This window comes from Corvus hawaiiensis, chromosome 2 (genome assembly GCF_020740725.1).
Source record: "Corvus hawaiiensis isolate bCorHaw1 chromosome 2, bCorHaw1.pri.cur, whole genome shotgun sequence".
Classification (NCBI taxonomy): domain Eukaryota; kingdom Metazoa; phylum Chordata; class Aves; order Passeriformes; family Corvidae; genus Corvus; species Corvus hawaiiensis.
This window is the reverse complement of record NC_063214.1, coordinates 118,214,430-118,336,325: the sequence shown is the minus strand read 5'-3', so window position 1 is coordinate 118,336,325 and position 121,896 is coordinate 118,214,430. Positions and strand designations below refer to the sequence as shown.

The following is a 121,896-nucleotide window of genomic DNA, read 5'->3' as shown; positions in this document are numbered from 1 at the left end:
GCTGCCAGGGAACAGGGACAGGAGGAGAGGGAACGGCCTCAGGCTGGGCTAGGGCAGGCTCAGGGTGGACAGCAGCAGGAATTTCCCCATGGAAAGGGAGCTCAGGCCTTGGCAGGGGCTGCCCAGGGAGGTTTGGAGTGCCCATCCCTGGAGGTGTCCCAGGAAGGGCTGGAGGTGGCACTCAGTGCTCTGGGCTGGGGACAGGGTGGGCATCGGGCACAGCTGGGACTCAATCTCAGAGGACTTTTCCAACCTTAATGATTCTGTGATGAAGAAACCAGTGATTGACTTCTGTGCCGTTTTTATCTTGGGGGGTGTGTGTGTCCCTCCTGCAACCTCTCACTATGAGCTACAAACTATGGATACTTTCCTTAATTTCTTAACTTTCATCAAATTACGTTTCCTCACGTTTCTGCCTAGCTCAGTTCATGGCCCTATTTGGTCTTTAAGATTCAGACTCGTTGCTCTCAGCAGGGGCTGGCACACAGAAAAGACAAAGGGACTTACTGATATATGCAATTATAATAATTACTAATTCAATTACTGTGCAGGTACTGATTTTTCTAAGATACTTAGCAGTATATATGATTCCATGGGCAGGATCCCAGTTAAGGCCAGGAAGGAGAGAGAATATTTCTGTTGTTTTGGGGTTTTTTTAATACACAAAATTGTGTATTGCACGGCTGATTCTGATTAAGTTTCTTAACTCAGTACTGTAGCTGGATAAGACCTGAAAGCTCTTGAAAATTTTAAGCATCATCATCAAATGGAACTCAGAATGGCAAAATTCCAGGGATTTTGAGGAACTGGGTTGGCATTTATTAGGTAATGCCTGTGCTGCTCTCCCAGCTTTTCAGATGCTGGGGGGAAATAATGTTCCTGACTCACTTGTACACACAGGGACACTTTCAGCAGCTACGGAAATATTAATTTTCCTCTAAGATCCTCCATTCTGCTTTCAAACAACTGGTTTTTTATTCTTATCCCGGGCTTTTTTTTTTTCCTTCCCCCTTCCCTTCTTTGGAAACTGGCAACAACTAATCTTTGATTACATACCCCGGACTTTTTTTGTGTCTCTTGAACTTCTGAACTGTGAGTAGCCATGAATAATGATTCTGCAAATCACTCCAGGATTCAAAGCCAGCTGCTGGAAAAAGCCCAACAGCCTTAGAGAACTGAGCTGTGGATGCTGCTATGGATGCAGTATCAGAATGATTAAAAAACAGCTGTCTTTAGTGCAGATGCACACTGTTGAAGCTAAATCACAGAACAGCACCACAGAACCAATTCAGTTGCAAAAACTTCCAACATCATGGAGGTTTCACTAAACCCCACCTTGTCCTCAGCCCAGAGCACTGAGTGCCACATCCAAGTCATTTCTTGGACACCTCCAGGGATGGGGAGTCCATCACCTCCCTGGGCAGCCCCTTGCAACACTTGACAACCCTTTCCATGAAGAAATTCTTCCTGATGTCCACCCTGAACCTCCCCTGGCACAGCTTGAGGCCATTTCCTCTTGTCCCGTTGAAATCACTTTGGCCTTAAAACAATTTGTACATTATTTTTCCCAAATGAATGGGTGTCACTTTTGTCACATACAGGCTTTTTTATGATGTGTTGCACCAATAAAGGATCTTAGGCTTGGAAATGTGCATTTTAATATTCTGCATCACAAAGCATGCACACTTCAGGGAAACATGCAGAACCCCTCCCTAAATCATGAAAACCCAAATGCACTTGTGTGTGTAGCTCCCATCCTTGTGCCATTTGCTGGTTAATAAAGGCGTTGCACCTTCAGCAGGTCAGGGCAGCTTAGAATTTCCTGTAATGAACACATTCTGAAGTGTCAAATGCTACCTCTCTCCCTTCCCCCGAGTTTTAAAGAGAAACTATTTCCAGGGAGATGTAGTCAGTCCTTACCAACACTGAGTGGGAATGTTCTAATTGAATTAGAGGGTCCTCTCGAAAACCTCTGTCACATCGTTCTCACCCTGATCAGAAATCACCAGTGCAGAACCTGCCACGGATTAGGATTTCTGGTCATTTAAGAGCATAATACCTAGGGAAAAACAAATGGCAAGCAGCCATCCCCCCACACCTGGGCTCTGCAAATGTAGTCTGGGGTGCTAAAGCTGTTGGGTGAACCACACCTAAGGAATTCACTTCTGGTTGTTGGAAAAGGTAGAAGGACTTGGGCAAACACTTCAACTTCTTGACATAGTTGTGCCCAAAGGAAGCCTCCTGATGGGTTTCATTAGTGAATATTTTAATGTTTTACAGCCTCATGAGGCAGGAACTGAGAGGGCACATTAAAAGGACTGAGGGCCAAAGCATGCTTCTATTTAAATCAACCATTTTATGATTAACACAGTGAAGAAAGGCCCTGTCCCTTCCACAATTAAACATCAGTAATGGCCTTTTACAAACAACCCCCCTCAAATTTGACTGCACTACATGCAAAATGAGTTCTTTTTAGGAGCTGCAAATTTCAGCTTTTGTTTCAGTTTTCAGGGCTCATTTAGGGATGCACAGGAGTTTATGGGTTGCTTTGCTCTTGAGAAACATGTACAGCTCCTTCCCTGCAGACACATGCCTGGCTGTGATGCAAAGTGACAGTGTCCATGTGAAGGAGCAGCCACAAAGCTACACCCCTGCCCAGACTGGGGAAAATCCGACCTGGAAAAATACAAATAATAGCAGCAAATTCTGTATCGAAATTGTAGACAAGCACAAGGGTGATTAATACTGGAGAATCCAGGACAACACCCATTCAAACAAAGCATGCCAAACCCCAGGACATTAAATTTAAAGTGAATGAATTCTGACGACTGATCATTCCGGGTTTTTTTTAATTTTCTCCCTGGGCTGGTGCTGTTCATGGTGAAAGTAAAATAATGCAGCTGCTGCTTTCAGTGTGAGGAAATGCAGACAGAGATCCTGGAGACAGAAGGTATCTTCACATCAGAGGTGGGGGCAGAGCAGAGAAACTCTGCACCACCTCCAAGGAGCAGCTTGCAAAGGAGCCGCCAGGGACCTTTTTGCAGAGATATTTGAACAATAACTCTTTCATTGTCCCCGTGCTGACACTGGATAGAGAAGACAAACCCAATATTATGCAGGGGCTGCCCATCTGTCGGTCATTCCCCCCCCCCCCCCCCCCCCCCCCCCCGCTCAAAGGTTATCAGTCACACAAAGCAGGGAGCAGTGAGACAGATAAGATGCGTGACAAAGGACAAACAACCCCGGCAGCCCACCACCCTCCCCAGGCAGCGAGGAGTCTTTCCAAATCCGTCGGGAGACTCTCTCTGAATAATCCCTGTGCTTGCAAAACCCATCGCTGCGCTTGCAAACTCGTTCTGATCCCCTTAAATCCTTGGCAGACACACAAGAGAGCCAAGGGCATACAGGATGTGGGTTCCTTCAGCTGTTTGTAAATACCTGGACAGTACGTAATCAGAAACCTGTAATGGGAAGAATTTCTTGAGCTGCTGGCGGACACGGTGCCATGGGATGCCTGGTGTCTGTCTGGAAGGTGGACAGTGGGCTTTAACCTTACTAAAAACTAAGATTTTTACACTGAATGGGGAAGGGCAGAGGGGAAAGTGTTGTCAGGTCAAACCCCCTTCCCTGCAATGGAAACATGGAGCAGCTCTCCTGTGAGGAAAGGCTGAGAGAATTGGGATTGTTCAGCCCAGAGAAGAGAAAGCTTTGGGGTGACCTAATTGCGGCCTTCCAGTGCCTGAAGGGACCTACAAAAAACATGGAGAGGGATTATTTCCAAGGGTCTGGAGTGACAGGACAAGGGGGAATGGCTTCAAACTGAAAAAGAGGAAATTAGGTTAGATATGTGGAAGAAATTCTTCCCTGTGAGGGTGGGGAGGCCCTGGCACAGGGTGCCCAGAGAAGCTGTGGCTGCCCCATCCCTGGCAGTGTTCAAGGCCAGGTTGGATGGGGCTCTGAGCAACCTGGGATAGTGGAAGGTGTCCCTGCCCATGGTGGGGGAGTTGGAATTGGATGATCCTTAAGGTCCCCTCTTCAGTTGATGGAGACCCTTGTTGCACCCCAAAACCCAAATTCACCTCCTTCCTCCAACCTTTTCCTGACTCTCCATCTGAATCCCATCTGCTCACTGGTTTGGTTTTTTTTTGCAGTCAAACAGCATCAGACAGAGCAGCAGAGAGGAAAATTAAAACAATCCAGGGGACACATTTAATGTGTCATACCTGGAGCCAAGGTGGCTGGAGAGAGCCTTGTGTGGCCCACGTACCACCAGCTAACACAAGAGGAAAGTATGTGTATCCTTATCAGTAAAGTCTTCAAGAGTTCATTGGTAACACTGATTTTATTCAATCCTTAAGCAATGAACATGTGTTAATAACTCAGCCTGATGAAGCTGTGGTTTCTATACGTAGATATATTTATGTGTATGTGTATATTTATACATGTCAAAGCACTCAGAAGATGCAGTTCTCCTGTATCCTGTGTCTGCCTCCAGAGGACACAGTCACTGATGCAAATTTTGGGGCACTCCTGCTGAACTGGGACACAGCTGGGACTGACAGTGGGGTCAGCCCTGGGTAACATCAAGGTGGCTGTGGAGCACTGAGCCTTGACTGCCACCATCCTCGTGTGAGTCAAGGCTTTGCTCCAGAGGATGGAGACGGGAGAGGGCTTTGCCTCCTAAGAACACAGCCCTGTGCCAGCCCACCTACCCCTCCCACCTCCTGAAAAGGTTGGAGAAGGTGTCAGCGAGCCTTCTGATCTTGGTCCCACCACTTGGAACCCGATGGAATTACAGGAAGCAAAAGCCTGTCTCCTGGGAGGAAGTTTATCCAGCGAGTTTAATACAAACAGCCTATATAAACACAAACACATACAAAAGCAGAATCATCTTCCAAATAAATAAACAGCTGCGTTTGCCCCAGTTACATGCCAGCAGCAGTCAGCCTAAGCCCTGTGGAACAAACCTCACAACCAAGCAAGCTCACCCCCTACAGACTCTCTGCCCTGGCCTAGAAATGGCAGAGAACGTGGCATCTCCCCAGCGCTCCATGGCACGGCCCTAACAACCCCCAAGTCCTCCAGGACACTTTGAAAGCTTCTCAGCGAGGATGCCCCACGGTGCAGGAAGCCAGAGGGGCTCCCCTGCCCTCAGCCAGCAGGGAGGAGAGAGCTTCACTCCTCACTTCCCGGAGCTCTGCACCGCAGCTGCCCTCCGTGGACAGGGCAGGTGCAGATTTGGGAGCCGCGGGCGGTGACGGTGCCGGCGGGCACTGCCACCTCCTCCTGGTCGTAGCAGACGCAGCGGGGACAGCCGTCGGCCACCGGGCTGCCCACGGCGCGGCAGGCGGGGGACAGGGGCGGGCACAGCGGGGCGCAGGTGATGTCCCCAGCCGGGTGGCAGGTGCACAGCTTGCGGGCGAAGTCGATGTAGAAGGAGCGGCCGGCGGGGACGCGGCCGCTGGCGAAGCCTTGCATCTCGCAGTCGCTCTCCAGGTAGGGCGGGCAGGCGCAGGGCGGGGGGCACGGGGGACAGCAGCCAGCAGCAGTGGGGGTGGCTGTCCCCTCCGGGTCCTCCTCGGGGCACGGGGCGCAGGCGCTGGGGTCACAGGTGGGTTTTGGGGCCGCGCTGCAGAGCAGGAGGCAGGCGAGCGACAGGCGCAGGGCGCTGGTGAGGGCCATGATTCTGGGGGGAAAAAGGGGGAGGTAGGAGCAGGTGTCACACTGGGCATGGGCACACTGAACCCCCAGCAGCTGGGCTGGCCTCTCCATGGTTTAAAGCGAAGGGGATGCAGCCGTATCTGGTTTAAAGTGAAAAGGATGCAGCCCCATCTCCTTGACATGCCCGCAGCTGGAGTTTGGATCACCCACAGCTGGCTGTTGCTCTAAAACAGAATCTCTCGTCCCCAAAAGCTCCTCCTGGCTCGACCACAGTGTCCTCCACCCCTGGGTGTTCAGATGGCTGCAACGTGGGCACCGGTGAGTAAAGTCCACATTGCAGCACTCACTAAGCTTTGGCGTGGTTGCCCTATGGGACTTGCTCACCCTCATATTGATGCTAATAATTTACATTTAAATGACTGATTAATTGTTTCTAGAAGGCCTTCAGGCATGGACAGAAGAAGGGCTCAAAAAAGTACTGTCTGCTTTGGTGGCTTGTCCTGCAGTTGGGACCTGGCTGCTCCAGGCACCAGGTCTGGGTGTCAGCTCCCAGCCTGTCCTGCTGTGCCACTCACTGCCTGCCCTTTCCAGCCACCTCATTCCTTCAAAGGAAGCCATGGGGGCCACCTCATCTTTATTTCAACTGGAAAAACCTTTTTCTCTTAAGGAAGATGTTTCCAGTGTTGGGCACTCCTGTGGGACTCTGCCTTCTCCATTTTTTTGGCCAGCCTGTTTTCAGAGTCATTCCTGGCAGGAAATTCCCTCCCTGTGCCTGCTCCCTTCTCCTTCTCCACTCACACCTTGGATGCACAGCACCTAGCAGCCCATGCTTAAGCTTTTTTCTGTTTAAAGGCTGAGGGCTCCTCTTTTTTTCAGCTTTTCAAGACCCAACATTTCCTTTAAGTGTGCTTTTGGATCCCTTCCCTCTGTCTGAGTGCCTTTACGTCCTGCTGTATTAAATACACCTTCTTCCTTCCTGTACTGGGTCCTTCCAGGTCTGGTCTCTTCTCCCATTGCCCCAGTGCCACCTTTGATTACATTTATATCATCACCATTTGATAGCCCAAATTTCCTGCTCTTGCAGACATGCAACTCCTTGCAGTTATTTCTTCATATCTCTTTAAACAAAAATATTTGCAAATTGTGTAACCATAAAGAAAAAACTTGAAAGCACAGACTCCATCCGTTATCAATTTGAAAAAACAAAGACTTCAAAGCTTTTCTGGTTTTAAAGCAAGTTCTTGCCAGTTTAATTTACTTACACCTGCTGTATCTTTGCTGGAGTTTACTGTTCTGCCCCTTCCTTTCATTCACACATTTTAATCTAGAAGTTATTTTACTGTCATTCCCAGAGGACTGATGGCTGTGTCAAGCAGCACGGAGCCCAGACATGCTCCCCATGGAAAAGCTGCTGCTGGAAAGGATCCCCCATCCCCAAGCCAAGAGCTCCCTCCTGGCTGCCCCACGCAGGCAGAGCAGGTCACCACCACTAAACATCATTAAGTCGAAGGTTTCTCACACCCCAACCTCATCAGTCCCATCCATCGCCAAAACATCTGACCCCACCCAGCAATGGAATTGGGCACCTTCAACAGAGCAAATTTCCAGCAAATTTCCAACACCACGGGTCTGTCATTGAGCAGCGGCAGCATCAACAGCCTCCCGCTACTTCCTAGGGAAATGTTCATCCTCCCCCTCACTTCTGGGGATCCAGGCTGGCCCTGCCCCGTGCCAAGTCCCCGCGGCTCCCGGGTTACCTGCAGGGTGGCCGGGCAGGCGGGACGGGCGCTGGGATGCGATGCAGGACCTTGGGAAGCGTCCCCGCTCTTGCCCCGCAACCCGCCCGGCACCTCTATTTATGTGGCTCCACGGCGAAACCCTGGCGGGGGGAAAGGGGAGGCGGAGAATCCTCCAAGGTGCTGGGCAGGGCCAGCAAGATGCTTATCTTGCTCGTGGTGTTGGTTTAGTCTGAGCGCAGACTAATCCGGCGTGTCCCAGCGTCTGCAGGTCTGTCCTCCCTCCCCACGCCCCTCTGTGCGGACCTCACCAGGGTTTCTGAAGCATCAGCAGCCCCCTGTGCTTCACAGACTGCTGAGGACAGGGGTGCCGGGGTCCGCGGGGAGAGCAAAATGAGTTAAAAGCTCTAGCAAGGCAGCACAGGTGAAATGCAGCCTGCTCTGGGGTGATGCACCCCAAAACGCAGGAGCCAGTGGTGGGCATGGACCTCCTCAGAGCACACGTCCTCGTCTCCACAGAGCTTCCCAGCAAAGGGAGCCCTCCCGTGCTTGTCATGCATCCTTAAAAGCACTTGGGGTTTGTTTTCCTCTGGATTAAGGGAGCTAAGGCAATGGATCTCAGCAGAGAAGGGGTGCACGAGTTTCATGTGCCCTGACCAGCACAGGCAGCCTGAGCTTCCCCCCTGGGCCATTTGGTGCCTGGTGTGGAAATGTCTTACCCTGATGTACTCATGAGCTCATTGGAAATGTGCCCCCCAACCTTGAAGAGCAGAGGCCTCTTGCAGCAGATGGGACTGGAAAGCAGGGAGGGTTTCGGGAGCACACACTTCCCTGTTCACCCTTTGGAGCGGGAGGTGTTGGGAGGGGAGCACGGACTGGAGCTGCAGGTCGAGGGAGGCCTGGAGCTGGGCACTGCACTCAGGACAGTGGGCTGGGATGCTGCCTGGCCTTCACCCACCTCCTGCTTCCCTCTCATGGCTCCTGAAGCCTGGAAACCCCTATCCCTCTGGGAGATACATGGGATGCAGAGCTCAAGAGCACTGAGAGTTGGGCAGCTGCCTCTCACTGGATACATAAAATATTGGCAAGGCCTCAGTGGTAAGGGAAGGGAAAGGAACTCAAAAGACCATTTATCCAGAGAGGGTCAGAGGGCAGCCCCAGGGATGTGTGGAGAAGGGACACTCGGCCACGCTGCTCCTGCCACTGATGCTGCTGTGTACGGGCATGTGTTTATAGGTCCTGCAGGGATTTCTGCAGACAAGTCAAATGAAACCTCCTCCCTTGCTTCCAGAGGCCTTTTCCACCGCAGAGACACGGCAGGCAGGATGCCTCCAGCCAGTCCCTCTCACTCCCAGCGCAGTACTTCAGGGTGTGGGTGGGGCAGTGCTGTGTTTGCATCCCCGGGGTCACAGCCTGGCGAAGGACAGAGGACACAACACCAACATCCCTGGGCAGGGCAATGCCACTGTCGGATGTGCCTGCAAAGAGCAGCCCCCAGGGACAGGGGAAGGGGCCTGGGACTGCCTTGGTGAGCCTGGATCTAGCCCAGGTGGAGTAATCCTGAAAGATCTGGAGCTCACACCCAGCTTTATCAGCTCCCACACTCATAGCTAACATACAGAAGCAGTTGTAAATATTCGAGGTTAATACTCAGGAGTTACTTGACCTTTGCAGGAGTGCATCTGCCTGTCCTGGAGCCTGTCTGCAGCTGGCAGCCACTGCCCTGCAGCCCTCCTGCTGCTGCTGCTGGAAACACTGGGCTTTGAGCTGATCCATAACAGCCAGGCTGATCCAGATTCAGACTCAGTTCTGGGCTTCGTGGAGTTGTGGGGCACTTTTAGACTTACACATGTGAGTTTGGAATACATGCATGGACTGATACCCTTCACTTTGCAACAGAATTGCTAAAATAAATATGATACGATGGGTTTGAACTAATCAGTTTTTGTTTTTCTGGACAAAGATGGTTATTGCTCAAGCAAAAACTCTCAGAAAATCTGGTAATAGCTCGTGTCACTCAGGAAACAACAGAGACACTTTTCCTAAATAGAAATACTTCAGCATAATATAACTTAATAAAAGTCTCATACAAACTAGGTTAGATTGGGAGTATGGAATGGCCACTTAGCAGCAAGCTGCAATTGAAATTGGTTGTTGCCATCTTGCAGCAGCTCCTGAAACTTATAGAAAGATTGGAAACCTCTCTGTGTCTTTTGAGAGCAACTCCCCCAAACTGGGTTTCACTGGCACTTTGGTTTGGTGCCACAGCTCCCTTTTGACATTTGCTCTCATTTATGTTTTTGGCAGCCATGGCAAATGGCTCTTCTGACCCTCATTATCAGTTCCTGGAACACAATGGCCTGATGCAAAATTAGGACAGAGCCTTGCCTTCCCCTCCACCCCTTGTTAAGGAGCTCTCAGGACGCATACTCAGGGATGAAGCCATGCCCCCTCTCCCAGTCACTGTACCATGAACGAGCCTTTGCTTCTCGGGCTTCCCTTCACTGTCCCCTCTCGTGGGACCATGCATGAGACACCCGGTGCCACCAACTCCCCCAGAGGTGAGGAAGGTGCTTTCCAAAGCCCAGCTGCCACCACAGGGGTGACCATTCACCACCAGCCCAGGACCTCATCCCCTGTGCTCATCACAGCCTTTGGCTTTTCCTTCCCACCCTTCCTGCTGACACCTTTCACATTCCGGGGCTCTGTGTCCCACTGGTTCCGCCCTCCTTGTCAGACCTCTCCTGCTGCTGCCTTGGAGCCAAACATAGCCAGGGATGAGGAGGAATGGCTCCTGGGGGTACCTGCAGCCCTGCCTGGGGTGGGTGGAGAGGGGCACAAGGGTGCAGCCATGACGTGACTTGCCCCCAGCCCTGCTCCTCTTGTGGCAGAGATGGGGTCTGGCCCAGAGGCACCAGGATAACCCTCAGCAGCTGGCAAACACACCCAACCTCCTCCTGCCTAAATCTGGGCAGTAACAACCATCCCCTTGCCATCCTCACCTCCCCACATTCCCTGCCCAGCCCTGGGAAGCTCGGTGTAACCACATATGGCTATTAAACACAATTTCTTTAGTTGTCTCCTCTTTAGTGATACTGTGGGTGGCATTTGGCAGACAAATATTATACATTACAATTTTCACCTAGGCATTGTGAGAAACTATTGGCTGGATTGGGCCAGAGGCTCCCTTGTCCAGGTGGTCCACACCTGGACCTGCCGGAGGAGGTGGGGGCAGCTGAGCTGCTCTGCTACTTCTTGTCGTTCCTGCTGACAAAGGTGAGGAGGTCCACGGCTGTGACCACACCAAACACCATCTGCTTCATGAGGGAGCTGCCATTTCCACTGACTGGAAGCACAGAAAATTCCAGCTTAGTGGCAAAAAAAATACAAAAGAACATCCCACCCCCACCAGCCCCCTCACCACCGCCATGTTCCAGCCGTGCAGAGGATGCTGTTCATTTATTAAAAGAAAACCTTAACAGGGACAGCGTCTGTCTGAGCTCTATCTCCACAGAAATGACTGATGAAGCCTCAGTCAGGTTGCTGTGATCACACCAGAGAGGTTTTTGCTGCAAATAATGCACCTTTCCCAGAGCAGGAAGCTTAATTTCCCAGTTGTTTTTAGCCAACCTCTGTTCCAGTCCTGCTCCTATCACCACAAAACTTTTTAGAGCAAACTAATGAGACTCTCTAAAAGCAGCAGTGAGGCACTTTTCTACTCTGTTCTCATAACATCCTACACCACCGTTAATGAAACAGCACTTCAATAATTGTTTTAACTGTCTGATAAATGTTTTCTTAAATAAAAATAAAACTAGCCACCAGAGGCCAAACACAAGATAAAATGCAAGCTCCAAAGGTGTGGGAAGAAAGTAATAAATAAGAGGGTAACTGTGACAGCATTAAAACAGCAGTTCTGGAAAAGAAGGTGAGTGTTGTTTGAAAATCAGAGCAAGAGGTGCTGCAGACAGCTGGCTGCTACTTTTTGGTGGGTGCCACTTAATTTGCTGATACCTTTTAATTTATATCAAAACGTGATACAAAAGAGGTGTTCCTTATTTTATGATAACCTAGCTGAGAAAGGAAACTCTGCCTGGCATTAATTTTGGTGACTGAATTGGAAATGTGCATCAAAGGTAATTTTGAGTGGCAGGTTTTTGTTTGCAACCTGCTGTGGGAACATGGATGGACTTGCAAGCTTTGGAGCTGATGGGGCTTCGGGGAAGCAGGCCCTGGAGACGAAGGTTTGGGATGTTTGGGCATGGTGGGTTTTGGAGGCCCTAAGTTGAGCAGGCAGCCCCTTGCTGGCAGTGTCACCCCCTGCTCACCTGAGGGATGCTTTGCATGCTCAGTGTGTAATCCCATCCAATCAGCATAATTACACCCTTCAGCTCTAATTCACAAGACCTAAACGTGGGTCTTCTGACTGCTTTTTCATGTTGATCACTTCTCCCAGCCAAGGTCAAATCTATACTTCTGGAAGTCTTTTGGTGTAATTGTGCTGGAAGGGTGTGTCAGGTCAGATTTGCTGAGCAGCACCTGCCACCACACCTTTTTTGGGTCAGAGGAGGAACAAGGGGTGATCCCTGCTGCCACTGATGTGTCAGCAGCCCTGATGCTGCTGCAGGTGACTCTGCTGCGTTGGTTTGCTGCACCATGGGGAAGGTGGCTGTGCAGTGGGTTGAGAATAAACCAAACCTGCTTTAATGGTGCTCCCAGACTGGCAGAGCATCCGTACACCCAGCCATGGCCCAGGTAAGACTCACACATCAATGCCCCCAATGCCCCATGCCCCAGGGCTTGCTCACGGCCCGACCCAATTTGTCTCAGCTTTCTCAATTTACAAGCCTGAATTCCACCCAGGCTTTACCTAATGTGGCCAAATGCTCCTTCCAACCTTGTCCCTGGGCTACAGAAGCCTACAGAGGTCCCTAATTTCCTCCTCGCTTGCTTTGCCCCCCTCCCCTCATCCCTGGGGTGTCAGAAAGAGACATGGGTGAAGAGTGGGCAGTTCCAGGGCTTTGCAGAGCAGAAATCCCTCCTGCAGAGGCTCGGGGGCTGCACAGGTGCAGCAGCTGCACTGACACCTGCCATGCTCAGCTTGAGAATTTCCCTTTCCCCTCTGAAACATTTGTGCCAAGCCTGTGGAGAGTCCCTGCAGATACCTACACTGCATTTGCTCGTGTACAACGATAGCAAAGTGGTCATTCTCCAGGATGCAGGAAAGCCTCCCGAGGCTGTCCTCCAGGCCAATCTAAACAGGACAAAAAGTGACATTGAACATTTTACTTCACCTGGCAAAGGCTGGGCTCTGATTTGTGCTGATTCCCCAGCTGGATGAAATCCCCTGTCAGCATAGGATTGGGGGTGGACATTCCCACACTTGGCTCCTGGTGTGAAGGCTCCCATATCTGAACCCTGCTGGCTCAGCAGAGTTTTTACAGGTGCTTGTTCTTACTTTCATCTCCAAGATGTCACCATCGCCCTCCCCACCTCTCTCGGCCTTCTCACCGACCTCTTCTCCCAGCTCCCCTCACACCCCAGGGTGGTGGTGGTGCACCTCTCCTCTCTCCCTGTCCCCAGACAGAGGCTGACACCAGCCCCAGCCTCAGTGGTACCTTTGAGAACTGGTCGTAGGTGACCTTCGTGACAGGGTCTGAGAACTCCGCGCTTCCAGCCAGCACAGAGGTGAGGGTGTTGCTGAGGGTCACCATTCCCAAAATAAGCCTGTAAGGGAACAGGGAGTTTTCCAGATGGTCAGACCTGAGGTAGAACACACGTTTTATGTAGGGGCTGAACTGCTCTGGTTGAAGTCAGTGACTAAATTGTTGCTGCAGTCAATGGGAGGCACCAGGTTTCTCCTCACTTGAGCAGGACAAGAAAGTCTTTGTCCTCACCAAGCTGTTGGTTTCACAGTAGTTAAAATGTGCTATTGCAGTCTAGGACTCAGCAGCTGGGAGCAGGAAAACCCATGGATTCCCCAGTTGCTTATTTGTGTGGGTTTCCCCCCAGCCCTCACCGCTCCTCTGGGCTCCCCTTGCCTGTGCACTGATCCAGCATCTTCTGAGTTTGGTGGGCACTGGACTGGGCTTTAACTGGCTCCTTTACAGGAGTTTTATTGATGAATCTTCACAAGGAGACAGAAGATCTTTTTAAAAATATGCATCAGAGTCCAACACAAGAGCCCCTACTCTGAATCAGTAAATGGGACTTCAGCTTCATCAGATTTTTCTGTGTGAGTGCCCGTCTCTGTAGGGAGCAAAAATAGTTACCCTGACTCAGCAACAACAGGAGCTTGGTCATATCCCTTCTCCTGGAGGATCTCAATTGCCTTTTGACAGCTGACTTCTGGGAGGAGAATGAGAGGGGCCGAGAGATTCAGTTTCTGCACCTTGATGTTCCACCACCTGTTGAAAGACAAATGGCAGCGCCGAGCTGTGGCTCTGCTGCACAGCTGTGGCCTTGAGCAGGGGGGCAAGGCCAGAGGAGATGAGGGATATTCTGTCTGCCTGAGAAGCCAGCCCCACTCCTAAGCCCAAAGCAGAAATGCCACCATGGCCAGGTCTTGCTGAAGCCAAGCTTTCCCTACGCCCAGCGTTCATGCAACTCCAGAGGCAGGGCTGAGACCAGCAGCTGGCAAGGTGCTGAGCGGCCCTGAATCCAAGGAAGCTACTGGGGGCTTCACTTCAAGCTCATAAATGGGTGACCTACCAGTTCTACTCCTTTGGTCTGTATCCTTGGTCCTCACAAGGCAGCATTTGCAGCTCCTGCAGGAGAGAGCCTGGCAGAGATGCTCGTGTGACTTATGAGGGACAAGCTGAGCTTGTTCGTGGGGGAACACAAGCACCTCCCAAACATCTCAGACCTGAGTCCTTGCAGAAAAGGCAGGGCAATGCTAGAGCCTGGAAGGGCCAAGAGCAACTCTAACCAGACATAAGAGGCCTTGAAAAGATGTGTTGAGTTTTTAGGAAATATTGTAAAATAACTTTTGGTAAAGGAGCAGTTGATATCGATAATACCTGCTGTCTTTGAAGTGAAACTAAGAGCTTTTCTAAACAACTGGAATTTGCCCAGCCACATCAACTGGCATCAGCCATCAGCACTTTGCCTGTGAGTCCCTGCCTTGAGGGGACTCTTTCCCCATGGTGTCCATGGAACAGCAGAGTTGTTTATCTTTTGTGGCCAGCAGCTCTGGAAGGTGAAAATTTCCTGTCCCCTGCCTGAAAAGATCTGCAGAGCTGTTTAAACGGGGGCTTGCTACGACAGGGACCCACCTTCCCAGCAGTCTGATGGTCCTTTGAACATCAGATGTGGAGTAGAGGGAGGTTTTCAAGGGGTTTAAGTGGCCTGGGCTGCCACGTGGGAGTGGATCAGCTACTTTGGGACAGAAATGGCTCCTTTATAGACTTTGATTGGAGAGCTGAGAGATAACCACTCAAAAGAGAGGAGCTGACATTACAGCCTCCCCAGAGGGGTCTGGACTTAACTGTGTTTTTTCTAAACACTAAAAGAGAACCCTTTCCTTTGAAGATAATGATTTCCAGACTCAGAAAGCTGATTCCCTTAGCACAGTTTATCCCAGCAGAGGCTGTCTTACCAAGGCTTGTGCTCCTGGACTTCATTTAGGAACCCATTTTTTATCATCCACTTATCGTTCACAAATTTGGACCTGGAAATCACCAACAAAGAGCGAGTGTGTGAGGCTTCCAGAAGAAGTCGTGCTTTGTTTCATGCACCAGACCACAGCACTGCCCCCAGGGCTCCCATGATTTTGCAGCTGGCTGCTCTCAGCCCCTTTTAAGGGCAACAGGAGCATCGGGTGCTCAGTAATTCTTTGAAGCATGCCAGCTATTTGCCTTCCTAACTTTAGGCATGCACGTTCAGAAAGTGCAGCTTGGCTGAGTCCTGCTCTGTGCAGTAAGTCAGTGACAAGAGGAAATAAACCCCAAGTGTCCCAACACCCAGCCCCTGATGATTGCCACGGTGATGTGCTGTTTCTCCCTGTTGTTTATTTTGCTTTTTTCCTGTGATCTGCCCGACAGAGACTCCCAGCTCTGGGCTCACTCCGTGTGCCTTGCTATCAGATTTGTTGGGGTGGTTCTCCAGAACCCCGAGCACCTGGGTTCAGCTCATGTCACAGAAGGCCGTGGGAGCTCCCACCTGGATGCTGGAAAGCAGGGGAGGAAGCAGGACACTCACATGTAGTTCCGGATGGAGTCAGGCAGGATGACCACGCAGCGCTGACCTTCCTTCAGCTCCTTGGCAGCTCTCACAGCCACGGACATGGCACTGCCCGAGCTGCCACCTGGATGGGTACCAAGGAGAGGGAGACAAGTGTCAGGGCTGCCCAGGGAGCAGGGCCACCATCCTGGTGTGGGGAGCACAGGCTGCCCCAGCTAAGGGTGCAGAGGTGGCACCTTATGAGATGGTGGTGGCTTGGGACGCTGGGATGGAAGGACAATCAATCCGGAAGCCTTGTAGGCTTTAGGGTCAGGCAGAGGTAGGGATTGATGGGACCCGTTCATATGATGGCTCTTGGGTGTCTGAGGCAGCATAAAAGTCACCTCATGAACTTCATGAACCACTTCTTGTGGTGACTCTGTGGGCAAACCAAGGGCTGGAAGGTCCCATGCGGGCACATTCAGAACACGCTGCCCACACCGCACCCTCCCTTTGCATGAGCAGAAGACCACGCCAGTTCTAGAGCTTCTGGCTGACATACTTGGCAGCCAAAAGATTGGCTTTAAATGCACTGTAAAGACCAAAAAACCCATGAACATTACATTCATGCTTGGAATACCAGGCCAACGTGATGGGAAGACTTAAGCGCTCCCCGTGTCTGTGTGCACGCATGTGGTTTGCTGCACGTAGGGAGAGCAGGCCCCTGCTTTAGAGAGGCAATTCTTCCACCACTAGTCTGAGTACTGGAAGTCAAACACGTTCCACTATCTGTGTGCCAATTACACACTGCATTCGAGGCAGCACGTATTTTACAGCAGGTTAATTATCCCTGGGTCACATTTTTCAAACAAACGAGGAACGGCCCTGAAAGATGCATTTCAGGGAACACGAAGTTGTTCAGAAATTATGGTTGAGTTCAAACAAGTGGTTTCTGTTGAAACAGTGACTCCGTGCCTGCTAGGTTAAATCAACATTTAAGTGTTTCATTACATATATATAGCCTGATCTTTTCCAAAACTCCCTGGATATGAGTGCTCAGGGCGTTTATCAGCTGTAACTACAAGCCTACGTAGTGTCTGGTCCTGGATGCAAACCTGTGTCTGTCTGCTTGGTGTCAGGGAAGGCAGAAAGCACGCTGATGCTGTGTGGAGGATCTTAGGGTACAGGCAGGGTTTGTGTGAGGGCACTTGTTCATTTTGGGAAGTCAGTGGGATCACTTACAGCTTGTTGGCACAGGGAGAAATACTCAGTAAGAACATCTCACACTTTCTTCACTTTCAAACCCTCCTGGTCCAAACCTGGCACCTCTGGTGTGTCAGTGACACCGAGCACAGCCTCGCAGAGCTGTTGGCAGAGCCCACCTGTCCTGCCCCAAGCCCCACTAATCCTCCCTCCAGCCTGTGTAACTCTACACTGCCTGAAGATCCAGTTCCACTGCAAAAGTGCTCCAGTAAGAGGAGAATTACTGCTTCTATAATTATTGTGGCCAATGAGTCAGACCCCAGACCAGACTCAGGGACACACCTCTGAAGTCTGCAGTGACCGATGCACAGCCCGAGGCTCAGCCTTTCAGCCCTGCTGACCCAGCAGACACAAAACACAGAGGGCACCTACCCTGGAGCGTTTTGGTCCCAAAAGGATGAGGTTCAGAGGGCTTGTTAAGAGAACAAGCTCTTGTGGCTGGTGCTTACCACACAATAACCCCTCCTCTCTGATCAGCCTGCGGGACATGAGGAACGAGTCTCTGTCGTTGCTTTTGTACCACTGATCAACCACCTGAAGGGAAAGCAAGGAGGATGAGTTTTGGCAATGTCATTTCAGGCTGCCCCGACCCTCTGAGGCACACCATGGTGCTGTTGCCCATAACATCTGGCAGCTCTGAGCTGCCTGCCACACTTGTTGAAAGCATTTGTCAGGGCATCCATGCTCTGGAGGGTGTTTGTTGCTTGTAGACACCCACACCCTTCCAGCCAGCACTCTTTCCTTGGGGAGTGAGGGATGCCTGACAAGTCCATAGTCAGGATGTGGAAGAGGGAGTGGTGTTCACAATGTCCCAGGCCAGACTACACGAATGGTTGAGATTTTGCCAAAATGAGATCCAGCTACAAGAATCAGCCTGGGATATTACAGGTGACAGCTCTACAGGCATGTGCTGACAGCAGGGATGAAGTTAACCCCTGGAAGCAGAAAGGGGTCTGAGGCTGTGAGGGACCTTTCTAGAATGAGCCCAGGGCAACACAGGCAGCCTATGTTAGGGATTTAAAGCTCTGTGCCTGGTAGCAGCTGATACACTGAGAGGGAACTTGACAACAAGAGGGATGAGGTTCATGATCTGCTGTCTTACAGGGCTTGGATCTTGTCTTCCAGCCTGTGCATGGTGCAGGATTTCTGCTGTGTGTGGTGCCTGAGGCAGAGAAGGCTCAGGAAACAGCAATGTGATGAGGAGCAGCCTCAGTGCAGACATCTGTGTGATCACAGCCAAAGGGGCACGCTCTGAATGCTGGTGAGGTTGAGCAGAGGAGGCTCACACTGTGTTGTATGCCTGCTTTTCTCCTCTATTTACTTGCTCCTTGTGGACCACTTACAACCAGAGTTACTCAGAGAGATGCTCCCTGCTGGGGTCCCAATCCCACCACCACAGCTTGTAGTGCACTGGGAAGATGTGTCAGGGCCACCACACCTCTGGGCTGGGGAGAAGGCTGAATGCAAAGCCAGAGATAAGGCAGAGGCCCCTCTTCACATGGTAACTCACTGATCTGTCGAGGACAGTGGGGATGAAGTCGTGCCCAATGCCCTCCACCTCGATGGTTGTGGTGTTGGTTGTGTTCATCTCACTGGGCAGAGCCACGATGGAGCCATCAGGGTCCACACCAATGATCTTTGAGGGAAGGATATTTTATCAAACCAAAATGGGAATCCAGAAACAGCCAAACAAAAAACTCATAGGAAAAATTACCCACACCCTTACCAGCATTTTCCTTCCCATAATATTCATTAATCTTCCTAACCACTGGCAGCACGGAGAGCTTCCAGGATAAAAGGGTGCTGTTTTTCACTGTCTTTTTAAATAGATCCTAGGTAGTCTTCAGCTGTTGCAGAAGTGACTGGTGGCTTAAAATGTTATCACTCTCAAGGTGTTTGTCATCACCCCTTTGGCAGAGCCTGCCACTTCCCAACCCTTAGGACACTGCCAATGCTCCTGAATCTGCTCTAGGGTGAAGCCAACCAGCGAGCTCCAACCTGTGGAAACCCGTGGATACAGACATCCTTTCTGGATCTAGTTGTGCTGGCTGATGGTGACACCTCCCTGGCTATCTACAGCTTTGTGTCTGGCCTGAGGTTGCCTCCCTCAGCACGCAGCTTAAGAAGGGATGGTGATGCTGCTCTACGCACAGCTGCACACAGCCAGGGAGGCAACCTCACATCCCAGCCCTCCAGTGGTGGGTCCACACCTCTCTGGTGGGTCTGGGATCACTCACACACTGACCAGACCAGAGAAGCAGCGACTGTCATGCCTCCAGTCTGCCTTGAAGCACGAGCTCTGCAGGATGAGCATTGTGACTGATGGCAACCCTAAAGCATGGAGGGTTTTGCAGTGGCAGAGAAGCATTTGCAGTGTGTGCTCCCCATAGTGTCCTGCACAGGGCAAGGCACCAGACAGGGGGAGATTTTAGTAGGGCTGTGGAAACTTTGGTCTCTAAGGCACCTGGATGGGTCTAGGTCAACCTAAGCATCACCAAATTGCTTCCAACAAAAGCCACGATTACTGTGAGCAAACAAATAGGTGGAGACAACAACTGCTCCCTCAGGTGAGCTGTAGGGTTAGGCAGGAGATGACACACAGTAACAGGACAAGGGGAAATGGCTTTGAGCTGAAGGAGGGTAGATTTAGATTGGATATTAGGAAGGAATTCCTTATTGTAAGGGTGGTGAGGCCCTGGCACAGGTTGCCCAGAGAAGTTGTGGATGCCCCGTCCCTGGAAGAGTTCAAGGCCAGCTCTGAGCAGCCTGGTCTGGTGGAAGGTCTCCCTGCCCATAGCAGGAGGGTGGAATGGGATGACCTTTAACGTCCCTTCCAACCCAAACCATTCTGTGATCCCATGAAAAGCCTGGCAGTCCTGCCTCCTGCCTTACCTTGCACTCCGGGCACTTCTCCTTCAGCTTCCTGGCAACACCAGTGATGGTGCCTCCTGTGCCAGACCCAATCACCACCATGTGGACCTTGCCTGCAGGTCAGGGGAGAGAGAGGCTTTCAGGGACTCAGCACAGCTCCCAGCATGATCTCCCCTTTATTCAGGCCCCTGTGCAGGTGCAGAGCCTGTGTCCACCAGAACCCCATGTGAGGGAAGGTCAGGCAGAGGCCATGCTGGTGGCCAAAGCCTGGTCCTGTGGAGGAGTTTGGATGAGCTTGCAGGACCTGAGCGCAGCTGATCCTGCCTCAGAGCAGGGAGATGAAGGCGACCTCCAGATCTCCCACTGCAGCACTCCATGATTTCTGCATCTTTGGCATCTACTGAGCAGAGGCAACAGCATGAAGCTGTGTCGGGAAGGTTTAGGTTGGATATCAGGAAAAGGTTCTTCACCCAGAGGGTGGTTGGGCCCTGGAACAGGCCCCCCAGGGCAGTGGTCACAGCATCAGCCTGACAGAGCTCAAGGAGTGTTTGGACAACACTCGTGGACACATGGTGTGACTTTTTGGGTGTTCTGTGCAGGACCAGAAGCTGGACTTTGATGATCCTTGTGTGTCCTCTCCAACTCAGGACATTCTGTGATTCTGTGGTTTAAGGCGGAGGGAATAATCTCAGCACATCCAGCCCTTTCAAACCACACCAGGTCAAAGCAAATCACACATGTGACTATCACTAACAGGGACAACTTTTCAGCCTGTGTTGGCATCCACAGTGGAGGGATGGCTGAGCTCTGCCCTGGCACCTGCCGTTGTCAGACGTAGCCCCACTGGCATTGCTGAAACTATACAGATTTAGGACTGGTAGGAGCAGAATTGGAGCCTGACCTTCAAAACCTGATGCTGCAGCTGCATTGGGAAAAGGGGACCTGCAATCCACGGCTGGCAGCCAGCTGGAGCAAATCCTAACACTGTAGTGGAGAGAAGGCTGGGACTCTCTTGTTCCTGTTGACACCTGACTGCTTCACTGCTCTGATAACTGCTCTCCGGTTAAAACCCTCGAGTCCTGTTCTCATTTTACAGTGCTCCCACAACTGGCAATAAATTTCACTCCTATCTGCACAGACATGGACTGGGATAGTCCTTTATCCTCCCCCAGCCCTCACTTCCAATGTCACCAGTTTGTGAAGTTTCAGTCGGTTTTGATTTGCAAATGAGCGTGCTGGATCAGATGCAGCCTGCCATGCCCTGGTGGATTCATATTCCCCTGTAAGGCCTCGTGGGACATCTTGTGTTCCCAGCTGGCAGGTCACAAGACGTGTTGTGGCCACCAAGAGACATGTTCTTTCCCCTTTAGGTACAGCCTGAATTTCTCAAGCCTCTGGTCTCCTCCCCCAGGCTTTTGCAATGGGAGGGGACAGCCGGGAAGCCCTGCAGGCTGAGGTGTATCTGGAGTGGATTAGGAGAGCTTGCTACACCCTGCATGTTGGTGTTATTAAGATAATATTGCCTGCCCCTACAGAGGCCCTTTGGGCTGTTTCTAGACATTCAGGTCAGTAAATGATGTAAATTAAGCCTCTCAGAGAGGGTTACAGCCCTCTGCACGTAGAGGCAACAGCACAGACGGTACCTTCACACTGCTCCAGGATCTCCTCAGCCGTGGTGTCGTAATGAGCCAGGGGGTTGCTCGGATTTCGGTACTGTTTATTCCAACAGAGAACAGCAAGAGTACCGTGTGAAGAGCAGGTCAAATACCAAACCAGCAATAGCTCCTGACAGAGCTGTACCCAAAACATGCAGCTGCCCCCTCCTCTCCTTGCTGAGGGGGAATCTGCCACCCCACCAGAACAGGTCACAGGTATTGCTCCTGCTTGTCCCTTTGGGACAGATTTCCATGCACACTTGGGGTTTTTCCACGCTGGAAGGTTAAACGTGCCCACAAACACTGATTCTCCAGCACTTGGTGCCCACTAGGTGGGGGGATGGTTTGGAGGCTGGGAACTATGGGCTGGAGTAGCTGTCCTGATCATGAGCTCTCATGCACAGAGGGATTTTGCACCCCATGTTCACACCCATGGACCAGGCTGCTTCTGCAAAGCTCATTCAGTCTTTAATGCCCTTTTTTCTTAGAAGGAAGGAGCTTCCCTGACTTTCCTGCAGTCCAGGGGGTCCTTACGCAAGGGTCAGACCAAGTGCCCTCCTGTGCAAGACCCAGCACTGCAAGAACCTCTGGCATGAGTCACCAGGGTTTGCCCTTTACAGCATGAGCTCTATTTTTGAGGCAGAACAAAGGCTGCTAGCTAGGCATAAAACTGGGGGGTTTTTTTCAGGTCAAAGTTAAATCTGAAGCAATTTGAGGAATCTTTGAATTGTGCAAGAAAACCCAGCCTTGCCCACATCCAGGCTTTGGCAGAAGTGTCTCAGGTTTGGAAGCGTCCCTTATTTTGTTTCTGTCCCCCTGTGCTTTGCAGAGGAGCGATTAAGTTTCAAATGTCATCAAACACTGACTAAATCTGCCTCTGGTTCCAGTTTGAATGAAGCCCCCAAGCACAGGCACACTTGGAGAACACCTTATAAACTGTGTTGGGAAAAAGTCGGTGGAGGGACTGCGTTTACCTGATCCAGGATGTGAGAGTTTGGGATTTCACTTTTCAGCTTCCAGGCAACACGAATGTTGGACTCAGGGGCATCAAAGCGGGTGCACGGGGTCCTCACAATTTCAGCACCCACTGCCTTCAGAATATCGACCTTTAGGAGGGAAAAGAGGAGATGCAACACAACTGATCCCCCACAGGGGTGGTAACCCGAACCTGCAGGCTCAGGGCAGCACCAGATACCAGAGCAGCTTTGCATGCAGGAGACATTTATCATTTGGAGATACAATGCCCAATTCTGGACTGCGCTATCTCTGACATGCTCCTGGCACCCCAGGGCCTCCTGCCTGAAGCTGGCACATGGATTCAAGCCTGGCCTCTTGCCCTGTCCTACTTGGAGGGCAGGCTGGGGACAGGGCAGAGGGAAGTGACACTGTGCTGCTCCTTGGTGCCAGGGGAAAAGGGCACAGGGGGAACTGGATAGGGAACAGTGTCTCCCGTGTGCTGGGATCTGAGCCCCAGCATGCAAAGGGGACATCAGAAAGCTGGTTTTGCCCAAAGTCCCTTCTCTTCTCTCACCAAGCACAAGGAAGGAGCAAATCGGCCCTAGGGTGTCTCCTGTGGGAGGTGTGGCTGTCAGTGAGACAGGGGGAGTGTCAGGGCACCTGGAGATGAATCCCATGGCAGCTGGAGGTGGCATCTGATCCAGACTGAGCTTAAGTGAGATTTAGGTAGAAATGAGGGTGACACTTTGGAGAAGGGATCATTCTTTAGCCAGGTCAGGGTCCAGGTCTGGTTTCACTGGCATGAGTTCAGCTAAGCAGTCTGTGAAGCCCTTGGCTTGCCAAAGGAGGGGTTTCTGCCATCTCCAGAATGGTGATTTTACCTGATCATCAGCTCTCGTGCAAGTGAATCCACTTCTACCACCTTGAAAAAGCAGCTCAGGCAACTCTAAATGTCTCCAGGTTAAAGAAAACCATAAAGACATAGTGAGGCCAAGTGACCTGTCAGATGTCAGAGGGGAAGTGAGCAGAACTGGCAGGAGAGCCCTGGCACCTGCCTGCCTCTCCTTCTGACCCTTCACATGCAGCAGATCCTGCTCCGTTTCTCTGCAGCCACACACCGTGTTTGGCTATCCCCCCACCCCATCTGCACTTCTGACACCAGACAGTCACCAGGCCATCACAGGCTGCTTTTTTCCCCTCAAGAGGCACTTTCTAAATAGCAGCTGTGGCAGTGGGTGTGCAAGGCTCAATGGCCTTTAAAGGAGAGGGCTCCAGGAAGGGAGAAGCAGAGAGAGAGAGGGAAGGAGATGGTTCCCAGCTGTAGGGTAAAACCATACAGAGCTCTGACCTTCTCCGTGCTCATTTTCTCGGGCAAAACGATGATGCAGCGGTAACCCTTCAGTGCAGCCACCAGTGCCAGCCCAATCCCTGCGTGGTGGGGAGCAAAGGGAGTTGGTTGACAACAGCATTTGGCAAGAGTGACTGACGTGCGTCCCTTCCTACGTTCCTCTCTCCTGAATGGAGCCATGAAATGCTCTCTGACAAGCCACAGGTGAGGGCAACCTCCATGAGCCTCCTGGGATGTGCTGGGAGCACCAGGAAGTGTGGGAGGATGTGCTGACAGGCAGGTGGGGCTGCAGCATCCCTCCTGCTTGCAGGAGTGTACCAGGGTGGCACAGAGAGAATGGCAGGGCTGGGGAGAGCTTCCCTCCCCTAACCGAGGCTCAGGCCTCTTCCTGTGTTTTTGGAAACACAGGAGAGAGGTGATTTTGCTTCAGGAGTGCCTTCCCCTCCCCCTCAAGCACTGTCAGTTGTGGGGGGACGGACACACAGGACGCTGCACTTGTCACCCTGCGGCCAGCAGGCAAAGGGCAGCTCTGCTCCGATTTCACCGGGGTGATGGATGGAACCAGCTGCTCCCAACTAGGGCAGGAAGGTGAGGCAGCAGGAAGGAGCAGTGTGTCACTGCCAGGGGCTGTAGGGAGCCTGGTGCCATTCCAGATGCCCTGGGCAGGCAGGCAGCCAGCGTGATCCACCTGGGACACAGCTCTGGGGGAGCATAGATGCCCTCACCTCATGTCTGGTGGTGGCTGGGGTGACATAATATGGTGGGGTGACAAGTGACAGTGACAAGGGCAAAAATCACATGATTTCTCTTCCAACCCATCGGGGGAATGGTCTCCGGGAACCTCTGAGAATTCAAAAGCTTCCCAGCCTGAAAACATCCAGGGTTGCCCCAGCTCCTGATGCTGTCTGCTTTACCACAAGGGAACCTTCCAGGCACACCTGTGCAGGTGTAGGACCCTCGCAGGACCCTCAGGAATTTCAGCAAGGAGGCATGCCAGCATCCCAGGATGCCCATGGCCACCAGGAGGGGAGCTGAGGGAAGGATGGAGCCAGAGCTGACCTTGTAACTGCAAGTGCAAGAGCTTCTCAAAATCCCTGCTCCTCAGAAACACCACCCTGCCCAGTACCCAGGGCACCCCTGCCCTTCCCACCTGTGTTTCCTGAAGTGGGTTCAATCAGGGTGTCTCCTGGTTTGATGATCCCAGCTCTCTCTGCATCCTCCACCATCCTGAGGCCGATGCGGTCCTTCACGCTGCCCCCGGCGTTGAAGTACTCGCATTTTGCCACTGGAAAGGGAAAGAAAGGGGAGAGGTGCCTCCATCAGGCACCAGCTCCTTGCTCCCCCAGGCCTCACTGCAGTTCTAGGACACCTATTCCTCCTCTGCAGGACGGTCCTTTGCTCAGGGGAATGCATCCGCCATCTGCTTTTCTGGGATTATCCGTCAGCATAACCCACGCAGAGTCCTTCTTTCTCCCAAATTTCCTCCACCCTGGATGGGTTTGAAGTCAACCTGGTCAGCCCAGGATGGGTTTAAAATCAACTGGACATAGTCATTGCAAGGTGGGAGGTCTTGCACCGGCACAACACTCCTTGTGCCCTGCCTGGAGGACTCTTCTGTGGGCAAGGCAGTGTCAGGGCTAGCAGCAAGGTCTCGCTGTCTATCCTGGGGCATTGAAGTTTTTAATAGATATCTAAGAGGTCACCTTTTGCAGGGGTGATCCGTAGTCCTGACTGGGGTGCCATAAAGAAAAAAACAAACAATAGAAAGAACATTTTCAAGTGTCAGACAAAATTACAATTTTTTTCACTGAACTAGCAACAAACCAAGTAACTTTCCAAGGCATGTTCAAATTGCAAGGCACATCTTGGTCCTAATCAGGGCCTCCACACCACAGGATTCTTCTTACCAAGGCTTTGATGAACATCTGCAACTGAAATGGTGCTACTGAGCTCTGTTTTACGGACAACAGGGAGAAATGGGAACTTCCAGGGGTCATTCATTTCATCCTAACAGAGACAGCTGCCTGAGGCTGAGAAATCAGCCCAATACCTGAGCAGCCCAAACGCGAAAAGAAATCTTGTGCTCATCATTACATTTTATAATGCACAGTGCCACAACTTCAGCTGCACAGGGATCCCTGGAGGCACAGGGATCCCTGGAGGCACAGAAAATAGCAGGCAATCCCGTCCAGCTGTAGCTGCTTCCTTGAGGCAGCTGTGCTGCAAGTATTCCTGTGTTTGCTTGGGAAGAGGCTCGGTGCTGACACAGCCCTCAGACAGGACCGTGTAGCTGCCCTGCCTGTTCTGCTCTCCTTCCCCTCCTGTGCCAGGGGAGGGAGACACCATCCCAGAAAATGGGATCTGCCCAGCTTTCCCCGCACCTAAAGCCCCTGCCCCAGCCAGACATCCCCCAAGCGACAGGCTGCTCCAGAGGTGGACCAGGCACTGCACATCTGTCTTCCCACCTCCACCAGCTCCCTTCCATGGTCTCCTACCGTCCCCTCGGGGCAGTGTGGGGCAGCGCAGTGTAGAGGTTGCAGGGCTGGTGGCCCAAAGATCCCAGATCCTGAGATGGGATCTGGTGGGAGAGCCCAGCACGCTCCATGTGTCCAGTGCTCAGTGGGGTCTGGCTGCCCTGTGGATTCCCAGCTGCCAGACAGGACCACGAGGTTCTGCTGTGCCCTTTTGTTAAGGGTGAGTGCTCAGCAGGTCTCTCCTTACTCAGCTGTGTGACACCCGTGGCACTTTCTGCCTTTCTGCCCAGTTTGGATTAAATTAATTATTAGGGTTAGAAGTTATAGGAAAGGAGACTGAAAAGTCCACATGCACAGGTCTGGTTTTGTCATCCTTGTGATTGTTGGGGACCAGTGTAAAACCAACCCTTCCACGAGACAGCACCAGTGCTATGTTAACATCTCCTTGGGGAGAGGACTTGGATCCATCTCCAAATTTAGCCCAGCTCTGCTCTGAGCTTATGCTGCTGTTATCTGGGAGGAGAGATGCCTCTCTACCATTAGCCCCCTGCTCACCACTGCTTGAAACCTCCTGTTTGGTCCAAGAAATGACTGTAGTGTAGCCTGATAAGCAGGAGAGCCCAGCACGAGCCACATCTGGCCCCTGTGCTTCCTCTCACAGAGCCTCTTCTGAAGCCCCCCTCTAGCACCACCCCTCACCCTCACCTCGTGGCATGCAAAAACCTGCTGGGAAGGGGACACTCACAGAGCTCACACTTGAGCCCATAGGACTTCCCAATCTTGTTAATTCGGACCATTGGGGTGCAGCCAATTTTCTTGAGGATATTGGGCAAGATCTTCTTTTCTTCTGTCCTGAAGCAATGCAGAAAAAAAAAGAAGTCAAATCAAAGCTATTGTTATGCAACGTGAACCAAGAGAAAATCTGAGTGAGGTTTCAGCAGCTTTATCAAGGCCACCAAAAGACACCCCAACTCCAAGAGAAAAAGTCCCCATCAACAATTAGTGGCACGAGGAGTTAGTTACAGTTTTCCATCATGAGTTGTTAGCTCTTTTACATAAATAATAAGCTGATTAATTTTAAGGGTTGTTCTGAAATGCCTTGTTCTGCAAGGCCCTAGGCCAGGTCTAGAGTAAATGAGAAGATGCTGGCAAGCCTTTGGATTTTATGCCATGGGTGAGCAAACCAGGAGCACAAGGCTCCTCCTCTTTCCTCCATCCTACCCAGCCCCACCTCTGCTTCCCACATTTCCAGCTGCCTCTGGGCCAAGTGTTGCTGGCCAGGACTCCCAAACTTGCAAGGAGGGCTCCAAGTCATTGGAGAAGCCCAAATCACAGAGGGTTCTGGAGGTTTTTTTGCAAACAATTGAACGCAGCTCTGTGATCAGTGAAATCCAGCTGCCTGGATTTGCCAGTCGCTTTCAGACTCCAGCAGAAGCCAAGAACCACATCACAGCAACTGCAACCTGAAAAAGGCATGTTTGCCCAAAACATCCCGCCATCCATCCAGGGAATTCATGTCCTTGAGCTCTTTCAAAGACAGAGGGGAGAGACTGATGAAGATCACAAGCATAGGGCCCCTGGTCACAAGCCAGCACATCTCTCTCCCAGTGACACCCCCCCATTCCCTCACTGCTCAGCTCTGCTTTGCACAGCTCTCCCCTCCTATCATCCTTTGACCCCTGAACCAGAGTTCTCCTGTTTCCTGTCACGGGCAGGCAGGTGGCTGTGTGCTGGCAGGAAGCCCGTGTGGTGCAGGGGTGACATGCTGGGTTACTTAGAGACCTCACACCCCTCCCTCCAGCTTTTGGCAGTGTGATACAAACACCTCTTGCCCTGCACGAGTACAGGGGTTTAGTGAAGGTCTTTACTACCAAGAGGAACCAGCCTCCTTGCATCTCAAGCCCAGAAATGATGGGATGTGCTGTTGCCTCTCCCTCTGTGGGAAGCATTTGCAGAGACATCGCAGCCTCCATTGAGTGAGGCATTGCAAATGTGAGGCAATAACACAACAAAGGAACTTCCCTCACAGCTGCAGCCATTGCCCATCCCAAAACCATTGAAATGCTTGGGGATTTCAGTGGGGCTGAGCCACGGCACGGGGAGGCTCCAGCTCCTTTCACTAGAGCCTGGCTCTCTTGAGAGTGACCTGTGTTACTGCATTACACATCTGGATTGCATCCTGCAGATGCTGCTGTCAGCTCAGGACAGTGGACAAGGATGGTTTTCCCCTAAGATTCCAGCTTTTAGTCATGGCTTGCTATTCCTTAAGATGTCCAGGGGAAAACCAGTCCTGGCAAAGCAAGGGGTTCCTGCTGAGGTTATGGTGGTCAGAACTGGCTCAAGGGATATCAGAACTAGTCTGCCTCTGTATCTCTGAAAAGAAATTTAAATCATTAATATTCTTGCTTAAAATAGCCTCTTGTCTTATCCTTCTGCTTCTGCCCCAAAACTCTGACCTGTGTTACTGCATTACACATCTGGATTGCATCCTGCAGATGCTGGTGTCAGTTCAGGACAGTGGACAAGGATGGTTTTCCCCTAAGATTCCAGCTTTTAGTCATGGCTTGCTATTCCTTAAGATGTCCAGGGAAAAACCAGTCCTGGCAAAGCAAGGGGTTCCTGCTGAGGTTATGGTGGGTCAGAACTGGCTCAAGGGATATCAGAACTAGTCTGCCTCTGTATCTCTGAAAAGAAATTTAAATCATTAATATTCTTGCTTAAAATAGCCTCTTGTCTTATCCTTCTGCTTCTGCCCCAAAACTCTGACCTGTGTTACTGCATTACACATCTGGATTGCATCCTGCAGATGCTGCTGTCAGCTCAGGACAGTGGACAAGGATGGTTTTCCCCTAAGATTCCAGCTTTTAGTCATGGCTTGCTATTCCTTAAGATGTCCAGGGGAAAACCAGTCCTGGCAAAGCAAGGGGTTCCTGCTGAGGTTATGGTGGTCAGAACTGGCTCAAGGGATATCAGAACTAGTCTGCCTCTGTATCTCTGAAAAGAAATTTAAATCATTAATATTCTTGATTAAAATAGCCTCTTGTCTTATCCTTCTGCTTCTGTCCCAAAAACTCAATCAGATTTCACCTGGGAATCTCAGGAAGTGCAGAGATTTTTGCTACATTGGCTGCCATCTGTGGTTTACCCAGAGCAGGGAAACCAAACTGCCCCCTCCACGCACTGCTGCAAAGGTGTGACGTGTCCCAGTGTATTTCCTTCCCTGCTACACAGTGGGTTATGTTTCATCTCCTCCCCCAGCAGTGCTGTGAGGGCCTCCTCAGCCAGACCCCATTCCCAGAGCGGTGTTTGATGCCCAGGGTTGGGGGATATCTCTCCATCTCCTGTCTGGGGGTGGGATGGCCTACCCACTGGCACCACCATCGCACCCTGATGCTAAATTGTTAAAAAACAAGAATGTTATCCTGCTCAGAATGATAATTGAGGGGGGGGAAAAATCATTTTGACTGAAAAGAACCTATTCTATGCTCGGGTGCCAGCTGCAGGGGTTGCACTGAGCGAGTGCCTGGATGCACAGCTTGCTGGATCAGCTCCAGGGCTCTGGATTCCACTCCTCCCTCCTTTGTGGGCCAGACCCAGAGGCTACTCCGGGCTACCCACACGCTGGTGGCTGTGCCCTGGCCTTGCCCTGCCTGGCATGTGGTCAGGCACGACCATGCAGAGCAGTGCTGCACCTCCCATGGGCTCCAGTTCCTCACTGGCTGGAGCTGGATTCCTGCTTTACATCTCTGCACTGCAGGGACGTGTCTGCAGTTCCCCTGACATTTATGGGACAGCCTTATCTTTAGTAGCTTGGCTGTGTCTGGTTTGAAGGGTCATTAAAGTACCTCTTGTCAGGTCTAGTCTGGGCCCTCACGTCACCCTGGGAGGGAACCTGCTGCTGTGAGGACAAGAACAGCTCAGAGCAAGCACTTTTCTCTGCACCCTGGCCATTTCCTACCGATGTAAAAGCCCAGGCCCTTGTAATCTATTTTTGCGAATGTCTCTCAGCCATCTAAAATGAGATGCCCCAAACAAGCAGATGCTCTGCATAACACAGAGCTGAGACTTGAGCCAGCCACACCTTTCTGCAAAATGAAAGGGAGTGAGAAAATTTTCTTGGAGGGGAGGTACTAAGTTGGTTTTGCCACCTGGAAAATAAACCATCGTTAACGTAACAACCAGCTCCTGGCCATGACCATCCTGGTGTACCAGCAGTACTTCACCTCTGGGAGAAGGTGCTGAACTGCACTCTGAAACAAGCAGCACGGAGGAATTACTTACAAGGGAATACAGGAGTGTGGAGACTTGCTGGCAGGCGTTGCGGCTGTCCACGTGCACTTACTGGGCAAGTTGGGAAGGATCCACGTGCTGCTGTCCTGGCTTCCTGCACCACTGCCATTCATGAGGGGGCATGTCTTACTCAGCTCCTATGTGGTGGAAAGAGGGGTCACACAGACGCCTGGGAGAAAAATAGCGGCAGAAGGCAAAAAAATGGCATTTGGGTGCGAAGCCAGGCAGCTAGGAGCATCCTGCTGGCATTTCAACCACATGGATCTAGGTGGATAAGGGGGTTGTAGTGATGGAAGGAGGTTGGAAGGAGATGAACAGATGAAAGGATGTTGTGGTGAGGTGGGTGTCAGTCCCTTCTCCCAGGGAGCGAGTGATGTGACAAGAGGAAATGGACTCAAGTTGCCCCAGGGGAGATTGTACATTAGAAAAAAACTTAGAGCATACATTAGGAAAAAAATTTCATAGGAAGGGTTGTAAAGCATTTGAACAAAATTCCCAGGGAAGTGGTGTAGTCACCATCCCTGGAAGCGTTCAAAACTCGTGTGGATGTGGCACTTGAGAAAATAGACTAATGGTGAACATGGTGGTGGTGGGTTCATGGTTGGACCTGATGACCTTAAAGGTCTTTTCCAACCTTAACAATTGCTTGATTCCATGATAAAATTGCTCTTCTGGAGTGGTATGCTAGACCCCCTACATCGTCTGGGCATCTTCTCCACTGTATCTTCCTCATCTCAAAATCATCCCCTCCACTAGAAAATGTTATGTTCCTAATTTAATTATTTGGTCAAGAACAGCATTTCTCACCCTAGCAGTGAGGAACCTGCAGGTAAATCCACCCAGGAGTAGTTGGAAAATACTTTTATGGTGGTGGTGGGACCCAGAGGTCACCTCTACTCTGGCATCCAGGTGTATTAAAACTGAGACAAAAGAACCAACAGAAATAAAACAGCAAAAGGCAGCAGAGGTGCTTGGGGGCACTGAGCAACTCCCACAGTAAAACAGCTTAAAGAGAGGCGGATTCATCAGACTGGACATGAGACAAGGGGGTGGTGCTGAGAGCAGGCTGCAAATCCTGGGGGAGCTGGAGAAGGTGCATCAAATAATAAGCAACAAATAATGAGGCAGAATGGAATTACCAGGAACAACTACAGGGGCAGAGCAGGTAAAAAGTAGAGTGAGAAAAGGATTAAACAAGTTTGTAAAGGTTGAGTTCAGTAGCAGATTTTAAGCACACAAGCCCTGATGGCATCAGTGCTCTGTAGGAACGCAATTTGCTGTGCTGTTTTCTCTTTTGCTGGTTCATATACAGACAAAAGGAAGAGTCTGGGCTTAAAGTTTATTCTCAGCTCCTGCTATGGAACAATAGCAGAAACAAGGGTTAGAGGCAGATTTGGTGTGACCCCCTCTGCTCTGATCTTCTCTGCAATCCATCCACCACCGGTCTGTGCTAAGGAAACAAGCTGCATGGAGAAAAACCACGATTTTTGGCACCTGGAAGTTCCTCTTCTGGCTTGTTCTCAGAATGAATTTACCTCGATTCAGCCATTTTTGAATAAAGGGACCTTGCAGCTCTGTAGGGTCATGGATGGAGACTTGTGTCTCACTTCTGTTGATGATGAAAGCTGCTGTTAAGCTGCTTGTCTGCCCTGTCTCCCTACACCTCTGTGGGGGTGCATTTTGCAATTAGAGCTGGTGTAACCCTTTCATTACCTTTGCTGCAGCAGAAATGGTCAATGACATGATGTTGGACCTTTCTTCTGCATTTAACTTCAGATTGAGAATTATGATGTCATTTTGAGACCCCAGAGAACCAAACCAGTTCAAAGAAGAAACATCCCATTTCTAAACACAGAGAACTGCCTGCAGTAGGGCCAGACCTGCTGCCACGTGGCGAGGATGTGGGAAATCCAGTTTAGTTAGGGAGCATCATCTTCCCCCCGGCCATAAAGCCACAGCCCTGCCCCTCCTGAGTCCCCGGGCTCCCTGCAGTGGCTGTGACTCACAGTGGCCAGCACGCTGTTGTGGCTGGGCCCTGATTATCTGAATTATTTGTGGCTTGGCATATGAGCCCAAGGGCAGCCTTAATTACCATTTCTGCCATCCTCCTCCTGCTCTCCACTCGTTTCACCCTCCTGGTGAGAGTTTCTTTGCAGCAGCGTGGCAGGACAGCCCGAGCTCCGCACTCTGATTCCCTGGTGGTTTCCAAGCCAGCTGGGAGGATGGGGCTGGGGTTGGGTCCCTGAGGGCTGGGCAGTCCCTGGAACACAGAAACACACCACACCATTACTCCAGCAACATCAGAGGGATGCAACAGCCCGTGATGTGTGGCTGAACCTTCTCCTTACCCAGAGGCCCCGCAGCATCTCCGAAGATGGAGGTCAACAGTCTTGTGTTGCAACCTGGCCCCACAACTAAAGCAGACAGGGAACTCTGGTCCACCTCCCCTCTAGGCCCTGAGCCACGTTTTCTATTCCAGACACCATCCCCAGCCTGAGAAGGCAGCAGGAAGCCATGAGGGCACAGGGCAGTCACTCCAAAATGCCTTGGATCCTGCAGCCGGCAAAATCTTTCCCAGCAAACTTTGCTTCCCGGTGCTCTTCCCCACCACTGGCAAACCTGCTGCTCGTTGGGAGGGATTAAAGGAATAAAAATGGTTCATTTCCTTGCTAGCCAGGATTTGTGTCAGCCTTGAGTGTATCTCCCGAAGCAAATCTGTGTTTACCTAACGAACTAGCTGGGAAGGAGCAAAAGTCACCTGTGGGTAAAGGAGAGATAATCTGCAGTGTACCAGAGGTGGTCAGCATGCTTTCACAACTGAGGCCACCACGTACCACCCAAAATGCTGGCAAAATAGATTTTATGAGTGTATTTCCCCCCCTTTTCCTGGTGATGTCCATCTCTACTGTAATCATGATGGGGTGAAAAGAGACAGGGAGGAGGATGAAGTTATTGAGGCTGCAGGGCCTCACCATGCAAGCCCCCTCTCCCCTCCAGCCCTGGTGCAGGAGGGCTTCATAGCTCCCCACCTTCTAAAATAAGGTTGCATTCTCCTCACCTTGTTCAGTTTCCCTGACATCTGATGTAAAATGAAGTCAAGAACGGGGTTTTCATTTTTTCTCTCACTCAAAGCAATTACAGACCTATTTGCTAGACACACAGTCAACAAAGAAACAAGAGCTGACCCTTGACTAGGTCAACATCTACGTTCCTCTCTGCTGGAGAATTCCTCATGTTTCTCCTCAAGGGCTGGGTAATTCCTGGTGCTGCAGGAATGGCATGGATGTCCTCCTTCCACTTGCAAAACACTCTCAAATCACTGCATTTCTGTGCCCAGAGTCTGGATTCTTATTTACATTCATATATGTCCAAAAACCCACAGAGTGGCTCTGAAGGTAACCTTAAAAATTGCCTGAAGTGTAGAGCCCCCAAAATGAGATGGCAGATAGCCTGAAATGGCACCAAAGGATGGATACATCCTCTGTGGATCACCAAAACTCTTACCTGTGTCCCAATACTCCTCTCAGTCCCTGGCTGAAGCCTCAGGTAAGATCTGGTCAGCCACCAAACACACCTGACCCACTGCAGGTGTCCTGCCACAGCCCCGTTACCTGCTGCTGAATGGAGAATCTTGAGAGGGCACAAGACTGGGCAAAGGATGAATGGAAATCTCCACTGGAGCTGGGAAGCAGGCCAAGAGACCAGGAATGATAACACCCAGCTGCTGCCACTTGAGGAAAATACATGGCAAGGAGCACAGGCTAATGTTTACAGAGCACTTTGCAGATAGGAGATTGCAGTTATCAGGTTATCAGACTGCTCTGATAACTTCAAGGGGAAGAAAATCAAGACGCTCATTAAGTAAACTGAGGGAAAAATTAGATGAACTCAGCAAGGCAGAAAGAGGTACATGCCAGCTCTCCCCATGAGAAGCAAAATGCCTTTTTCTTGCTTTATTCTAAAGAAATGGCGTTGCTGTCACTGAGCAAGACAAATGTAACATCAGTTTAACAGAACTGTGGAGTGACCCAGGCTGGAAGGGACCTTGGGAGGTCCCAGTTCCAGCCTCCTGCCCAGAGCTGAGGCACCACTAAGTTCAGCCCAGGCTGCTCGGAGCTTTGTCCTCCTTAGATCTTGAAAACCTCCAAGGATGGAGCTGTACAAGCTCTCCAGAAGACCCTCTCCACCACCCCACTGACCTCGTGGTGTGAAGCCAAATCCTCCCTGCTTCCCTGATTTATTCAGGACTTCCTGAAAGCACAGCTACTCCCCAGGTCAGAGTCAGCCTTTGCAGGGGCTGCCCAATTCCAAGTCTCCCCACAACACCGAGGGTCCCCATTTCCCAAGGAGTCTGCCAGGAGATAATAGATAAGCCAATACTCACCCCTGCAACCCGTCAGCTGAGTGCCTGAGCTGAGCCCCAGCCCCAGTTTATATGTGCTGGTGGCAGCGGACACCCGTGAGCTCCAGGAGGGACGCGATTGGGTCCTGCCCCACACCTCACTGTGCCCAGCACCTGATTGCTCTGCGAGGGGAGGTGACTGGGGTATAAAAAAAAAGATAAGCAATTTATTGTTTGTTTTAATTAGTACTTATCTTCAGGAGTGCTCTGAACCCTTCCCCCAGCAATTTGGTGCTGGTTTTAGAATTCCGCTGCTGTTCTGGTTTTGTGTCTTGTGCTGGAATTTAAACCCAGCTCATCTGTGTCAGCATGGGCCTTGCTGAATCAGGCACAGGTGGTGACAGAAATGACGTATTGTGTTAGGTGCTGCCTGGTGGGGACTCTCTGTGTCCTCTGGGATCCTAGGATTAGTCTCTGCACCACCTCCAGCCTAAACCTCTGTCTCCTGCTTCTCATGAAACTGCTTTACTGTTAAATTGGCTGAGAGCACTGAACAGCTTCTGCTCCATGGTGATTCCTGAGCACCAGCTGGGGATCAGGAAATTACCTGGATGCAGATTTTGCTTGAAAAGGAAGAGCCCATGAGAATTTCAGCCCCTCCTTTCCCCACTCCTGCCCAGAGCCAGGGCAGCACACAGAGCCGCCTGGCCTGGGCTGGGGCCGTGCTCCTCCAAAACACAGTGGTGAAGGAAACTTCACCACTGCTGAGGTGATCAGGCAAGAATAAGCCTTGTCAGAATGCTTATTTTGGAATTAAACTTTTGAAGACAAGACTGGTGTAGGTATTAGCACAGGGATGACTTTACCTTTGGTCTTTTTGCAATAAATGAACTCTCTGGAAAACATTGCCAGAGGTAATCCATCGCAGAAAACTCTTGTGGGCTATCTGATGTGACAGAGAACATGCAGGTCTCTTGTGGAGAGGCTGCAAATAACCCCAACCCCAGCAAGAATTGTGTTTTCTGGGCATTGCAGTTACAGAATAACCCAACCACCCCTTCCTGGTTGTCTCCTGTAGCAGCTTGTGCTCAAAAATTAGATTCTTCCCTTCAGTGACCAAACTGCAAGAAAGGGAGATCTTTTCAACCTGAAAGGAAACAATATTTAGATGGTTATTGGAGGGACAGAAGACAATTTTGAAATAAAATGCTTCCTTTAGAGAAATACATTTTTAAATTAGATACTTTAAAGAAAAAAAAAAGGTTTAGATGGCAAGTTTGGGGACTTTGAATCAAAGAATTCCCCTTTTTGGAGGGCAAGGTAAAAGCTGCTCACTGCATCTGACCAGAATGCTCAGGCTTAGTTGCTGGCTGGGTTTAAACCATGAGAGGTCTTTTTGGTGCCCAGTGGGGGACTTTTTGGTGCACCTGGGGGATCAGTGGCTGTGCACGAGGTCACCCTGGAGCACCTCAGAGTTTGTGGCCATGCTTGAGCCCACCACAGCACAGGTCCAGCCCTGGAGGAACTGAAGCCAGGGGTAAGGCCGTGGTGGAGCAGGGACATCTCTGGAGGTGGTGTGGCTCGTGGAGAAGAACATGCACCCCACCAGACAGGGGGCTGGGGATGCAGGAGGGTTTGCAAGGAACAGCTGACCCCAACTGACCCAAGGGATATTCCAGACCATGTGGCACCATGCTCAGCATGTAAAGGTGTGGGAGAAGGAAGGAATGATGGCGTTTGCCTTCCCAAGTCACCACGAGGTGTGGTGGAGCCCTGCTGTCCTGGGGAGTGGCTGAACATCTGCCTGCCATGGGGAGTGGGGAATGAACTCCATGTTTTGCTTTGCTTGTGCACACAGCTGGTGCTTTACCTGTTGCTTTAACTCAGCCCATGAGTTTTCTCAGTTTTACCCTCCTGAGTCTCTCCCTCATCCCACAGTGAGTGGCTGTGTGGGGTTGAGTTGCTGGCTGGGGTTAAACCATGACATTTTCCCACCACCACCATCCCCAGAGCTGCTGTGCAGTTGTGCTCTTTGGCATCCCCAGCCCCACAGTCACACACACAGCTGGTTTTGCCCCAGCAGGTGAGCACAGCAGGTATTTTGGGGTGGGTTTTCCTGCTTTGCCTGTGCCTGGGTTAAGCGCAGAGGAGGAGCTGGGCTGCAGGGGAATGGCTGGGGTCTGCACTGGCATCTTTGTCATGCTTCCACCCACACAGGAACACCAGGTACTTCACAGCCTGTACACATAATAAAATCTAATTTTACCTTGCTGTTCTGCAGTGCTGGTGTTACTAAGTTTAAAAAACACACGGCAGCACAGGGCACAGGTGCCCATTCCCCAGCAGCCCCATCCTCTATCTGAAGAGCTGTCTTGCAGCATTTAACCTGCAGGATTCCACTGGCTAAACATCACCATTTCCAGGCTGGGAAGCAACAACAGGAGAGAGCAATCAGCTGGACAAAAAAATGGGGAGAGATGACTGAGAACACTGGGATGGCTCTGAGCTTTCACAAGAAGGTGAGACACAAACGTTCATGCACAGGGAGAGGGACTCTGCTTTTAAAACAGTGTCAAAAATACTCCTTGCAGAGGTAGTTTTATAGTACTCACCTCATCTTCCCTGTAAGGGTGGGGAGACCCTGGCACAGGCTGCCCAGAGAAGCTGTGGATGCCCCATCCTTGGAAGTGTCCAAGGCCAGGTTGGATGGGACTTTGGTAAACCTGGGATAGTGGAAGGTGTCCCTGACTATGGCATGGGGTTGGAACAAGATGACTTTAAAGTTCCTTCCAACCCAAACCATCCTGTAATTCTGTGATCCCTGTGGGGATGCAGCACTCAGGTTTTATTGCTGGGCACTTCCAAGGAGAGACCTTCCATCACCACAGTCATCCCTCCTCAGCGAATTTTTCTCATAGAGGAGACAATCTGGTATTAAAATGTTCCAGATTCTGCTGTACCAGGAGCTAAGAAATCCACATTTTCCCCTCCCATGTAATTAATATTCAAAATGGCTTTATCAAAGCAGTTGAAGCTCCACATCAGGGCTTGAGAGGATGTCAGGAGAAGGGTTAGCAATGTTTTGGGAAGGCCTAGCAAATAATTCAGGTCAGAACAGGCTTTCCTTGGTTCTTGGCTTATTTTTGGCCATCAGAGAAAAACCATCTTGCTGTGAGGGCATGAGGTTAAAACTGCCACTGGTCGAGCTGTATTGGACTGTGAGTTGGAATACTGGTGATGGCGCCTGCTATCTGAATACTGTGGGTAAACTGGGAGAAAAGGAGGCTGTCACTTGCTGTTAAAAATATTTTTTTTTACCTGATAAGCACACTTGGTGTAGAATTCTTACTGCAGCGCAAAATGATGCCAGCTGAAACACGATTCCAGCTGTCACAGGCCAAGGCAGGAATGGGTTAGAAAAGTTACATTTTTGTCACTGCTTTGGAGCAGCCATTCACACCCACCTCTTTCAGGAGAGGTCACCATTTCTTTGTACAACCCACAGAGTTTGCAGTGCCTGTGACGAGCCTCCCTTGATGGTGCATCTGCTGCTGGTGGCTGTGGTGAGAACGATGCTCCAGAGATGCCCAGAGAAGTGCAGACCTGCTGGCTTTTCCTGGCAGGACACACGAAGGAACCCAAGGCACAAACAACTCCAAACACGCTGGGTTTCCCACCCTTCACAGGTCAGACCTGCTCTGCTTGTCCCATGGGGCAGATCAGCTCATTCCTGTGTCCTGCTGTGTCCGAGAGGGTCTCGCTGTGGATCAGTCAGCACATTGCCTGCTCTCCAGCTTCCGCAGGGACATGCAGTGTCTGTGACAGGGACTACAGGCACAGGTGGTGCCCACAAGCCCCTTGCCCTGTTTGTTTGGGCACACAAACCCAGCTGGCCACCCCAAGCCTGGGATTCAGCAGGTGGGAGAGAAGCTATGGCGTGTTTTTAGCTCCTGAAAGAGCAGTGAAACCTGCACTGTACACAGCACTTGGCTTTTCCTCTAACTAGAGGTGGATTTTTCCATAAGACAGGGTGGTGGCAGGTGAGTTGGCTGCTCTTCTTGCCCTCCACGTCAGATCCTGTGGGCTCTCCCCTCACTCACCATCCTCCAGCACGTGACAAAAGGTAGCAGCACTTCCATCAGCAACATGAGTGTGGGTTGGTGGCTGTGTTTATTTTTTTTTTTTCTTCCCCAAAGGGAATTTATTGCTTTCATAAGGCAGCTTTCTGGACTGAAGTCCTCCCTTTATCTGCAGAGCCAGCACAACTGATTGTACCCAGTAATTTTCCTGCTGGTGACCCGCGAGGAGGGGCAGCTCCTCAGCTGGGGACAGCTCGGTCCCAGGGCTGTCATTAGGCTGTGACTCAGCTGTCAGGAGGTCTTGCAAAAACGGGGTGTGGGCAGTGCCCTGCTCTCAGCCCCAGCCTGGAGGCTGCTGCTACCAAGGTGCTGAGGAGCCCTGATCTCTCAATGGCTGCACCTGCTGAATCCAGGGGCCGGGTTCAGAGCCTGATGTACCTCACCAGGATATTTCTTAGGCTGTCCAGCTCCGTGTTCAGCCTGCTGGAAGGTGGAACTTGATCCTTCACGCTTCCTGCAGCTCTCTGTGCCTGGGCAGCCTTTGGCCTTTTGCTGCAATGGTCTCTCCATGCCCGGGAGTGATGCCGGCCTTCTGCCCCTGGGGCTGTGACAGCAGGATCCCTTCTTCCCCCTCTGAGTGAACTGCCAAAAGGGAAAGCAAAGGCAGGGATCTGCACTTGCTGCCAGCAATGGCAGCATTTCAGGTATCACATGAGAAGGATGTTCAAGATAAAGTCACCCTGTGCTGCTGGATCAGGGGTAAGGAGATAAAGCTGAGGACAGAGCACTGTGTGTGTGTGGGGAGGTACTCGAACACCTGGCATGAGAGCAAGGGGTTCATGCTGGCAGGACTGGCCTCTCTCTGGAGACATGGAAAGAACTGCAGTCTCACAGGCCACACACTGAGAGCGAGGGGTCTTCTGCACAAATTTCTTAGTGTAACACACACTTATAAACTTGAACTGGCATTAAAAAAACCAACCCAGAGCCATTCTGCAATCAAACAGCTTTTATTGAACTCTTCATATTGTACATTTGTGAACATCTGTGCAATAAATACAGCTCATAGTGTTGGTTTTTCCCAGCTCCTTGAAGCATAAGAAGGCTTCCCTTTCCCTTAGTTGACACTACACAGTAAGAAAAGCTGTTGGATGACAGGGGCAGTATCAGCAAGCTCCTGACAGTGAGCCTTGTGTGAGATTTATAAGAGCAAGCAGAAGTTTTCGGAAAGAAGCTTGGTGTGCAGATGAGACTGGTGTGGCTGCTTAGAGGAATCCCTGCTAGCCAGAGTTCTGGAGTCAGCCACAGCTTGTACAAGAAATGGGAAATTACACTGGACATGACAACGTGAAAATGATCCTTAAGTCATTGCCTGGTAACCGCTTGCAAAATATTGTACAGGTTTTACTGAATAGTTGCCTTCAGGTGAGAAAATAAAAAGTATTTTTGCAGAGCTAACATTAGGACTGATAATCGCTGACAGTGACAAATACAGCATAAATTGTTGATAAAAATATCCATGTGCAAAATAGGTTTCAGGTTTAGTCAGCGCTTGCATAAGCAGCACAGGTAAACAGAAGATGCAGGCACCCACTTCAGAGAAAAAAATACAGCTCTGTTCAGGCTCTGGCCTTCGAGCTCAGGTAAAAGACTGAACAAACTGCAGTGTCTTTCTTGGTCTTCAGAGAATTTGAAACAAGATAAGCCCAGTTTTAATCAGCCCTACCACAACTAACCAGGACCAGCAGTGAGATCCTCAGACATGCAAAGAAAGCATCACACTTAGAAGCTTTTGCAGAGGAACTTCAGCCCTTCTGGATTCCCTGTCCCCTTCTCTTTGCTGCCTGCATCCCTGCCACGGGAAAGAGCTCTGGAAAGTTTTTCAGTTGTGCAGCAACTCCATTTGTTTACCCAATTCCTCTGGTCTCACCACGGTGTTGCTGTGAATAAGAGGGGCTGGTGGCTGTCTTTTCCTCCCTGTGCCAGCACAGAATAGGAGACTGCTCCTGTTCTTCCCAAACCACAGGGGAGCAGGTGATTTCTTTGGATCCTTTGGCTTACTTGGAATGCTTTAGACTCCCATCCCCTCTTCCCCACCATTTCTAACCACCCCCTATGTCTCAGTCCACAATGCTGCTAGTTTTCATGGCACAACAAGAATTAATGTATGAACAGTGTACTAGAAAAATAGATTAAAAGCCTCACACTTCTTTATAACTGACTAATTTGCTGCCCCACCTTTAACTCCTCTCTTGTGCTGCTCTGAAAAGCAGCTTTGGGAACCTCCTTCTACCATTTTTGTATTTCCTGCTGAATTCTGTTAGGTCAGGACATGAGCTTTCACAGGGGAAAAGGACAAACCTCAGCTACTCAAGCACCTCCCTCCCTGCTACTGTGAGTGAAGGCCAGATGGCAAAGGGGGAAAAAGTAAAAATCAGATAAAAGCCAGTAAAGTAAATATTCAAAGGCAGCAGTAATGCCAAAACCTAGCAGCAGTGACATCTACAAGGGCAGAAAACACTTCAGGTCATAGCATCTAGTGAAGTACATGGGTCCTTTTGCACGTGTGGGGATCAAAGGATGTAGTAAAAATAAGTAAATCAAAGAAAGAAGTCTGTTTTCCCTGTAAATTAAGATATGGAAGAGTATCTGACAGTAGTATTTGAAGTAATTGGAAAAGGGGTTTAGAAGTTTAGCTGGAATACTGATGTCTCAAGGGGTACAACTGACCATTCACAGACTCCTGACACAAAGAAGCATCAAGGATGTCAAAAGCATGAGGATCAAGGACCCTGCCCTTAACTGTGCTGTCATTTATGACCTTGTGAGGCAGCTCAGAAATACAGTTTGAAAGATGAGTTATGAGGCTCTGCCAAGCAGCAGCTGAGGTAGGACAGAGCTGTTCAGCCTAGAAAAGCTACCATGGATTTGAACAGAGGGTTTTAACACACAGGTGCACACATCTGGCACTCACACAGGTTCACCTTTCCACTGATCAGAGCACCCAAGCTGGGGTTGCTCCTGCAGTGAGGGGCAACAGTGAGAGAGGAATCACTGAACAGCAAAATGGGAAAAAAAACTAAAAAAAAAAAAAAAAAAAACTAAAAAAAAAAAAAAACCAAAAAAAAAAAAAAAATCAATCACCCTTTAGAACCTTTCAATTATTATTATTGAAGTTGTATATTTTTAGACTTCATAGTAGTTTTTTCTCCAGAGCCTTGGGAAAAGTTGTCTTAAATCTTAAAGAAGTGTATGAATTTACTGGTAAACCACAGTGTAAGGTAAGGATGGGTCACTTTCCTTCAGCAATAACCCTAATCCAAAGGGGTGGCCAGTGCAGGGCTTTTCTCCTGGAATAAGGAACTACAGGGTAGGAGTACCTGAGTGAGACTTGAAATTTACAGCTCTTGACAGATTATCTTTGGCTGTTCTAAAACAGGCACCAAAAAAAGGCACTTTGAGATAAATAAGAGGGTGGGGAGGGAAGAGGAAGGTAATAGATGAAACAGCATCATTTTAAAAAACCTTCAGGCAAGGAGCTTGATCTTACCTTTTAAATCTTTCCATTTGTGCTTACTTAACGGGATTGGGAAAAAAAATAGGTCTGTCATGGCAGGGAAAGCTGGTGCTCTGTGTAAAACACTGTCACTGCGTTATGTTTGTCACTTCACTGCCATGCTTCTACTCCAACTAGCTTTTTCTCAGAGCAGATGGCTGGAGCGATTCTCAGCTCCAGCCCTCAGGATTTTCTTTGTTTTACACTGATGCCACCAAAAGGGAAACCCTGCTTTCTTCTCCCCATGCCCCAGTCCCAATTTTGTCTCCACACAGGTAATATCTAACTTAACACCCTTGAATGGGGAGAAAAAAAAACCATCCAGAACTTTCCAGAGCTATCTTGGGCCTCTGCTTCAGTAACTCTTTATTTCAAGACATTTTATGAATCTGAAACAATGTTTTGGAAAGCCAGCCTTCAGACATAAGAAATAAGGAACACACCAGTTAATTTAAGCAATATTTTTTACACATACATATATATATATATAGGTAAAAAAATAAATTGTCTTGATAAGAAATATTGCTTAACCTGATTAAGAAACAAGTCCCAGAAGCTGTGCAATACAGCAGGACACACTGGCTGGATAGCTGACACCAGGATAGCTAACTGCTTATTTTCAGAATTAAAAAAAAAACCAACAAAAACCCAACAAAAAAACCCACATTCTACTTAGGACATAAACCTGATTCTTTGTTGGAGATTGCAAAATGTTGAAGAGGCTCCACGTTGCTGCTTGGCTTTAGTTGGATTTCCTCTCCCGCTCCCGTGCGGTTACAAAGTTCAGGAGGTCGATGGCTGTCACGATGCCAAACACCATCTGCCGCTTGCTGGAGGAGCCATCCGTGTGATCTGCACAGAGAAAAAGGCAGCTCTGCCTTCAGGAGGCACAAACACACCCCCTTCTGCTTGGTTTTAGTGGCAGTGTTTGTAAAAGTGGGGGCTGAGCCATCCCAGCTCCACGAGCCTGGAGCTCTTTGGTGATCCTGGCACACAGAGGGGAAACACAAAAGGCACCTTGGCCAAGAGTCCCAGAGGAAGTGACAAGGATTTTCAGCTCAGAAAGGCTCCTCATCAAAAGGGACACTGAGACATTATGGAAGGAAGGATAAGAGTCTGCTGCATTTATTTTTCTTGACACAAAAATTCAAACCAGGCCCTCTGCCATAAAGTGTATTTTCCTCAAACGTTAATTACTTGAAACAGCTGCAGGTGGCATTACCCCATTGGAAGCAGGAGCCACTTGGACAGCCCAGTGGAACCACATTTTGAGGAGGAAATGTGACACAGGAAGATGGTTATCTTCCTGCATCCCTGTCAAATACAGAATCAGTATAAAAACCTTAATACCCCATTTTTATCCAAAAAATTTACTATCCATTTAATCTGTGCTGCATTGAGAGCACAGGTTCAAGTGATTTTCTCATTGTGAGCCTAAGCCTTGACCTGGGACTCAAGTGGCAACGTGATCTCTGGCCCTTTATCTATTGTCTAAATTCCTTGTTCCTAAAGTCTGCCTGTACTGAGGTGTGTAGTCTACTTCTATAATCAGTTTTTTCAGTCAGCTGGACTGTCATGGGCTTTTTATTTACCCATCTCTGTTCCACTGCAAGCTTTCAGTGAGATTCTAGGTTTATAAATAGTCAGCTCAGAGCCAAGAGCACATCCTTATGGAGATTATCAGGAACAACCCCAAATCTGATGGCTCTTCTTCTTCCAGTTGTAATTGAGAAGCTAAAGATAAATTTATCTGGCACAACTTAACATAGTTTTGACTCTTGTTTATCAGTGTTTGTAACTTTGCAAGCTGTCTGCTGTAAGGAAGATGAAACAGGACAAAATACTATTCACATATAAGAGTGATATACCCCAGATTTGAAGATTTATTTAGTCTAATTAATCATAGAATGGCTTGGGTTGGAAGGGATCTTAAAAATCATCCCATTCCAATCCCTGCCACGGGCAGGGACACCTTCCAGTAGACCAGGTTGCTCCAAGACCTGTCCAGCCTGGCCTTGGACACTTCCAGGGATGAAAATGAGTAGCACATAGTCTGACACAGAAAGAGGATTTTGCTACTGCAGAGCTCATTTACTCATTCACACTCCCGTTGCTTCTTGTTACCACTCACAAATTTGCTCTCACAAGGTGCAGTACTTTGTACTCACATTGAATCTGTTCATGAACCACCAGAGCAAAGTGGTCTATTTCCAGGATGGGAGAGAGTTTCCCCAAGTTGTCTTTCAGGTTAATCTGAGGAGAGAGTTACAAAACTTGAATAAAACAGTCCTTTCTATGTTTAGTGGTCAATAATCCCCACACAATTCATGCAGAACTAAAATCAGTACATCAGCATTTGTGTGCTGCTACCACGTGAAGCATTAGAAAACACCACCAAATCAAGGCCAACTTAAAAGATCCGTTTTCTTTGTTTCTAATTTTCAAGAAAACGAAGCACTACATGAAGTTATTCATTCTGACTCTGTAAACATAATGAATATAATGAAAATCTGAAAAATGCTAAGAATCAAAGAAGGTCTCAAGTGTTCCATGTGTCCAAGTTACCATAAAACTCTTTATATTTGGTGATTTTTATCCCAAAAGGATTGTGAAAAAGTGAGTGAATCGGGCTGCAAAGCACTGGGGAAGAGAATATGATCTGCAAAGGCAGAAAAGCCTAAATAAGCCAAAAACGAAACCAAGGGTGAAAGATTGCTCAGCCAACACTGGATTTGGGTGCAAATCAAGGAACTGAGATTTAAGAATTCATCTTTTGTGAAGTTCAACTTTGCTAAGACTGAACAAGAAAGCACCCTGTGTTAATTCTGCAAAAAAACAGATACTTGCAAAACACTCCAGCAATCACCTACTGCAATTATTTAAAAAAATGTCTAAACTGTTCAAACATAATTTAACATATGAAGAAGCAGCCACAGCTCCATTAACCAGGTGACTCTCCCCAGCACCCACCATCTGACATACTTTTATTAAAGGAATTCACACTAAAGAAGAGTCTTGCACTGCAGATTCAAAAAGCCTTCACTCTGTGAGAAATAAATGCCATGGCATGAACAGCTGGGCTGCACTGGAACACAGAACTCTGTTTCCATACTGGGAGTCAGAGGATTCCCAGCAGCCTGTGTTTAAGGGACCAGCAGTAGTGCAGACTGAGGAACCAATCCTTAAACTTGTGGGCCAGGAAAGGAAGGAGGTGGGAAATCTGGATCCGCTGCCACATGGAGTCACCCACCAGTCCCAAATCTGTTTTCAGGGACTGGGCAGGTTATGGACAACCAGGACAAGCAGCCTTTAGCAGCACTGGGACAACCATGAAGACATAAACATGCCTAGAGATGCTCAGTGGAAATTTAACAGAACCCCCATGGAGTTTTCACCTGTCTCCCTACTGCTCATTCAAGCTCCTTAAACATTTTGCCTACAGGTTTTCCCACACTTAGGCTTTTTTTTAAAGCTTATTAAGTCTTTAAAGCAATGAGTCTATGCACATGGTACTACACTGCACATGACTGGGAACACAAACCACTGGAACTAACATCTGACTCCACAAGGACAGCTCTTCCCTCCACTAGCACTTGTTTGGGTTGGCAAATTATCCTGTGACTGGTGTTTCAAGTCCCCAGAGCACAATGGTACCAGGGACTTTCAAAAAATCTATAACCACTCTGCTTCCATTCTAAGAGATTGCCCCAAAATAATTGCAGGGATCCTATCAAAGCAGGCTGCCCATGTTAAACAATCACAGAATGGTTTGTGTTGGAAGGGACCCTAAGGATCACCCAGTCCCACCCCCCTGCCATGGGCAGGGACACCTCCCACTGTCCCAGGTTGTTCAGAGCCCCACCCAGCCTGGCCTTGAACACTTCCAGGGATGGGAAATCCACAACCTCTCTGAGCAACCTAAAAAAGCCAAAAGATCCATCTTTCCAAAATGTACCTCTGCCCTGGTTTACAGGCTAAGCCTCTTATTTGATGCAGCTGTGGTATCCCATGTAGGCTATCAGAAGTCATTTTGGTGACACAGATGATTCATTTTCCCAATTTCGCTCATGAACAAGCCAAATCCCCTTGACTAAAGTGGTAAAAAAAGCAAAATCCACAATAGTTCTGAGGTTATGTGCATTCCACTATGTTTCTCCACTAACCCATCAATTCAAATGGAAAAATAACCACTTTTAGTTAACATGTCAGCAGCACCACAGCCTGTGCCACTCCCCTTCCAACCTCCACCAAGAAAGTACCAGAAATAAAGTGAAAAGAAATGGTTAAGCTGTTCTTGACTGAAGAAGCCTTCAAGCTGCCCATGGCAAGAGCCACAACCTCAGAAGTGCAGAGAATTGGCACCACAGCAGCCACAGAAACCATCACACACCACCAGCCCCAGAAACTCTCGAGGTGTCCAAGTGAGGGAGAACGTGAACTAAGTGGTTGTGTTACGCACCACATTTCCCCACGATGCTGGATTGTCTGTCTGGGGAGGAAAAAATAAATTTACATTTGTCCATAAGGAACCAGCACCCTTGCTCAGCCTCAGGGCGGCTCACAGGTTGAGCAGAAGCATTACACACACTTCCAGAACACAGCAGTTGCTCCACTTTGGGGCAGTGTTGAAACTTAAAGCCTAGTGAAAACGAAGTCAAGCATTTCACGTTTTTTCAAAAGAAAATTCTGTGCTCAGTAATAGCCCAGGTAAACCTTACCCAGCCTGTGTAGCGTGAGCACACCTACTCCAGTTCTTGCAAGCAGAGAACCAGGAGCTGCAGAATATACCTGCCTACCTGTTGGAATTGCTTGTAGATTACTTTTCTGACTTCATCAGAAGGCTTAACTTTTCCAACAAGCAGTGAGGAAAGCATGTTACCCAGGGTAACCATGCCCAGAATCACCCTGAGGAAGGAGAGAGAAGATAGGGATAAACAACACAAAAGCCCTAGGTGTTCCTGTAGAACAAAGCACCCACTGTCAGCCAGCCTGCAGGGGTCAGTTCAGCTACTTCATGGCAATAATGCAGCATTATCCATGGGACACTTGGGTTCTGTGTGTCTGCAGGAGACAGAGTACAGTTCTCAGAGGTCCTGGAGATTCACACACAAGGCAGCAGGTGCTGCGGGTCCTTCTCAGCACCAGGCTCTTTGTATCTCTGCTCCTTGCAACTGGAGAGGGCTACCTGCAGTCTCAGAGAGCTTTTGGAAAGCACAAACTTTTTCCACGCTCTGATCTGTCCTTTTGAAAGCTCACCCCAGTTTGGCTCACGTCCCTTTTTCCTATGAGGATCTACAACAATTCATCCCTCAGGTCAGCACAAATGAGCAACTCTTCAATACTCAGCCTGTCTGCAGGAGACCTGCAGGGTGGTAATGCACATCCCAGCTTGCTGGGGACACCCTGGTTTCTAGGGGTCATTGCAGCACTGCACTATAACACAGTGTGCTGAAGAAACTCTGTGAAAAGCTCTGATAGAGGTGGGCACGTTCGGGGTTGGTTGTTTGAAATAGGAATTTTTGCTTTGTTACGTTAAACTGGTATTATTATTAAAAGAAATTAAATTATCCTGCAGAGACACACTGAGTAAGCACATCAAAATAATCATTAGAATCGTGTGAAGGGCAGGACAATCTGGCATGAAAACACACAGTCCAGCATTGGTGTGTTCAAGGCAACATTTCCGAGCTGCGTTAATCAATGAAAAAGGATGAGTGAGAAGGCAATTATACTTCCAGCAAGCATTTAAAAGACATCCCCGAAGAGCTGGCAAGGGAATTGATACATAGGGATGAAGAGTGATATATGTGGACATACCCAGATTCATCAACAACTGGTACCTGGTCGAATCCCTTCTCCCGGAGGATTTCCACAGTCTTTGCACAGGTAACAGTTGGAAGCACGGTCAGGGGGGCAGAGAGGCTCAGCTCCTGAATACTGATGTTCCACCACCTGGGGATGGAATGAAAAACAAACCCATGCAAGTCTTCTGGAGAGAACAGAACCAGTCCTCCATGCACTGTGGCCTCCAGCACCACAGGAATGACAAAAGGCTGCAAGGAAGAGTCAGGATTCAGCCAGAGTCAATAAAGCTTCAGGGCTCTCAAGTTTTATCCCCAATATCAGAAAGTCACTGAAGTGTGAGAAGGCTTGAAAATCAAACCCCTTTTCCTCATTTCATCTGCTTTCTGTGATTACAGATAGTTACTGGAGAGCACTAACCTCCTCAATTCCATTATTTATATCTTACACAGAAATTTTGTGCTCCTACTCAAAGACCTATTTACAGTCATTACAGGCAACAATTTAGGGAAGATTCCCTCCCACCTATGTAGACTTGCAGTGCTTTGCACTCAGGAACTCTGATTTTGAAAGGATTCTTTGCATACTACCTTTTCCTTTATTTCAGATATAACGCTCTTCATTAAAAAAACCCAATCTTTAAGTACTAAATTTTCTTCTGCTGCCATACAACTCAAGGAAGGATGACAACTAATTAGAGCAGATTTGATTAATAGCTGCAATTATACATCAAGACAATAGCATGGAAGATCAGCTAAATCAAAGGAGAAGTGTAAATTGAAATGAGCTTTAAATTAGCAACTGCCATAAACTCGATTGAGTAGACTCATGGAGATCCAAATGGATCTGACAGGCTTACCAAGGTTTGTTGCCAAGGTCTTCTTCTTTCATGAACCCTTTCTGAATCATCCATTTGTCACTCAAGAACTTGGACCTGCAGAGCACCAGGAAGTGAAAATCTCATTAGCAGGGCCTGAGCATCTGACAGCAAACAGAGGCAACTGTTCACAGCTCACTGTCACCAACAGCTAAAGTGTAGCTGGAAATAGCCATCATTTGCCATCCAAGCTTACCAGCCAGGGACATGGGGAAGAAATACTCATGAGAAGAAAAAGGAATCCCATAGGAAACAAAGCTCCAACTGCATCAGCCCCTTGGAATACGATAGAGACAAAGCCTGGAATGGGGATGTGCCAGGCAAGGTCTGTCTGCAGCTCCTGTCTGTCTAATATTGAGCTGGATGCAGCAGAAGTCAGGAAACTCAGCTAAAAATACATTGTTTTGGGATATGTTTTCTCAGCACAGCTTGAAGCCCGGGGGCTGCCACCTGCAAACTCACCCTGAGGGTGGCTGCTGGGCTGCAGGAGCGCTGGGTCCTGCTGTTTGGGCACAGGGACCCTTCCAGGAACGGGATAACCAGTGATCCCCCACAAATGACACAGTGAACGCAAAGCCTTTGCTGTGAAAGGTGCTAACCACTGATGATTATCTACTGAAATCAGAGCTCAACTTTAAAAGGGAAAAGATCATCCCTGCTCCATGTCAGATGCTTTTTAGATAGCTCAGAACTTGTGCCCCAAAGACATTCCTTGCTGGGATACCTGGGTGTTACAAGGAGGTCTGTAAGGAGGTCTGAGGGTCTGCCTCACCCCTTTCCCAGAGGGAAAACCAGCAGGTCCTTACATGTAGTTCCTGATGGAGTCAGGTAAGATGACAACGCAGCGCTGACCCTCCTTCAGCTCCTTGGCTGCCTTCACAGCTACAGACATGGCACTGCCCGAGCTGCCACCTGCCACAACACACAGAGGGGCAAAACCGTAAAACCGCGAAATGACAACGATCAAAAGAGAGGAGCAGGAAGAACAGAGGAGCCCAGAGCGAGGAAGACAAGTTCTGAAGTGGAACAAAGTCTCTGTGATCTGCACAAGGCTTCAGCCACCCAAGGACTACTCAGAGAAAGCCAGAGGGGTCCCGCCTGCTCTTACCACACAGCAGTCCCTCCTCGCGGATCAGCATCCGTGCTAAAGCAAACGACTCCTCATCATTGCTCTTGTACCACTGGTCCACAGTCTGGGGAAGGGCAGGAGACACAAACAAGGCTCTGTTTGAATGAGGAGAGACAAGGCAACCACACAACCAGTGTGAATTCAGCCCCGGCTCTTTGAGGGAACAGCTGCCCTGCTGAGCCCGGGTTTCCATCCTCCTCCAAATGCCAAGTGGGGTTTTTTGCCAAGGTAAGATGATCACATCAGCACAAGGGGCTCCTTATTGGCACCCTGCTGTGAGAGCAGGCTGCTGTGAGTCAGCCTCAGACAGCATCAGCTTCCTCCCCTCTTGGAGGGCTTCCCAGGGACACAGGATCTGCTCAGGACGCAGTCACACCACTTTGTCCACAACGGGTTGGGATGCTTTGTTGGAGGGGATTTCTTTATTGCTTAGTTGTTGGGTTTTTTGTTTGTTTGTTTTTATTGTGTGTGTTTCAGGATTAGTTTTTTCAGGTGTGTTTTGGGGTTTTTTTAAGCACAAAAATAAGTGTGTGTTCTAGGAAAACGTTATCGACTTGCAGCATTTTCACCTGGCATTGTAAAACAAATGTAGCCAGTTCAGAAGCCTTTCAAGGGCTGTTTTTGCTGATGGAAAGAACAGGAATAGCTCTGCCTGCTAGCCCTTCCATTTCAGCTCAAAGAAATACTTCCCCAAGTTTTTCCTTTGCCTTTAACCTCACTCCTGCATCCCAGCAGAGGGCAAAGGGCAGTAAACCAAGCAGTGTGACTTACAGATCTATCCAACACTGTGGGGACAAAATCATATCCAATTCCTTCCACTTCATACATTGTCTTGTCAGTCTTGTTCAGTTCTTCTGGTTCAGCGAGGATGGAGCCTTCAGGATCCACACCTATAATCTGGAGAAGCAGTTTCCACTCAGGCCACCGAGACACACAGCTTTGGAGAGCACAGCCCCTGTGAGCACTGGCTTTGTCACAGATGCTGGTAGCATACAGCCAAGTGACAGCAACCTGGTCTCCTGTTGATTTCCTCCTGGCAACATTCACCTCCCCTGGGAGCAAAACGCTTTGCTGCTTCTGACCCCTTGGAAACCCATCCCATCTCCTCAGGCTGTGGACACTGATGGCACTTGTTCTACACAAGTTTTACCTGGTTTAACAGAAAACAGGGCTTCCCTGAGACAGGGCTGTCCTCATTCACATGTCAGACATCATTACAGAAAACTCATTTTGTGTAAAGTGCAAGCAGATCAGTTTTATTTTCCTTACCACTCCATGCCTGCATAGGAAAATACTCATGATTGAAGCAGGATCACAAGTTCTGTGAGGAAATCTATCACATCACACAGGAGAACACACAGGCTGGTGTGTGCAGAGACAATTCCACTGGGCAGAACCTCAGCAGCTCCAGAGCAGTTGGGGAAGGCACAGCCAGGGAGGGAACTCAAGGCTGCCGAGCACACACCAGAGAAGGAAGTTTCCCAGACACCCCATGGAGGCATCTGAGGGTCACTGTTCATCTGCTGAGCCAAACCTGAACTCTGGTCACCAGTGGGAGCAGAGCACGATGATTTCAGACACTCTGAAACCCTCTCTGCAGCCAGAACTACATTCTAACTGACTCTAGCTGAGAACACCCAAGAGCTTCCCACAGAGACCCAGGGCAGGCTTACAAGGAGTGGGATGTGCCAAGTGGGGCAGTTTGAGGAGACACTAAAGAGAAAAGCAGTGGGCTTGTCACTTACTTTGCATCCTGGACACTTCTCCTTCAGCTTCCTGGAGATGCCAGTGATGGTACCTCCTGTGCCAGCCGCGGCCACCACCATGTCCACCTTTCCTGTTTAAGGGGGTGGGAGAGAAGTGTGAAATCTCCAACAGAATGATGGATTGAAAGCTCACTTACACCCAAGGATGGACTTCCTTCAACAGAAATGCACAGAGTGGCTGAAAAGGGCACAACAGGGCTCTTTGCTTCCCAGGAGCTGTTGTGAGACCTGCCTTGAAACTGCATTTGCTCAATCATCATTTTCTCCGACAAGGGTTTTGAAATGTCCACCCAGAGGCCTGGCAAGGCACCAATCTGTGGCACTTTGGACACAGCTGGAGGTGGCCACAGAGCTGACAGCTGCAGTTTTCCTGTTACTGTATTTGCTGATACAGACAATTCATTCTCTAAGTTAAACTGAGCAGCCCATTATGTTTGTTAATTAACTGAGTGAGTGCCAAGAGCATGGGATAGGCATCCCTGGAGAGAAATGCTAACACAACTACTCCCTCATTTTCATGTGAAAAGGACTGTTTGAGTGTGGATGTGACAGTTCATCCCTCTGTCACCACCTACAGCTTCTCTGGTGCATCCACACGACAGCTTTGTTAATTAAAAAAAAAAAAGAATCGGTTTTTAAAAGGTCATCAATTCACACACAAAATCAATTGCCTACCAGCCAAAAGAATAACACCCCACCAAGCAGGGGTAGCTGAACAGTGCCTGGCCTGTCAGGGGAAGTAAATAGAAATAAGAAGCCTAAATCTGGAGCTCATCTGGACTCTCAGTCTGTGGGATGGCAGCTTGTAAAAGTGTACTCACTTTAACTCTTAAGTTTGGCACAGAAAGACAAGCCAAATCCTCTGAAAAGCTAGAGATTTAGGAGGGAAGAGACCCTTTCACATGGTCTTCACCTCAATGAGAATGAGTTTAATAGCTGCATTTCTTATCAGGGGGTCCAATCAGAAAATGTACTGCTTAATAAGGCAGGTCTGCAGCCTTCTGTATGAACCCCTTCTATCCCCTATGGAAATGCCCACGTGGCTGCAGCATCACATGGAATGTCTCCCACAGCTCTCAAACCAGCTCCTGAGCTGAGGAATGAGCCCAGCTGAAGCTCTGCTGCCACAGCTCAGCCCCTTCTGCTGCTCAGCTGCCCAGAGCCAACACTGAAGAGAGCCCTGCAGTGCCAGAGGGTCCTGCTGGTGACAGCTGTCACACAGAGCAGTTTGTGCCCCTGGGGACTCCGAAGTGAAGACGCTTCCAGTGTATTGGAGTGCTTGCTCTGGGAATGTTAAACCAGCTATTTCTCTATCTGTGATCAGAGAAGAATGACCCTATTCCATGCCAGTCTACCTATGAAGCTTTTTCTAAGGTCACTTAAGCACTGCTTTCTCCATCTCATCACAAGCAGGGGAATCTAAAAACCAAAGAATTCTTCTTTAATGGAAAAAAAAAATCACGACTGTGACTTCTGAAATATGGTAATTCTCTAATGACACACAGGATATGTATGGGGTTGGCTTTATCAAAATCTCTGCATTTCTCATCCAGCCCAGCTCTCATTCCTCAAGTACAGAACAACAGGGCACTACCAGGAGCTTGTTGAAGGGGGGTTTAGCAGCAGAGCAGACCTACCATCACACTGCTGCAGGATCTCCTCAGCTGTGGTGTCATAGTGCGTCAGGGGGTTGCTGGCATTGCGGTACTAAATTGAAAGACAGATCAGCCATGAAGTAGACCAGAAATACAAAAATCACATTTTGAGGCAGTTCAGAAACATTTCAAACAATCCCCAAGCCCCAGAACACCTAAACATACTCTTTGCTGACTGTTGCATTGTGTATTATCTGGAGCCAGGCCCCATAAGTGACCTAATTTAAGCGCAGTCCGAAGGTGCCAGCACGCTCCCGTGCCAAAATCAGTCCTGTCTGTGGGACAGCTACTCTTAGCAACATGACCCCTGTGTCCATTCTTTCTCACAGGATTGCCAGCTCAGTGGAAATAAACACCATAAGTGTTGTAGTTCTGGCAAACACCAGCTCGTTGCTGCTCTCTAGTGACTGTAAAAACTTCCTTTCCTACAGTCCAGTGATTGCTCAGCTCCAGCTCCAGATTTGGGGCATCTTCTCCTCCAGAGACACATGGAGAGTGCTGAACAGACATCCCAGGACATTACAGAGACTCCTCCATGCCACACCGGCACTTCTGACACCGTGGCTCTCACCTGGTCTAGGATGTGTGCGTTGGGGATTTCGTTCTTCAGCCTCCAGGCCACTCCTACGTGAGATTCAGGAGAATCAAATCTGGCAGTAGTTGGGGTCCTCACAATCTCAGCACCCAGAGCTCTCAGGACATCCACCTGCAGCAAATAAAGGTGGTCACGAAACTCCAAAACCCCCTCAACACTCAGCCCCGAGCCCAGAATATTTGCAGAGTATTCAAAGCTTCAGCCCTGCCTTCCTTCACCCTCTGCCCAGCAGCTAACAGCTAACACAGGGCACAGGTAACCATTTCAATGCACCAGGCAAACCTCAGGTTGTCTTGACACCTGTATTTAAAAGTTACGGGAGTTTCAAAGTGGCAGTGCTGTGGGGATGGGTCTTAAAGCCATTTTCTATCCATGGCTAGCTAGCCTGGATTTCTGCGAGCACTGGCAACAGCTCCTTGGCAGAGTTTTGCCTGGCCAAGAGCCTGCACCTTTGTTGCTGAAGCCCCAGCACCCATCTGCAGCAGGAACTCTGCGAGTGCAAACATGTTTACTTTTAAATTCTTCAAAACAGAGGCAGCTCTGACCTTCTCCATGCTCATCTTCTCTGGCATGACGATGATGCAGCGGTAACCCTTCACTGCCGCCGCCAAGGCCAGCCCGATCCCTGCAAGCAAAGGCAAGCAGAGCACTCAGTGAGCAGCAGCACAGCACAAAACCCACAGTGCCAGCTTTGGCACGCCCTGGCTTTCATCACATTTTCACCAGAGGCTTGAATAGAGTGTCTCCAGAGGGGTGGCAAAGGGAATGTTTCTGCCTGTTGGGGGGAACTGGGTTTACAGATGCTGATACTCATCGGAGGTTCACAGCAAAGAGAAAGTTTAGCCAAGGGTGGGGAAACTTGACATGTGCAAACTGCTGGCTTTACCACAGGCACATCACCTTCCTCCTGTCTCACCCACTTCATTTTTCCAGAAGTAACTTGGGAAAGGAATGTGCTTTAAGCTGGAGGAGACTGGAGGAATCACTTTGGTTCTGTCGAAAGATCCGTAGGGCCTCTATTGACTCACTTCTGCATAAATCCCTATTTGCAATGTGCTGAAACTAAGTCCTGTCTAAAAAGAAATTATTTAGATGCTGTTTGTGGTTGAGGTTCTAATGCACTGTGTCAGCTTGCTACCACAGTGAAGCACCCTGGCTGCTGGAGACAGACATCTCATTTCTACTCTGAAAATCTGCACCTCCAGCCTGATTCCTGCCTTCCAGCTGGTCACTTCCTGCTCCTGAAGAGCTGAGCTCAGAAGTGTGGAAGAGAAGCTTACACCTGCTATCAGATCACCTCTCTGCTGGACAGGCTGAGCTGATCAGGTTGGCTGAGAGGTGTGTGAGGTCAGGCTGCAGCTCCCCTGCTGTTCTGGGCACCAGCACAGGACCAACACATGCAGCTCAACCTACACAGAGACTTGACTGTTCAAAGCTGGCTCTGTTTGTATGTTTTTATGTGGATTGTCTAGGGGAGAAAAAAACCACCACCCTAATAATCTTTAACTGTTCCTCTAGGAGAAGCATAACTCACACCTCAAACAATTCAAGTAGTGTTTAATATATTAGGAAGGGAAACAACTTTTCTTAGTATATTATAGATAAATATGGATGCCCAAATACCAAAATAAATAAGACAGCAACAGCCTCATTGAAGCTAAAGGCTGAAGTCATCCAGATCTTCCTTATGGTTGTGATGAAGAAAGGATTTTGAGACCTGAACTCTAATACTTTGTACTTTCTGCTACTGACCTGGAAATGCAGCAAACATCAAAACAGGACTTTGGCTGAGAGAGGATAAAGATATAACACATTAGCTCTCACATTCAACATACTCAGTAAGCTCTGAGCAGTAGAGAGCAAAAGCCAATTCTCTCAGGTTACTGTGTGCCCTGATCTTTGCTCTTATATGACCAAAAAAAACCAAATCAGCTTTCTGAAGTTATTGTCCTGTATCTCCTTCACTTCTGTCTTTTTGGATTCTGTGGCAAGGAGAATCATTTATCAGGTACTGACCCAGAGAGGGGGATGTCATGGTATGACCTTGGACACAGGAGGAATGCAACACACATGGATATTTTCCACTCCACACCATTGTTCAGGCAGGAGGTACAGCCACACTCACAAAGGCTTCAGCTGCCCTGAATGCCCCTAGAATCCCCTGATCCATCCCCCCAGCAACTGCTGAGCAAACAGCAACAGATGTGACTTCCCAGTTTTCTGCTGCAGGTTGGGGAACTGGTCACAGAGCAGCTCATCACCCCAGTCCCTCCAGTAACAAAGAACAACATAAAGATCTGCCTGGTCAGTGTCTATCAGAAAGCAGCAGTGGGTGGAAGCCCAGGAAAGAGTTTAGGAACAGGATCAGACACCTCTCCAGAACACATCAGGCAGGAGGGCAGCTTGTAGCTCACCCCATGAACCTCCTCAGAGGAGGCAGTGTGTGTCATATGTAACTATTTATATTTAACTGTGTTATGTGTTTTATATTTGGCTCAAGGGGGAACATTCCAGGTGTGTTTGACTCCCCACTGGTAGAGCAGCTTAACACAACAGCTTTGACACAGGAGCTCCAGACTGCTCAGATCATCAGATGCTCTGCCCTGACTTATGGGGACTGTTCCTTCCTCCAGCCCTCCAAGGAGGAAATGTGGACCCAGGTGGAACCTGCTGACGATCCAGGGGCTCTGCAGGCAGTGCTGTGGGGATGCAGCTCATCCCCAATCTCAGCTGCACCAGCATGGCTGCTCCTAAAACCAGGCCCACCTCTCCTGACAGAAGGACCACGGGACTTCCCCAACAGAAAAAAGGGGAAGACCCAGATCCACACCAGTCTTTTGGGTGCTTTTTTCCACAAAAATTTCAGTCAGACTTGAATTCCTAAGGACTCTAGTGAGTCTGGCCTAGCACCTCTTTCAAAGCAAAGAGGCTCTGTAATTTAGCAGAACATCTTCCCAGCTGCTCTGGTCAGCAGAGGACACTGCAGAATTGTTCCTTGTGTGAGATGGGAGAGGCACTGCTCCCTGCAGGCACGGAGAGATCCCCTTTCCTCCTTGCACAGGCTCCCATCTCCAACCTGCCTTTTCCAGGAAAACCACCACAGCACTGCCCCCACGCTTTCCTGAGTTTCTCCATCCCCTACCTGTGTTCCCAGAGGTTGGCTCTATGATGGTGTCCCCAGGCTTCAGGATCCCAGCCTTCTCAGCATCCTCCACCATCCTGAGGCTGATGCGGTCCTTCACGCTGCCCCCGGCGTTGAAGTACTCACACTTGGCCACTGCAAACACAAACCAGCAGGGCTGGAAGGGACTTCAAAGCTCATCCAGCTCCACCCCTGCCATGGGCAGGGACACCTTCCACCAGACCAGGTTGCTCCCAGCCCCATCCAACCTGGCCTTGAACCTGGTCTTGCCCCTCTCCTGGTAAGTTCTCCAGCCAAAAAACGTCTGATCAAACTGGAAGTTTCTCCCCATGCTCAGCCTGCACTTTCACTCCAGTACTCCCAGCATTAATCCCTTCAGTGGTGTTGGACACCACCTTTCAGGGCTCTGACCACAGCTCCAGATGCCTCCAGTATGGTTGGGTTTAAGACCCCAACCAAACAAAAAAATTATTCACTGACAGTTTCACGCCTTTAATCATTTTCAGTGATCCTTAGTGATAACTGCAGAGCTGCATTGTGCACACACTGCTGAATACTCTGAATAGGAGAAGCAGTCCAAAACTTCACACAACTTCTTTACATTTAAAAAATTATTTTCTATGAAAAACAGTTTGCTTTCTCAAAAAAAAAAAAAAAGGAAAAGCTGCAGGAATTGTTCTCATGAGGTACAAGCTGACAGATGTTTTAGATAACCAAATCCTAAAAACCTGAAAATCTGCCAATGAAAGCCAGGATTTTTTTCTCACCATTTCTTGTCAATTACCTGCACTCCTGTGGCCAGGTTATATAACATTACTAACCAGAGCTGCCCAAGCTTCTGAAACAGTGTTAGTTAGCTTGTTCTCTGCCTGCAGCAACTCACAGAGTTCACACTTGAGCCCAAAGTGCTTCCCAATCTTGTTGATCCGCACCAAAGGCGTGTTGCCAACTTTATTCAGGATGTTTGGCAGGATCTTCGGAGGCTCTGGCCTGGTACAAACACAAACAAAGCCAGAGTATTCACAGAAGGGTCACAACAACAACAACAACCACACAGCATTTCTGGTGCTTTTTATTTCAACCAGCTTTCTCCTTTAGCAGGCTGGTTATTTTAGTTATTTCAGTTTAAAAGAATATCCATTGGTTACAAACTCACAACATCAAGTCCTTGATCCAAAGCAAGGATTAATCAGACCTGGATTCGTGCTGAAAAACAGCAAATAAAATAACACTTACAGGGTGGCATGGTGATGGGGGGAGGCAGAGAGGGGTTTCCCAAGCTTCCAGGTGCATTTGCTGGGTGTATCAGGGCGGATCCACTGCTCTTCCTTCTCATTGGCCTTGCAGTTCTCGGAGTCCACCCCACCAGAGACAAAATATTTGGCAGGTGCATGAGGGCATGAGTTCGTATCTGGCTTCTTCTGGGAAGGAAGAGTAAGGATTTCATTCTTGGGGGAGGGAGAAGGAAGAGAAGAGAAAAAAATAAAAATAAAGGAGTTGATGTTTCCATAGTACTGTGAAGATGGCAAAGTGTTTCAGCATCATCTTGGTTTGCCAAATCCTTATTACCACCACAAGAATCTTGCAGTGCGAGTTTGGGAGCAAAAGCTCACCACAGTGCCCTGCACAGAGATAATTTAAACACATGTGCTCAGTGCAACAAGCCTCCACAGATACCAAAAAACCAGGACTATTCTCATGGGAGACACCCCTCCCACACCAAAAGCTTTCTGAAACAAAATCTCCCCATTCCAAGAAGACTGGAATGCAGTAAGACTGCTTGGTGACTAATTAGATGTGCCAGAAGACTCTGCATTGCTGCTGGTGGTCAGGGAGAACCCTTCCAGAAAGATTTCAACACCTCAGAGCCCCATCCAGCCTGGCCTTGAAACCTGGTCTTGGCCCTTCCATGAAAAGTTCTCCAGCCAAAGAGCTTCTGATCAAACTGGAAGTTTCTCTCCTTGCTCAGTCTGCACTTTCACTCCAGTACTCCCAGGATTAATCCCTTCAGTTTATTTTATTTATTTTTATGTATTAATCCCTTGCCTCCACAGAATTTCAGCAAAACAACCTAGAAATCTCCCTGGAAACAGACAGGGCTCTCCCAAATCCTGGTGATGCAAAGATGGGCAAACAGTATTCCCCAAAGGCCCGGGAGTACCTTAGACAGAGGAACAGGCCTTTCTGAGACAAACTTCTCCATGGTTTTTGGTGGAGGTGGTGGCACAGGAAACTGGACTTTCTTCAGGAGAACGAGTACTGTGGCTCACGAGACTGGAATCCTTCAGAGCTGCAGATCGTGCAAGTTAGAACAAAAAAAAAAACCTGTCTCACATTGGCAAAACCACACACTTCTTTTTCATAGGGGAAAAAAAAGGAGCTGCAAAAGTGAAGACAACTTGTATAAACAGGATTAAAAATAAAACATGCAGCAGAGGTGTTGTGCAAGGTTGATGGAGGGTCCCCTGACCCCGTCCTTCCTGCATTACCTAATCTTCCCTCTGCCACGTCCTCCACAGCTCAGAGCCAGAAAAGTAAGCACAAAACCTCTTTTATCGGACCTTCTGCAACTCCAGAAGCTTGAAAGCCACAAGAAGTAATAGGAAATACTTCAGTTCACAGGAAATGCAGTCCTAGAGACACAAAGGGCAAAAGGGCTTTGGTGCCGTCCCCAAAAAACCCTGTACACAACTTTGGGAAAGGCTTTATCCAGGAACAGAGGCCTCTCCACCCTCGAGGACAATAAGATCTCACAAGTTCCTACCCAAAATTAATTAGTGTTGCATGCACAGCTACAGTGATGCTGGATATAACACACACAGCAAACAGTTCATGCTTCTAGCAGCTTTTTGCCCCAGAAATTAGTAAATACAAAACAGTAAGTTCACTTCTCCTACCAGTTGCTCACAGAGCCTGTCTCCTTCCTTTCCATTAAAGACAAAAATCTGGCTGAAGTTTTGGAAAGCATGGGTTGTTTTTTTTTCCCTAATATTTGTTTTCTTCATCACTGTTTTGCAGCAAGGTTCAGCTCTTTCCATTACTGAATTATGCTGGAAAGGGTCCTTGGCCTCATCCTCCTGACAGATGCACACGAAACACACACTTGGGTCTCACAGAGCTGATGGTCTGGTGAGAAAACTGGAAAAACTCTGAATCATAGCATCAGTGACCTTTAGTATTTGATCCTGCAAGTTAACACAGGCCACTAAGCACGGCTGCCTCAGGCACACCAATGCCCTTCCTGCATGCTGGCTTGAAGAAAATGCCTAAAGCACTTAAACTGCTCTCCCTGGGGGAAAAAAAGAACTCTGAAAGGATCAACTTTCCAGACGAAGACTTGAAATAATTTTCCTTCAAGATACAAAGATTTCCATGCCACCAAAATGATACAATTCTATTCAATCAGGTTAATACATGCCCAAGAGCCAAGGTGGACTATAACCTGTCACAGACTACTGACCAGGGTTAGACTGAGACACACCAGTCTAAAAAAGCAAAGATCCCCTGAATACACAGAATCTAACACCAACCAGTCTTTGCTACCAGAAATCAGCTTGCTTCCAGCTCCAGAGCAAACCCAGCCCTCATTTCTCTTTCTGGGAGGTTCCTGGTTCACAGTTCAGAGTATCAGTGGGGATTTTTTTTTGGTTAAAGGAAAAATACTGGAGGAGTTTCAAGGTTTCCTATGAGGTACATGGTCCCTCAGACAGCTGGCATGAAACACTGGACACAGACACTGCCTCTGCCACAGGTAACACTGACAATATTGACAAAGTCCAGCTGAAAAGGGGGCCTTGCTGCCAAAGGATCAAATCATTTCAAAATGCAGGAGGAAAGCAGCAAGGGCTTAGAGACAGGAAACTGCAGATTTTGTTCCCAGTTATCATAAAATAGGAGAACAAAACCTCTAAAAGCTTTAAAACACCAGCTCTCAGTGTCTTTCAAGAGTGTCCAAAACCTGAGAGGAAAGAGGGAGTAATTCATTGCAGAAAAAAAATTAAGAGGTTTTCAGTACTCATTCCTTGTATTGATGGCAGGAAAGAAATTAATGTGGCTCTAAAAAGCTGCCTTTTGGAGGATTCCCTCTGGACAAGGCAAGGCAATAGCATCTCATTTCCTTTACTGTAAGGCAAAAAAAATTAATAATTTACTAACAGCAACTCCCATCTCTTCTTGAACAGCAGAAACTGAGGAGAAGCTGTATTTATTGACTTCAAATAAGCTGTGAGATTCTCTCATATTTTTAGAATGGCAACACTTGATGTTTGATCAAAGCTTCAATAATGGGGCTTCAACTCTGAACAAAAATGAGGAGAGGGACAAAAAGCTAAACACAAGCAATGCCAACAAAAATCCTGTGACCAAATACTAACCTTAAGCAACATAATTCATTGCTTACAGCCCTAGATGACACAACCTCAGCAAAACAGGAGGCAGAGGTGGTCTAGGATATCCAAATCCCCATCCTGATCCTGCCTACAGACCCAAAATAGCCTTTTTTTTGTGGGAATGAAGACTGGAGAGACAGGACAGGAAGATGGCAACTCTGCTGCTGTAACTGCAGCTGAACACTGCTCAGAAGAGGCTGAGGGAGGTAAGGTGCAGGAAGAGCTGCCCATTGTCAGGAAAGAAATCCTGCCAGCCTGAATTCAATTTTCCTATAAAGGAGAACACTCCCAGAACTAGTTGGGAGTGTGGGTAGAGTCTAACTAGAAAAGCCTGACTAGTTCCTGCCATTATATCTGCAGATCACACAGGGGGGAAAAAAAAAAAACCAAAAAAAAATTAATCAGAAGGACAATTTACAAAGGCACTTAAACCTAAATCACGCAGGGGAGAGGGACTCAGAGGTGTGAGATCCAGAAAGTCTCGTGGGCAAGGCTCACATCCCTGGAGCCATCTCCACAGGGAACCCAAGACCCAAACTATTTCTCAGCTCCTAGAGAGCAGGACTGAAGGCCAGTGAGTGAAATTAATCCCCAAGCAGCCTGAGCTGAACTCACTGCACGGATGAGTCAGGAGCTGCAGTCTCCACGGCTGTTTACAGTGTACGATATCAGCACTAATGTACTGTACTATTTAAACATCCCAGTGTGCAACAACCAAATTAACTGGAGTCTGGCCTGGAGCACAGACAAAGCTGTCTCAAAGGCAGCTGTAAGAGCTGGATCAGAGGGAGATGCCCCCAGGGGTGACTGCTCAGCAAGAGATGAGATACAGAATTCCATCATGCTGTGGCCTGAGAAAGGGAAACTTGATGACTTTAAGCAGCCACAAATAAACCACTGCAGAAGAGTTGTTCTGCTCACCCACAGGTTCTTACAGAGCTGTAGGATCTTTGTAGATAACCAGATGCAGCAGTTCCCATCTCATTTGGGAACACCACAGCTGTAACAGATTCAGGGGCGAGTCAAACGTTTGGGTTGTTTTGCTTCTGTGGTTTTTCTGTGAGTGTGAGGGTGTCTTTGCTCCTTCCTCAGGAGCAGCCATCCCTCCTGTGTCAGGAGATATCAAATGACCTGAAGTAACAGGGGAATGAATTAACATCTGGCTCTAGAAAGAGATCCTGCAAGAATCCAAAGTGTTATTTCCATTTTCTCCTACAGAGCAGATGAGCACAAGCACATCCTCTCAATGCTCACTCTTTAAAAGCCAGACTGGCACACTCAGAACTTCCTGACAGGAAAGGGGCAGTTCTTCAGTGCCCCCACCTCTGTAACACTGCAAAGATTACACTCTGGCAGCAAAGCAACTTCCACTGCTGTGGCAACTGTTACTCCAGAAATCAGCCAGGGAGAACAGGCAAGTGGCCAGTTTGCTGTGCCCCCATGGAAGGGAAGCTGTGCCTCACACAGGTGTCTTCTGACAGCTCCAGTTCCTGAGTTCACTCCAACCCTGTCTAGACTTGACCTGAAAAGTCTTCTGAGTGAAGACTGATGTCTTCAGGAGCACGGCAGCATTAGAGAAAAGACTGGAGAATGCTCTCTCTGCATTTTCACCTGTTGCAATCAGAAGCTTTCAAAGTATTTCTTTCCCTGCTTCTAGCTCCCCCTCCTTAGCACACAGAGATGGACCAACACTGCAGCCTGGACAGTGCTCTGGATCTGCCCAGCCCACCAAGCACAGGGAGAGAAGGATTCCAGGTAGGGTGAACAGAGGCTCACAGATTAAACATGTTGACCAGCATGACAAAAAGAGGGAGCTGGAGCTCTGCTCTCAATTTCTGAGCAGGTCTGTAAGACAGGCAGAAGCACAGCTCCCCTTGCCCAGCATTATGGTGCCTCCTGCAAGGCTTCACAGCTTCTGTTAGCCCAGGGACCTCTGATAAAGGCTGGCAGAGAGCTGGGCAGGAAAGCAGCTTTTTGGCTGGTGCATGTTTTGTGGGAAAGACCAGCTGCCACTCTGGCTGCACCCAGGGAGCTTTTAGCAGGATCCCCAGAGCAGCCACGAGCACGGCACTGCTCACACACAGGCCACAGGCCAGTAGCCAGAGGCCAGCCCATGCCAGCCACCCTGGCAGGCTGCCATGCTGCCAGCACCAGGTCAGTGATGTCCCTGAGCCCACATGCTCCAGAACACGGATCCCTCATGACCCTGGCTGCCACCACCCTCGTCAGAAGCACAGTCTGGCTTCAGGAAAGCTGGGTAACTCAGACACAGAGGGTATGGCAGGATACTAAGAGCCACCAGCTGGCATGGAAAAGGATGCTGAGTGCAAATGCCCCAATGCTGGGCCTGTACTGGCACCGAAACCACACTTCAGCAGCAGTGATCTCACTACAGCCATTCCCCTGCTGAGAAACACCAGGTTCTGAGCAGGTCCCAGTTTCCCAGGAAACATCTTTCCTCTCTCACATAAGATCCCCAGGTTTCACCTGTCTCCATGCTCTGTGTTTTTCTGCCTTTCCACAGCGCAAGCTTGGCAGAACATGGAGCTCCCACACCTCAAATCAGCACAGACTCGTGGCAAGGGTAAACAGTGTGAGCAACTTTGCTGGAACAGGGCCCAGCACTCCAAAACCTCCATGGTCAAAGGCTTCAGGATTACAGAGACACACAGCAGGCTGGATACTCAACCAGGAACAGGAGAGGAATCACTCGTCTTTCAAGTTGTGGCTAGTTCAGGACACCGGGAGCATTATTTACACTGCTACTGAAGAGCCCCCTCAGGTCCTAGTCAACTTCAGATCCTTCCTAATTGGGGAGGGGTAGTATATGAAACCAAATGTAAAAAATAAGCCTCATGGTCCAGTGTATTAGCCAGACTTACAAATAAAAACCTTGCAGGTGAACCTCATGGCACCCACGAGAACAATGGGCGACAAGCCAAGACCAGCTGGAGAGCCGGTGCCAAATCCCAAAAGAAACCCGAAAGGAACAAAGTCATCTGGTGAACCTGTACGAAAAGCAGAGAACCCATCTCTCCTCTGGGCTCAGAGGTGGCGCTCCCAGGCACCCTCCGGCCCGTCCTGGGCATCCCCAGCAGAGCCAGCACCTCCCAGGGGCGGCTCCGGGGCTCCCCTTATCCGCAGCCGACTCTTCCCTTCACTACAAAACCAAAACAGAAGCCCAGCTGGGTGGCACCACCAGTCACAGAATGGGTCAGGAGGGAAGGGACTGTACGGCATGTGGTCGAAACTCCCTGCGCAAGCAGAGCCATCCCGGAGCACGTGGCACGGGATCGCATCCAGACAGTTCTGGAATATCTTCACCCAGGGAGACTCCACGGTCTCTGCGGGCAATCCGCTCCAGTCCGCAGCCCTCCATCCTCCATCCCCTCTGGGATGTGGGGCACGGCCGGCCCCAGCCCTCTCCCCCCCGCCCCGCTACATCCCGCTCCCGCGGATGATGCAACCTGCGGCCATAGGGATGCGGCGGCCTCCGCCCTCCCCTCCGTCTACGGTCCCCACCTCACCTGCGCGATCCGGACGCTACCCCGGACACCGCCGCTGTGGGGATGGTGGGGGCGGTGACTGTGAGGATGGTGAGGATGGTGAGGAGCAGAAGGAGGATGAAGACGCGGAGGATGCGCGGAGTTTAAGAGGAGCCGCCGGCCCCGCCCCGGCCCCGCCCCCGCCCCGCCCCGGGGGGGCGGGAGCGGCGCGGCGAGCGCTGATTGGTCAGCGCGGGGGCGTTGGCGACTCCGAGCCAGCCAATGGGAGCGCGGTGCGCGGCCGCGGGGCCGGAGCGCCCGGCGATGTCCGGGGATGTCCGGGGATGTCCGGCAATGTCCGGCCGGATCGCTGAGGGAAACCCGAGGGAACACCCAGGGTTTACCCACAGGGCCTTCAGACACTGTGTCCAGTTCGCCTCGGTTCAGGGAGGACATTCAAGGAGCGTGTCCAGAGAAGGGTGACGGAGCTGTTGAAGACTCTGGAGAGGCTGAGGGAAATGGGGGTGTTTAGCCTGGAGTAAAGGAGGGTCAGGGATGACCTTATCACTGTCTACAACTACCTGAGAGGAGGTTGTAGCCAAGTGGGAATCAGCCTCTTCTCCCAAGCAAACAGCAAGAGGACAAGAGAAAATGGCCTCAAGCTGCAGGGGAGGCTTAGGCTGGACATTAGGAAGAAGTTCTTCACAGAAAAGGTGATTAGGCATTGGAATGGTCTGCCCCGGGGGCGTGGTGGAGTCACCACCCCTGAAGAGACTGGATGTGTCACTCAGTGCCATGGTCTAGTTGACGTGGTGGTGATCAGTCAAAGGTTGGACTCGATGATCTCAGAGGTATTTTCCAACCTAATTGATCCTGTGACCCTGGAGAAAGGGCTCTGCCGGGGCACCTTTGAAGGTGTTTTACTCATGTCCCCATGGGCAGTGGCCATAGTGGGGACACACATGTGGCTGCCAGTGGCCTCCTGTGGTAGTGGCTGCTTGTCTGGTTTGGGGGGCAAATACCCACTGCATCTGAGGGGTCTGTGAGGGGCTTCATGCTGGGGCAGCAGTCAGCTGCTCCCCCTAAAAGGGCCTTGGGGTTGCACAGGCATTGCCCAGGCATCTCAGCTTGCCCAGGTCAGCAACAGGGGAGGGAGGTGCAGGTAGCCCTAAAAATGCCCATCCCAAGGCAGGGAGCCTGGTGAATCATGGAATGGTTTGGGTTGGAAGGGACCTTAAAGCTCATCTTGTTCCACTCCCTGCCATGGGCAGGGACACCTTCCACTATCCCAGGTTGCTCAAAGCACCATCCAACTTGGCCTTGAACACTTCGAGGGATGGGGCATCCACACCTTCAGGAAATGTGTGCCAGATCCTCACCACCCTCACAGGGAAAAATTTCTTCCTAATGTCTATTCAGACCTACCCCCCTTCAGCCTAAGGCCAGTCTGATGGTGTCTGAGAACTTGACAATGAGTTATTCACCTGGGAAACAGCTCAGTGTCACAACAGCTGCATCCTCACTGTTGTGAACAGGGCTTGATGATGTAGAACATGGGGTGCAGGTGAATTTAATACACTCTGTGCAAATTATCTCAGAGTAATTCTTAACAAGGTGCTCTAGATTATGCAGAAAGTTTAAACAAACAAACAAATAAATAAATAAACCAAACCAGAAATCCTCCCATGAAAGCAAAATATGCTGAAAGGTCTTACCAGAGAGAAGTGCCTCAAGAACGCAGCCTGTGGCTCTGGAAAGCCCAAGCAGCAATTTCTTCTGTATCTATAAAAAGTACCAATACAGAGAAAAGCAGTTCAAGGTAGTTTATTTCAGGACATGATTCACCCTGAAATGTTCCATGTGTTTCAGGTCATTGAAGGAGTTGAGACAGCTGTATGTCCCCATCTGCACATATACTACATAGTATATAGAGCTATTTGGAGAGTACTGCATGCTGCATGAATACGAAAAACAAGAAATAGGATGTTTTAATCAAGTGGGAAAAGTGACAGAAAAGACTTTCCAGCTGGGTGTGACTGGTCTAAAGCTGAGGGACTGGTTTCAGCATTAAAAAGTCAAGGGTCTGTCTCTCTGGTAAGAAAATGGACCATGACTAGAATGTGGGGTGAAATTTATGAAAAAAAAAACCACAGGAAAAACACTGAGCAACTAAAAACAAATCAAGAGAAGAGACAAATATTTTATATTTGTCTTAAATAGAGACACTGAAGCAGCTGTCTCATTACATTGTTAAAAATTCACAAACTGCAGAGAAACATCCACATCAAGGACAAATTACAGAATCACAAGAGTCAGAAAATTCTAAGTTGGAAGGGACCCACAAGGTTCATCAAAATACAACTTCTGATTGAAATGACACTGTTTTTTCCCTACCCTCCATATTCTTATTCTAATTTTACTAAAGAAGAATTTACTAGAAAATAGTGTTCTTAAACAGAACAATTATTTACTCTAAATCAGAGTTTGCTTAGTTAATTACATCTGAAATATGCTATAAGTGACATTTGCACAGGTAACCATTAGCCCCACCAGTAAAACATCAGTTGGAAAAGCATGTGGAATAAGGTTGTGGCTTGCATCTGGTGCAGCTACATTATGGAATGGCACAAGAGCAATGCGGAGTGTGAAACTGGTGATGTGAAGAAAGCCTGGCCCTTGATTTGGATCTCAGAAAACCACGAGATGCCAGGGCACACATGAGGCCCAGCTGCAAGCGTAGCTATGCAAAAATCCGTGAATATTTGGAACAGAAGGAGTGCAAGCACTTACAAACTGAAGTCGTAGCCAAGGAGAGATATCCGTAGCTTTCATGCCTTTCAGGAGGGACTGGGGAAGAGGTCCTGAGTCAGCTGTTCTGTCTGAAGAAGTGCCAGCCTTGCAGCAACCACTGCAACTTCAGGCAGATGGGTGTCGAGGTATGGAATCGTCAGCACAGATGGATGTGCCAGATCCTGAGAGATGTAAAACAGACACCTCAGAGGAAACTTGTAAGACCAAGTGATAGTGCCAATTGTGTTGGAAACTATCTGAACATAATGTGTGAGGCTAATTAGAGGCATTTGTCATTGCAGCACAGCTCTGCACCCAAGATGCAGTCTCCTTCACCTATGCAGCAGCCGGGTGAGGAATGGTTTGGGTTGGGAGGGACCTTAAAGGTCTTAATTCCAACCTCCCTTCCCCATGCAGGGACACCTTCCACTATCCCAGGTTACTCAGAGCCCCAAACAGCCTGACCTTGAACACTTTCAGGGATGGGGCAGCCACAGCTTCTCTGAACAGCCTGTGCCAGGGCCTCCCCAACCTCACAGGGAAGAATTTCTTCCTAATATCCAATCTAACCCTGCCTTCCTCCAGCTTAAGGCCATTCCCCCTTGTCCTGTCATTACATGCTCTTGTGAAAAGTCCCTCTCCACTACAAAGGAGTTTTGGCATACATAATAAACTGATTTAAAAGATTTCCACAGCAACACCAACCCTGCCATTGGCATTAAAGGCATTAAAATCAATCATGGTGGCTGGGAATGAATACACACCACTAATTAGATCCATTAGGGCTTAGCCCAATCAGTGGGACACATAGATTACTCCTCATCCCAGCCTTGAGAGTAATTCCCATAAATCAGCACCAATTTCATAAGTAGAGCCACTTAATCCATTTCCTGAGATCTGGCAGTGGTTGGGTTTATTTCTCTGGCAAGGGACAAGAGGGGCTGCAGTGAGGGTTGGTATAAAAGCAAAATTATGATCTGATCAGCCTAGCAGTGATGCGACACCAGCTGGAATATTAACATGGAAATAAACAGCTTGTTTAGGAATGGCAAGCAGAGAATGATGTCTCTTGTATCAGTGACGAGTAGCCATGCTGAAGACTGAAAGGTCGAGAAGGGGAGCCCCTTGGAGAAGCAGAGTCAGTGATCAAAGGGAGGGGGAGGAAAAGGTAAGAGCTGTTGTGGTAGGATCACTGAGGGAGGAGATCAAGTGGAGGAGGCTTTTTGTGAGCAGCAACTGAAGCCACCAAAAGAACCAGTGGAGCTTTGGGGGTAGCCAGAGCCCTTTTGGGAAGGGAGAGCACAAGCCTATTGCACAAGGTCATGGAAATGTTTTTATGCAAAGAGAGGAAAACACAGCCCGAAAAGAATCACTCCGTATTTTAACTGCATGGGATAAACCACAATTTGTACAGAATCATATTTCAAAATGATCTTTGGCAGACTGGAGAAATCAGCAGAGAAAGTAAAATAGGAAGTAAAATGGCCAATAAGGGCAAATACAAAATTTTGCAGCCAGGCAGGAGGAATAAACTGCTTGAGTGGCCATTATCTGGACAGTAATTGTGCAGAGTGGAAGGTATGACTGCAGTGCCAGGCAGGCCCAATGTGAGTCAACAAGGTCCTGCTGTTGTGTAAAAAGCAAACATCGTACAGGGTTACGCAAACAGGGATCCAGCCTGCAGGACACATGGCACTGTCAGCACCCGTGTGCTGTGTGGAGGTGCCTTGTGTGTCCTGCCTGGAATGACGTGGCCCATGTGCAACACGGCCTGGGGAACAAAAAGGTGTAGTGAGAAATACGGGCCAGGAGTAAAGACTGAAAGAAGTGAAGTTGTCAGAGAAGAGAAAACAGACTCTGTCAGAAGCCTTGCTCAAATCAGCTACAAGTACTACAAGGAGGACATAATTTGCTGCTTGCTCTGCACTGCAGGTCTATTCCCTTTGCTGAAGATATTTTTTCTGTAAGGTGTAACAGCTGCCACCACAAGTGTGCTTGAGAATCCCAGAGTTGTCCAAAAGACCAAGGCTGGCCTCCTTGGAGACTGAGCAAGGAGGGCAGTTAAATGTCTCTGTTGTGGTCACGTGAAAGGGTAAAATACAATGAGTCAAACCCCTGCAAAATGAAAAAAATGGCCCAGACATTAACGAGACTGTTACTTGGTCAGATTTTGGTCTGTCAGACTTGGAACTTCCCTTGCCCATCTCCAGTCCAGCACTGCAATAATTAACGTTGCATGCAATCCCCAAGGCAGTCAGGCTGCCAGCTCACTCTCCACCAGTGCTTTGTCCAGAAATCAGTTCTTCTTGTCTTGTCTCAGAGTCCTGTTATCAAGTCCTCTCTCCAGGACTTTTTTCCTACAACACAAGAGGGAACCTTTCACATGCTCACTCAAGAGGAAGGAAAAAGGATGATGGAAGATGCAGGACTGTTTTAATGCGTGAGGTTCTCTCTCATTTCTCTCTGGGACAGGAGCAGCATTAGCTCTCAAGGAAAACGGGTGGGTAGGGGAGGGAGGAGCAGTTGCTCCCCTTGGCTCTTCCCACAGCTCCCAGGCCCAGGAGCAGGCTGGTGCATAGCCTGCAGTGGGAGCAGCTCCCTCCCTTCTTCTGCCTGGCCGGAATCCCAGACAGCTCCAGGAGGAAAGTGAGAAGGATCTGAAACACATCCAATATTCAGCTGAATAGGTAGCAAGACTTGAAATGAAGCCAGGCACTGGCAAAAGCACAGCAGGCCTGAGCCTGGCAGACTAAAGGCTTTTCCATGAAAAACAAGGAGGTGGGGAAACTCCATTGGTCCCTGCTGCCTTTCTTCCTACTTTGTCTCAATGCTCAACCAGAGCAGAAACATTTCCTTTCCTCCAACCTAACTACACGTGCAGTCATGGAAGTGCAGAGCTGGAATCGGCCTACAGTGCTTGGGTAAACAGTGCCCTGCCTACCTTTGTCATTAACACACGGGTTTGTCCCAAAGGAACACCTAGATCACAGTAATTGTGTCTTCCTAGAGGGAACAGCTCTCTGAATGCCGGTAAGACACTGGGATCAAAGGGGCAGTCACACAGACAAGCCGCTGCAGGGCTCGGGGAAGCTGCTGCTCACCCCTTACTCACATCCCACCACTTCATCAGTTGTCCTGTAAAAACAGTCTAGTTGGAAAGCAAACACCCAAACAACACAAATGATGCAAAAGTACCGGACCCAATGGTTATCAGGGCACCAAGAAGTCAGCACTTGTATCTGAACAGTCGGAGATAAGCACAACCTCCCCCCTCCCCCCTTTGATACCTCAAAGGAGCCACTGGCTGCAGGAGCCAGGCTGCTGGCAGCTGACCTGGGCTCTTGCCTGCCACCGTTCCACCCGATCCCACACATCCAATTTACAGTTGAAACTTGAGATCAACTGAATTAATGCCACTCCTGGCAGAAACCACCAGCAGGGAAACAGGGACCTTCTAAAGCAGTTCTACCGCTGAAGAACCACGGGACTGCACAGTGGGACTGTGCTGTCCTCTCGCTTGGGGCTCTTCTTGCTGGAAGCTATAATTTTGTAAAAAATAAAACATGAAAAGTTAACAGGGGATCAGAGGTGTTTGAGTGATGAGCACATTGCTGACAAGGAAGGACTGTCTACATAGCTGAGGAGATATACTAAATTTTTCATACAAAATTTTTCATACAAGTGCATTTAACAAAAAGACAACCACAGAAAAATAAAACCAGTCTGGAGACACTCTCACCACTGACAGTGCAACACAGGTTGCCCAGAAAAGTTGTGGACTCCCCACCTCTGGAAGTGTTCAAGACCAGGCTGGAAGGGGCTCGGAGCAACCTGGTCTAGTGTCCCTGCCCATGGCACAGGGTTGGAACAAGATGATCTTTAAGGTCCCTTCCAACCCAGATAATTCTATGATTAATAAAAAACAACATCAGCTAATTGGAGGAATTCAGAAATACTAGTGGATGGCTTTAGAAAGCACCATGTATCAATTCAACGTGAAGATACATTAGTTTATTCTACAGACATCTGGATGTAACATTGGTTTTTTAAAACTGAAATCCAGTTGCTCCAGGGCACAACTGTGCACTAACACAGCTCAGCTTCAGCCTTGCAGGAAGTGGCAAATGCAGGTACAAATATTCTCTCCTGTGACAGCCTTGCCACTCAGCCATTACTTCCTTACCAGCTGAAAAGAAACTACAGCTCAGTCCTGCTTTTCAGCTGGAACGCTTCCCGACCAGGACTGTTTTTAGGGACTCTTCAGCACAGCAGTGTCTGGAGAATGAAATGATTTACCCACACCCTCCCCAGCTGCTATGAAAGCAGTTTCACTTCTGATGTATCAAAGACAGTAGCTGCAGTTTAAGGTGCTGTTGCACAATTGTTAACACCCAAAATTTTGCAGCTTGAACAGTGCAACACCAGGAGGAATCATCTTTTAAAAGTCATGACACCTTTTGATTACCTATTTCTTCAATTAAGCACATTCCTTCTGTCACAAATGAGCTTTCTTGCTCTCTGCAGACCACAACAGAAATTTGCAGGCTCTTTCTAACCCTACCGAAAAACCCTATCAATTAAAAGAACCCAAACCAACCCCCCCAACTCCTAACCCCAAGTTGCACTCTTAAAATTCAACTTTATCAAGGAAATATGGAGAGGCTAGCGATGTTTTAGCTGAAGACATGCTTCACCAGCTCTGGAAAACAGAAGGCAAAGAATTGCTCAAATAATAGCTTAAGATCTAAGAATTTGAAACTTTGGTCTATGTCCTCATTAGATATTTAGAGCAGCATCCAATCTAAAGTAAAGGGATAATTTTTGTCAGATTCTTATAAAAAAAGGCTTTATTTTGAACAAGTTTTCTCCATTTGGTTTTACAGTCTCAACATACATCATATTCATGGACAAGCAGCATTTTCACAGAATAAGAGCCAAATACAAAGAAGAGGAAGCCACTTGGGATTAACAGTTTCAACCTAATTGACTCAGACTTCAGTAAATCCTGTATGCTGTCACTTATTTGAGGTAAAGGAATTCCATAAATTAAGATCCACTGTTCAACAGAAGAGTCAACAATGAAGTACTTGAGAAGCAGGAACCTTGGGGAGGAGGGGGAAAAAACAAATCTTAAAAGACATTGTGAGCAACAAGAAAAGGGGGAGGTAGGATTTCCACTTGGTTTGTATTGGTGAACCAACACTTGGGTCTATCAGGTGTAAATGTTTAACCAAATCGGTGCAGTTTAAATTTCAAATTTGATGAATTTCACTGGTAGCACAGTCTCAAAAGGCAAACCTAAGTTCATGCTGAATGCTGTCACTAGGCACCCACTAGAGTATCCATTAAATTCCGCTGCTTTCAGTGCCCATTCTGACATATTCCAGTTAAATGGGTAATTTTTGGGCAGCTGTGCAATCAGATCATAAAATTATACATTTGGTGGAATTCAAGAATGCTTTCTTAAGTAAAATTGTACTGGGGGAGAGGGAAAAATCAACCTTCCACTATCTGTTCATGCAAAAATATACCTGCAGTGAAACAGGGTTTAGACAAACAGATTAAAGCCATTCCAGGGACACATTTGTACTTGTGTTAAACTAACTTTATAGAACTAACTTCTAAACTAGCTTTACAGAGCAAATCTTAAACCTTTTAAATAGTGTCCATGTTGTATTAGATACTGTTTAAAAAACAAAAGCAAAGACTATCCTCACCTTTTGTAGCTTGAGATTTAAATTAGCTCACCAATAATCCTGAATTTCACTGAAGAGAAAAATGGAACTGGATGAATATCCTGTAAACTGCAAGAACTAAATTATCAATGTGAAATTGCTAATGCCCAGCAGAAATACCTTTCAGCTCAGTTATTTAATGCCAGGTACTGCTCAATTTCTTCCAGTAAAGCATCATTTGATTTATGTACTTAGAACAAAACATTGTGTGGAGATGGGCTTCACTGCTTGAGTGATATTTCTTCAAAAAGGGTCCTGGCACACCAAGTTCCAAAGTCTGGTTGGCCAAACCACCCAGTGGGAACAAAATAAATTCAAACTGAACTGGTGCAAGAATTTAGTTGTAAGAAGCAAAGCAGATTAATTTAGAAAGCTCACTTTTCAATATCATTTTCCAATTCCAAGTTCCAGTGAGCAAAATGGTTTTGTATTTATTTTAGAGGCAGAGAGAAGCTGGTTTGTTAATCATCTATGTGATGCATCCACATCCTATTTCCTTTTTTTAATAATCACCAAGAAGCAGATTTATCATTTAGCAGGCTATCTGGCTCAGAACTAAGGAAGCTCTAGTAAATTCTCTCCCCCACTGGAAAGCTGTGTTTTATTGCGTAACTTCGTGTACATTAAGTAATATCTTGCAGAAATATGATCAGTGACCAAAACCCCTTGCTATGTTATACTTTGGAAAAAAGCAGACATGAATGAGGTGAAACTGCAAGTCAACCACTGCACAAAGCATCTCTCAAGATTCCAACATTTCCATGGAGTTTTACCACTTTGGGACACAACCTGTGATGTTCAGCGATTGTGCAATTCGAGCTCAGAAAAATAAAAGTATGTGAAGGAACTGCCATCTGTCCATTAGCTTTCATCATACTCCAGACTATCAGAAAGGTGGAAAAAAGATTTATTTTCCACTAGCATCCAATTAGATTTCTATGACCTTGAATGCTAACAAAATGCTTTTCATTAAATGACAGGTGAGAGCATAGAGAAAAAAAAAATCTCTTAAGAAATTTGATCCTTGTATTTAGGACCTTGCATTTCCTTCCACAGCACTTCTCTATCATGTTGCAAGAAGCATAATTTTGGTGATTTTTTTTCACAAAACCCTCACCTGCCTATTATGAATCATTGCAATAAAAATATTTTTTTCCCACACTGCACTAGGCAACTTTCTTTCCAGCTCAAGAAAGGAATTTAGTCAAGAATTATAAAAACCTGAACTATGAACTCTGGCACAGCCAGGAGCAGCCACTCAACTACACCAGAGTGCTTAGAAAATAGGCAGCCAGGAGTAGCAATTCAACTACTCCAGAGTGCTTAGAAAATAGGCTTTAGATTTTACACCAAGAAATTGGATTTATTGTAAATGCCACAGTCACATTGATAGACAGAGCACAGACTTCTGGTAACAAACAAACATACATTTTTGTAACTAAGCGTTTCTACTCGGTAAATAAATGCATTTCGCACAGCCTTCCTCTTAAATGTGCCTAAACTAACCTAAATAAGCAGACAGCATAGCAGAAAAGGGAAACTTATGTGAGTAACTGTTTCTTAAGCAGTATATTATTTTTACTATGTATATAATATTTTATATTATATACACACACATTTTCATCAACAGTTCAAATTATACCCAAATAAAAAAAACCTTAAACCAAAACTGGCGCTCCTCCAATACATTTACCACCTTTCCCTCAGGCAGACTTAATCCAGGTATTTGTCAAGATAGAGGAATGACAGTTAAAAAGACTCCCCCCACAAGAAACAAGTTACACAAAGAATACTGTATCACTACAAATTTTTTATTCAGAAGCCCATCTTTAAAAAAAATGTCATTATGAACTTGTTTGGTCAAACTACAACACTTTCTAGCAGACATACAGTAAAAATGGCATGGCTCAGAATCGACCGGATCGTTCACGATCTCTTGACCGCCTCCTGTCACGCTCACGGCCTCCTCCTCCTCCTCCTCCACCTCCACGACCGCGATCTCTGGATCTAGACCGGCGTTCACGGGACCTCGACCTGGATCTATGCCTTCAAAGAAAGTTTGGACATTTTATTGTTTTGTTCCAGGCAGCAATTTACTCGCAGTACCACACAGTGGAACGTGTAATTAACAACGGGAGTGATGAGGGAGAAGAAAGGCAGCGTGTCATTAGAAGGATTGGTTAATTGGCACTTGGGCTGCAGAACCCAATGCATTTACAAACTGCACGAACTTCATACTGGGGAGTCAGCACCAATAGGCACAAGATGGGCTGTTCCCTGCAGTCACCTGTTACAATGGATGTGCAAACCCCAAGGAAAGGCACGGTTACACTGCTGTTATTTAAAGCAGGAGAAGGGGACACCTGCTTTGGCAGACAGATCTCTTAGCAACACACACCAAAAGTCTACAGCTGCTTCTAAGTCCACTCACATTAAATCAATTGCATTAATTAGCAATTACAACCCAGTTCTCTGTTGTTGTTCCCCCTACATCATTTCTACCCCCCAGGACATGAGCACTGGCACATCATCTTCCCAGCCTCTTAGGATGATAAATGCAGGAAGGGAGCTAAAACCACCCAGAACACAGTACTATCACAGCTACTACCAATCAGCATTACTGAATCTGAGAGTTCCAGACTTCTAACAGTGACCAAAAGGTTAATATAAAAAGCACACTTGGTCCTTTTCATACAGCATTCAAACATCTGAAGTTTTTTGAAGTTAAATTAATCCTCACAGATTCTGAAATACTGCCAGAGATATTTATAGAAAAACACATTCACAATCCCAGGCTCCTTCTGTGATTGACAGAAACCTACAAAAATTGTGCTTTATAGAAAAGCAAGATCAAAATTTTTATATGCCTATCCCAAATAGCAAGGTCCTAAATGCAAGCAGATTGAATCCAGCTCCAAGTGAACCATCACAGTAACAGCAGTGGTAAAAGCCTTTCTGCAAGGTACCTCACTAAATGAATAGTTTAATATATAACAAAGTGTATTTATCTACTTTTTTTACCATTAAGCAAAATTACTTCTCCTTTCTCCTACTGGGAATTCCTATCAAGAAAGGTCACACTGTGAAGGCAGAAGTGTGCTCAACAGAGTGACTGCCTGGTATCAATAGTGAGAAATGAATACAGGCTACAACATTTCACCATTAACAGTTAAAGGCAAATAAGGTTGGGTCCTGAGTATAATCTATAGATCTGCTTGACTGCACATAATGCTGAAAGCAGCCTATCTGATGCTGCCAAAATGCCTACTGGCCAACTAGCCTGCATCTAACAAAGGCCATGAGCAAACACATTTAGAAGAGAATAAAACAGAGGAGGCATAAAGCAACTTCTCCCAAATAATGTCCATCTGTACAGTTTGCAGTTTGGAGATCTGAACAACAGATAGGGCCTATGTACTCAGTAACTCAGTGAGTTTTCTTCTCCTTGAACTCTGCCTTCCACACTAACCTTCAGAATCTACACTACTGCAGAGCAAAAAACACTGTATTTTTAGAGCGCTACTTATTTGTTCTAAACTGGCTACTTGCCAGCTTGACTTGATGCCCTTTGGCATGTGCCAGAAGTGCATCAGAAAAAACAAGAGGACTTGGCAGGAGTTTAAAGATTTGCCTTCAGATCTTTCAGCAACTGATCCTTAAATTACTTCTTTTAGTAGTGCTTAAAAACAAACTTACTTTTTACGACGCCGCCCATACAACTCGCGCCTTAACTCTCGAGAAATGGGCTTCAAATGCATAAAGTTGCAGAAACCTCCTCGTGTACACTCTCTGAAACAGAATTCAAGAGGCACAGTTAAGAATTCCCAGCTCTACATTATCTGCTTAGATCTTTATCACCTCTAATATTAAACCCAGTAAATTACAAGCATCATTTACTGACAGTGCCTCACTTCTACAACAAAATCCCCAAAAGATGGCAGAAGACAAGAGGTTCACTGCAGATCCTCCACATTACTGTTACCTGAAGTAGTCTTCTTCCTACACTCGACTACGTAAAACCCACACCCAAGCACCCTCCCTACTGTGCAAACACCTCAGAGGCTGCCAAGGCAAGAGGAAGCCATTGCTTTACCCCATTTCATATTGACGGCAGCAGGCCTCTCTGAAGTCAGTCACAGGTGAGAGCTCGGCATGGATGGGCTGCCCATTAAACCAGCGATTGTTCAGGTCAATCACAGCCTTTTCTGCATCTTCTTCACGGCGAAACTAAAAGCAAAAGCAACATTTTCCTTACAATACAGAGAAGCAACAGGAGTAGGTAAAAGATTCCTATCAAATCAGTTGTGCAATACCTGAGGCTCACAGCTAGTAATGAAACCAGAAGCTACTTCAGGTTTCTTGGACAGTCCATCAAATCAAAGGTAAATATGCCAGCTTTTGAGTAACTGGGACTCAAGGGCTAATCAAAACATTGATTTTTCTTTTCATTATGCTCTATTTGGTCTTTCAAGTGCAGAAGTCAGTCAATAGAAGAGACTGAGTTTTCTTAGTACAGCTTTAAACCAAGAGAATGCTTATGATTACTTTCTGGAGCACCAACAGTCCTGATGTAATGCATTTTTTCAACTATTTAAGAGAAATTTATATTAAAACTGGAGCTCTTATTCATTTAAATTAGTATTTACAAAAATCAGATCCTGTTTTACGATGAATGTAAAACTTAAATTTGAAATGCCTTTTCACAGCTAGTTGTTTTAAGACGACTTTTTGTTTTGATTATGACCTACAGAGTCAAGAATTTCAGGTGTGAAAATACTTTCCAGCTGAGGGAAGGTACAGCCAAAATATTCAAAGAAACTTTCTCACACCTCCCCAACACCATGAACACACAGTAAAATTTCTGTGGGTGACAACTTTGTACTCATTATTCAAGAGATACCAATGACTTTTAGAAGTTAAACCTACTTACTCCAGTTTGCACCTTGAACCACCCAGCTACTGCCCTATCTAACTTGGTTTCAGATAGTGTTTAACTGGGAAGTTAGAAAATTAATGCACCTGTGGCATATAAACCTCTCTCATACTGATGTGCTTAAAGGGCAGCATGATGCTAAGACAAATCCCAAATTAATCCTGCCAAACTAAACAGTCCAGTAGTGGTGACTGTTTATAACTATGTAAAAGAAAAAAAAAAGTGTTAATCTTTCTGAAAATTACATGGATTTTAACTATCAAGAAAGTTTCTCAAAATTTATTAAAATTTCTTTTGGATTCCTTTCACATTTTTACTCTACTTTAAATTGTGAAGTTGGAGAGGAGCTTATATACTGAAGATCTTCCCTTGCAAAGTCTACAAGCATAGAGTAGCTTTCAAAATACTAAATCAATAAATACCACCCCTCCTGATTACATGAACATCTCTTCATCCTACCTTTACGTATACATTTCCAACTAGATGATCTCCAAGGTTATCACAAACGTTCATCTCCTCAACTTCGCCGTATTTCTCCTCCATTTCTGTGAAGACCTCCTAAGCACAAAGCAACCCAGCAGAACTTTGCAGCACATTACTTGTAAGTACAGAAATATTGCATTTAACTCTAAGTATAAAAAGAAGACCTCCCTTGGAAAAAAGCAGGATCACTTTATTTTTTCTTTTTCATTTTTGGGTTTAAGATAAGTATTTGCTTGGCTATCTGTAAGCACAGCACTAACAAGATACAATAAAAACCTATGGAAAACATGCACAGCATTACATAATACACAGGATGCACCGAAAGCACAACACAGAAACCCTGATGCTGTAGTTTCAGGTACTTTGTTTCTATACAAATAATTGAGTGTACTTTAAATGTATAAAAAAGGAGATTACACAATCAAAATGCTACAACACTTAAGATGCTGATTTTAAACAAAGTCTATTTCAAGCAGTCAAATTAAGGCCAAACTAACCAATGGCTACACCTGGAAATATTTCACACAAGGCTGTACACTTTATACAAACACCTGAGGAAGTGCTTTTTCCTGAATCCATCTAATTGTGCTATCTCCACTACATCCATTTAACTGCTTGGTGGTGACAGATCCAGTAACACTGCAATGCATCTTTACATACCTCAAAGAACTCATCGTAATGTTCCTGCATCTCAACATCGCTCACAGCACCTGCAAAAGTCAAAGAGTCAGATCGATTAGAGCCTGTCAGTAAGGAAGAGGAGATTTTGATCATTCTACAACACAATCTAGAGAGGCCGTCTGGAGCATAAGAGACACCATATAGCATAGAGCTAACTAACAGGAATATTGCAAAATAAGGATGTGTGAAGAGGTTTGAGTCCCCAAAGTATCTGTCAAAACATTAAATTGATATGATCAAATCAAAGCAAGTTTTAATCAGAGCCAAACTTGTATGCCACAAATTTAAAGGGGAAAAGAATTACTTTGAAACATCACTTAAAATTTAATATAGTATAGCTCCACTCTCTAACTACCAACGATTTTACCTAAACAGAAGGCAAGTGCTTTGTTACATTTCCATACCTTAAAATATTGTAACAATTTAGTATTCCTCTTCCTAAAAGCAGACTTTTATGTCCACCTCTCCAGCATATCCACTAGAATTTGAGAGCTCACAATGTAAAATAGTCCAGGATATTTTTTAAATTTGCTCAAAATAGTCATTGAAATGACACACTTTTCTCAGTGCCCCTCAATGCTTTACAACAGAGAGCCATTTTCTAGTTTAAGTTTTGAGTGTCACTTCATTTTTCTGTAGTCCTGCAGAACACCTTTTAGTGCAAAACAAGCCAGCCTTATACTCAAGATTATTTTCATGCTACAAGCTGGACTTCAAAAACAAGTGCTGCTTGCCTGCTGCTACAAAACTCAACATAAGTGTGGCTTATTTTTCAAAGCATTGAAAGTATAAAAATGAGTTTCATTTATTTCTTCCAGTCTACAGAACTTGAAACAAGCTGTATGCATTAAAGCCATTAGATTAGCTCTTCAGCAGTTAAGTGGTTTATTAGGATCAAGCGGAGCAGTTTTACAACAAACCCTGCATTTTATACTAGAAAAATATGCTAGTGTTTAAAATTACAAACCAGACTGGTTTAGTTCACAGAATGTGAAAGACAAGAAACTGAGCCAAAAAAGCTGAGTTTATTCACTTTCAGGCTGCTATGAAAAAAATTTTGCTAGTATTACCAGTTGGACAAACTTTATGTTTTTCTTCAAAGGCTCTAATATTAACCAGCCACACTCTTTGAATTGCAGTTCCTGTTCTTCCACCCAGCTCACCTCCACAAGAGAGTAAGGGGCATTTGGTTTATAGTTTAGGCTAACAATGTGTCTGCATTCGAGACAGGTTTGCTTTTAAGAAATTTATTCTCCCCCATGGTTATAGCAAATTAAGGAATATCAAACATTAAACCAGTAATTCTAGGCAGTTTAATACCTAACTATATTCCCAAAGTTCTGCCAACACCACTGATAACAGCTTACTAACACCTAAGATTTTTTTGTTTTTAAAGGTATCAGACAGGGGCTTTGAGAGCCACAGTGGGAATAATTACTTTTTACCAGATGGACAAGAGCTAAAAACTTTTTTTTTGTCAAATTAGGAGATCACAGGCAACAGTTAGTTAATGACTACTTCAATGACCTTCCAAAGTGGGAAGCATACATATGCACAGGCTTTACAAACATCCATATTCCAGGGCTACTGGTATCTGAACCATGAGAAGCCCAATTACTAATTAAAACTCAGGAAAACTATTGCTGTTCCAAACTAAGGTTAATCCTCTACGACGGCAATAGAAAGGAAGACAGTTAAGCAACAACGACAAGGCATTAAATAGCTACCCAAATTACCCATTTAAAATACATGCAATACTTAAGTAGGGACAAATATCAAAAACCAAGGAGCCAGGAGTTTCAGCAAACCTACTGCTTGCAGAGCTCCAGCTCTACCCCAGGAGGTACAGTCAGGCTCTGGCACACAGCTACTCGCTTGTCACGACAAACTAGAGTTGGATACCAGCATTTACAACACTGGAGGATCTGTGCAGGACTCTTGCAGCTGTAAGTCTAAACAGCTCCACAGACCAAACTGCTGTAACTCTGTGCAAATTAGTTACCAGCACACTGAGAGTTCAGGGAGACAGTGGAAACACCCAAATGGAAAAGTTTTGGTCTCCTGAAACAGCATTAACTACTAAGCATCTGCAAGGAGAGAGCCTATGAACCAATGGAACTGTTCAAGCATCCAGACAAAATTACACAGCTCATTTACATGTCCAGCTTGATTGTGTGACAAAAACACAAATTACATAATCGAGCCATTATTACTTTTAGAAGCAAGAGAGACAGTGTTGACTTTTAAGTTAGTGGCTGATTTCACAAAGCACTTCTAATCAAATGCTGGTAACTAATCTGAACTAGTCTATAAACCAACAGTCAAAAAAAAAAAAAAAGGATAGCCAAACAAAGCTTTATTACCACACAGTCAATACTCACTTCAACAAGAAATATTAGTTAGAAAAGAACACCGATCCTTTTTTGGTTCTAAAACTTTTTTTTTTTAAAATCTTATTCTAATATTGATGATTCAATTACAATGATATATCAGTAATCGCCGATCAACAATCCTGGGCATTAACTGCTGCTAGTCTCACAGGAGGTGTGTTTGCTTATGCCCATTTGTATCTCAGGAGAAGTCATTAAATTACTTCATGACCATACCCAAATTCCTTCCCCTCCTCAAAAATACGTTAAAAAATTACTTTTTCTTAGGTAAATATGCCAAATGGCATTGGAATTTGAATTTTCAAAGCATGGAAAGAATTTTAAGCATGCACCCATCCAGAAAGGACAGCTGCCAGAAGGGAAGCGTTGGTCAGTCATGGTGTATTCTTCCAAAGTGCACTCCCTAAACGGAAGCTGCATTAACCTAGGACGAATTTATGCATGCAGTCTGTAAAGTTTCAAATTCAAGTTCTCTTAATGTTTACAGAGCAGGACATTTGTTCTGGATGAAGTCAATGTGTCATTGTCCTGCTCTTTTCGACAGTGTAACCTAATGGATAGCACAAAACATACAAAACCATTCCTAGGATGCAGGCAACTGGCAGGGAGAAAGGTGACAGAAGAAAGCAGTGCAACCAGCACTGCTTCACAGGGGAAGTACGATTTCAACCCCTTTTGATTTAATAGTTGGTATTCAGATTCCCCTCATAGTTTTGGGAGTAGGGAGGAAGGTAGTGGGACAAAAATTTTGGGGCTTTTTTGTTTTTTTTTTTTTGTTTGTGTTTGTTTTGAACACATGTAACGAAACGTGGTCAGTTTGATCTGTTAAACTAAAATGGCAGACCAGCTTAAGTCGACACTGAGCTCTGACAATCAAGCCCAGGGAACCAGTGAAGGAACTTGTATGAACTTACAGCGCAAACCGTCAGCAGACTGGGAAGAGTTTTGAGGGTTACGGTAAATGTTCAAGAGGGCAATGGTCTGAAATACAAAACGCAACAACTTTATATTATGGAAAATAATTTTAACAAGAAACTGGTTTCCTTTAGGGTCGCTTTAGCCGAGTCTGTGCTGAAAGAGAGGTGGTTATTCTCTCCCAAGCAGGAGAACTTGCACTTAGCTGGTGACCTTTCTACACCAACCTAACACTGTAAAGTAATAGAGATCTCATGATACTCCATTATTGTATTCTTAATTTTATTCCATTCACCAATATTGCTATAGAGGGGTTTTGCATGATTTCAGACCGCTCTGAAACAGAATCCAAATACAGCATTCACACTACTATAATAATATTATTATTATATTAATGTAATATTGATAATATTGAATTTGGTTTTACTGAATGGCTTCTTATCAACAAAATTCCAGGAAAGGAAGGAATACAATAATTAGAGCATAACATGAAATCTCCATTTTCCTAAAAAAGTTAAGATGAGAGAAAACCCAGTTTTGGGAAACTTACCGTACATCACATATATACCTATTTTTTTTTTTTTTGGTGTTAAATCAAGAATTTGAGAAATGTCTGCAGTTTAACCCTTTCAAAAGAATGCAGTGTTACTAAGCAACCAAGTTTCACTTTGCAACACAAAAGGGAATCTGCATCAAGTCCAATTTGTGCAGTCACTTCTGCACTCAGAATCGCACACGTTCCACAAATTCTTGATCTGTGCGCAAGAAGAGTTCCGTCACTTGTCCTGTTTGCAACAGCTTTATGTCAGCAGCTCAGAAGCCAACATTATTTTCTCATAATTAGGAGTGGGCTCTTTAACACCATTCTTTAAAAAAATTTCTCCAACTGTGGGACTTACAGTGTGAGCCGTCAGCCGTCTGTGCACTGTTTTGGGGGTTACGATAGATGTTTTGAATCAAGATGGTCTGCGGGGAAAAAAAATAAAAAGGGGAATTCTACTGGCTGCTGTGCATATAATAGACAATTGCAAAGAGACAACTTGTTTGCAAACAGCTAAAAGTCATATTTTATCCTTAAGACTTCCTTTTGTATTTGCAGAGTATCTTCCAAAATTGCATCCAGACCATCATATTATGAAAACAGTTTTAATTAACCACCAAGAAAGAGCTGCGTTTGTCTCAACAGCTATCCTCAAAATGGGAGGTGTGAGGCACAGGAACCTAAAATGTCACACGAGGTATTCTGGAGACCAGAAACTAAACTTTCGAGACCAGATTCACTACTGCAAGTCTAGGGGGGGAAAAACAGTGTTATGCGCACAGCATGTAATACGTAATGCCACAGTGTCCAAAATGCTACACCAGACCATAAGGCCTTTAGGCAACTGCTACATCTCATTTTGTGCATCAGGAGTTTCTTGGTGGAATTTCTGTTTAAATAATATAATAGCATCATAGGTTCACATGTTTCCGATCCTTCAAATAAGGACAATATCCTTTTAGCCCTTCTGCTTTTTACTTGAAGAATTAGCCCAGGCAGACTTGAAACCTTACATTTGTACCGTTCTTCTTAAAATCAAGTTGTCTGAAAAAACAAACCATGTTTAAGTTAGTAAACTAATATTACAAAAAAATTCCAAACGTCCATATCACTGTAAGCAGCTCAAAAATTGAAATTTGATTACTTAAAACACAAGCTCAATGTTAGTCAGTATGAATGGCAATCCCCAAGTAACTTTAGCTTAGACATTATTATTATTAGTCACAGTAAGAATTCAGAGCTTAAAGAAGTCACAGGCCCAGCAATGTCACACCTACATATGCTACCCATTTAACATCTAAAAAAAATACATCTGTAACATCACATTGAAAATCACACACTTGTTTTATTATGGGTCCAGCCATACCAACCAAAGCTTTGTGCTTCCGTGGCCCAGGTTTAAACTACCTATGCTTTAGTCTACAACTGGAGAGTGCCAGAAACATGCATCTCATCTCGTTAGGGTGCTTCTGCTGACTGGGGGTAATTTGATCACCCTGGATTGTGTGACCTTTCCTAACACAGCTCTTCTGTAAAGTAGCTGCACCAGCAAGAGCTGCACAAGGTTAAAACATTGTGCTGGTAACTTCCCATTAGCAAGATCTCTGTTGTTCTATTTTCTATCACAGCTGATTGTCAACTTGCACACAAATGAAGATTTCTGCAGACCCCACACACTGCTAGAAACCTGGGAGATGCTACAGCACAGCTGCCAGGTACAAGGCTGTGCAGTCCCAGACATCCCTGGATGAATGGGATGTGCCCTGCTGACCCACTTCAGCTGGCACTGCTCACCAGGGTCTAAAGCAAAGCTAAAGGCTGCACTGACAGGAAGCTGTAGTTGCACACAAAGTTTTATTGGTAAAAAAAAGATGCAAGGGTGGTGGGGTTTTTTGTTAGGTTTTTGGGGTTTTTTTTTTAACTTAAAAGACAACTACTGTAGAAGCTGTCTGCTTTAGAAATACTTTTTCGTAGCCAATGACCTAAATTCAGGTCTCTAAATAACCAACTGCACTTCAACTTGTGCTCCATGTAGGTCAACAACATGGGATAGTTTAAAAATGGACAATGCTCTTTGGAAATAAAACATCTGCATTAAAAATTGTTAAAATCCCAGAAGCAAAGAGGTGTTTTTGTTGCTTAAGTACCAGCAGAAGTCCCTGTCCATCAGTAACCTTGACATTCTCCCCTGGAAGTCCCACTGCCCACTCAGAGGTTAACTTTATGAACCTGTCACATGTAGAGCACTCCCCTCCCTAATTTCTCCCCAAACGAACATGAGCCCACGTCTCTCATCAACTTTGCTCCAAAGTAGATTAAATGAACTTGCAGAAGACTCTGTTGTTATGTGAACTTTAGCTCTGTAGTTAAAACCATTGCAGTTCAAACTGCTGTAGTTAAAAGTGCAGTAGTAACTTTCTAAGGCACTATTGCTCATGTACAAAATTCCCAAAGAAATTCATCTGTGTGCCTTGACAATCAGCATTGATAGAAAGAGGGAAAACATGCATTTCTCCAGGACTGTAATTTGTGAATACTATACAGCTCATAATAATAATAATGAAAACCCTGTCACTCCCTGCACCTTTTCAAATTCATTTTTATTTCTGGCAGACATGCAGTCACACATCATGTCTCTAACAATATTCACTGAGCCAAAGATTAAATAATCTGTCATGCCAATTGACAATTCACCCTCAGCAACCAGGCAAGTTGTTTTCAATAAACCATTTCTTCCATATTCAAAGGAAGTATGCAAGTCACTCTTGAAACTTAAGAGCCTGGGTCAGAGAGCAAATGCAGTTAACAGATGAGTCACTTTTATTCATTAATTAGTTTTCTTCTATTATATGCATAAAAGATTAAAGTTCCCACCTTTGGGACAGGTGGAATGTGCTGCCATTGTCTGTGATTTAAAAACTCTGGGATGGTTTAAGTGCCTGAACACCACTGAGAAGGCACACTCACCTGAAAGTTAGCACTGGTTGGTCTCTACTACAGGCAAGCTTACAACAGCATCGCTTCCTGCAGCCATTAAGGGTGACAGGAGATAATTAGAAATGCTGGGAGAAGCAAATGGAACACCCCAAAAAAAGCAAAGACCCAGATAAACTGGGGCCAAAACTGAACTAATTAATCTGGAGCTTGGTAATTATTCACTTGTATCTGAGAAGCTACATTTTAAAGAAGCCAGAATATACTTCCACAAGAAAGAGAAAAAAGAGGAAACAAACCTGGCTAAATGTTGGTTTGTTGTGCAACCGAGAACATCTGTCTCCATGGCGACAAGCTCCAATTTTGAAATAAAATGAGCAGTTGACTCTGCAAGAAAAAAATAAATAAAATAGTTAGACCCTGGCACAGAAAACAATTTGCAAAAAAGCATATGCCCTAAATGTCTTTATCTTGATGTGGAGAAGTAACACAGAAAAAAACCCCACACCAAAACTGTACAGGAAAGCATTCCAACAAACCTGTCCATATTTATTCCTTTTACCCCTAATTTACAGCCAGTATCTGACCAATTTCCCCCAAAGTGGTTTCATGATCCACCACACAGAAGTGATCTCTGTTTTACTCTTCCGCTTCTCCGTTCTTGTCTTTACCTCAGTTTCAGTGGGTGATGGGATGGAAAATAATGAGAATGGTCTGAAATTTACACTGGGAGCTCTGTGGCTGAGTTGATGCAGCCCCTGGTCCAGGCAATAAAACCTGTTTTAAAGCTGACACAGTCGCACCTCTCTCATGTTTTATAAACCACCTGTTTAAGTTATACTCTAAGGGTAACTCACGCTGCTACCAACACAGTACTGGAAATAATTCAGGGAAGAGAAAATCATGTTACAGAAAGAATACACATAAGCAAAATAAATTCACTTAATTAAGCCATTTCCATGAATATAGTTAATGATTTTAAGAGTAAGCTGCTTTTTTTTTTTTTTAAACCACAAGCTTTTTTTGAATGATCCATCTCATGACACCTTGAAAACGATCCTGGTTTAGAAATACTACTAAAACTCCCACAGAAAGGTGTAATTCACACAGAATGATGAAAGAAACCACAAGGAGTTTTGTTACCTTGACAGGGAAATGCCAAATTCTGAAGGGCAAGAAAACTATTATAGACTACATATGGGTAAGTGAAATATTAGAATTCTCCTGGAAGAAAAATTATTATTCCCATAATTAACACCAATTCTTTCCACAATCCTGTGTAACCAACATCAACTCATGGACGGAAGAATTATTAAAGTACTAAAAAGCACATCTGATCTCTAGCAAAGCATTCTACTGTAAAATTGCAACATGCTCACTCTTCATTATGCTTTTGAAAACAAACACTTAGCATTATAAAATACTTACTGTCTTTTCTGACCTCTAACCTGAAACAAAAAGAAATATCTAACTATAAAATTTCCAATAGTGCCTCCAACTTCAGCACCTTCTGGAAGGTTCCGTCTGCTTTTTTTAACCAAAAACAAGAGCTGCACAGGAATTTCATGCCTGATTAAAACTCTTGAAACTGTAATGCATTAAATTCCTATGTATCTCCTTTGTGTGAAAGGATGCTACAGTAACAGAGCTCAAAAGAGAGGCTGCCGACACTGCTTTCCTGGAATGGCAGCACTACAGAGCAGAGCAGAAGCCCCACGGCCAGGGGCTGACAAGAGTAATTTAGTCCAGCAGCACATCGATGCCCCCTTTTCATTTTTACGAGTGGAAAAACACGCCGGTTTGGTCAGGCCGATGGTGACCAAATTTTCGTTAGGAGGGTTTTGTGTGTGTGCTTCCAACAACCAGAGAAACTAGAGGCGTTCCCGGACGCGTGGAAGGCTGCAGGCAGAAGCCTGTAGGATCAGGATGCAGCAGTCGGGGAAATCCTCCGCACCCTGGGGAGGGGGGAGAAATAACCAGTCGCTGTCCTTGCAGCAGAGCGGGAGCTCTCAGGCTGCTGCGAGGCTCAGGGACACGAACAAAAGGGGAACAGGAGGAGGAGGAGGCGCTTTCTGGCAGGAGGCGGCGGGAAGCTCCGGCACCCAGCGGCCCCGACAGGAAGGCGCAGCCGCGGGGGGAAGGGGGGAGGGCGGAGGGAGGACGGGGGAGGACGGCAGCGCGCCACGAGGCGCGGGCACACCCTCATGGCGGCCGGGGGAGGAGGAAGAGGAGGAAGAAGTGGGGGGAGGGAGTGCCCGAGAACGGCCCCGGCCCGGGAGGGGGGAAGGGGGAGCGGGAAGCGCGTGGGCGGGGCCGCCGGGCGCGCGCGCGGGAACGCGCGAGTCCCACGCGCCGCCGGGCGCGCGCGCTCCCGGGGGGGGGGGGGGGGGGGGAGGGGAAGGGCCTGAGGGAGGCGATGGCGGAGGGAGGGGGGGGGGAGGGGAACGGGGAGCGCGGCCGCCTCTCGCTTCCCTCTTCCCGCCGCGTTCCAGCGGGATGGGAAAGGCGCGGGACGTGGTCCCGGCGGCGCCCCCGAGGCGGGAGTGGAAGAAATGGGCGAAACGGGCTGGGGTCCCCCCCGCAGGGAAGGAGGGGCCGGGAGAAGGGAAGCAGGGCTGACCGCCGCGATCGGAACAGGCCGCGTCCCCGCGCAACCCGCTACGGGCCTCCGGCCTCCCCTCCAGCTTCCCCCCTCCCTCCCGGGGGTACCGGCGCCGCGGGAGCGGCGCGGGAAGCGGGGGAATAGGGCCACTCACTTGTCCTTCTCGGTGCCGAAGATGGAGGCCAGGTACTCCGCCATCTCCCACCGCCCGCCCGCCCGCCGGACCGCCCCGGCCCCGGCGCTGCCGCCGCGTCACAGCGACCGCGCCGGAAACGCTGCGCTGAGGGGAGGAGGGGGGCGGGGGGAGAGGAGGCGGGGCGCGCGCCCCACGCGGGGTCGCCGCGGCGCGCGCGCAGGGGCGGCGGGGCGGGGCCAGCGGCGTCGCGCTGCGGGACGGGAGCGGAACCTCCAGAGCCCGGGTTCGAGTCCCGCCCCTGGCAGGGGCCGAGGGGACGGGGTTGTTCTGGGGGTCGCGGCTTCCGAGGGTTGGGATAAAGGGGTTCGCGCGAAGGTGGGGAGTGCACGGTCTGAAGGGGTTTAAATTAAAAAAAAAAAAAGTAAAACATGCTTTTGAGTTAAAAGCAGAGTGGAGGGGAGAACCAAATTCTTTCTGGTCATTGTTTTGGGAGGTTTCACGGAATTATGGGCCAAAAGCTGCAAGTCTGAACCCAGTGAATTGAAATTTTTGCAATGGAGCAGCAATGCATGCGGAAGATTCCAGTACTGTACATCACTGAAAAGCACATCGGGAAATAAACTTACTCGTTCTGCTGGTTCAGAAAACAAGACTGAGGACTCAGTGTGTGACTAACATTCATCTCAGATCTTTTGCGATTCCCTGAAGCAGTAACAAGTGCACTTTATAGCGCTCACAGCTCGGGTTGGGCCATTCATAGATTAGGGCCATTCATAGATTAGGAGTGTTATAAATGAAGTCTGTAATTCCTGCTGTTATGTATAAAAATGAGCTGTAATAAAACTATACAGAGCCAGAGTTTCAAACCCCGCCCCCCACCAGCCTGGCTGAGAGGAAAATTTTGCAACACTAGAGCAGTTCTAAAGGAAGTTCTTTCAGCAGAGATGTAATCAATAGGTGAGGATTCCACCCCAGGTGGGGTTGGATCTTATCACCGGGACATTAACACTATGATGACCTGCTACATCTCAGCCAATAAGGAATTGGACATTCCGGGAACTCCACTAAGGGTTCCAGGAATCGGAAACAGACAAATTCATCACCAAAGATGCACAATTCATCAGACCCAAGAAATGCTTTGTGCAGTCCAACTTCGGGACAAGAAAACATCATGAATATGCTAAATTGCGAGAAGAATAGAATTAATTCGGACTCTGCCCAAAAACTGTATAAGAAGGAACCAGCCAAAGCAGCATCGATGAACTTGGGAGCTCTGATGCGATAGAGATCATCAGATCTATGCGTGTTCACCCAGCTCCGACCCCGGGCTCAGGGCTGCTTTTCTCGATCGTGGCTTTCTGTGTGACCGATCTTTCGGCCGCGAAATAAAATCTATTTCTTTATTAAATTTAATTTGGCTGAATTTCTTTACTTCAGGACCATTCATAGCATCATGGTTTGTGTTAGAAGGGACCTTAAAGATCATCTCCAACTCGCTGCTATGGGCAGGGACACCTTCCACTGGACCAGGTTCCACTCCATGCCCCATCCAACCTGACACCTGCAATTCCTGGTTTGTTTTGAGCTGTGGCCTGTCTCAGAACAGGGACAGTCCTCTCAGCACTGCTCCATGTCCTGCCCCATTCTTTCTGTGCTCTTTAGGGATGTAAAGCTCACCTGCTCCCCGCTGCTCCTTGCTTCTTCCGACAGACTTGCACTAATTTTTGCTTCAATGTTTTTGTTAAAGCCTTCGGCTGGAATATGTCAAAATACATTTTTTCCTGGGGAATCAAAATAAGTTTTCAATATTTGAAACATGCTGGGTTTGTGTGGTGGTGTGAGTCAGGGGAAGGGATCTCTGCCTGGCATGGTAACAGCAGCCATTCTGTTCCCACGTTTCTTCTTTTTATAGCTATCTATAAATCTCAGGTTAGTGACTTACTGCAGGTTACTCCCTGCCCCACTCTGCTTAGATTTATTGGGTTAAATTCTGTCACAACCCCTCCTCTGTTTTGCTCTGCCTCCTTAAGGCCCACTGTCATCACTGACACAACAACCCAGGACAAAATGATGACACCCAGATCTGGTTTGGAGATAAAAGGGCTGAGAGGAAAAATGGGGAGGGAAGCAGCCAGTTTTAAGAGAGGCAGAGCTAGCAGGAAAGGTGGAAAAAAAATGGTTGTGAAGCAAAAGAAAGCAGTGCTTGGATACAGAAAAAAGATTAAAACAAACACAGAAATGCATCCAGGGGTTCAGTACACGACGTACTTCACACGTTCACTGGATAATAGCACTTTCTGGTTGCCAGTGCCCAGAACAATGCACTAAAGAGGAACCTGGAGTTCCGGGCCAGGGCACAGGACTTGGTTTCTCAGGTTAAAGGGATTTTGCCAACAGTGCATATGCAGCGATAATTACTGACCCGAAGTCAGCAAGCCCTTTGAACAATTTTGCCAGCTCTCTGCTTGACACCTCTTGGAACAAGGCACAGCTGTGTGGAAAGAACCAATTTAAGATGCAATGTCAAAAAATTAATCTGTGAAGGCAGCCCGTGTACTTCAGAACAGAGCTGTAGCTGGTAATCTCATCTAATCTACTTTCATGTCTATACTTCACTAATCACCATGGTTATATAAGCAGATCTTTGATAAGATCCTTAATTATAGCAACCCCAGGAAAGGCTGCACAGCACAGCAGAGAGCAGGGTGAGGTCTTTGGAGCCATACCTTCCATATGGGTCTGGGGAAGGACTGGCTGCGGCTTTGTGTCATCTCTTGGGGCAACATGCACTGGCATAAAGGAGTCTGCCACCAAGCACATGGGGACAGACCCTCTCTGAGGCCCCCAGGTCACCGTCAGCTGAGCCCTGACCACTGTCAGTGCTGTGAGGGCACTGCTCTGATGCTGTGGCTGATGGTGAATTGGACCAGTCTGGTACCAGGGGCAGCCCGTGGGGTTGGAGGAGTGGCAGGGAAGGAGAGGAAGTGCTGAGTCAGAGCCTTGGAGAAGCAGCAGTGCAGACACTGCAGAGCATGGCTGAGGGATTTGTGTGTCTTCGGGAAGCTTTTCCTTGGGGAGCTTTTGAGATCCAACCCCTGATTAGGAACACTGATCTGTTGCTGTTAGAGAGAGTTTTATAATGAGAACCAGGAAAATTAATAAAGCTGCAGGGCTTTTAAGTTCAACGCAATATTTGATGTGATCAGAACTTTCATCCAGCAAGCTGCTGTGCAGTCTGGGGTCAAGCGCATCTTTATGGCAATTGCTGTTTGTAAAAAGCCCTCTTTCCTTGCCCGGAGGAGCGTACGAGCTAGACAAAATTGCCATCCTCCCCCTTTGCTGAAAAGACATAGAGAGCAGGTGATGTTCTTAACATCAAGGTGGACAGGAGATGAGCAGAATCAGGATAAGAATCTAGGAATAGTCTTATTGGTTCAGATGGAGGGTTCACCAGGCTGCCCATGCAGTCTCCTCGCTCACACACGAGGCAGCAGGACCTCTTAGCTGGCAGTGAGGGTGCAGTGCCCTGGTAGGGGACAGAAAGGGGAATATTCTGCACTCAGTGGTGAGCACAGGTGTGTTTGTGGCCTCCTCTCCTTCATGCCTCAGTGCACAAGTAACATCTGGTGCCCACAGCTGCAGCTTCACTTCTGGCTCCTCCAGGACCACTTCTTGAGGTGTGATATTTTTGCACCCCATTGATTACACTCTCCTTATCTGGGTGCAAATCACTTGTTTTCTGCCTGTTCTGCCTCTCCATAGCCCTCCACCCCCCTTGCTAGGCAGGAACTCCAAGTTTTTTTCAGGATATGTGCTAGCCTGGCCCAGAAGAGAAGATGTCAGTAGAGACTGCAGCGATACCAGCCTGGCAGGAGAGCTCCAAAGCCAGGAAGTGTTTATTCAAGGTGGGCCCCATCCCTTGCCCTCTCTCTGTGCTGATCCCTGTGATTTCCCCACATGTGGGCAACTGGGCAGCATCACTGTGCTGTGGCCATGGGGGGGATGGCATCCCTGTTCACCACAAAAAGAAGAAGAAAAACCCTTTTCTTCTACTTTCAGTGTCTGCCCCTGTGAGTTTAATCCTGGCTCTCCAGTCTCAGACCTCCTCTCCCAGCCTTCTGAAGTGCTGCCCCAGGGCTGCCCCCGGTCCCCCTCCACACTCCAAGGGCCAAAAGGATTCACTGGAAAATAATCAAAGTCCATCAGATAAGCAAACCCAGCTGCTCCTTTGAGGAAAATTCCTCTCTGGGCTGTCCTGGGCAGTTTGGATGGAGCATTTTGTGGGAGCAGACGATGTCTTTTGACCTTTCTGAGTACTCTTGGAAAAATTCTCCAGGTATTGCTTGCTTGCTGCCCTCAGCAGCAGTCAGAGGACCAAGAGGACACCAAGGCAGTGAAAGGAGAGTTTGGTGGGAATCTCTTATTACATCTTTCCTCCAATGACATGTCCAGTGCCCCTGAGCCCATGCAAGCTCTTTGCATAGGAAAGCAGCCTGCAGATCTGCTATGCCCATCCCATAATTTTGTTTGTTTTCAGCCTGTCTTCATTTGGTTGTGGTTTCCTGGTACAGCAGGACCTTGCCTCACATGAGCTCAGCCAGGGTGCAAGGGGCAGGTTTCCCTTCACCCCTCCCAGAGCTTATTTTGTTCCGTCTCCCACACTTCCCTGGCTGCATCGTGAGCGCCTTGAACTGGCTCAAATGGCCAAGTTAATAAGCTGAATCATTTTATCTTGCAATCAGAACGGGGAAATGAAGCTGCAACGCACAGATGGGAGCACACGGCAGGAGGAGGGAGGGAAATCAGGAAGGATGGGGTAGAAGGAGAAAGAGAGAAGGCTTCTCCCCTTCTGTAGCAGCCAAGTTGTTCAGCTCAAGCCCGTCATGGGACTGTACCCTCACGGTGGAGCTTTTTTATCAGCAAATATTAGATCTAAAAATAGCAGGTGTTTCTGCCAGAGAACCAGAGCAGGGATTTGAGAGAAAGTTGTTGTAGGAGGGGGGGAAAACCTCCTGCACATTCCCTTTGCAATCTGGAGTTGAACTCTGCTCATAGCTCCACATTCACAAAAATAAAGGGATCGTGCCAGGCTTATCCTGAAATATATTTACAGAAATTTTTTTTTTAAGGAAGGAGCCCAGTCAGAACAGCCTGCAGAAAGGCAAGGCACAACACCCCCACGACAGGCTCCTTGCTGCTTCCCCGGGTCAGACAAAGCTCCCCTAAGTCCGTCGGGAGCTGTCCTGGGTCAGGCGAGGGTAGGAAGTGCAGGTGAAGAGGCTGTGGCTCGGTACTCAGGTACTCCATAGAGGCTCTAAAGCTTTTCTACATCGCTCTGCCCGGGGCTTTAGTAAAGCAGCAGCCTGAGGTGTGTGATGGACCCCTCCTGACAGCAGAGGTGCTGCTTTCCATGACCCCCCCCCCCGAAATAATCGCGGGCCTCCGGAGGCTCTGGGATGCCCGGTTGGAAGCCGCTGTTGCGGATGGATGCAGAGGCTTCCATTCGCTTTGCTGGGGCTCCCTCCGGTGGCATTCGGCTGGAAGGGCTCTCCTGCTGCAGAGCTGCAAATCCTCGGCAGGAATTGAGCCGGACATTGTCCAGGGCAGCGCTTCCCACCAGGACCCTGCTGACGGCATGAGGCGCTCGGGATGGGCGTCGAGGGGACAGCAGAGCCCAGAGCAGGGTTGTGAGTGATCCCTGCGCTCCAGAAGCAGGAGATTTGCTTCTATGAGGTGGTTTCTGCAGCGTGGACTCTCCACAGAGCAGCTGCTGCTGCCCTGTCCCCACCAGGAACCCTCTGAGCAGCAGGGACCCCCGGAATGTACATCCCACAAGGAATTTTATGCCTCCATCTCTCTGGCTGGTGTGTGAAACAAGGTGCCAAGGATTGTGCTGCCTGCATTCACCTCAGTACAGAGATGTTGGGTGATGCCACGGGGGCCTGCTGTGTCATCTTGGAGCTGTGGGGATCCTGGAGGAACAGAGGATGCTTGTGGGATCCAGTTGGGGGAGGAGGGAGGGATAACTTGGGAAAAGCTGCTGGCATGGCAGCACTTAGGAAAGCATTACCAGATTAGTCTGAGTTGTGAGTTGCCATCTCCTGGTGCAGAGGGAGAAGCAGGATGGTTACAGGGAGGCCCTGTTGTTGTTTTCTGGGTTTATTTTGCAACACTGAGAGGCGATGGGAGCGTGACCCCTCAGGAGCTCACGGGATGAAAACAGGAGCCCCCTGCTTTGTGTGGAGTGCCTGGCTAAGAGTGGCTGTGGTGTGTGAGCTCTGCTCTCCTGGCTCCCAGCAGCATCCTGTGAGAGCAGGCAGCCCCTCTGGAAGCCAGTGACCTCCATGGAGACTGCTTGGAACCCCTCTGGCTTCCCCAGGGAGCCAGAGCTCGGTAAGGACACTGCAGTTTTGCCACGGGGTTTTGTTTAGCTCCCAGGGCTTCCCTCTGCCCTGCACAGCTGCACTGCCCAGGTGTCCATGCTGTGGTGTGCTCATCCTGCCTTCACACAAATCATTCCCAACATGAGCAAGAGGTGGGGGCCAGTCCTGGTCAGGTGTCCTTGCCTGATGTGAACACACAGATGCATAACAGGCATGGCAGACAAACCTGCATGTGGGGCTGTGTTTGCAGCCTTTGTCAGAGAGCTTTCATTACCACAGGTAAAGGGGCAGAGGAGGAGTTACACCTGCATCAGCAATGGCAGTGGAAACCTGCCAGCAAACAGGTTCAGAGGGGCAGCCTGAGGTGAATCCTGAGCCCAGGCTCTCATTTCTCCACTGCCAGCATTGCCCTTCAGAGCCAGGTAGGCTGCTGATAACCTGAGCTGGAGCCAGGCTCTGCTGCCTGCACCACATAGGTGCCTTGGAAAATTTTACCCAAAGTCAAGCTGCTTATTTTCAAAGCAAGAAGCTCTAATCCTGTGAAAATATTATTTTCCAATTATCACTTGCAGGATGGCTGATGCAGATCTAATCGATGTGTTTAGTCAGCCCTATGAAAGCACAGGCATCAAAGCTGCTGGCTCTGACGCAGCTCAGGAGCTGCGGTGCCTCGTGTGAATTCTTCCCATTGTTGTTTTAGCTCTTAATTTCAGGGCAGTCACTGCAACAACAGACTTTGCTGCCACCTGACTAAGGAAGCAATGGGGCTGAGGGAAAAAAAAGGTCAGTGTTGTTGCTAAGCTATATGCTCTTAAAGCATTTCCCTGGAGCTTAGCAAGAAGTAAATGTTCACAACATCCAGCAGAACTGTGTTTTTTGCAGAGCAGGGCCCAAGATCGATAGTATTTACAGCGCTGGTTTTAGCACTGGAAAGCAGCTCTTGCTGAAATAACACCAGCTCGGGAAGAAACACTGAGGGTGTAAACCTGTTACAGGAAACCCAGGCAACACTGGATGGTGTTGAAATGCCCTTCGGGTGTATCCCAACCAGGGTCCTGGAAAGGATCTACTGTACTCCTCTGGATTAGCAAAAGACAAAGGGAGTTTCCCAGGAGCCCAGTTGTGGAGCGAAATTTCAGAGCAGAGCAATACTGAATGCTGGAGTAATGCTAGACAGCAGCTTTCCCACAAGGTTAAAACAACCACAGCAAGAGCACTAGTTCCTGTTAACTTTGTTGGTATGAGAGAGCTGGAAGGTGACAGTGTCATGAAGAAGGAACCTGAACTGTGCTAGGAGAAGGCAGCTGAAGACACAGCTGGCATGAGGCTGCTCAGCCATTTAGCCCAAATTAAACAGTCTCCCTGTGCATTCATTGCTGCTGCTGAAGGGCTTTTTACCACTGCACCTGGAACAGCTTTCCTGCAGCCCCTGGCACTCACTGGGCTCAGATGTGCACTGCTGATTTCAGTTCTCTGGCCCGTTTTGCCTCTTGTTGCACGGAATGGCCAAAAGCCTCCCATGGACCCTGTGGAGGAGCCCGGGCAGCTGCTGGCTCAGGGCTGGCAGCTGCCAAGGGACCTGGGGGTCCCTCACCTCAGCTGCCCATGCCTCACTCCCCCAGCTCCCAGACTGCAGACACCTCCAGCCTGATCCCCAAGAGGTTCCCAAGGGAGGCCAGGAGCACGCAGCAGAGGTCAGGAGGCTTTAGAACCACGGCACTGCAATCTCAGTGAGCTGGTCTGCAGGTCCCAGTGATTTTTCCAGGTCTCATCTACCTCAAAAAGGGTCTGAATTTTATTTCTTTAATCTCCTTAAGAAAATAAGAGATAAAAGTGCTGCTAATACTTGAAGATGCACTTAGACTGGAGGGAACCTGCAGCAAGGGGCTCCCAGGATCCACCTGACTCCTTGGCTCTGCTTGGGATCCCTCCATGGGCCTGACACACCTCTAGGGAAGAGGTTGTTAACCAGAGGCTGAAAGTGGCTGGCTGTACCCTCACCTGACGTGGCAGATTTGCAATTATTAAAAAATGGATCAATTGTTGGCCCAAGAAGTGCGTGCATTTACTGCAGTTTTTGAAAGCACAGTGTAAAGAAGTTCATTTGAAGGAAGTGGCATCTGTGGTGTGTAACCAGGTTGTTCACCACCTTGAAGTGGATCTTGACTGGACACAGCCAGGGAGTTGTGTGGCTCCATGTCCAGCTGCAGGCTGGGGACGAGGGGTGTCCCTCAGGGCTCTGCCTTGGCCGCAGGGGTCTTGAATGGCTTCCCCAAGGACACAGACAGTGGATCCAGCTCACCCTCAGCACCTTTGCAGGGACGGGAAGCTGTGAGGGACAGGTGACACTGTGGAAGGACGGGGCCATGCAGAGGGACCTGGGCAAGCTTGGGAAGTGAAACCACAAGAACCTCATGAGGTTCAACAAGGCCAAGTGCAAGGTGCTGCACCTACATTGGGGTAATCCCAGACATGAGCACAGACTGGAAGAAGAATTTACTGAGAGCAGCCCTGCAGAGGACCTGGGGATGCTGCTGGACATGAGCTGGCCATGTGCACTGGCAGCCCAGAAACCTCCCATGTCCTGGGCCACAAAAAAAGAGGGGTGTCCAGCAGGCCAAGGGAGGTGATTGTCTCACTCTATTCTGTCCTCATGAGACCCCCCTGCAGTGCTGGACCCAGATTTGGGGTCCTTGGCACAAGAAAGTTGTGGACCTTTTGGAGCAGGTCCAGAGGAGGCCACAACGATGATGCAGGGACAGGAGCACCTCTGCTATGGAGACAGGCAGAGAGAGCTGGGCATGTTCAGCCTGGAGAAGGTTCTGGGGAGACCTTATTGTGGCCTTTCAGTATCTAAAGTGAATTCATAAAAAAAGGAGAGCAACTTTGTACCTGAGCAGATAGTGATAGGACAAGAAGGATTGCTTTTAAACTAAAAGAGGAGAGATTTAGATTACCTATCAGGAAGAAATTCTTTATGTGAGGGTGGTGAGGCCCTGGCACAGGCTGCCCAGAGCAGCTGTGGCTGCCCCATCCCTGGCAGTGTCCAAGGCCAGGCTGGATGGTGCTTTGAGCAACCTGGGATAGTGGAAGGTGTCCCTGCCCATGGCAGGGATTTGGAACAAAATGATCTTTAAGGTCCCTTCCAACCCAAACCATTTTGTGATTCTATGAATGGGGAAATCATCTCCACAAGATGAAGAGGGATTGCTGGTCTACCTCTGTAGCAGTCATTAAAGCCAACCACTTCCATCTCTGCAGTGGCAGAGCAGCAGCACATGCCCATCCGAGCCCTTTTCCACGCAGGCTCTATGTGGCCTTTGTCTCTCTCAGCAAATGGCCAGCTACAGTGAGCACCCTAAGGCAAGATCCATGGCACTTTAATCAGTATGCCAATGCCTACAAAAGAGCCTGCTTGTTTTTTTCACCCCATATAAACTGCTTTCCTAAGCAGCTGTCTTTGTTGGAACGTCATGGGAATTTTGCTGTGTTTGTAGACCAGAAGTGGCCCTAAAATCACAGCTGCAAAATACGTCCTGATAGCAGTGCTTGGGTATTGAGCAGGTATATCGATGCAGGTTCACCTACAGCTGCTGTCTAATTACTCATTCTTCTAAACAGCTGGATTAACAAGGTCAAATCCTACAGCTGTCATTCCTCTCTCTGTTTTGATGTGGCAGATAGTGTGCGTCTAGTCCTGAGCACTCCTACATCCAGCTAAAGGTTGGAAAGGAAAAATTTGCTGCTCACTTCATTTTTCCTGGCGATTCCACATCCGTAGTCTATCCCTGTGGCCAGCAGAGCACAGCGTGCCATCTGCAGCACAGATCCAGCTACTGGGCATGTGACATTTTTGGGCTAGTGGAGCACTTGGTGCAAAGGTCAGACCATGCCACATGTGTGAGGACAGGAGGCTCCCTGGCCGTGGATGCAGCAGGCTGAGGAAGGCTCGGGCTATGCCTTTCAGCTCTGGGTTCTGCACAATGTAGGGCATTTAGACTGCGGGTCACTTAACAAGGCTTTCCTCTAGAGCTGAACTTCCCATTGCAGTGGGAAGGGTTTAGGGAATGAGCTCAGGTTGAGAAGTCATCCTGCAGGGGCACGTTAAAACCAGTGCTGGGTACTGCTGTCTGGGAGATAAGCTAAAGAGGTGTGAAACGAGGCAGCAGCACCTGTGAAACCTCAGCTGTTTCCTTTGCACCTTCTCTTGTTCGATTGATAACACGATTTCCCCGCCTCTTGCCTATCTGTGACAGGTATTAGAAGAATATGGCCCGTTTCCTGGGGGCTGCTTGAGAAAATCTAATTGTCTATGGACCAAAATGAGCTGGGAGATGAACACTTTGTAAGCCAGATGCTGGTTTAAGGGTGAAAATGAGGCGCCTATGTTTGTCCCTTATGTAGGGAATAGCACCTCACAGAGCAAGTTGCTGGGATGGTTGAGATTCCTGACTAATTCAGATCATCTTGTCGGCAGTTTGGCTGTTAGTGCTTTCCAGAGGTTTGGAAAAACCTTTTACACGTGCCTGGGAATGGTAACAACGACTCCCCTCCCGCTGGACCCCTTCCAGAGCCATGCAGATTTTCAGACCCCGGAGCATGTTTTGCCTGAGTGCTTTGTAAAGGAAAAGCCAACTCTGCAGTGTGGCAACCTCTGGGAATAGATGTTAAATGGATGTCGAGCATATTGTGATCTCAGCTGAAGGCTGCACATTGCGTGAACACACTGGAAAAATTGCCGGCGCTACAGTTTATGGGGATAAAAAGCTCTTGCCAAGCACTGTAAGTCATGGAGCAGCCATGTCCAAACCGCTGGAATAACATTCACTGGAGAAGGGCAAGGTCCCTTCTGCTTGGTGTGAAGACATTTATCACACGTCCTTACAAGGGCTGCACTTCTACTCACACGGCCTGGAATTCTCAGGCTCTGGGAATCCCAGAGGGACAGATGCAGTTTTTGGGAAGGCTGTCCTCGTTTTCTTAAAGATATATGCCAGTCTTTCTTGATGTTTTATTGATCACAGCACGTATTCTCTTGGCTGACCATTTATTTCTTCAGCCAAAGTGGATCCTTAAAGATCAGAATGACCCATCCCCTTGGATGAGAGCAGGGGGTGGAAATAAAGTCACAGCTGCAGCAGTGCACAGTGGCTGAAGGACTGGTTTGTTCACAGCTGCAGCCTCTTGAAACTCTTGTCTTCGGAAAAAAAAGAAACCCCCAAATTCCAGAAGAAGGTGGTGCAAGAGAGGAGGAGCAGAGTGCACAGGGACTGGCTGGGTTTAGTGGTGTGGGTTGGAAGAGCAGGAGGAAGGGTGCTGTGTGCCAGAGTGAGTTGTGAGACCCTTGGGAACACTTTTCCCATAGGGAAACACCCCTTTGCCCTCTGTGGATGATTTCTTTACACACCTTTTGAGTAGGCCTAGTGCTACGGCCAATGTGGTCGTGCTTGGATCCCCTTTCCCCTTTTCCAGGGTAATCAGCACCAAAATGTGAATATCTCCTTGCAGGTAAGGAGTGTCTCCTTCCATCTGGGAAGTAATGCCCACCCTAGAGAGGAGCAGAGGTGATGGAGCCCCCAGGACCACATTTTGTTACCACAGGGAAGATTTAGTGTCTGCGCTCCTTCTCATATCCCTCTCATGCTGGGGTCAGCCCTGGGGTAGGAGCCAGCTTCCAACACAGGCTGGGACAGGAAGAGGATGGCCACAACAGGGACATAAAAGCAGCGAAATCTTCATGCCCTTCAGAGAATGGTGGCCTGCTTTTAGCTGGGGTGTTGGGAAGAGCAGGCAGCTCTTTGGAAGCACCAGCTCTTCTAGGAGCCCTGGAACAGGACTGTAGAGCAACACCGACCCAGAGGAAGACTGAAGAGCACTGACGGGTTTTAATCACTCCACAGCACAGAAATACACAGATATCCCAGTGAATAAAATAAGGGAGTCAGAGGGAGAGCAGGACAAGACTTTGGAGGTAAAAAGGAAGGTTGAACACACTCAATCAGTGGCAAAACATCAGATTTCACTGAAGGAGAGTTACCTCTCAGATCAATGTGTGTGGCTGCAGAACATTCCTCCTGTCATGCTCTAGGTGGAGAAAGAGCACCAAGCCTTGGGCAAGGGACTGCAGTTTTATTTGTTCATGTGCCTGAAAGCTATGAGAAGGCTCCAGAACTGTTCTGTTCCATCCACAGCTGATTATAAAGGGCATTACTTACACCTTTATAACTGAGAGCACCCTCTTTAGTCACTGAAAATCCCCTCTGTGATCTACAGGTCACCCTGTCAGCCTTGGGAGTGGGAAATGAGTGAGAAATGTTATTCAAAGACTTCTGTGTTTGCACACTGTGAGTTTAGATTTGGGACCTTGCATTTAAAAATAATTGTTCTGAATTTCCCTCCAATTATTGCACCCACAGCTGCAACTCCCCTCCACTGCACCACTTTTCCCAGAACTAACATACAAAATTCTTTGATTTCTTTTACTCAGCAGCAGCTGCAGCGGGGATTTTTCTGTTTGCTTGTTTTCTCTCACTGTATTTGGTCCCCTGGCTATGACCTTTTGACAAAATGCATAAAACATCTGGGAAGGAAAAAAAAAAAGAGGAAGGTGAAAAGAGGGGTTGTTTCAGACTGCAGATGCTGTGACAATCTTTATCATTTAACACAGCAGAGCCATGGCCATGGGTGTAGTGTCAGCAGGCTGAAGTCTGATCCCATCTGCTGTGCCTGAGCATAGCACTTTGCTGTGGGTTAAAGTCTGGGAAATGTGATGCTCTCCAGTTTGATTATCCCCTAGTCTGCGTCTTCTCCCCCTGGAGCGTGCTCCAGTCTGGCCCGTGTGCTCTGTTTGCCTCACAAGCTCTTAAGAGACGTCACGGGGGATTTTGGCTCCTTGTGACTCTTTCCCGTGCTCTGGGGATGCAAAGCAGCCGCGGACCTGTGGCGTGCAGCAGCTGAGGAGCCCTGCTGGGGTCAGGCCTGGGCGCAGTGACGCACGAGAGCCGGGCTCAGCGCTTTGCTCGCCGCTCTGCCGCGCTAATCTTTCCTCCGCTAACCTCCACCACCCTCCTCCTAATGCTCATCCTCACATGAGTGCACACAAATCCAGCAAGAGGATTTGGGAGCAGCTTAGACAAATGGTTCATTAGGGTCTTTTCTCTGCCAAGTGATGGCTTTTTTTTTTCCCTGAGGTTCCCATCACCACGAGCTACTGTAAAAATAAGTTCTCCAAGTCACCAGACAGATGCCACCGTAACAGACTCATCTGGCATGGAGGTGTGAGGGACAGGCATTGTTATGCCAAGGGATGGCTTTTTCTGCTCTCAGTTAGGCTGCTGGATGAACACAGTGGAGGCTTTTTCTGCTCTCAGTTAGGCTGCTGGATGAACACAGTGGAGGCTTTTTCTGCTCTCAGTTAGGCTGCTGGATGAACACAGTGGGGGCTTTTTCTGCTCTCAGTTAGGCTGCTGGATGAACACCATGGGTTCCTGTGAGCCAGATAAAAGCTGTGATTATTTTGTGTTTCTCCTCAGCACGGGCAGATTTGTAGATCCTGTGGTGCTGCACAGGTACTTCTGAACCTGGTGCAGGTTCAGAGAGATTCACCCCTTACAGGACATGCTCCCTGCATGTCTCTGGATGTGTGCTGTTCAATCGCTGTAGGTTATCTAGTGTAACTTTAAAGAACCTAATTACACAGGTACCCTGTGTACACACAGAAGCTGGTGGAGAATCGAGGTGGTTTCAGCATCTCCAGTACCAGCAGGTCTCTCAATACCTCCCACTCTCTGGCCTGAATCAATAACAAGCCTTGCCTATCCAAACCCCCCTTCATCAGTGTCCCTTTTAGATCTGATACTGCCTTCTTGCCCTGTCCACCATCTCTGCACTGACAAACAGCTCAATGCCCAGTCCCCCGCTGCACCTGAGCACTAAACAGCTACTGCAGCATTGCCTGCAATCAGGCAATTTCTGGAGCTTTCCTGGGTGGCTTGATGATTCTTGCAGTGATGCCTGCATTCAGTGTCAAGTGCTTCCCCTGCAAGCCCTGCTCAGACAGAGAGAGGCAGACTCAAACCAGGACTGGGTTGTTCACTGCATGATCACCAAGTGGCTACAGGGTTTGCAGAATGCCTTTCACAGAGCTGCTTGTCCTGATCAGACCACTCTCTTTCCATGGTATCTTCTCTTCTAGTCTTCCTTCCTGTAGACTTCCTTCTGCCTCTCCTTCCCCACTACATCAGTACCACTTCCTGTGCACCAGCAGATAAAGCCACTTTTCTTCCTGGCTACTCACTCTTCTTGCAGGCTATCCACTCCTCCCTGTATTCCATACTTTCCCAGTGCAAAGGCTGGGTATCAATCCTTTGGAGAAGAAAATTCTATTTGATCACCCTGCAATAGGCTCTGTAGGATGATCTGCTCAGTGCAGGAATGCTCATGTGGACTGTGAAGAAATAACCCATATCTAAACAGTCAAGAGCACTGGAAGAAAAACAAAACTATTCTATAAATTCAAAGTTATAGCAAGTTGTGGTTTATTTCTAAAGAGGTCTCTATCTGAAGATATATCTTATTTATTCATTCATTCATTTATTTATTTACTTGAGGTTTGCACCAAACCAAGAATGGACATAATTTCTCCTTTCTTCTGAAAAATAGCCAAGATTTTAATTCCTCAAGGTGTTGCATCATTTGCCATAATTATTTGCTTTAGACGAGTAAACATCGTGTCACGAAACAACCCTATGCTCTCAAGCTCTCTGGTCTGGAAATAAAAATGGGTCTAATTTCCAGAGCCAAGGGAATATTTTATACATCAGGACAAGGGGCCATGGAAGGCTCAGGGAGATGAGATCTGGTTGCAAGGCAGGGGGACTCTCAGCAGCAAGCTCTGTGGAGTTGCAAGAGAGACGGTTTTGTTGAATAAAAAGGGGAGTTAAAAGGTCTGAAATTGTACCTCTGCCAAATAGTTTTACAGGATGATACTCACCTGAGGTCTACAGATGGGGAGAAGCATCACTGCTTAGCAGCTCTAAACTTCCAAACCTGCTCCTGTCCCTGTTCTCCTGCTCTCTGGGTGTGTGTGTGAGGTGCTCTCTCCACATCTCCCACTCTCTGGGAGCTGCTGCACGCTGGGAAGCAAAGAGCATCCCTCATTCCCTATGCAAATCCATTGATGAAAACATAAAATGCATTGTGCTGCTAAAACTTGCTGAGCTTGTTTGACTAAGTGCCAAGGATTAGCAGCACGTAAATTCACCATTGATTTGACAACAATGATATTATGTGCCCTAAACACTGATGGGATTTGTTCAGTGTTTAGGATGTGGGCTCTGAGGTGGAAAAAAAGGATTGCTAGTAATTTTTTAAGCCTCTTTGGCTGCACCAAGGCAGACTGTTGATATTATATAAATTCTTTAGATAAAATAAGTATCAGTCTTTGGATAAGTAGAGTAGATATTTAACTTTTCCAGTGTACAGCTGAATTGTAAATCTGACTGTGGATTGCTGTAAACTGTAAAATAAAAAATACCCCATCCCTCTAAAATAGGCAAAAAGGAGATATTGGAGTAGAAAAAGAATCACAAAGGGCAGCAATAAAACAGAGGATTGTGCCTTAAAAATGGTGAGGTGAGGATTCCTTTCTTTTAGTAGAAAACTAAAAATGTCCCTTCCATGACTTGTCCCCACTTGTGATTGTCCCCTCCCAGGCTCTGGTGTTCGGTAACTTTGCAAGCACAGTCCCTGTGGGACAAAAGCATTGTCAGCATGAGTGGGGACCACCTGTGACAAAACTTGGGGTACAGGGGTTGACCATGCATTAGGCAGGAGCTGCAGAGGTGAGGGAGGGGAGAGCTCTGGTGGTTTGCACCAGGACAAGCTTAGCCAAGAGTCTGGAGTCAGGGGCTGCTCACCTGCTCCCAGCTGGGCAGCTCAGGGCTGTTTGAGAGGCATGGGAATTTGCAGGGTTCTCTAGGGACTTGCTTGTCTCTCTTTAAAAGAAAAGCAAGCCCAGTTTGGTGGCGGGTCTTTGTTTGCTTTTTTTTTTCCAAGGTGCTCAGCATGTAGTGACCCTCCCACTAGCTGGCTTCTTTCTTGCTGTGAACTATCCTCAGGAAGGGGTTCTCAAGTGTTCTTTGCTTTTAACAAGAATCAGAAATTAACATAATAATAATAAAAAAAAAGAAAACAACATCTGCCACTTTTGATGCCAGTCCTCCCACTGCATTGCCCTGCAGCCCCAACCCCAGATAAGCATCGTGCCAATTGCACTGATAACGTGGCCTCGCCGCCTCCCATCCATTACAAACTTTAGCAAGATATCAACAGCACTCAGAACTCTTCAGAATCACTGCTTTCCTGCTTTCCGTGGTGTCTAGTGGGGAGGAAAGTGAATCTCGCTGCTGTTATAATCACCTGCTCCTTCCTCCATCAGCATCCCAGGTCAGAAGTGGTGGAAAGGTTTGGAGCTCCTGGCCGTGAGGAACAGGAAATGAGTCTTATAAAGAAAGGGCCCTTCCCTTAAAAAGAAAGGGAGAAACAAATGCTCTGTGTTCATTTCTAGGGAAAGCTTTGAGTAAGTGCTTAGCAGCCAAAACTGATAACCACGAGCGAGCCTGCCCTTTCAGCTTGACTGCTTGCATTCTGACTTCTGCGACTTCATACTGACTTCTTGCATTCTTCCCAAAGCTAGGTCTATGCAAGATTAAGAAAAACATGGTCTTTTTTTTCTTTTCCCCACTCACCAGCTTTCTCACACACATTATGTAGTATTTTCCACTGCAGCAAGAGTGGAGGAAGAAAACTTGCAAAAAAAAATCACATTATTACTTTACCCTAGCTCTGTGTCCCTCTCATGATCTTGTTTTTGTAACTCACAGATTTCTATGAAGTGGAAACAATCTGATTGGCATGCTGCAACAATTTTATCAGTAAATATTGCCAGAGATTGCTCAATCCCTTGTATCATCACTAAACAGCTGACAGCGAAATGCAAAGGACCTTCTAAATGAGTACAGTTGTATTTTTGGGCGTTGATATGTCTGTTTGAAAGAAAAAGCACTGGGATGCATCCCTGTTTTCCATGAGAACTATCTGTAGAGTTGCATCCTCTGCAGGGTGGCAGGGTGCACTTGGCTTGGGAGGAAAGGGAGATCAGAGCAGAGTTTGCCTTTCTTGGCTCTCCTGGGGCTGCAGTGAACCAGTTGGAAACAGAAATCCCAGCTCTATCAGCACTTCAGAATCTCCTACAAACCCTCCACAGTCGCTGCTGACCAGTCACTGCTCCACTTCAATATTTGCTTTTCTCTTCGCCCTGGGCTTGTACAGACCTTGGCAGGGGGGTTGGAGACAGTCTTGGGCTCCCCTAGAAATGGGGAGGTGGGAGTCAGTCATGCAGACAAGCTAAGAGCAGCTAAACACAAGCAAAGGCTGTACCTGATTGCTGATGGCAGCTTTACTCAGGAATATGGTCTGGGATTTCTTCTGGGCAACATCCTTTACTGAATGTCTCACTCATGTGCTGGCAATTATTCATCATGGTTTAGGAAGTGATTGTTTCAGAGGTAATCTGGACAGCAGAACATACTGGAGGACTTCCTCAGTTGGCCTCACATTCTAAACCTGCAATGAAGCTTTGGAAAAAACTGCCTTTGATGCATTGCCCTTGGATGTGCTCATGACCATAGGCATTAATTTTCTTCCATTTTCTTCCATTCCATTTCCACCAACAAATCTCACTGCTTTTGCTCAGCAGGTGATAATGATGCTCAAATGTTGTGAGTCTTATGTGGTCTGGTCTGCTGAACTGATGCAAAATTATCACTTTCTCTTCTCGTACCAAATTCCCACTGGGTGGGATTCATCTCAGCAGCTTTGCTTGTCCAGAAGGAGGTTAGAATTAGAATTGCCTCCTCAGCTCCCTCCTGAGATACAGACACTGCTGAAAGGGGTCTCGTTTCACCTTTCCTACCCACCCACATGATGACATGATCTGGAGGCATCTGTCCCTCCACTGACCGGACAGGCAGCACGGACAACTCATTTGAACTGGACACAGAAGTTTTAGACCATTGGAAGTCACATGTGATGCATCTCAAGAGACTGTTTTGGTTTGTTTTCCAGAGGCATGCAGGCATTATGAAGTCTACATCAGAAAAAAAAAATCCTCTAAATGAAATTTGCATTTTGGTGATATATTTTTGCCCATAAAAGACAAAAAATATCTCTCCAAGACATATGGATATGATTTATTCCAGGGAAAGCCATGAAAATTGTGGGTCCAGAAAAAACTAAAGACATAAAACCACAAAGTTGGCTGCTGCTTTTCAAGTATTTAAATGTATGGTAATATACGTAATTTCAGATAAAATTTAGTTGAAGACGTATTTCTCTTTTTTCTCTAAAGAGCCAATTTCCTTCATCCCACTGAACATACAGAGGGCTCTGCTCCCTCCCAGTGACACAGGGTGCCCAGGGAAGCTGTGGATGCCCCATCCCTGGAAGTGTTGAAGGTCTGGTTGGATTAGGCTCGGAGTGACATGGGCTCCCTCCTTCCTCCTGGCATCAATAATCCAGGGAGTAATGTGGGGCACACGCTGGAGGTCAGAGCTCAAGGGTTTGGCAGATTTATAAGGACTGAAGGACGCCCAGAGAGGATCCTGCATTGCTCTGCCATAACCCCTGGTTTGGGAAACACAAAGAGGATGTTCCCAACACACTTTAGGGATGGCATTCACACCTCACCCCCTCATCTGGAGCCCAAATGGTCTGTCAGACTCCCAAATCTCTCTCACTTTCTGTGTGAGCATGGTTCCCACAGTTCCTCTACCAGCCAAATAAATGACTTGCTTTGTGTGTTGCAGTGAGTGGTTTGGGATTTGAGCCTGTTCCTGTATCTCTCCTCTCATTTTTCCTTGTAACCTGCATACCAGGTGACGCATTCTGCATCAGGTCACTGCTGCCAGTTGGCTCAATACAGGTTAGCAGATCTCTGGAACTGGCTGGCTGAGGAGAGATTTTTTTCTCTTCTGGGACAAAGTTCTTGAAGAAAAATCTTGGTAGTACTTTATGACTCGTTTGCTTTCCCTTAATTTCTCAAACAAAATGACAGATTTGGTACAATGGGAATAAATGAGGGGTTAGGTGTCTCTCTTGTGGTTTTTCCCTCCATGGCTTGAGGAGGGATTGATCTCTTTTTGACACCTGATTTTAGTAAAGCCTTCATGCCTGAGAGCCATGGCCAGACCACGGGGCCTTTTCTTGCTGGAACTATGTAAGGTGGAACCTAAGCTCTTGTCTGTCTTCTTTGCGGTCCTTACTGTGGTTTTGGGTGTTTTTCTGCTCAAGTTTTTGCTTTTCATGAAGGAAAGCCTCTGCAACAGGATCTTCTGGTTCTTACAATTCCTCCAAGGCCAATGATTTTCCAAGACCACACGGTGCCTGGATGCCAGGTGATTCTCAGCTGACTGTGTCTTGCCTCAGTGCTCTTCTGAATTTAGGTCCTCTGGCCTGGACTGATCTGGTTTCTCCCAAAGTAGAGGCCAGGATCTCAGCCACCCTTGGTTTCTTTAGTCCCTGGCAATGTGACAGGACCATTCAACCCCTCATTTCTGAAGTGCCTTTTGGAAGTGCCCTCTCCTCTTTTGCTTTTGTTCTCTGCTGACTGCAAAAGGTGCTGAGATGCCCAAGACTCCCAGCACAGGTACTTCTGCTGCTCAGAGGCTCCTGGAATGCAATCCCTGCATCTCTGGATGTGATGGGAATGGGGTTTCAGCTGTGGCCACAGCCTGTGAGCCTTGCTGTGGAGCTGGGCAGCCTGGCTGCCCTTTCACTGCCCAGCCACCTCAGCTCTCTGGCAGAGCCTGCGCTCCAGCGGCGGGCACGGTGCCCATTGCCCAGCAGTCCAGGGTGCCAGATGACCCCTTAAAAGAGGCTTTAAGTGAAACAGAAATGAAAAACAGCTATAACCAGAAATGCATGTTAAGCAGGATCTGTGCTGTGGCACCATGAGATAAATGGATCTCCCACATCACTCCTGAATCAAAACAAGGACACTCTCAAGAGCAGCTTTGGGACTGATGGTATGGTCCGAGACCAAGCTTATTTTTCTTTCTCTCTTTTGCCATAAATATTTTTTGTGAAAAGTTTTTTTGTTTTGTCAGACAAAATATGATGCTCTGCATCATTTGTTAGCCTTGCTTCCCTGCCAGTCCTGCCATGATCCCTGTGCCAGGGTCATCAGGCCCCTCTCAAGTGGCAGAGGCACTTTGTAGCATGTCACAAAAAAATTTCCCTTTCTTCAACCTGAATCAGACCCTTTTTCCTTGCTTGGGAGAAAGCTGTTTCAATTATTTGGAAGAAATCTTGAGTCTCTGCTTCAAGGAGGGGCAGAAAAGAAGCAAATTAATGAAAACCCAGGGTCGGGTTATGAAGACCCACAGAGCAGATCTCTTTCACAAGCATCCTTGAGATGCCACCGGGGTGTCCTGTTCAGCCTGCTTGATTCCCCAGGGGACATGCCAGCACCCCTGGGCACCCCATGCCTCGCAGCCTGCTGCCTGGCATCATCCCTCCAGGACATCTGGCACCGATTCCAACCAGACTGTCATTTCCAGGTCAGTCTCCGCATTTCTGCTGACCACGTTGCCTCCATCATGAGATCATGTCTTTCCAGAGGAATCCTGCTAATGCCTTCATTCTGCGAGGCTGGTATATATAGGGGGAGCTTCCCTGGGGCTGCACCGCGCAGTCCAGCCAAGGCATCGCCGTCTCCCCAGCAGCGGCACTGCCCCTTCCGCTCTCCCCTTGCAGCCACAGGTCTCAGCAGCAGCAGCAGCAGCAGCAGCAGCAGCAGCAGCATGGACATTACCATCCAGCACCCCTGGTTCAAGCGTGCTCTGGGACCCCTCATTCCAAGCCGTTTGTTCGACCAGTTTTTTGGAGAGGGTCTCCTTGAGTATGACCTCCTGCCTCTGTTCTCGTCCACTATCAGCCCCTACTACAGGCAGTCCCTCTTCCGCAGCGTGCTGGAGTCAGGCATTTCAGAGGTAAGGGCCCTTTGATTTCCTCTCCTTTTCCTTCCTCTTCCTCCTTATGCCTCCACCTGCTCCTCCCCACCCACATCTCACACTGCTGTAGCCCCGTGTGAGGGGACAAGGAAGACCCCAGAGCCACTGCCAGGCACAGCCCACCCACCCCTTCTCGGGCACAGAGGGAAACCCTTGCTGGGGACAAGGCTTCCCTTGGAGAAACAGGAACCATTTTGGCTCCTTTTGAGGGTTGTTTCCAACACGTACGAGGCTGGTTTTGCTGCTCTGTGCCCGTCAGCCGTGTGGTGAAGAGCAAGGCTGCTCCCAGAGTAAGCGCCTATGAGGGCAGCTCGCTTTGGGAGAGGACCCTGGCAAGTGGGAGCTTTCTCCACCTCCTCCTCCATCTTGGTGGTTTTAATAATCCCTCACTGAAGGACCCTGGAGCAATTTTCTGAAGGGAACTGTAGGGGAATGTGTAGCTGTGGGGGCCGTGGTCTGAAATTCAGGGACAGGTACTTTCTGTAGCCCTCTCTTACTGCTTTCCTCTCAGAGCTACAACCACAAAGAAACCATAAATCACTGAAAGGACAAAACACATGCTACCAGAGAGTTTTACAGTGGTTTCCATCCCCTCTCTGTGCCTGGTCCATCTGGCAGGTCACTGAGTGCTAAAGTGTCCCTGGCACAAGAATAGCAGCAAGGAGTGACACCTCTCCCCAGAGCAGTAGCCAAGGTGCAGTCTCCCAGCGTCCCTGACACCTCCCACAGTCCCCCAGTGACCCTGACACCTCCCACAGCCTCTCAGTGTCCCTGGGTCGCCACAATGGGAAGAAGACCCCCACTGAGGCCCAGAGTCACAGAAGGACAAACTACCAGACCACCTCTTTTCTGGCTTTGAATCTGTGGTGATGTTGGCACTGCTTCCACCCCCAGAGCTCAGGTCTCACTGTGTGACAATGCTCATTTCAGGTGAGGTCTGATCGGGACAAGTTCACGATCATGCTGGATGTAAAACACTTTTCTCCCGAAGACTTGAGTGTGAAGATTATCGATGACTTTGTGGAAATCCATGGCAAGCACAGCGAAAGGCAGGTAAGTGGAAGTGACGGTGATGGTGGAGCAACTGGGGAGCCCAGCTCCGTTTTCCTTCTTTCCAACGGTTCTCAGCTGAAGGAAAAAAGAAAAAAAGAATCTATCAGAAGAAGGAGTTAATTATGAATTGTCATTATTGGCATGGCCTGTTCCCATAGAGCCCCCACCTGATATCTGACAATAACAAGCTAATCCACTCCTCTTTTGTTTATTTTCAATCATCATCTTCCATAACCGTCAGATGACGATGTCCATTGTTCACTAATAACACTGGGCCAGACACAGAACATCATCTGGCGCTGCCCAAGCGTGGCTGAGTTTTCATAAGCCAGAATCCTTAGTGAAAACAGAGTTTTCATATGCCAGTCTGGGAGAGAAAAGCAAGAGCAAACAAAACAAAAGAAAACCAACCAAGTGCCTCAGGCTTGGAAACTTTTAACACGTATGTCATGGAAATATCTGTGGGGGTCGAAAAGTGAATTATACCAGCAGGGGTTTAATTCTTCTCATACACATTTTTGGCCAGACAAAGCTCTAGCCTGGAAATAGTATGTATTTTTTAATATAGTTATTATTCTCATGGCCAACTTTAAAAAAATAATTGCATTTCTCATTCTTTCGGCCAAAAAAAGAAGGGGGCCAGTATTGTGCACTTTGGCTGACACAGCATTGCAGCCTAGTAAATAAATACATGGGTGCACACATCTGCCTTGCTTTTACCTTCCCAGACCTCCAGACTTTGTCTCCAAGCATCCTTTGAAATCGGAAGCCCAAATCAGGTCCCAGCCTGGGATCAAACCTATGGCCAAAATCACTCTGCTCAGCTCTTGCAGCTTCAGGGGTGTCACAGGGGACACCTGCCCCTACAAACCTGTAAAATTAAACCCAGCAGAGATGTGCCCAGAGGTCCTGGCAGCACAGTGCACGATAAGCCAGGGTGAATGTGGATCTCCTGCTCCAAGGGAGCCAGACAAAGGGAGGCACGGTGCGGTACCAGAGGGTTTCTGACAAGCCTTCCCCCCCTTTCCCCACTGCCTCTCAGGACGACCATGGCTACATCTCCCGGGAATTCCACCGCCGGTACCGCCTGCCCGCCAACGTGGACCAGGCTGCCATCACCTGCTCCCTGTCCAACGATGGCATGCTGACCTTCTCGGGCCCCAAGGTCCCCTCCAACATGGACGCCGGCCACAGCGAGAGGCCCATCCCCGTGTCCCGGGAGGAGAAGCCCACCTCCGCGCCCTCCTCCTAAGCCCACCGGCCACTGCGCTGCGCAGGCTGCCACCGCCTGCAGGCCTCATTCCCAGAGCCATTGCATAGATATCAGTGAATATCTAGAGGGGTTTCTCCTGTTGGTTCCTCCCCCACTTTGTTTCCTCTTTTTTTTTGTTTTCTTTTTTTTTGTTTTCCCCCTTTTCCCTTGGATGGAACGAGGGGCTGGGTGAGCGGCTGGTGGACTTGGAAGCTTAAACCTTGTGGGGATGGCATGGATGGCGATGCTGCCATGCTGCTGTACTTGCTGAAAGGGTCTTCGTCCGGTGCTGTAGCCCATATCCACCATCAGGTAGGAAGGAGTGCACAAGTAACGCTGGCTCCTGGTGCACCAAGCCTTGAGGCGAGGCTTGGAGCAGGGGAAAAGCCCTGCAGAATTGCTGTACCCCACTCAGAGTTAAACTGGTTACTCTCAAACAGCAACAGAGCCAAGCCCCGCACTCAAGACCCCGCGTCCGTGTGACGAACCTGCCATGAGTGCCTTGCAACTGCAGGAGAAATAATAATAATAATAATAATTAATAATAATAATATCTCACCTTCAGGGGGTTGCAACGTGTATTTTTTTTTCAGCAAAGTGTTTAAGTGTCTCTGTTCACACCTCTGCCCTGTCATTTCCCTTCGGGACAACTGACAGGAGGACAAGCACGTCTTTCCACTGTCTTTGTAAGCCCTCAAGGGGGAGAGAGGCGGGCTCACCGCTGTGCAGAGGCTTCTCATCCCCAGCCACCTCTCCCCAGCCTGTGCGTGACACACCGTCTCCCTTGCTCTCTCCCTGTAATTCTAGGGTAGCTCCACCTCTTCCACTGGTATCTGGCGCTCAACCTGAGAACGTGGTCAGTGGCGGTCAATAAAGTGATATAGGAAACACGCAACCGGCGTTGGGGTTTCATTTGTTCCCTTGTAAGGCTTTTGAAGGTCGGTGTGGTGCCCAGCACCACTTGGAGGATGTGCTTTCCACTGCTGGAAGTACATTTTGTGAGGATGAGTCGCTTTTCCTTTCGTGGTCTCATTATCCCTCATGCAAGCAAAACAGAAGGATCAGAAAAAGAACAAAATTCAGCAGCCTGACCACCACCCCGTTCCTTCAGATCATTGTGTCAGTACAAACAGCAGTTCAAACCTCATGTCCATGGAACCACGTGAAGGATTTAATCTGAAATTAATGACTAAAATTGTTTGATGGCAGGGTGAGTGGGGTGGAGGTACAAACTCTCCCTGCAGCTGCCTCACATGAAATCCACAGCTCCAGAGTCTGCATGGATGTGAATACCCAAGACTAAAGGTTTCAGCACTCATGCTCTACTCAAATAGCTTTCCACGCAGATGGATATCCAGGGTGTTTAGGAAAGGCTGGTGACCCCACATCCCCATAATTTACCACACAGGTAAAATCATCTCGGACAGTTCTTGCTCTGCCAAAAAACTGAGCCCACCAACCTCCTCCTCTTTGATGCAGATTAGCTGTGAAAAACAGAGAAAATAAATGCAGTTGTTTGCTGGTTGGGTTTTTTTCCTCACGGCGTGGGCTTAAATATTAATATGAGCCATAAACACAGAAGCTCTGGGACTATTTCAATTTTAAAGCCACTTTCTTCTGCCATATCTCGGCCAAAACTCAGGGAGGCCTGGGAGTCAGGAGCAGAGGCATTGCCTCTTATCCAGAGAAAGGGAGTGTGCCCTGGGGCTCTTCCCAGTCCCCTGCCTGCATCTCCGAGGGATCATTACTGGGACCAGCATCACAGCACCTGTGGCAGAGCCTGGGAGAGGGGCAAGGCTGAAGGAGGGGGAAAGTGCTGCAGAAGCAGAAGAAAATGGGGAAAGGCGGGAGATTACTGTCTGGTAATTAGAAAGCAATAAATCCCCTCAGCGTCTGACACTATTTTAAACCAATTTTTTACTGAGATTAATTACAGGGCAATCTCGGAGCTTTCTACCACAGATTGTGCAGCCTGTTGTGTTTGCATCTCCAGGGGAGAGGCGTGAATGAGCGCTCTTTGGGAAAGGGCAGTTTCCTTCCAGGAGGGAGCTGTAGCTGCAGGCATGGAAAGGGCATCTGAACCGAACCTGCCTCATTGCTTTGCCTGGTGCTAACAGGTCCCCAGCCTCTGCTGCTTTCCCTTCAGATGCATCTTCTTGCCAGAGCCTCGGTGCCTCCCTGCCACGTGCTGACATCTCTCTCCTTCCTGACAGAAACCCAGCAAAGCCAGGAGGAAAAAAAAAAAATCGAATCCCAGACACTTGACCCCCATTCAAACCTCTCAGAGGTGTAAAAATAGGGAAACATGCTTTAAGCATGATCAATGTGCAAATGTTACCTGCAGGTGCCTGAGCAGCCTGTGCGTCTGTCAGGGCCATGAAATGACATTTGAACCATGTGTGGGCCCCTTTTTATGCCTGGCTGGCAGAAAGTGAGAGTTTTGATAGAAAATGATAGAAATGCAATAAAAAAAATGATAAAAATGATAGAAAATGCAATCCAGGCAGGTTTGAGGCAAGCCAGGAGCCATGCAGAGGGGGCAGCAGCTCAGGATCCATGCTGCCCCTCACTTTTGGGGACACCAGACCATTACTGTCTCCCTGCCCTGAGAAGGGATGATTTTAAAGCCTTTTGCAATCCATCAGCTAATTAAAACCATAAGCAGCTCTTAAAGCCTCTGTGCAAGGACATTGGGGTGTCTGGTGGTGTTTTGTGTAGGATGGGGAATGTGTCACTGAAGGCTCCCCAGCCTGTCCCCAAACCCAGAGCCCCTCTGACCCCAAAAGGCTCATCCACTTGCAGAACAGCTTGAGCACTGCCACTAACGCCTGTGTGTCACTCAAAATATTTTACTTTTTTCATCTAGAATTTTTCCCAGTCACGAGTCTCCCGGATACTCCTCCTCTTCCTCCTCTTCTCTGCAAAAATTCTTGTTTCCCTTTGCCGAGATTAATTTTCATTTAAAGAAATCCTTGTTATTCATAACCTATGGTGGTTTCAGGAAGGAGCTCTTCTCCACAGCTTTCTTTGCAAATTCGCCTGTTAGAAAGGTGTTGATAACACTCTTTAAGGGTTAACAAAATTTCTTGGAGATCTTTTTGTTGAGAATTAGTCAATGGTTTTACGATGGAGGGAAAGGCAGCAAAGGACCCTGCCCACAGGGAACTTCCAAAGTGTCTGGGCAGTTTGTGAAGCGTAGCCTTTAACCAGGGGCTTCTGCTCAGGGTGACTATACATCCTTTTTGCAGTGTGTTTTTGTTACCTGCCCTCCACTTGTCACCCCTCTTGGCAGTGGGATAAGGAGGATTCTCCTCATCCTGCTCTGCAGAAGGCACCCAGAGCTCACACAGCTCTGCAAGGGACTGGGCAGTTAATGGATGCTGCATCCTCCGCCTGCTGATCGATTAATTTTGGAATTTTTCCCCTGGCTCCTGGCAGAAGGACAGCCCAGGAGACAGGGAGGGATTGCCTGGCAAAGCCGTGTCCCCACGGGGTGGCAGCCTTTCCTGCGCTTTGGCACTCCGAAGGCTCCCTTCTCCCTGGGTTTCAACATCTCCCCAGGGAGATGGGACCCGGGGCACAAGGCAAGCAGGCACGTGGACCCAACCAGAGTTGCACAACTCTGGCATTCCTTGGTTTCTGACTGATTTACAAGTTAGCCAGTGCTACATAAAATTTGGGAGTAGCCTGAAAGTTTACCAGCATTTTTCACCCAAAGCAAATTCTGCCACATGCAATCTCTGTAACCCCTCATCTCCTTGGCATCCTCATCAGGATTTGGGCTCTGCTACACAGGTGTCTAGAATCTGGAATTAAAATAGCAGTAGCTGCCTCTGTTGGCAAAAAAAAAGGGTCTCCAAACATATAAAAAACCCCCCAGTATTCTCTCAAAAAACACTGGGCACACCTTTGCAGTTTATTGCTGCAGTGTTGGGCACATAAATCTGGGAGATGCAGCCAGAGGAGACTGTAATGATGTGGGCTCTGCCCCCCCCTAACTTGGACTTTGTCCCTCTGGTGTGACCTCTTGTCAGGACTGGCTTGGGAAGCCACCAGCTCACACAAGGAGAGCAGGTGCCTGCTGTGTCCCTCATTTCCCAGCTCCTGATCGGGCTTTTCCCAGGGGAAATGCAGTCAGGATCCATCCAGAACCCACAGAATGGGGCTGGAGCCTGGTCACGTGGCTGGTGCTTCACTTGCAATTAACTGTCCTTTTTAATGAAACATGTGAACTTGGGACAGGCGCAGATGTTTGTGGCATTTCTGAGAGCGCAGCACAAGTGGAATAAAAATGAAATCTCGGTCAGAGAGGATGAGGCAAGATGATGGAGTGACGCAAGTCGACCAAAGCTCAGGAGACTTGTCTCTGCCTCAAAGTTCATCCTCCAGCTGACTTGCAGAGATCTAGCACACAGCATGAGGGCCCTGAACTCCTCTGAGAGAGAAAATTGTCTGTCTGCTTGGGGAGGGTGAGACCCAGCTGCCCTGGGGTACAGGCAGAGGCTGATCCACAGGGCCCTGGAGCCTCCCTAAAGCACTCATTGCTTCCAGAGTGGGCTGTGATGTCTCACTGGAGCTGTTTTGGGATGGCTGAGGGTCACTCTGTGTAAGGGTCCAGAGGTGGGGAGGCCGTGCATGGGGTGGGTTCAGCACACGAGCTCTGGAGTGGCTCATGGACAGTGTGACATTGTCTGGCATGGGCTGGCGTGTCCCAGGGGAAATGGCAGCTCAGCTGGCAGTCACAAAAAAGGGAATTTCCATTATTTGCTTGTGGGGCTTTGTCTGTTAAAATTTCAAAGCTGGTTGATCATTTCATTATGCTCTGATCAGGGGAAAAGGAGCATTGCTTAATTCAGAGTCTGCTCTGCCTTTCAGGCCACCGGTGTGTGAAGATCTGCCCACTTGTGTATTTCAGTGTACACAAAACCCCTAGTATCCAACACAGCACTTGCACACGAACAGCTTTATTTCCTTGGCGCATTAAGTGCTGTGCTCAGAGATGCTGCACCCGAGGATTTTTCCATATTCATCCAAGTATTCCTGCGGTATTCCAAAGAACAGGCTCTGGTCTCGCGTCTCGGTCCCTTCCTGATGCTTTCCTGCGCTGCCCGCCCGGCGGGATCCGGGACCGGCTCCGCTCCGCTCCCAGGAGGTGGCAGCAGCCCCTCGCCGGTGGGACCGAGCATCCTCCCCGGCTTGGAAGGGAGCGCACGACGGAAAGGTCACACTCGGTATTTGCCGAGCACCTCCTGCACGTTCCTCCAGAGAACGTTGGGGTTTTCCTTTTTCCTTTCTTTTGCTCCCCCCTCCCCGATCGCCAGCAATAATTATTTCGGTGTTCTTTTCCCTCTGGGCTTTGGCACGGTGCTCAGAGGGAGCGGAGCAGCGCCATTGCCCGCGCTGTCGCCGTTTTCCACCCACTCAGGCTGATGTCAGCCCCTCGCTGCAGGATTTAATGCACTGCCGTCTGCCTTCCACGCTGCTTATTGCAACGCCTTTTTGTTGCCCTTTTTTTCCTTCTCCTGGGGAAATCTCGGAGCCAAAGCCTGGCTCCCACCTTTGATGCCCTTTTCCTCCCCGCTGAGCCAAGCTGGAGGATGGGACAAGCAGGATCACCCTGCCACTGAGTCACCCGAGTGGAAACAAGGGGGAGCCCAGGGGAATAGGCCCCCCAAAGTGTTTTGCAGGCCACTGAGGGTCAAAGAGGTCCCTTTTATTCCCCCCTTGTCCCTTACATGAGCTCAGGACACCCGGCTGAGTCTTGCACGGAGCAACATATGGCTCTGATGATGTTGATATTGAGATAACTCAGAGCTCAGTAAAAGCCTTTGAAAATCTGCTTCATAGCTTTCAGTGCTGACTAAGGAAGGTCTGGGGTTTAATTTCCTGCTATGTTTTGTTGTTATTGTTGTTTGTTTTCACTCAAAGGGAACTATTTGGGACGTCTAGCCTTGTCTCCGCTGGTTTTGCTGGAAGGCTCCTTGGGCTTTTCGGAGGATTTGCATGTTGAACTCTCTCACACTGTAAACAAAGCGTGTCAAATCCCTCCCAAGGATGCTGATTTTCCAAAGCATTCTTTAAGAGCCTGACCTTTCTTCTCCAATAATTTATGAACCACTTCCAAACCCTCCACAAAACAGTAATGCAAAAAGCCTGACTTATTTATGTGCTTCAGCAGGCCATAGGGGTAAGAAAAGCTATACATAGCTTTGTTTCAGTCTCTGGATATGTCATTCTTTCCCCTGTGAGGTTCATGACACCAGGATCTATGACCCTGTCCATGGGACTGAAGCCAGGAAGCCCAACAGGCTCATTCAGTCCCCGTAGCAATTTGGCTTCCCCTGAGATGATTTCTGCTTCTCACTGATTTTCAACCTGTCAGCTCAAAGTCTCACCTGAATTTAATGCGAAACAAATGCCCTGTCACATCAGCACAGGGAAAATGGAATAGGATGAACTTAATTAGCACTGGCAGGGTGGTTCAGCAGAGTCTGGGAAAGGATTTTGTAGAGGAAAGCAATCGTTCACAATTTTTTGCTAGGCTGTAGTTTCTCTAGCAGTACACACCAGAGCTGACTTGCAACCTGCCAGGCTGGCTTTTCTCTTCCAGGCACTACTAGTGCCCTATCATTTTATCTCCCTATCATTTCAGCCTAATAAAAAAGGCAGCACAGAGTAAGAGGGGTGTAGACTGGGATGCATGGAAGGCTCAAACAAGAAATGGTATCAGTGGGTGAGCTGGAGAAGTTGGCTGTAACAGTATTTCCATCTCTCTTGGAAAAAAGCAGCCCAGCCACACTCCACCTCTCCTGGAGGGTTGGCAGGTAACTCAGAGATAAAGTCTCCAGCTCAAGAATCAGGTATAGATGAACTCCTTTATGGTTCAGTAACACAAACTTCAGAAATCCAAAACAAAACGCAGATTAGAAGCTATATATGTATTTTTCTCCTTTGATAAGATGAAGTGCAGGAGCTACTGTAGCACCTGAAACACTTGTAAATGCTCTCCAGTGGAGAAAAGCAGAATTCAGCTGTGGTCACTGTGCAGCTGGACTGCCCTGCTCTCCCTCCTGGCAGCTGATGCTCAGAGTCAGCCACTGAGGGGGACTGAGCTGGCATTTGAGTTTCTCATTCACTTTTCTGCCTGGCAAATTGCAGGAGGCTGCCTCACCCTGTGACTTCTATGTTTGGGTCATTAGCCAAGCAGCTGAAAATGCATTAATTTAACCAAGAGATTAAAAAAGCCCCCAAAACCAGAAAAACAACCAATGAAACACAAAAATAATTAAAATAAAGCAAGACAGAAGAGTCTGACAGCATTTTACCTGCATGTTTTGGAATAAGAGCATAAATGGAAGGAAAGACTCATACCCACAGCACTTGTGGATTCATTTGCTCAGACCTTTCACTGCCAGCCCTTGCAGGAGGGGTTTGCAGGAGGGGTGATGTGGTGACAGGAATCAGCCTGAGGTGAGCAGTCACTGTGCCAAAATCCCCTCTCCCTGTGACCACCACAGCACATGGGTCAGAGAGGGGTTTCTCACCACGTGCTTGCACCAGAGAATAAAGTCCCCCCAGTAAATCAGATGTGAACTCACATTTCTCAAGCCTCTGAGGTGAAATGCTCTCCTTACCTTGGAACAGAACCAGACACCGAGGTCTCTGGCATATTTTGCTGCAGCTGCAATGTCTCAGGACACAGCCAGGTCAAAGGGTTGCAGACAGAGGGAATATTTTTCATTGTATCCACTAGCACAGCTGGAAAAATTAGAGGAGATTTTGAGCTCTGAAGCCAATCTACAAGTCAGTAAGGACTTTGAGGGATGAGCCTTGACCGTGGTTGTTACGGTAGGTTTGACATTGCCCCCTTCCACTGCTGTGGCTGGCCTGCAGGGAGGTGCAGGGAGGACAGTGGCAGCAGCCACATTTCCCAGACTTTCTGCCAAAATTTTCCTGCTCCATGGCTGTGCTGCAGCCCTTCCATGGGCTCACAGGTGCTGTCAGCACTCCTGTGCCTGCCAGTGAATGGGAGCAGAACTGGGAGACCATGCAACAGCAGCAGAAACCTGGTTTAACCTCTTGTCTGGTAAGTTCACTTCTCTGATAAACCTTAAAGAAAGAGACGATGGAAGTCTGGACATTACAGAGGGGTAAAAAGATCAGTAGGACACAGTTAACCTGTTATTAATTCTTGTTATAAGATAAGCATGAAAATTCAGTATAATTTTTTATGTTAACAAGCACACTGTAAATGTACAGTGTACAGGAGCCTGGCAGAAAACCCTTCTGGACCATGGGATTGCTTTAGGGCTGGATGCTCTGGGTGCACAAGCTGCTGGGGTGGCTCTGTGCAGACAGATTACATGAGATCAGGTGGCTGCATGAGCCCTGCACAGGCAGGGTTGGGACAGGGAGATGGAATTATGGAGCCCCTTGATAGTGGGGAGCAATGTTTAAGCATGACAAGATTTAAGAAGCCAGAAGAGGGGCAGAAGAGGAGGTGCATGAGGAAAGAGCATTTGCAAGAGTGTGTAGTGAGAGGACAAGGGGGAATGGCTTCAAACTGACAGAGAGTAGGTTTAGATGAGATATTGGGAAGAAATTCTTCCCTGTGAGGGTGGTGAGGCCCTGGCACAGGGTGCCCAGACAAGTTGTGGCTGCCCCATCCCTGGAAGTGCTTAAGGCCAGGTTGGATGGAGCTCTGAGCAACCTGGGGTAGTGGAAAGTGTCCCTGTCCATGGAAGGGGGTTGGAATGAGATGGGCTT

At 48.0% G+C, this 121,896-nt stretch overlaps 5 protein-coding genes and 1 long non-coding RNA gene across 12 annotated transcripts; 2 read left to right on the top strand and 4 right to left on the bottom strand.

Moving 5' to 3' along the window:
- Positions 1-4,823: 4,823 nt before the first annotated feature.
- LOC125321675 (fibulin-2-like) lies at positions 4,824-7,566 on the bottom strand. Its single transcript, XM_048294860.1, has 2 exons — positions 7,419-7,566; positions 4,824-5,686 (listed from the first exon to the last, which is right to left on the bottom strand). The coding sequence occupies exon 2, from the start codon at positions 5,680-5,682 to the stop codon at positions 5,176-5,178; it is 507 nt and encodes a 168-aa protein (XP_048150817.1). The 5' UTR covers positions 5,683-5,686; positions 7,419-7,566; the 3' UTR covers positions 4,824-5,175.
- Positions 7,567-10,488: 2,922 nt separating this feature from the next.
- LOC125321672 (cystathionine beta-synthase-like) lies at positions 10,489-32,676 on the bottom strand. Its single transcript, XM_048294855.1, has 16 exons — positions 32,508-32,676; positions 30,407-30,552; positions 26,871-26,977; positions 24,802-24,936; positions 23,652-23,731; positions 22,321-22,452; positions 21,335-21,404; positions 19,713-19,804; positions 18,331-18,456; positions 17,270-17,354; positions 15,597-15,702; positions 14,995-15,066; positions 13,670-13,804; positions 13,016-13,124; positions 12,567-12,651; positions 10,489-10,743 (listed from the first exon to the last, which is right to left on the bottom strand). The coding sequence occupies exons 1-16, from the start codon at positions 32,517-32,519 to the stop codon at positions 10,646-10,648; spliced, it is 1,590 nt and encodes a 529-aa protein (XP_048150812.1). The 5' UTR covers positions 32,520-32,676; the 3' UTR covers positions 10,489-10,645.
- A 7,154-nt stretch (positions 32,677-39,830) lies between these two features.
- Positions 39,831-65,420, bottom strand: LOC125319178 (cystathionine beta-synthase-like protein). 4 transcript variants are annotated; one of them, XM_048290242.1, is made up of 18 exons: positions 65,274-65,420; positions 59,520-59,648; positions 58,595-58,806; positions 58,242-58,348; positions 57,359-57,493; positions 54,762-54,841; positions 54,193-54,327; positions 53,604-53,673; positions 51,946-52,037; positions 50,972-51,097; positions 50,180-50,264; positions 49,878-49,983; positions 49,054-49,128; positions 48,210-48,344; positions 47,189-47,297; positions 46,852-46,881; positions 44,561-44,645; positions 39,831-43,244 (listed from the first exon to the last, which is right to left on the bottom strand). In XM_048290242.1, the coding sequence occupies exons 2-18, from the start codon at positions 59,559-59,561 to the stop codon at positions 43,135-43,137; spliced, it is 1,734 nt and encodes a 577-aa protein (XP_048146199.1). In that variant the 5' UTR covers positions 59,562-59,648; positions 65,274-65,420; the 3' UTR covers positions 39,831-43,134. The 4 variants fall into 4 exon arrangements, 3 of the variants coding, with proteins under 3 accessions (XP_048146199.1, XP_048146208.1, XP_048146214.1); XM_048290251.1 differs by having other exon boundaries at positions 58,595-58,779; XM_048290257.1 differs by lacking the exon at positions 46,852-46,881 and having other exon boundaries at positions 65,274-65,419.
- Positions 65,421-75,546: 10,126 nt separating this feature from the next.
- U2AF1 (U2 small nuclear RNA auxiliary factor 1) lies at positions 75,547-89,500 on the bottom strand. 4 transcript variants are annotated; one of them, XM_048290210.1, is made up of 9 exons: positions 89,390-89,474; positions 88,062-88,588; positions 86,933-87,020; positions 83,158-83,224; positions 79,833-79,882; positions 79,149-79,247; positions 77,850-77,983; positions 77,453-77,545; positions 75,547-75,802 (listed from the first exon to the last, which is right to left on the bottom strand). In XM_048290210.1, exons 5-9 carry the CDS (start codon positions 79,860-79,862, stop codon positions 75,664-75,666), a joined length of 495 nt encoding a protein of 164 aa, XP_048146167.1. In that variant the 5' UTR covers positions 79,863-79,882; positions 83,158-83,224; positions 86,933-87,020; positions 88,062-88,588; positions 89,390-89,474; the 3' UTR covers positions 75,547-75,663. The 4 variants fall into 4 exon arrangements, with proteins under 4 accessions (XP_048146167.1, XP_048146176.1, XP_048146159.1 ...); XM_048290219.1 differs by lacking the exons at positions 83,158-83,224; positions 88,062-88,588; positions 89,390-89,474 and adding exons at positions 84,058-84,124; positions 84,713-84,743; positions 86,667-86,723 and having other exon boundaries at positions 86,933-88,050; XM_048290202.1 differs by lacking the exons at positions 83,158-83,224; positions 88,062-88,588 and adding an exon at positions 84,058-84,124 and having other exon boundaries at positions 89,390-89,500.
- On the top strand, positions 89,072-90,784 carry LOC125319175. The gene is made up of 2 exons (XR_007200615.1): positions 89,072-89,421; positions 89,865-90,784. It is a non-coding gene; the product is annotated as an uncharacterized LOC125319175 (long non-coding RNA).
- A 19,703-nt stretch (positions 90,785-110,487) lies between these two features.
- Positions 110,488-114,025, top strand: CRYAA (crystallin alpha A). The gene is made up of 3 exons (XM_048294830.1): positions 110,488-110,804; positions 111,756-111,878; positions 112,921-114,025. The coding sequence occupies exons 1-3, from the start codon at positions 110,616-110,618 to the stop codon at positions 113,128-113,130; spliced, it is 522 nt and encodes a 173-aa protein (XP_048150787.1). The 5' UTR covers positions 110,488-110,615; the 3' UTR covers positions 113,131-114,025.
- Positions 114,026-121,896: the final 7,871 nt, after the last annotated feature.

What these genes read in the sequence shown, in the direction of transcription:
- LOC125321675 (XM_048294860.1), bottom strand. Translation starts at nt 5,682, where the DNA reads ATGGCCCTCACCAGCGCCCTGCGCCTGTCGCTCGCCTGCCTCCTGCTC.
- U2AF1 (XM_048290219.1), bottom strand. Translation starts at nt 87,084, where the DNA reads ATGCTTTTTTGCAAATTGTTTTCTGTGCCAGGGTCTAACTATTTTATT. An exon ending in TGCCGTCAATATGAAATGGG is followed by an intron (nt 77,546 to 77,849) that starts GTAAAGCAATGG and finishes ATTCTGTTTCAG; the next exon opens with AGAGTGTACACGAGGAGGTT. An exon ending in TATGGGCGGCGTCGTAAAAA is followed by an intron (nt 75,803 to 77,452) that starts GTAAGTTTGTTT and finishes CTTTCTTTGAAG; the next exon opens with GCATAGATCCAGGTCGAGGT.
- LOC125321672 (XM_048294855.1), bottom strand. An exon ending in AGAAAATGAGCACGGAGAAG is followed by an intron (nt 22,453 to 23,651) that starts GTCAGAGCTCTG and finishes TCCCTCCTAAAG; the next exon opens with GTCGATATTCTGAAGGCAGT. An exon ending in CCTGTTGTTGCTGAGTCAGG is followed by an intron (nt 13,125 to 13,669) that starts GTAACTATTTTT and finishes GTTCCCTTACAG; the next exon opens with GCTTATTTTGGGAATGGTGA.
- LOC125319178 (XM_048290242.1), bottom strand. Translation starts at nt 59,561, where the DNA reads ATGGAGAAGTTTGTCTCAGAAAGGCCTGTTCCTCTGTCTAAG. An exon ending in GGCCTGTTCCTCTGTCTAAG is followed by an intron (nt 58,807 to 59,519) that starts GTACTCCCGGGC and finishes CCCTCCCCCAAG; the next exon opens with AATGAAATCCTTACTCTTCC. An exon ending in CCACAGTGTTGGATAGATCT is followed by an intron (nt 50,265 to 50,971) that starts GTAAGTCACACT and finishes GCCCTTCCCCAG; the next exon opens with ACTGTGGACCAGTGGTACAA.
- CRYAA (XM_048294830.1), top strand. Translation starts at nt 110,616, where the DNA reads ATGGACATTACCATCCAGCACCCCTGGTTCAAGCGTGCTCTGGGACCC. An exon ending in TGGAGTCAGGCATTTCAGAG is followed by an intron (nt 110,805 to 111,755) that starts GTAAGGGCCCTT and finishes TGCTCATTTCAG; the next exon opens with GTGAGGTCTGATCGGGACAA. An exon ending in GCAAGCACAGCGAAAGGCAG is followed by an intron (nt 111,879 to 112,920) that starts GTAAGTGGAAGT and finishes ACTGCCTCTCAG; the next exon opens with GACGACCATGGCTACATCTC.